Genomic DNA, 140,878 nt, shown 5'->3' on the forward strand with positions numbered 1-140,878 from the left:
TTTATTTTCTTTTTGCTTAACCATCTTTTCTACAATAGATATGTGTCTGTGTTTAAGTTTAAAAAGTGAAACAGAATCCAAAACTGGGGGCTGGTCAGTAAAGAAGTTCCAAGGTCCCAAGCCTTCCAGCTCCCCTGCGTGGTAGGAGTCTGGGGCGGGGCCTGGCTGGGAGAGCAGGAGTGTGTAACTGGCAAGGCTGTGACCAGGAGAGGTCCTGGTTGGTCCAGGTGTGGGAGGAGCCTGGGGTCACTGATGGGCCATGGTGTGGGGAAACCTCTGACTCCCTGGACTCCATCCTGGCTCCACTGCTAACTTGTCCTCCACCACTGCAGGTGGACATGGTACCCCAGCTTCGCTTGCTCCCCACCTAGGCCCCCTTAGTCCCAATCCTGGCAGGAGAAAGTGATGACTGTGGCCAGGAACACTCTGGAACACCCTAACTAGTCTCCAAGCTGGAAACTGAGTCAGGGTGACCCATATCCCTCCCCAGAGGCACTGTGGATGAGACAGACATTTTGTGGTATTAATGTCTTCTAGGACAGCGGTCTCCAGTATTTTTGGCAGCAGGGACCAATTTCATGGAAGACAATTTTCCACGGACTAGGGTGGGGGTGGTGTCAGTTTCGGGATGATTCAAGCAAATTACATTCAAGCTCACCTCCTGCTGTGCAGCCAGGTTCCTAACAGGCCCGGACCTGTATTGGTCCACGGCCCAGAGGTTGGGGACACTTGTCCTAGGAGAACAGGCAGGACAAGGATTGCTGTGCCTGTTATTCAATAGAGACATGAAACTCATAGAGGGAGCCACATCCCAACAGCCTTCCCTGCTCGGTGAGGCCTGATGAAAGGGCCTTGGAGCTCGGCAATGGGGCGGTATGGTATGGTGGTAAAGAACCTGGGTTTTGGAGTCAGGCAGACGTGCGGGCTACGTAACGGTTGGCAAGTCACATGCTGCAGATAACCTCTGCCTGTTTCCTCACCTGTAAAATGGGGGACACACCAGCTACTTCTTAGGGTTGTTGTAAGGATTATGTAGAATAATCATGGCACAGAGAAGTGAGCAGCTTCCACAGACCCAGACAGGGGAATTGTGGAAAGGGTCTCTGCCTCTGCCTACAGCCCAGCTTCTGCTCCCCATTTCTAGCCCCCAACCCACCTGTAACTCAGTCACCACAATCCCTGGAAGACCTGGCCCCTGGCCCTGGACCCATGTGTCTTGGGGATTCACAGTGTCAGAACTCTAAGAGATTTAGGGATCTTTCTAGTCCACCATCCATCTTGCAGATGGGGAGACAGAGGCCCAGATAGAAAGGGACCTTCACACGTCAGAATTGCACGCCAGAAGCAAAACCAGAGCTCCTGTCTCCGTTCTCCAGAGCCTTTCTCCTTACAGTGTATGAAAGCTCCACCCCTCTGGCTTAGAGCTACTGGCGTGGGAGTCAAGAGAACAGCGTTGGTCACTTCTTCATGACAGCTATAGGGAAGGAGCCCTGGGGCCAACCAGTGCAGTCTAGAGGTGGAGTAGGCTGCCCCATTATGAGAACCACCTTGAGCATTCACTGGCTGCCTCCTGGCTATACAACACTTCGGCTCATCTTTTTTTGAGAAGAGATCCTACCTAAGCCCCATTTTACAGATGAGAAAATACAGTTGCAGGGACAGGCAGTGCCTTCCAACTCCCGAGCAAATGGTGGAGCCAGAAGTCTGGGCTCCGTGTGCAGCCTCCGAGCCCCAAGGTGAACACCAGTCTCTAGAGGAGGGTGGGCAGTACCTGGGGTGCTAGGGTGGGGGAATGCTGAGGGTAGAGGTGTGGCCAGGTGCTAGGCGGGGCAGGTTGGGTACCGTTCTCTGCGGCCCTCTTGAGATTCTCGATCATGGTGTCGTAGTGGATTCGGCACAGCACCTTCTCCTCAACCAGGCCAAATTCCTCGCCCGTGGACAGCTGCCGCTTGCACGAGAAGCAGGCGAAGCAGGCCAGATGGTAGGCGTTGCCGCGAGCCCGCCGCACCCAGTCGCTGGCGTAGATCTGTCGGCCACACCGTGCGCACTTGGTCCCAAATCGGCTGTGGGACACCGGGGCGGGGAAGGGGATGGCTCAAGACAGGCCCCCTCCCTCCCTCCAAATCCCAGTAGCCTGCCTGTCCCCAGGCTTCTGGCCTCAGGGCTGTCACTTGCTAAGGAATTTCCCTATGCCTGGATCCAGCACCCCCCACTCCCAGAGAGAAGTCACACCTAGAACTGTGAGCTGGTGGGTGGGTTTTATTTTCTTCTTGCTGTTTTTCTGAGTTTTCCAAATTTTCTACAGTGATCATTTGCATTTGTATATAACATTAACCTGTTCACTAAAATATAAGTGTTAGGGAAATATAATAATAGTAATAATAATAGGCAAATATTGGAGAATTTACCACGTGCCCAGCAAGATTCTACGCATTTTAGATTGAGGATGTCTGGTCATCGTCCTTTTTCAGAGAAGGAAAAAGGGAGTTAAGTTCCTTGCACAAGGTCTCGCAGCTCGCAAGGAAAGGAACCCGAGATGAAAAACCCGCACCCCAGCGACAGAGAAGCTCCGAGTGTCTCGGGAGCCCAGGCGGATATGCACTCCCGGCTTGATGACTCTGGGCAAACTGTTTAGCCCCAAGTTCTCGTTCTCCTTGCCCTGAGCCGAACTGGATGGCAACAGCAATGGCACCACTGTTTGTTCGGTGCTTTGCTGTCTATTAAGTACCCAGCTAGTCCCAGACTAAAGCCCTGTGGCATTTTAACAGTAAATGTTAAGAAGACCGAAAAGCCCAGACCAAGTGTCCTCTTCCCCCTTAAGGCTTCCTTGAGGTTGCCTCTTTCCCGTCTCCCTCCCCCTTTACAGCCCGGCTTGTTTGGGTGCAGCTGCCTCCCCCACCAAACTGGGAGTCCTCAGATAGCAGCAGAGTCTGGTGCGCCCTGTGAGAAGTCACCCCAGGCCTGACCCTTGAGCACCAGGGAGAAAGGTTTGTTCTTTAAGTGGATGTGAGCCCGTCTGAACCCTCTGAGCCTGAGTCCTCTGGCGCACGCTCCATTTCAGGGACCGGTGCCACTGCTCCAGGGCTCAGGCTTAGCAACCCAAATCATACACTCCTCCCTCCCCTGACCCCACAACCAACCAATCATAAGGCACTGGCAGTTCTTTTCCTAAGTTTCTCCGGGACTCATTGCCTCCTGGGCCAGGCTCCCATCATGCACCCCTCTCTGCAAGTCTTAGCCCCGGTCTCCCCTGTTCCCAGGGCCAATCCATCCTCCACAGAGCGACCACAGCCAAGTTCCCAGCATGCATACTGAATCCTGTCCTGCCCTGCTTAAAATCTTTTGGTGGCTGCACTCTACCCTTGGGATCTGGTCCAAGACCCTCAGAGTTTACAAAGCCCAACAGACCACATCCTCTCAGGCTCATCTTCTCCTCCCTAACCCTTCCTCAAGAGCCTCCACCCCAAACCCAAGTTTGAGTCCCAGTCAGCCACAATGGAAGGTCATTGCCAGCTCTTCACGGCCCCTCTGAAGCACTTTCCCACCCCAGGCCTTCGCCTGGGCTGTTGCCTCTCGCCACGCCCTCACCCTCCAGGAAGAGGCCACAGCCCCCAGCACCACCCTCTCCGCACTGATCCCACAGAGCTGTCCACGACGTCTGGTTCCTCGGACCTCCCCTCCACCCCTGGCATTCCTGGGAGGGGACCAAGAAGCTGTGCCTCTGTGTCCCCAGGGCCAGGACACTCCCACCTGGAGGCGCATTCGGAAACTCGGTGAGGGTGCCGGGAAACCAGCCCAGAAAGTGCGTTCTGGTTACAACATCATCTACCTTGGCAAACGCAAGCAACTGTCAATTGAATGAAAGAGGGTCTTGGGTTGAACTGAGTGTGGGAGCGGAGAGGCCTCGGCCAGCCAGAGGCCCCCAATGTGACCCCAATGCTACTGACTCCCACCAGAAATTGTTAGCTCAGGCGCCGCTGCACCCCTTTGCGGGCCAAATCCTGCACACAGGCAGCTCCCTACCTCGGAAGCCCGGCTTCCCCAAGGGAGAGCCCAGCACAGCTGTGGTCTCTGTTCACAGTCCCTCAGTAGAGAGGACAAGGGCTCGTTTTGCCCATCCCGTCTACTTCTGCCGTGGGGTCGGTCTGGTGGTGACCGCATTGGGAGCCCTTCCTGGCCTCCCAGAGGAGGGGGCGGCCAGCCGGGTGCAGAGCCCTTGCTGAGGTCCGGGGTCCTGTGGTGCGAAGCCTTCACTGTAACCTCGGCTTCACCCAAGCGTGTGAAGTGGGGACTCTGGCACCCACTGTGCACACTGGAATCGGAGGTTCTGAAGGGGCCAGTGACTACTAGCTCAAGGCCATAAAGAGAGTGGAGCAGGGGTTGAAGTCGGTTTGGAGGTGCGAAAAGGATCCCAAATCTGCGGAAGCAGCTGGACTGGAGATGAGAAGATCTGGATCCCGGGTGGTGAGCGAGAAATGGGCCTGGAGTGACCCCCAGCATGTCCCCACTCCAGGCCGCGGGTCCTGGAAACTCCAGCGCATAGGGCCTGGAGGCCAGCGAGTTCAAGAAGGCGGGGAGTGCTTTCCCAGCGAGTGGGAAGAGCCAAGGAAGGGAAGGTCCTGCCTTTACAGGCCAGGCGAGAGCGACTTCGCCTTCCCTCCGTGGTCTCCGAGCACCTCTGCCGTTGCACAGAGCCAGTGTGGCATCCCGGGTCTTTGAGTTTGGCTGTGCGGGATTCCTAGTCCTCTGCCAGGGACGCATCCAAGACACCCCGCGCATCCCTGACTTTCCCGCTCCACGATGCCCGTGCGCGTTCTGCGCCTATGCTGGCTGCTCACAATGCCCCCCTCCCCTTGATCCCAGGTGGGCGCCACGAGTGACTTCTCAGCAACTTTCTCAACACTCCTCATGTCACCCCAAATTCCAGGAGCTACCCCCAGCTCTAGGACCTCCCCGCGCTCGCTCTGGCTCAGCTCAGTCAACGAAATCATCCTCGAGCTGGATCCTCGGATGGAAGTGGGGGTGGGGTCATTATGCAGTTTTGGATGCGGTGCGGGCCGTTCCTGGAGCGGGTCCTCCACTCACGGCAGGGATCAGTGGCACAAGCCAGGCAAACGAGTTGGCTTACTGACTGAGGCTCTGACAAAACGACAAACTCCTTTCCAGGCGGGCTGCAAGGCCCGAGCCGCCAGATCCGGAAGCAGCGAAATTGGCAGCGGAGAAAACGAAACTTCAGGAAAGGGGTGTTCGGGAGCCGTGGGGCTAGCGCCAAAGGGATTAGGGGGCGCGGCTACAGCCCCAGCCTCGCGCGCGCCCCTCCCTGGGTCCCGGCCCACGCCTCCAGGCAAACGCGCAAAGGAACGGCTGCGCTTTGGGGAAAGGAGAGGTGCCCGACGGACGCTGCCTACCGCAGCAACTGCTGAGAGGGGTTAGGGTCGGCATCAGGCAGCTCCTTGCCCTCTCCCCCCAGTAGGGAGCAGTGATAGCTGGGTGGTCGTGGTTGTGCGGCGGGAGCTGTGCGCCCCTGACCAAGTCAGGCTCACTCCCCGGGCCTACTTCCCCTGCATACCCAGCGGCGCTCAGTAATTATTTGGTGGGCGAATGAGTCTCAACGAAAGAGTCCCTCTGAGTTTCACCACGATCCCCTTCCCCATCATTAAGCTACCCCTTTTCTGAATAAGAAAACCGAAGCTCAGAGTGGGAAGGTCAGTGTCAATTACTAAGCTAACGAGCCAGGGTGCGGAAACTCAAACCAGGGTTCATTTATTCTCCGTTCAGGATGCTCCCTCGATGGCCTGAGATTCTATGAGGCGAACAGGGGGGCTTGTAGGTGGAGCCCTGCCTATCCCCGCTGTTCCTTCTCTTCTAGGCAATCTCTTAGGAGGAGAAGCCAATAAAAAAACAGAACCAGCAATTAAGGGGTTAAAAACGCCCTGAGCCTCAGAGATCCTGGCCCAAGGCCCCTCCCCCAAACTCCTTTCTCTGCTCCCCCAACCTCTGTCCCCCAACAGCTGTGGGCTGCTGGGCCACTCTCTGCTGTGGTGGGGGTGGCTTCCCAGCTCCGAGGCTCCCTGGGAACCCTTGCTCTGCAGGAGAGAGGGTGGGGTTCTCGCATGGCAGCTTGGGGTCTAGGCAGAAGACAGGAGAAGGCTGGGGTGCTTGCCCTAAGTCACCTGGGCCAGGGGACAGGAACTTCAGGGGGAAGCCCCAGTGGCCCAGCCCAGGGCACTCTCTTAAGTTTACCCCACCAACTCCAGGAGCCCCACTTAACCCTTTACTCCCCACTCCCATGGTCTGGAGGTAAGAGGCCCAGGGACCATGGGGACCTGATCCTGGCAAATTGATCCATTCGGGGCCCCTAAAGGAGGCTACTCGGGCCCCAGCGCTCCCAGAGCCCATCCAGGGAGTCTCACTTCAGAGTACCCAGTGGGTGCTCCCTGAGTTAAGCCAAACAAACGGGGCAAGGAATCTTAGGGCCAGCAAAGAGGGGTCTTTTGTCATTCCACCAACCCCACCTCCTGGAGAGGAGCTGCTGAGATATCCCCCCTATAGAAAGAAGTGTATTGAATGTTTAGACACAGGGATGGTGAAGCCAGGCAGCCCTGGGTCTTATCCAGGGTCTGCCACTTATCAACTGTGTGACCTCACCTCTGAGGGCCCAGTTTCCCCTCCTCTAATGTGGGGATCATGAGAGGGTCATGAGGACTCAGGGGGATAAAGCATGGAAAAAGTTAACCCAGTTCCTGACTTAGAGGTGAGCTCCGTTTTGGGGTCACCGGTGTGTGTCCTCACCCCGACCCAGCTCCTTTCCCACTCTCGCCCTCATTGTGGGACCCTGCACTCTTCACCTGCCACTCTCTCGGGACACCCGTTTCCCCAGTCGCACAAGGGCATGACGCTTCGGGAGGCCAGGGGACCCAGGAGAGCGTGGCAGGTCAGTCCACCAGTCCACCACCGTGTCGGGGCCGCAGCTGCAGGTCCGAGGACAGGAGGAAGCTGTCTTGGATTGTGGTTGCTATGAATGCCCCCGAGGGGAACACTGTTTATTTCCTCAGGACTTTACTTTTTCAAAGAAAATGGAGAGAAAAATGGTCTTTGCAAAAAGTAAAGAAATGAGAAACAATATCATATTTCCCTGGTGGCAACTTTTTTCTGCTAGGAGTGAGGGGAGTTGAGCTGTCCGGGTCTCGTTTGGAGGGACGTTTGGAGAAACCGAGGCAGAGAGGTTCAGCCACCCGCTGGCAGAGGCAGACAGCCACGTGGAACTGCAGCCCCTCCCAACAATGCGGAGGTGCCAGGAGCAGCACTGCACGTCCCTACTCTCCCCGCCCCCCCCCCCCCCACACACACTGCAGCTTCTTCTGGAGTCTTGGGAGTACCTTTCTAACTTCTGACTTCTGGCTCTGCCCAAGGAGACTGAAGGACAGCCTACAAGAAAGGGTGAGATGGGGGATGGACCCCAGAAGAAACCCTTCAGTGGCAGATAAGCCCCCAGTGCTCTCTCCCTCCATCCCGATGAAGACCTTGACTTCTCAGGGGCAGAGGGCTCCAGGCCATATCCCACCAGGCCCTTGACCCAGAGAAAAGAGAGCGAGAGAATGTCAGAACATGGTCCCTCCCTGAGCCCCAGCCCTTGCTTGAGAGGAGCACACTGCCTCCCATGCCGTCACCCAGGCTTTCTCCAGGATAGACCTCCCTTGCAACAGCCCGCAGAGCCTGGGCTGCTGCTCAGAGCCGGCAGAGTCGCTGCCTGGCACTCTGCCGGTTTTCCATTCCCTTTTTGTAGGTTTCATTATTTTTGTTACAGGTGGGGCTGCCAATGATGGGTCATGCCTGCGGGAAGACCTGGGCAGGGAGAGAGGATCAAAAGAGCCACAATTCTTCCCTCCTTCCAGGGAATGTGAGCTTTTCTTCCCTCCATTTTCTTAACCAAAATCTGTTTTAGTTTTGCTTTTGGGGCTCTTGTCACTGCAAAAGGATTAGCGCTCAGAACCTGCAGCCCAGAAATGGCACAGCCCCATCCCTCCAGGTGATCCCTGTTCCTCTGACTGCCTGAGAAAGTGACATCAAGGGATTGTAGCAGCATCCACCCTGCGACGGTGACAATGGTGATAATCAAGGCACCCATAGCACCTGCCATTTGGGGAGCTCAGAGACACAGCCCTGGAAGTAGGCCGCTGAGGGCAGAGAGAGGCAGCGATGTGCCCAAGGCCACACAGTGGTGCCGTGTTGTCCTGCTGGAACTCCGTCTCTGCCTCTCCCCAGCCAGCTGCACGTTCTATCCTCTCCACCCCACCGCAGTGGGCAGGGGCACTTCAGAGCCTGTGGGGGCTCTGAGCAGTGGGGTCAGGACCTGCGTTTTGACTCATCCCTGAAGGTCTAGTAAGCAAAGCATTTGAGGAGACTCGGTCCAGCCTGGGCATGAGCAGGGGCTGGAGAAGCAGCAAGGGAATGTGGGCAGGTGACTGGCAGGCAGGGCTGCCAGGTCTGTGGTCACCAGGAGAGCCAGGGTTGGGGTCCAGCCCAGCCTTCCTCTACAGGAGCAGGCTGAGATAGCCTGTTGCTGGGTTTCTCAAGCTGCAGCCCCATCTCTGGCTGGCTGATAAGCCAAGGAGCCCCCTAAACTGCAGCTAGCTTTCTTTTTTTTTTAACAACTGCAGTCAAGCCTTGAGCAAGGAGGTGGCCAGACAGGGACTCTAACCTCCATTTCCTGCCTTGGCCAATCGTCAGATAGAGCAGTGCAGAGAGACATCACACTCTGGCTAGGCACCACACAATGATAACCCTGCCCTGACACGCACAGCACAGCAGTCCACACCCACGAGTCCACACTCAGACCACACCCTTGAGCGCTCAGAGCCTGGGTGAAGGCCTTAAGCAGAAAGGGCCCCGCGGAGGCCGAGCGGCAGGGTGAGGAACACAGGATTTCCGAATCTCACCCTCGCACCTCCAGATCCCTGTCCAGATGCAATCTTGTCCTGACCTCCATGTGGACTGGAGTTCACACAGAGACACAGATGCTCACACGTGAACTGAAAGACAAATGCTCGTCACAAAGGAACACAGTGCTGTCCGCACTTCCCTGACCCGTCTCAGTGACGCATTCCCTCAGTGCCACTGCAGAGATCCACGCAAAACACACGCATGCTTTCCTTGCACGCGGAGTGCGAGGCCACCTTGTCAGAGACCCCTCCACACTTGCACGCCCCGGCTGTACGCACTTGCACACCGATACTCAGAAGAAGAGTTCAGTTCTTGAACCATGCTCTCCATGGTTTCCCAGAGCATCCCAGCTCAGAACGCTGCCAGCATCCCCCTAGGTTCATGGTCCTCTCTTTCCAAGTCCCGGAAGACCCAATGGGGCGGGGAGGGGCGGGGAGTTGGCGGTGCCTTCCACCACATTCCCCGACTCCCAAGAAGCCCGAAGCCACGCACGCTCTCCCTAGGCAAGGACAGAGGGGATGCCGGTGGAGGCGGTGGTGGGGTTTACAGGGGAGTAGCTTTCTCTGTTTCCTCAGAAGGTCCCGGGGACCAGGCAACCTCTTCCAGGAACCGGCCCCATTTCTCTCTTAGGACTTCACAGACCCGATGGTAGGGCATGGGGCCTGGTTCGGGCTTCCCGCGGATGTCAGGCGGACGACGGCTGCGCGCAGGACTTAGCCGTGACCTGGACCCCATGCCCGGGTCAGACCGGATCCTCTGGGTTAGGAGCTAGCTGTGCGCGGGCAGCGGAGACGCGGCGGCGCTGCGGCAGGACAAACCCCTGCCGCTGTTCAGAGGAGCCGCCGGGACACGGCCCGGCCGCACGGAGAGCGCAGCCCGGGGTACTCCTTCTTAGCGCTGGGCTACAGCGCTCGACTCCCCCCTTCCTGCGTGGCCGCCCAGAGTCAGCCTAGACCCGGGAGGGGCCGAACCAACGACGGAGCTCGGGCTGGAACAGACGCCTGGGACCCAACCAGGGCCCCAGACTCGTAGGTCGACGCGGGGTCTAAGTTGAAGCGGAGCGGGAGACCGAGGTTGGGGCTTAGGAAGAGGTGCTTGACTATGGGATCGGATTTGAGATCGACGAGAAGCTATCGCTTGGGGCCGGCCAGCCCCAAACCCAGAGCGGAGCCTGCCGGGGCCAGAGCCCGGACCGGTCTGGAGCACAGCTCAGGGGCCAGCCCGGGAGAGACGCTGGCACGGCAGGAGTTGGGAGTCGGGTTGGGACCCAGAGCTGGAGCTGGAGAGACAGCCAGATCAAGGCTGCGGTCCGAGGGGCCGGGGGCCTCAGAGCTCAACCGAGGCGCTGGAGGCCGGAACTGGAGCCTGGGACTCAGGCAGGACCCGAGACGGAGCCAGACGCACAACAAAAACCGAGCGGGTCGCAGGAACAGGAGGAGGATCTCGGGCCAGGCCCGGTGCTGGCACCGGTGCGCAGCCTGGAGCTGCTGATTCGTGACGCGGAGAACCCGCGGGGCCGGGCCCGCGCGGCGCGCGAGGAGTGCGCTCGGGGTTCTGGAGCCGGGAGACAGACACCACGCTCCGCAAAGGCGGCTTTCACGCGCGCGGGCGCCTGCCCGTGGCGACACTGCTGGCCCGGCGGCGGCAGCCTACCTGAAGTAGTCCATCTTGCAGAAGATTTCCTTGTTCTTGATGTAGCAGCTGTTCTGCTGCCTCAGCGACGTGCGACACACCGAGCACTCGAGGCACCGCACGTGCCAGATGAGGTTGTTGACCTGGGGAGGGGGCAGAGCGGGCGCGCTCAGCGAGGGCCTCTTTTCACGCCAGGCCCCGGCCTCCGGGCCCCATTTGCAGACAGAGGGGCTGGCGCTCTGATGGCGCATGTGACTTTCCCCACTTTTCTTCTGTGACACCGAGGCTCGGGGAGGCGCAGATGAACTCTTCCCATTTTGCAGATGGGACGGGGGTGGGGGGCGGTGGGGGGGGGCGCAGAGACATGCTACAATTAGCCCAAAGCCTGGCATCCAGGAATCGGAATTAAGCGGACTTCGTGCCAGCGTTTCTTCCCTCCAGCCTTCCGGGCTGCAACCCACACCCCGACAGCACACAAGCAACGCCCGGCCCCCCGTTTCACCTTGAGCAGATACCGGTCCAGGATCTCGAGGCCGCAGCTGGAGCAGATGTTCTTGCCGGCGGACGGCACGGAAGAAGCAGCAGAGGGTGGTGAGCAGACAGAGGGCGTGCTGGGCGTACAGGGGGAGGCCCGACCCTCGTCCTTGTCCAGAGCGCCTGCCAGGGCCTCGGCGTCCGCCTGAGCCTGCGGGGCGGCAGAGAGGGAGAGCCGAGCGCTGAGTCGGGCGAGGAGGCCAGGGCCCAGTGTTGTAGCGGCCTCGGAGACCAATCTGGAGCCCCAGCCTACCAGCTGACAACGAAATCCCCCCGAGACGCCGCGCCATGTGCTGAAGGGCAGGAATGCAAGGGCCTATCGGAGAGGAAAGGACGGCCCCAACTGTTAAGACGCGCGTCCCGGGTGTTGGGAGCGGTCAAAGCCCACATTCTCCGCCGGAAAACCCAGGCTCAGAGAGGGGCGGCGCCCTCCGGGAGTCCCCCAGCGCATGGGCAGCGGTTCGGGGCCGGAAAGCCGGGCCAGGTCCCTAGGGCCCGACCGCGGACCTGAGGCAGGGCCGAACGAACTCACCATGGCCGGCGGAGCGGTCCCTTCAAGGCAGCGGGTGGTCGCTTTGCAGCCGGACCCTGGCTGGGCCATCACCTGGGGGAGGGGGGTAGGGAACGCAGGCGCTGGCGGCTGCAGAGCTGGCTCCGCTCAGCCTGAGCCCAGCGCCTCCCCGCGCCTGTTATATAAACCGGCGCGGAACAATGAGTCCTAACTTTGTAGTGGGCATTTAAAGCCCTTCCCCACAAAAGCGGTGTCTCTCTAATGAAGCAATTTGAATTTGGATTGGATTTTTTCCCTCTCTCTCCCCCTCTCCCTGCACTTAACCCGTGGCTCTTGAAGTAATCGCTTAGTTCCCTTGCAATACAAGCCTCTGAGGGGGAAAAAAAACACGCGCACACACACAAACTACCTGCAATTAGAAATTGTCGTGAATGCCCAAGATAAGAGGTAGCCAGAGTGTCAATTCCAACTGTCAATCAGTGAGATCCATCAGGCCGCCCAAAGAATTGCAAATTTGATTTTTTAATGGTAGTAATTAAAAATCGAATTTTTTCTCCCTCCACCTACCCCCCTTCCTCGCTCCCTTCTCCTCCTCTCGACACAAAATGCAAAAAGGAGAAAAGAGAGAAAGAAAAGAAAAAGGAGATGGGGGCGGGTGTTGGAGGAAAATAAAAAGCGGAGCGCGGGAGCATCAGCCCACCCGCCCCGCGCGCGCGACTAAATTGACTCGGCGATATTGACACGGATTCAGGCGCCTTTGGAGGGCCACTCGGAGGGAGACCCGGAGCAAAATGGGGTCGAGACCGGGGGTGAAACGGGACCAAAAAGATTATACGGAGGTGTACAAGAGGAGGAAAAGACACCCTCCAGCCCCTCGGCGCGCCCGGGACGGCCCCGCGTCGGGATCCTCAGCGCTGCGCCCGCACAGCCCCCGGCGTATCCGTGCTATCAGCGCCTATTCAGACGGACAATGCCCGCCTCGCCTCCTCTTGATTCTCCTGTGTCTTTGCTAAATCGCTTTTTGAGAAATTCCTCCAACATTTGCATAATGTGTTCCCGCTTTCCGCGGCCCCCTCCCCCTCGCGCTCGCGCGCGCTCGCACACTCACGCTCGCTCGCACGCTCACAGGCGCACCCCCGCAGCCCCTCCGACAGCGGCCGCCCCGGCCGGGGCCGCTCCGCCGCGCGCCCGCTAGCTCACCTGGTCGGCGGCGGGGCCGCCCTCCGGCAACGCCGGGGCGGCGTTCTCGTGCTTCCAGTACATGGGCCGGGGAGCGGCGGGCCCGGCGGGCACGCAGCGCAGAGAGCCGCGCCGAGGGGGCCCACGGCCGGCGCAGTGGGCGCAGAGGCTGAAGCAGGAGCAGGAGGAGAGCGGAGGCGCCCGCTCCGCCGCTCCGGGCCGGGCCCCAGCCCCCGCCCCCGGCCCGCGCACAGCCCCGGCCTCCTTGGCTGCAGCCGCCGCTGCCTCGGAAGAAGGTCCCGACAAACTTGGAGAGGCCCCCGCCCCCTCCTCTCCCTCCCCCTCCCCGTAGTCCTCCTCCTCCTCCTCTCCCTCCTCCCCCTCCTCCCCCTCCAGCTGCAGCGTCGGCCGCCCTGCCGCTGGAGCCCGGCTCGGTTCAAGATGAGTCATGCGTGACCAATCCTCTCCCCGCCAAGGGAGAGCGAGACACACACAGCGAAGCAGCGACCCAGAGACACACACACACAGTCATGCAGACACACAGAAACTCAGAGCTGCTGACGGAGACTGAACGCGCGGACGTACAAAGGCACCGACAGGCAGGCACTCGGCCACAACGCTCTCACGCCGCCCCTCCGCCGAGGGCGCGCACAGCCCTCCGGCACGGCTCCGCTCTCAAGTCCAAGGGGGCCCGTGGTCACACACCATCAGCCGAGGTGGACTCCACACAAAGTCGCACATGATGCTCTGCGGATGCAGCCCCACGCCTGGCACGTCTGTGCACATGCTCAGGCAAATGACTGCCCTTCACACGGTTTTCGGGAGCGCAGGCATCCGCGGACCCTCGCACACCTGCGCAGACACCTCTGCTCCGTACCCGGCAGGGAGCGCCTCGGCTCCTAACCACTGAATGGGACTGGGCTGGGCGGAGGAAGACGGTGCTCGGGGGTGGGGGAGGTGTTCCCCTGAATTCTCTTGGGAGGGATTGTCTGGGACATCTCCCTTCCCTTCAGGATGTGCTGAGCCATCCGGTCGAATGCCCCTCTCACCTTCGCTGTGGTTCTGCCGATAGAGAGAAGGGGAGGCAGGGAGGCCCCGGCACTTGGACAGGACGCAGCCCCCAAACACAAAGACACTAAACTCTCAAAGACAGAACCTTACACAACCAACACCCGACGACATTCACACACAAGTGAACACTCACAGCCTCAGCCTCCTGCTGCACACACAGACTGATCCTGGAGAGTCACGTGTAAACATACAGCCTCTTCTAAAAAGCAAATACGCACACTCAGACCCAGCCCTACAGACACGGAGACACCGCACCTCTGCACCTCTGCCCTGGCCCGTGCCCCGACCGCCCGAATCGCCCTCATTCACAAACGTAAACAGCCACTCAAGTGTCCTTACCCTGGTGCGCACGGCCACACTCAGGTGAGCACAGACCCCCACAGTGCTTCAAAGTCCCGTAAAACCTCCTGTCCTCTACTCAGAGACCCACAGACACACACACGTCCCTACAAATGGAAAAGTGACCTTTTATAGGCAGAAACAGCCCCGCGCCTCTGCAGACACAGGACCCCCAGTAGGCACAGCCTCAGTCGCGCGCGCGCACAGAGTGTGTCCGCACAGCATCGCCCCTGAAGGATACACCCAGGTACACAGCGACAGCCCCAACCCCAGCCAGTGGCGTCTGCCACCACCTGCACCCCCGCATTCCAGTCACTTATTGCTCTCAGACACAGGAGTTCAAAGTGAAAAGTTTCTCAAAAAAACTTTTTATACTAAGAGCACAATTGCAATGTGAAAGCTGGTGAAGTATGTGCATTTACAAGTGTGTGTACACACACACTCGCATCCTCAAACATTCCGGTGACCACAAATAACCTGTTCCCCCTCAAATATCTCTTTTGCACACAATAAACCCAGTCACTGCTCCTGGGGACTTTCATCCATGACAGGCTTGGCATTTTACAATTGTGGCTTCACTTTCTTTTAAAAATAATCTTATGAGGTAATGTCTCTTATTGTACCCATTTTACTGATGAATAAACTAAGGTTCGGAGAGATCATGTGATATGTCCAAACTGGTGCCACATAGCTAATGGCCAGAGGCCAGAACTCAAAGCCAGGTTCATCTGACATCAGAGCTTATGCTAAAATTCTAGGCTGTATGCATGACCATGCCCGCTCTCTGCACACACACATGCACAGATGCAGGCACATTTTTTAAAAAATTATTTGTCTGAAGGCCTGGATATGACTATTGTCCTCACTACTCACAGCCTAAACTTCTTTTCTCAGCTGCAAACCAAGAATAACGATAGTATGACCTTTACCTCCTTCTCCTCCTCCCCTTCTGGGTGGCTGGGGGAAGCAGGGGGTCATTGGACATTAAACAATGCTGCACATCTGCCAGATGTGTGAGTGCAGAACAGCTCCAGAAAAGGAGAAGCCCAGGAGGATGGTACTGGCTTTGCAAAACTTCCCAAGAAACAGGTGTGGAGGAGGCTTGAGCTGAAACTAGAGGGCAGAGGAAGTGTGGGTGGATTCAGGGGAGACAAGCAAGGATTCCAAGCAGAGACATGGCTACAAAGATGCAGAGGCTGGAGAACCAAGCTGTGGCGCTCCTATGAAAAGGAATGTGAAGTGTGCAACCTTGTTTGGTTAAGAGCAATAACTACCATTAACTGAGCATTCATGTGCCAAGCACTGTTTGACCTGCATTTCCTCTTTAACCCTCACAGCAAGAATGTTACATGAATATACTTATTTTATAGTTGAGGAAACAAGCTTATAGGAGCCACCTTTCAAGCTCTAGCCCTCAGACTTCAGAGCCAAGCTCTTACCTCCTATTTCCTTCTGCTCCTGAATTCTGATGAGGTGCTCAGAGAATGAAAACTGGAGTAAGAGACATTCAACCAGGCAGCAAAGCGCAAAGACTGCCGTGGTGCCCACCTCGGCACTGCCCCTTACGCCCAGTGTGGCCCTGGACACGTGATTCGGCCACTCTTCAGTTTTAGTTTCCTCATCTGTAAAGTGGGGGTGATAACGAAGTTCACTTCTTATGCTTATAAAATTTAAGCAAAGGATGAACATATGAAAGGGTTCAGAATTATCCCCGGCATGCAGAAAGCAGCCAATAAATATTAGCCATCATTACCATCGGGACTAGCTGCGCTGTCCACTTGTTATTCTACTAGATGCCACTTCAAATATTTTATGGAGGAAGGCAGAGCATAAATCAACCAAAAATCAAATATTTTCCTGAGTAACTTGCCTGAGGAAGCTGCAGAACCATTATTGCCACCCAGGGTTGCCTGACTTCAAAGAGGACAAAAATGAAATGACTTTGGAAAACTCTTCCAACAGTTCCTGCCTCCAGCGGGAAAGAGAGTCCGGAGAGGAGTGACCTTGGCAGAACCAGGACCAGCAAAGGTGATGCATCCCACCAGGACACTGGATTTCTTCCCACAGGGGACAGGGCGAGTCGCTGCGCTTGTTTCCTTGCTTGCAAAATGGGGATAACACTGACCTCTCAGGATTGTGGAGAAATGAACTGTCTATTAAAAACCAGTATTTTTAAAGTGTCGCCTCTCTTCCTGGCCCCTGTAGAAGCCCCTTACATGTAAACCATGGTGAGTAGTCGACACATCGACATCCTACACGGACAATGTCATCATTCTCATCGCAGTCCTTCTCCCGGTCCTTGAACAGGATGCAGTCATCTCATCCTCGAAGGTGAATTTTGCCGCCCTGCTCCACCTGAGTCTAGGCCCTTGGGCTGGGTTTGGAAAGAGGCTTCATTAGTAACTGGATAATTCTGCGGGATCGCCCCCAGCAGCGGTTCCACCCTGCCGGGAGGTAATTCTAGGAAGGTAATGTGAGCTGGGGGAGGCTGGAGACCCAGCGTCACATTTATTTACTCTGACAGCTAAATTGGTGAGCAAGGGGGGAAATCAGATGAAAGCCATTTCAGAGTAAATACTAAATACAAAATTTAAACATTCATGTTGTGACAAATGGGAAGGGGGCAGTGAGAAGAGGTACGGACGGCATGCCCCTCCCCACTCAGGGCCCTATCCTCACCTTGTCACCTTCCTGGGCATTTCCTGTTTGACTAGAGGAGAGAGCACGGAATGGGCTTATAACTGCATGATCCTAGGCAAGAAATTTGCCCCTGCTGGTCTGGGCGTCCTCCTCGGTAAAATGCGTGCGTGTTGTTCGAATCACAGGACTGGGGGAGTGATGGGGAGAGCTCTAGCCTTGGAGTCCCAGAGACCTGAGGTCAAATTCTAGCCCAGCCACTTCCTGGCTGGGTGAACTTGGAAAAGTCACTTAACTGAACGTGCGTTTCCTAAACTTTGGGGATAGTATCAACCTCAGATGAGTAGATGAGATGATCCATGTAAAGGAGCTGTTTTTTTTTGCAAATGTGAGCAGCTGTATTCCCCCTCAAAGTACCCTTCCCATGAGGACATTCACTGTGTAAGTTCACGTCAGCAGGCATTTACGAAGCACTCGCTCCAAGCCCGGATCCAGGCTAGGCAGAGGGAACACAGAGGAAAACAGTGTCCGGGGACACTGGGGAGAGGCAGCATTTGTAGTGCAGTGTCACAGGTGCTGCCCAGTGGGGACACAGGTGCTGGAGAAGCAGGGGGTGGGCACTGAAGCTGGCTTACAGGTAAGTATTAGGAAAGGTGTTCTAGGGGAGGTGACCTTTCAGTGACGTCCTAAGGGATGAGTAAGTGTGAGGCAGGCCAGGCCTGAAGAGAGTTGGATCAGAGTGGAGGAGTGGGTGCCCAGTGAGTGGTTTTCTGGGGGCGATGTCAGGAGATGAGGCAGGGGAGGGAGGGAGGAGCCACACTGTGGGGGGCTGAGCACTGAGCTGAGCAGGCTGGAGTCATCTGGAAAGCTCTGGGTCGAGGAGGCCAAGTTTGCAGGAAGCAGCATCCTGTCTGCAGATGCAGCGTGGTGCGGCAGTGGCTAGGGATCCTGGGTTTGGCGGCAGGTAGCCTGAGTTGATACCTGACTCCATTACACACTGCCTGGGGGACCCAAGGTGGGGGACATAAGCCGTGCAGCAAACTCTATGAGCTTCGTTTCCTCAACCACGAAGTAGACATTAACAGAGAGCCCAGTCACAAGTGCTGGGACAATTGCAAGAGACCAGGATGCTTCTCCAAATGAAGAGCTTGGCACTGGCCTAGCATCCAGGGAGCACTCAGTCACCCGGTGCCATTGTCATCTGTAAGGAGAGGGTGTAAAAAAGGCACAGGATGCACTAGCTAAGGGGGGAGTCCTCGTGGGGCTAGATGTTCCTTCCTCAGAGGACCCTGCCCAGACCACACTATTTGAAGTATTAATCTTTTCCCAGCAGAGTGTAGATAAGGCTTAAAAATAGGCTAACCTGGGATAACCTCGTAGAGCATGCTAAGGAATTTCAACCTCCAAATGTAAGCGGTGAAGGGCCATCAAAGGCTCTTATGCATGAAGATGACATGTCAAATCAGGGGTTTGGGAAGGTGACTGAAGCAGTGGCTTGGGGATAAAACTGAGTCTTGAAGATATTGCAATAACCTAAGGGACAGGGGAAGAGGCAGCTGCAGCGACAAGAAGAAGGCAAAGAAAATATAGTGAAGTTCTGGCAGGTGTGGCTCAGTGCACTGAGCGCTGGCCTGCAAACCAAAAGGTCGCCGGTTTGATTCCCAGTCAGGACACATGCCTGGGTTGCCGGCCAAGTCTCTCGGGAGCCACGTGAGAGACAACTGATCGATGTATCTCTCGCATCGATGTTTCTCTCCCTCTCTTTTTCCCTCCCTTCCCTTCTCTCTAAAAATAGATAAATAAAATCTCTTAAAAAAGAAAATATAATGAAAACAATTATTATGTGTTACTTTATTGTTATATATGGTCATGTATTATATACATTTATCCATAACATTTGTAGATAAATAACATTTATTAACTACTATACATTTATCTATATACACATATCTACATATAATCTAATATATCCAGTTGCCTAAATAACTTCCACATATTAAATAAAGCTTGATATAATATCAAATTATATAATATTAATACATATATTATAGATGCAATGTGATTCTGTGTAATAGCTATAATGTTAATATACAAAGCTGATCATTTAGGAGACTGGGCATGGGAATGGGAGAGCAGAGAATGTCAAAGATAATGCCGGGTTTCTGTCTTATTTATTTATTTATTTATGTATCTTCATCATGTTGTTGCCAAAGACACGGAATGCAGGTGCCATTGGGGAAGGACGTGGGGGAATAATGAGCTCAGCCCGTGTTCAGTGTACCCGGGGGAGGTTCCAGTGGGGGTGCCCTGGGTGAGCTGGCCGTGTGGGTCTGCAGCTCAGAGGAGAGGCTGGAGCTGAGACGGGAACCAGAGGCATCCTGGTGGGCTGGCTGGGGAGGCCGTCGGGGCTGAGATTTGACAGCCTGCAGGACCAACTGCACAGATGGAAGGGGGTTGACTCGTTTGCTTTCTGACTTCAGGAGGAAGCAACTTGTCCCCGAGGCTCATCTTAGTTTCAGTAAAAATCTTTTTTTTTTCTTAATTACAAAACTCATACATATAGTGATAAGCATGAAAACAGAATCAGGTATTTAAGAAGCAGAAAGGTGATAAACAGCCATGGGGGTGCTAAGGGTGGGGGACGATGTCTGTCAGACACACGGAGGCGTGCAGAAGGGACTTTCCAGGTAGAAGGAACACCTGGTACAAGGCCATGGGGAGCTGGGAGAGGGCGCCGTGTCTGGGTGGGCAAGCGTTTCCCTGTGGTTCGGGGAGAGAGTACGTATTCCGGCAGATTCTAGAAGCCCTCGCCTCCCTGGCTTCTCCTGTGGGTCTGGGTATTCGGAAGTGCCTTAACTCCTCTTCTGATGAGCTCTCTCACTTCACTGGGCTTTGTTTCTCCTCCAACATTTTTCTTAAACTTTTGCCTGGCTTACGTTTAAACATCCTTTGCCGCTCAGCTCAGGTGTTGCTTCCTCCGGGAAATCACCTATGTATGCCCTCACCTCTGCTTCCAGCTTGGTGAGGTGTCCATCGTCTGAGCTCCCTAGTCTTCCCGTTACCCTGGCACGTGACGGTGCACAGGGAACCAGGCCTTAGGGTCCTCCGCCCTCCACCCTGGTGCGCACAGGGTATCTGCTGAGTATGTCTGAGAAATCAATCCTTTCCCTTGAGTGGTCCCCCCAGAAAGCTCCCCCATGGGGAGAGGCCTGTTTTCAGAAGAGGAAAACTCAACTTGTTTTATTTTTAAGGCTAAATTTGAAATCCTATTTCTAGCTCGGAAAGGTCACAGGACACATCAGAAATAAAATGGCATTCTATACAATCAGCCCTCCCAGCCAAGTGAGGCCGAACGCACAGGAAGGAAGGTGCGGCCTCGTGTTCTGGGAGACATTCTGACAGGTCTGTTTGTTTTTTTTTCTCTTTTGAAACCTGGGATTCAAGTCTCTCTCCTGAGACCACGAAGGAGAGCCTGTCTGAGAGTGAAATCGACCCGGAGGAAAACACAATCAGGAGATAGACAGATTCCTGACCGTGTGGCTCGAACACCTGGGCTTTCCAGTCACACGAGCCAGCACGTGTCTTACCATAAGGCAGTCAGTCGGAGCCGGGCTTCTGTCACTCGAACTGAGTCCCATCCCGACTGATCTGCTCACCTGGGGGGGTGGTGAGAAGTCGGACTCAGACGTCCCCAATGCCAAAGCTCTTTGGGCCTTAGCTCCTCACACGTACCAGGGGGTTCAGTCCGCAGTCGTATAGTGTTTTTCAGAGCAGTGATGCCGCTAGGCTTGGAGAGCCGGAGATCTCAAAACACATACAAAGGATCAGAGAGGGGGTAAGGGGCCGGCAATCCTCACTGCACACCGTTCTTTTTCAGCTCTGGGCTGATTTCATCCCGTGCCCTTCACACCGGGACCTGTGATACACCACAAAGGTTTAGAAAGACACTTCCACTAATGGAATACGGTTCAGAGCAGGGGTCGGCAAACTTTCTCCGCAGAGGGCCAGATGGTACATATTTTAGGCTTTGTGAGTCATGGTCTTCGTCGCCCTGCTCAACTCTGACTGCAGTGGAAAAACCACCACAGGTAATAAGTAAACGAAGAGATACGGCTCCGCTCCAAAACAACTTACTTGTGGACCCTGAAATCTGAAATGCATGTAATGCTCATGTGTCATAAAATAGTGTGCTTGACTCTTTCCTCAGTTGTTGAAACATGTACGAGTCATTCTTAGCGTTGTGGGTCATAGAAAGGGTGCAGGCATTGGCTGACACAATGAACCCCAGACGCGGTGTTCGCAGGCCTGTGTTCTACCCAACGCTTGCACATTAACGATGTGATCCTGGCTAAGACTCTTCATCTCTCTGGGTTTTTTCCCTCTGGACAATGAGGGGGTTCTATGGGAGGGCCTTGAGAGGCCCTTCAGCTCTCAAGTGCCGCGATTCTGACTCGTCACCAGCAAACATTTGAGCAGCTATCATAATACCGGGTGTTGCTTTAAATGTTGGGGATGCAGCAGTGAGCACAAGTTCCTGCTAATATGAAACCGACATTCTAAGGGAAAAAAATTTAGGGTGGGAGTGGGTGACAAAGGTGACAGGAGTGAGAAGTACAGTTGGCACTTACAGAACAGTCACGCGGGTGTGAAGCACAGCCTAGGGAACAGCCGGTGACACTGTAACAGTTACGTGTGGTGCCAGGTGGGTACTCACCTGGTTGGGGATCACTCCTTAGGCTATGTAAATAGTTCAACCTCTGCATTATAGTGGGGAGAATAAGTCTCAGCACTGCACTATATACCTGGAGCTAATAAAAAATAGTATCAAATGTCAACAGTAATGGGAAAAAAGAATATGGGGTGCTAGTACGTGCTAATGAGACAATGATGAAGGGAAGGATTAGTGAATGACAAGGCTGTGATTTAAGAAGAGAGGTCAGGTGGCTTCTTGGTCACTATTTGCAGGGACCAGAACAAACGAGGGGGCTGAGGAACAGCCCACAGAAGGCCCTGTGACGGGAGCTCCCGGCATGCATTGGAGGAATGGGGAGGCGGGTTTGGCAGGAGCTCCCCGCATGCATCGCATGCATCGGAGGAACGGGGAGGTGGGCATGAAGGGAACACAGCCCGCAAAGGGAGACCGGAGGCTCTACGGAGGAGGCTCTGCGTCACGCACGCGTCAGGGGCGGGTCCTGCCGGGCCTTGCAGGGCTCTGGATCTTCTTCTAGGTGTGATGCAAAGCCACTGGGAAAGGAATGCCACGCTCAGATTTTAAAGGTTTGCTTTGGCGAGTGGGCAGAACATGGACTCTAAGGAAGCACCAGGGGAGGCGGGGGAGAGGTAGGGAGGCACTGCGGTCATCCAGGCAAGAGATGGCAAGGCTTGAACCAGAAGGGTAGTGCTGGCGATGGTGACGAGGGGGTGCATTCCAGGTGTGTTGTGAAGGTGAATCCTTCACGGTAAATCCTGTGTTGACAGGATTTACTGCAGGACTGGAAAGAAGCAGGAGAGAAAAAGGAAAAACAAGGATAAAAATGATGGGAACAAGTCCTATTGTAGGGACATAACGATTACATACCAGAAATAGTTAACATTTCATTTATGAGGCAAGAATTAATCCCGTCCTTTTGAACAGTAATATTAAAAATCAGTTATACTTGCTGGCTCAAAAACTGTCCTTACCTTAATAAGCAACAGGGTTGTAGAATATTTGGTTTAATAAAAGCTTTTGCTATTGATTTTGACAGGCTTTGAAATCTTTTCTAATGGGATCCTCTTTCCCCAAACTGAGATGCCAATCACAGAAAATCAACTGATTGGGGTTACATTTTGTTTGCATTTGATAAAATAGAAGCTGAGATTGAGAGAGAGTTCATACCTCTATCCTGAATTCTCCTTTTGTACAAATCAAAATAAGTGACCTAAGTTTAGCAAAACAGCGACAAATGTTAAAGGACAACTTCCTGATAAGTTAACATTTGCATTTTATAAAACTTTCACTAGACTGCTTTCAGCACATTTATGACATACCCGTTTACCCTTCTGAAACCCTTACTTTGAAAATGGGACTAAACACAGGAGGATGTGTTCAGGGATTTCCAACAGCAATTTTTTTTCTTTTTTAAAGATTTTACCTATTTTTAGAGAGTGGGGAAGGAAGAGAGGGAGAGAAACATCAGTGATCCAGACACGCACCAGCGGGCGGCCTTCCACAGGCCGCCGGCCGGGGACCTGGCCTCCAACCCAGCCCCGGGCCCTGCCTGGGCATCGAGCTGGTGGGATGACACCCAACCCACTGAGCCACACCAGCCAGGGCAACCATTTCTTTTTAAATGCACGTGCATTGAGAACAGCTCATCCCTTTTCTCATGTTTAACAGAAGTAGGCAGACATAAAGGCGGAGAGAACTGTCTCTGAGGTCACCTGCAGCCAAGCCTTCTGCAGACAAGCCTCTCAGATGCAGCACCCCCCACGCACCCCCGCCCCGCACACCCAAGCCCCGAGGGGAAGCAAGCCCGTGGGAGACCTGTGGTGTGTTCCCGAAAACAGACGAGAGAAGACACAGCCGCACAGTCTTACATTTATTCACACAGAGGCATAAGGGTTGGTACAAATAATAAACATTGCTTTAAATACAAATAAATAGTTCTGATTTCTAAAGGAAACAACTCGAGATAATTCAAAGTCAAGTATTTTCTAAGTTCCTATTAAAAATAGAAGACTATTTTGCATTAAGTCCCATTCCACACAACTCTTTGAGGACTTGAGGATAAAATGGCGAACTCTAGACTCTAAGAAGTCACCAGAAGGATGAGGGATGGTGCCCCCGCCCCCCTGAACCGTCCCCTAAATGGAAGGAGAGATACTTGCATCACAGATAGAGCTAATAAACGCAGAAAGTACTGAATACCTAAAGATACCTAAAAAGATTTACCTTGGGAAATGTGGCAAGAAATTCTCTGAACTCGATCTGTGAATTCTGAAACCTCCCTATGCTGATGTTTTGGATCAAGTGTCTTGAATTCATTTAGGCTCACAGGAAGACTTAAGTTCCTATAGTGAAAGCTTCCTCTTGCTAAGAAGGATAATGGTAAAAAAAAAAAAAAAAAAAGTCTGTAATCACTAAGAATGGCACCTAAGGTTTAAAAAAAAAAAAAAAAAGATTTACCCGGTAAAGAGGCAACAGTGCAACCCAGTGAAAGCAGCTGTCGACCCGGCACCGAAATGGCACAAACTAAGAGAACACACTCCTAATTCACACTTCCAAATAAACATGATGTATTTTTCTCTCCTTGTTGCCGTAAGTCATGCAGTCTGTCGAGTCTTTAAAAATGACGTAGAACACGAGGGCAGCGCCATCCGGGTGCGGGAGTGGTGCCTGCTCCCTGGACGGCGGCCCTGCACGTCCCACCTCACCCCGCACCACACAGTCCCGTTTCTCCTACACAGACCCTAAACAATGATCAATAATGTTTGATAGAGATCAATACAGAAACGTCTAAAATATATCTGAAAATATCTTTTCAGAGATATTTTCCTTTCCTATTTAGATTGACCATGACACAATTCCAAACAGAACATCTCATGCTGTAAAAACAACCTCATGCAGTAACTAAGCACATTTTAAAAGTCCCATGTTACTAACGATATTTGGTATAGAAGGCAGGATTAGATTTTTTTTAAAAATGATCACTATAGAATAAAAGTTGGATTTCCAAATAGAACTTCCATCGTGGTACAAAATTCTAAATTTGATTCTACAGTTTTGTTGGCACAAACAATTTTAAGATATACGCCATATTTTTCCTAATTGGGATTTTAAAACAATAAGCGTAATTCTTAAACAGATTACCACAACACTTACTCAAAGAACCAGCTCCCTTTTGCCAAGAACTTTTTCCTTTTCAGTCCAGTTGGAGGGATTCCCACAGTGAATTCTGGAACCACAGCTCTGAACATGACTCAACACCTCTCGCTTCCCTCCCTGTCTCTTTCATGTTGTAAAGACACTTGAGCCCAGAAAAATGTTCTATTTTCTTTTAAGACAGACAATAATAAATTTAGTTTCCTGATTTAAATAACAACATTTTTTAGTTTGCCTTTCTCTCTGGCACACGATAGTGTTTCTGGAGTTACAAATCCAAACAAACCAGACAACCCGAGCATCCCAGTGTTCAAATCACAATTTTGGATACAATCCTGTTTATTCTGGATGATGCTCAATTCCACACATACTTCAGGGTAGAAACATCCATATGAACATCCAGAAATGTTATTTTACCAAACTCTAACATGTGATTGTGCTCCATTATAGTACCAGTCACATCCACAAAGTACAAAGGCAGAGAGGATTTCAGGTGTGGAGACCAATATGCTTTTGCTGCTGTAGTAATTCGTAACCATCATCTTCGAGATTTCCAAGCTGTTCTGGAATAAGGAGTAGTCCTTTTTTTGTCTGGTGGCTTAAAGTAGGAATAAACAGGTGCTGCTGGGTACTCGGCATCGGGATTTTCTGCCATCATCTTCAGCTTTGCTTCGATGGCTTTTATCTTTGCAGTGACGCTGGAAAAAGGACAAGCAGAGGGTCAGAGTGGCCTGTGTACATTCAGAAAGTCGTGTGTATTTCATTGTCCTTGTACCTCTCATTCATACCAGAAAAGCAACAAGATACTCAAATAGGAACAGTCGAAGGCTTCACAGACAAAAGGCACACAACGAATGACTGATGCTCTTGCCTGCAGAAGGAGGTAAGCCTGAACCACCTGTTAGGTTTTTCTATGAGCCCAGACACTGTTAGGAGTACCTTGCGTATTGTCACATTTGATCTGAAGACACATAGTGTGTCTTGGCAGATAGTAGGTCCTCAGAAATAATTCGTGTTGGAATTGAAAGCAGGGTCTGGAACAGATACTTGTGCACCCTTGTTTAAAAACAGCATTATTCAAAATAGTTAAGATGTGGAAGTAAACCAAGCGTCCACTGATAGATGGATGCATAAGCAAACTATGATACATAATACATTTAAAACATTATTCAGCCTTAAAAAAGAAAGAAAATTCTGACATGTTACAACATGGATGAATCTTGAGGACATTATACTAAATGAAAAAAGCTAGTCACAAAAAGACAAACACTGTATGATTCCAGTTAATATGAGATACTCAGCCAAAATCACAGAGACAGAAAGCAGGGTGGTGGCTACTGGGGGTGGGGTGGGGGGAGGTGGGAATAAGAGGTCATTGTTTAGTGGGTGTGGAGTCTCAATTTTATAAGAAGACAAGAATTACGGAGGTGGATGGCAGGGGTGGTTGCACAATATCATGAATGTATTTAACACCACTGAACCGTACACTTAAAAACTGGGAAAAATAGTTCATGTAGCATTGAAAGCAACATGGTGAGGCAGGTTATATTCTTATGGAGGCACCGACAGGTCAGCTTAGACTGTGTTAGACACAGCCAGTGAGTGTAGGTACTGGTTGGATTTCGACTCCAAAGCCTATTCCAATAACTATTACATTGTATCACCTTTTGAATCAATGAGTAATAGCAAAAAAATAAATAAATAAATAAATAAAATCCTATAAAGTTTCTTTTAACAAGGTAGCTGTACATCTAATATGTGTTTATAAAGGCTATCATTTACAGAGTACTTATAATGAGGCAGGCACTGTGCCCACATGTTACAGGTAAAGAATCAAATGCAGAAAGGTAGCGATTGGCCCAGTTTCACACAGCCCACACACTGCAGAGCCAGAATTCAAGCCTTGCTTTTCCCTCTCCATCAGGCTGGGAGCTGAGCAGCCCTGAGTTAGGGAGAGGGAATGAGGGGACACTGCAGAAGTTGTAAGGAATTCCATCCTGATCAAGGTCATTGCTGCCTTGGACCGGAATGCTGTCCCCGGCTCCCTTTCTTTTCCATTCTTGCTGCTGTCCATGGTCTCCAGTCAGGGAGAGAAACTTGGAAGATAATGTACACATGGTCTTTTAGATCTCCTCAAAGGGCATGCATCTTCTGCACATGCTCAAATTTTATGTGAGCAGCGTAAATGAAAAAGCTACGTGACAATAAAAAAGAACACCGAGATATTACCAAGACGCACTCTGGCACTGCCTTCATTAGTGGGACAGCCAGACATTCACCCCGTGCGAGTCTCGGGGAAACGGCCTCCAGTTAGGCCTAGATGCTAACAGAAAGATATAAGCTGAGGTTCTCTGGATGAAAAAATAAACGGAAAACACTAGGTTATCTAGTAAAAAAGAAAACAAGGAAAGTAAGACACTAAAGACATGGTCCCTGTAACACGAAGATCACCCAGCAAGAATGTGGTAACCCTTTCCGAGGAGTCGTCAGATTCATGAAAACCTGTGTGGGCACCAAACTGGAACCGAGGAGTGAGCTCAGTCTTAGGGGAACGTAGCATCGTGGATACATGTTCCCAGTGAATCTACAGGAGTCATTATAAAATTTTTTAAATCTCTGGAAGTGCAAAAACAATAAACAGCACAAAATTCAGAAGTATCAATGACATTAAATTTTAATTAGTAACAAGAATAATTAATTGTAATTTACCAACTTTATCCCTCCTGCAAACATTCCAGGATCTCCTTCCCCCGTGCTTTAATGAGGCAGCTGGGCAGCTGCTGTTTGGTGCACAGGGGACTCAAGAACGGCTTTTCTGTTTGTTTTCTGTCTGGCCTTCCATCCAAACAGGCACGGCTTTCCTGATTTTATGACCGAGCACTGATTCCTAATCCTTATAAAAACTGACACTCCTTTACATGTCTTCTTTCCCTCCCCTGGAACAGGCGTTCTGAACGGTATTCCTGCATTTACAGCCTGGAGTTTCTCTGAAGTAGTAACTAAAACACTGAATTTTGAAGTCCAGTAAAACTGGTTTGCAATGCAGACTTTGCTATTTGCTAACTGTGTGATCTTGGCCAAGATATTTTACCCTTCTAAGATTCAGTTTCCTCTTACGTAAAATGAGTATAACAGGACTTTTACCAGAATTTTATAATTAAATGACATGTGGTATGTCAAGTGTTTAGCACCATGCCTGCTTCACAGTAAGCTCAATAAATCATGACTATTGTTATTGTTAAAATGTCTCCCAAGGCTACAGTGCAAAATAACCCCCCTAAAACCCAAAACTCTACTTGTGCCCAACCATGCATTTAACTTCCCCTTTCTCTACCCAACCTTTAGTTCCTTCTGTTTTGAATTAACTCCAAAGAGGTAACCGACAATTTGTTCATACTAGTACCAAACTGTTACAGTTGCTGAAATGGTACATAGAATTAAAGTGCTGCAACCAAAAATTCTGTATAAAGGAACTCACAGTTGGGGAGGCATTAGTGTGCAATTACAAATGCCAAAGAGACACGGCAGCCATTAAAATGCTTATTTTTAGGGTAGAGGCCGTGTCTGGTACACCTTTGCATTCCCAGTGCCAAGCACAATGGCTGCTATGTGGTAGGTACAGCCAGTCTTTTTTGAATGAATTCTATAAATGGGGGGTGGGGGGGGATGGGAATAGAGGAAATGTACACATTCTGGAGATTAACTGAACACATCTTTGAACTTGTTAAAAGTTAGCAGATTCTATTCTAAATTTAGAGTCTGAGGAGTTACTAAAGTAGGAGTGAAGGTTTGGGAGAGGAAACAGCGCCAGCTCTCGAAAAGGTGTCTGTGTTTCCTGCAGCACACCGTCTTACCTTAGGTTGGACTGAGTGGGCTCAGTGCTGGAGGACGGCTCAAGGCTGATCGGGAGGATCTTATCATTCTTGTTATGATCGTATCTCTGAAAGTAGGAGAAGGGAATTATTCACCTGGGCAAAAATCAGCCCTCTACTGCAGAGCATGGCATGGGCTTGGATATTTCAATCCCATCAGTATATCCTCGGCACATTTCTAGATGATTGTAGGACTGCTTTTACATTTAGAATGAATGCAAAACTCCACACAGTTTTGGCTTAAAGCTATGCCATACGTGTAGAAAAAGAAGTTTAGAAGAAGCCTCCCATCTAGCCATTAGTCTTCCTTATCCAGTAGGGAAAAAAGTTCAAGTTTCAATTTCACAGATGGTACAGATACACAGCAGGATTGCCCTCTGACATTCTTATTTCAACGGTCACGTATCACCTCTTACCATATTTATTTTGCTTCATTCAAAACACTTAAAAAATTCTGCTAGATTTTTGCAAAGTACCCAGCGTAACATTCAACTCCTAACAGGCCTGAGTGGAGAAGAAAAATAGTAACAGCTTTCAGCCACTGATACAGAAAACATTCTCCAGTAAAAGAGCAGCTTAATTTGATGTGAGATAATTACACACTTCTTGTAAAAAGTAAAAATAATATGACAGAGCAATCAGGAGCCTCTGGTCAAAAACAATCACAAGAGACGTATGGGGTGCACAGTCTCAAACGAGAGAAGGGATGAAGAATGATTTCTCCTGTGTGCCTTTTCAACGAGATGCAGAATGAGAAAATAACAGCCAGTTTGGCAAATGAGACTTGATTTTTAAATATTTTTTTTAAAAGATTTTATTAGCCCTGGCTGGCGTAGCTCAGTGGATTGAGCGCAGGCTGCAAACAAAAGCATCACAGGTTGGATTCCCAGTCAGGGCACATGCCTGGGTTGCAGGCCACGTCCCTAGTGGGGGCCAATGTGAGAGGCAACCACACATTGATGTTTCTCTCTCTCTCTCTTTCTCCCTCCCTTCCCCTCTCTTGAAAAATAAATAAATAAAATCCTTAAAATAAATAAATAAATAAATTGCTGTAATCATTAAAAAATTTATTTATTTTTAAAAAAGATTTTATTTATTTATTTTTTGAGAGGGGGAAGAGAGGGAGAAAGAGAGGGAGAGAAACATCCACATGCAAGAGATACACAGATCGATTGCCTCTTGCACGCTCCTAACTGGGAACCTGGCTGCAACCGAGGCATGGGCTCTGACTGGGAATTGAACTGGTGACACCTTGGTTTGCAGGCTGGCATCCAATCCACTGAGCCACACCAGCCAGGGCAGACTTGATTTTCTTTTAAGTAAAAAAGCTTTTGGTAATTCTCCTTGTTGTTCCTATTTTCAAGGTAATTTGCCCTAGAAATTGAGATGCTGGGACCAACTACCTGAAATACTCGTAAGAATCCAAAGCGTCTGAGCATTTTCAGCTTGGACACTGAGCTCAAATGTTTCATTTCTGACTCGACTGGGAAGCCTGCTGGGTAGAGAGTCTCGGATCAAAAACCCAGGCTATATATAGCCAAAAACTGAAGCTCCATTTTTAACTGTCACAAATCTTTTCGCAGGCAGGTCTGCCAAGGCCTCACTGCAGAAGGAAGGGAATCAACACTTGGGGTTGCTCCAGTCCCTGTACTTCACCACCTCTGTGCTGGCGAGGGCAGAAAACTATTCATTTTTTTAAATGGTCATAGCTTTTCCAGTGCATTTTCCCAAGAGACTTCCTGCGAGACGAATAAGGCAGTGTGCCACTTCTCAGGCCTTGAAGACAATACAGACACTGCAAAGTCCCAAAATAACTGAAAATAACTGGCATAATGAGATGCCAGTGTTTTGAGCACTCATACAAACAGCCTACTTCTCGAGCATTTAGAATAAACATTCAAACTCTTCACAGAATTGAGAGGCTGAGCAGAGTCTAATAATGCCTAAAGCAGCTAATTTTAAAAATAAATACATTTTCCCCCCTCCAAAGAACCACTGTAAAAAAAGATAGAGGTCTGAGTATACACATCAGCCACATGGAAAAATCAATCAAAACCAGAATCTGTGGGTATGTGGAGGAGGGAAACAATGAAGGAAACTAATCCCTCCTGAGATGTTTCTCAAAAGAAAAATCTGCCAACACACATGGTAAATACAAGCAGGAGACCAAAGGACGGCGGCTCCAGAGGTGCCGAGACTGGCGTGCCAATGGGTGAGCGGACCACTGGCTGTCGGAAGACTCGGTCAGGGTGAGCTGAGGCTGTCTTTCTGGCGCACCACACTTACCTTGACCTGAGCATGGGCCCATCGCACCACCAGCTTCTTGGACAGAGCCAGCTTGCCATTGAGACACTGGATGGCTTGCTCTGCTTCCTGTCCGGGAAAGGGGCGACAGTCAGTCAACAACTCAAATGCCCGACTAGCTGTTCACCAGGGCTTCACTAGCTCCCACGGCTGAACTAACCAAACTGCTTTTGGTAAACAACTAGCAAGGCGTTTATAATATTTAAAAAAGCAGAATAATCAAGAGGGCATGAGTCGGTTTTTTTTTGGCCAGTCAAACCCAAATCCAAATTCCGGCTCTGTCGATTACTGGCAGTGTAGTGTTTGGCAAGTCAGTCAACCTCTGAATGTTAGCTTTTTCACCTGTAACATCTGGGTAACATTTTTTTTGGTTCCTCGATGGTATGTAAGGAGTAAAAGAGCACATGTAAAGCATGGAGCATATGGGAAGTGCTCAGCCAATGTCAGCTAATGACACTCATCTTATTAGGTGACACCTTTCTACATCCTTCTGTTATTTAGGGTAGCGCCTACTAGGTCAAGAAATGGTACTGCCCCTGGACCTGAATCCTGGACTAGGGGTTGTACTCCCTGGGCCCAAAGTGAGAAAGAGTAATGGCCTCAAAGGACATATACGGGAGTAAAGAAAACCAGGCCGGAAAAAGCAGGAGTGAGTCAGAGCCTGTGGGCAAGGTGTCTGTGTGAGCCAATATGTGCACCTGGCTTTCAGAGCCAGAAGTCCCTGGCCCCTTCCCTATCAGATACAGGAGGAACAAGGTTGAAAGGAATTCCTGAAGCTGGATAATAGGCAATCTAGGACCTTCCCAGGAAGCCTGGCCGTACTTTTCCATCCTGCCAAACCTTCGCTGCTCCATGTGTATCCATGAGGCATTTGGCCAAGAGTAATCCATGTTTACTGGGGGTGAAGGCGCTGTTAAGGAACAAGAAGAGAAATGGAGACAGCGTATCTATCTGAGACCTCAGTGTGAGACCAGCAGGCACTCCCGTCTGGTTTCACCGGTGACTGTCTTACTCCTCTGGAGCCCATCGGCATGACAGTGAACAATACTTATTGAGTGCCTGCTGTGTGTCAGATGTTAAATAGTCACTGGCACCCTTGCTTCACTGTAGCACACAAAGTTAAAGGGACAGCTAAGAGAGACACTTTATTTTTAAGTTTCATGTAGTGAGTTAGAATTTACATGGCTCTCCCTATTAATTCTGTAGCATCAGCAGTAATAAAATGCCAACAGGGGACAAATGGTTTAAGAAGTAAGTTCCTATCTCTGAACCTTGTTTCAAGTTCTTGTAGTAAACACTGTTATTAAATGCCAACTGTGTTTTCATACACACCCTCATCCAGCCTCTTAACTTTCTATAAGGGAAGAAAAAGGTAGGTTTTAAATCCTCATTTTTAGATGAAAACTGAGGCCAAAGAGGTTAAGAGAATTGCCAAAAGTGAACAAATGAAGCCAGAAATGGCGGCTAGGCTCTGTGACCTCTAGGCCTGTGTTTTCAAACCAACATCTGTCCCTGGCATGACCACCGACATTGCCGTCTGTAAGAAACCTCAGCACTCATTGCTGAGGAAGAACCAAGTATTTAAAAATGCTAACCATAGCAGGCCTTCTTTCAGCTTCCCCCTGAAGCCTGAACAATTAGAACAGCAATGTATCACTTATTGCCTAGCATGGCTGCAAAAATTAAATCCCCAGCACTGGTCAGGGCAAATGACATCTCAGAACATAATGACACATACTTCTTAACAACAATGTGGCAGTTATATTGAGAAAAAACACGCATGACCTTTGTTGACACCACTCCATCTTCCTGAATGTGGTGAATATGCATGCAGAGTTATGAACACATCGCTACTGTGCCGTTTACACTTGTGAATTGCTGGGGAGAGCCTGAATAGCTAATAATTAGTCAAACACCTTAACACATGGTCGTATGATGAAATATGCAATCACCAAAAATCTTGTTGATTAGCTTTTAAATTAAGGTCTAAGTTATATCTAAAAAAATGTATAAACATTAAAGACAGATCGATGAATTTTTACATATTCATATCTACACCAGAGAAACCACAATATCATGATATAGAATGTTGATATGTATCAGGTGACAGAAAAACATTTAGTACACTTTGTGTGATAAATTGGATCATACGATCCCATTCATGTGTTATAAAGTCATACATGTTTATGTGTGCGTATGTATGAAGTCTTCCAGAGTTGTTGTTTTGTTTGTGAGAGTGTGAAGAAAGAAGAGACCAGAAACATAACTAAATATTAACAGTGATTATTTCTGGGTATTGGGCTGATAAGTCACTTATCTATAATAAACATGCTTTATTTTTATAATTAAAAATCCAGATATAATAATTCTTTTCTAAATTTAAGATTATTTATTTATTTTTAGAGAGAGGGGAAGGAAGGGAAAAAGAGAGGGACAGAAACATCACCGTGCAAGACAAACATCCATTAGTCGCCTCTTGCACGTCCCCATTTGGGGACCTGGTCCGCAACTCAGGCATGTGCCCTGACCAGGAATCGAACGGGCAATGTTTCAGTCTGCGGGACTATGCCCAACCCACTGAGCTACACCAGCCAGGACCAAATACAATTATTATTAACATAATAATAACTAGGCAATGTTCTCACATAAACCTAATAAAGTTAAAGAGAGAACTGAGATACTTGTATATATCATGATTGAGGCTGGATATCTTTTTCCTCTGTACATATTCAAATTTGCATGCACTTACTCTGAGACATTGAGAAGAAGGGTAAATTCTTAAGAAATTAAAATAAAAGAGAGTCTGTGGGTGGCTCACCACAGACAGGGAGGGCTTCGGCACCACAGCGCAGAACTACGGAAAGAAAAGGAGGCTTTGTTGGTCAGCCACCAAAGGAAAAAACAAAACAGAACAGAGAGGAGGGCGTCCGTGTGTTTAATGTGGGCGTCCCAAAGCATCTGATCAGAAAAGTGGGTCAGCCGCCTGTGTCCGCAAGCCAAGGGAGGGTAGATTTTGGAAATCATTCACTAGTTCATTTGTTTACCAAGGATCCCCTTTAGGACTCAGGGCAAGGCACACAAGGATGAATCAGACATGGCTCCTGCCCGCAAGGAACTGCTATTCTAGCAGTCAAGAGACACGCACAAATACTTGCGAGAGCGTCTAAGTACTGTGAGCGGGGGAAGGTTCAATTACCTGCTTAGTTTCAAAGTTAACGAAACAGTACCCTCTAGGCTGTCCCTCCAAAGCACCTGACTTGTGGAAGAGGAAGTCGAACTGCTTTACTGTGCCAAACTTCTGGAGGAGCTTCAGGAGATGGTATCTGTGGAGAAAGGACAGCCCATGAGTGCGCTCTGGGAGTCTGTTGGCCAATGAGCCTGAAGTGTGAGATAAAAGCAGGAGACATTTACCCCAGGGAGAAAATCTCCCGCCCCCGCTGCCTTCCTCCAAACTGCTGCGTTAGTTTATTTGGCAAACAGAGCTGTTTGCCTCTATTTGGAAAGGGAACTGGAATTGTCACCGCTGTGCGTCTGTCCAGCACAAAACACCAAACAGAAACCACGCCTAACTAACAGCTGTCTGGCCCACAAGCACCATTTGTTTTTCTTTTGGAGAAAAGCTCAAAAATAGTGTTGATTTATTTATTTTTAATTTCTTGGCAATGAAATAGTATTTGTGAATAACTACAACTCCACCAGAAACAAACACCCACACTTCAAAAGCGAAAGCCTACCGTATCTCAAAACTAAAGTAAAAAATACACATTCACACAAACAAAATAGCCCTGAAAGACTTCCCTATTAGATTTTACAGTCATTAGACCCAAATTGCACTTGTGAGAAACTCTGCCCCAAACCAAGTCACAGCTAGTGGCACTTCCATTAAGTGCTTGAGAGTTCCAATTCCTCGTGTGACTGAGCATCAGGACAGAGTGGAGCCACAGTGGGACTGGCCTGGTCTCACGCAGGGGAGGGGACCCTGGCCAGTTCCAGAAACCATCCGGCTGCGGGTGACTAACCCGCCTCAGCTGCTGGCACCGTTTATAGTCTGGACTGTGGTCCAATAAAGAACATTAAGTGGCCAAGGAAGAAATTTATTCCGAGCTCTTGTTTGTCACTCTGCCCCTCATCCCCTTCTTGGATTCCTTGCTCTGAAATGTACTTGGTTTCCACAGAGCTTTTAAGTTATTCACACAGACACAGACTAACAGGTTGCTGTGGTCAATCTCAATTCCGACTTCCTGTCATCTGATGTGAGGGTGAGACAAACCAACAGCTCTCCCATTTCCTTTTCCTTTGGCCTTCCTCCTGGCTTCCTCCGCACTATTCAAACGGAGTCAAGGCTTTCTCTAAACAATGCTGTCCCTGTGATACTAAAAAGGTATCAGGCCACATGCTAAATCTGTTATTACTGGGAATTCTAACCCACAGGGAGTCAGTAAAGCTGTCCTTACAGCCACATTTATATTCACGTTTTCTAGGAGAAACACATCGAGATTTTATTCTTGACTAAGAATCTCCTTTGGGAGGCAGACAGGTATGAAATGGATCGTACACTATACTAAATTTGACACTAACGTACACTGGCAAGCAAGCCCATTATCCCGGATCAGATGCCTGACACAGTGGAGCAAGGAGACACTATACAGGTCTTTTACTGGGACAGGATGCAGGGATCCCCAGGCATGTTGTGGATATTCATTTGGTCTTTAGACCTATTTTGAAAGAAAAAACAACCCTCTGGTTTTCAAATTCTCAACTCCCATCAGGAGACCTCAACTGCAAGTGAGAATGTAGGCGGTGATTCATCAGGGGAAAGGGAGACACCTCAAGTGCAAATTTCTGGTTTTACCTGATTTTGTGAACAGCAAGGGTAAGTCTCTGAAATACAGACAGATGGGCTGGAAGAGTCTCCCCCACCGCCTTTAATTCACAGCTGCATTTTACTCACTACCCCCATTCAAACCTTACCACTGCGCCAGTTGCCATGAATGGTGGGTCAACCCCGTTTAAAAAAAAACAAAACCCAACAATCTAAAGGGCTACTGTGGGCTGGTCATCTTTTCATTAGCTCTATTCTGCTTAATAGCAGGAAGGTAAGGCGATCGGCATTTCCTAGGAAATGAATTTTAATTTACTCAGGAAAAAAATGCCGACAGATTATTCTTTGAAAAGCTAACATTCATGTTTTGCCCGAGAACTGCGACCTTAAGATTCCAGGAACATCTGCTTAGGTCTGTGTCTTTCAACTTCTCCAGGATTTCTTTTCTTGTTTGATAATTCCTTGAAATTATCGGAACACCGAAACAAAAGGAATGAAATGTTTACTATTTTGCTTCCTGGAGATGGGGACTGCAAGCGCTGATAGTGGGGAAAAAAAAAAAAGCCTGGAGACTCTTGCTTTCACATCTGCAAGCACTTTCATCTGCTGCTGGAGTGCGGGAGGGCTCCCCGCTCCTGGGGCCTGCTGTGCTCCAGGAAGTGCGGGCCCTGCGGCGGCCAGGAGCTGGAGGAGGACTGTACCAGCAACTGAAACCAGTGCTTTCTGTAATGGGTCTTTAAAATGGCCTTCTTTCTTAAAGAAATTAATTAATTTATTTTTCTTTATTTTTCTTGTCGACACTATTACAGATGCCCCTATTTCCTGCCTCCACCCAGCCCCCGCCTCCCCTTCCTTCTGGCTATCACCACACTGTTGTGTGTCTATGGGCTATGCATCTATGTTCTCTGGCCAATCCGTTCACCTTCTTTCATCCTGTCCCCCCTTCGTCCTCCTCCTCAGATAAGCAATTAGCCTATACAAGTGTTGAATCAACTGTGTCAAAAATTATATTAGGCATGTAGACTATCCAGATGAACACAACCAGGTCCCTGCCTTCAAGGGCCCCGCATTCTGGCTGGAAGAGCTACGTAATCAAACAATGACAAAACAGTGGCAAGCTTGCACACAGAGGGATACAGGTAAGCATGAAGAGGAAGAGGACCAATTGTGGTTTGTGAATGTCAAGTGCACAGACATAAGGTGAAAAAGAATTGGATCAACTGAAGAGAGTGGCAGCAAGAGATGAGACTGCAAGGCAGACTGGGGACAGGCTGTGACAAGTGGTGTGCCCAGTGCGGGAATTTGACTTTGATGACGTAGGCAATGACAAGGAAGCCAAGGAAATGACATTTAAGATGATTTTTAGTGCACACTTTGTTTCAAAGAAATCTTTCTAAACTTACACAAATTGTTACGTGGTGGGACTTTATGTTCTATGCTCTGTATGTAATAGATGGGTCTTACTGTGTTTCAGATTTAAGCAAGCAAACAGTAAAGATTGTGTCATGCAAACCAAGTCATGAAAAGCAGTATGGGAAACAGGAAGGGAAGGGCCGACAGGGAAAGAGGGGTTTCTTCAGGAGTACACACATTGCCCCGTCACGTTAATGCATTTACTCTTCCTCGCATTCCACTTTATCCATGAAAGTCTGTATCAGGACATTTCCACCCCGGTGACTCTCGACTGCTTTCGAGTTTCCTTACTGTAGCCCAAATTGTCTCCCCACCTCCGGCTATCCCAGTGATCAGTGTGGGCAAGATCCTTTTACATTTCTGAGGCAAGAGACATCTGAACTCTCCACTCCTCTTCAATTACTTTTTCTTCATCTCTGACTCACCACTGGTCTCCAAGTTCACTGTCACTATCTAGGTCATATAATGGCAGATCTGTAGCGAGTCTTCATCTTCAGTCTTTGCCCCTCCAATTAATCCTTACTGATGTTGATACCATTCTAAAAACATCACTTTATGTCAGTCTCCTACTAAATACCCACAGTGAGTCTCTTCTACATGGAATTCACACTTGTTTGAATGAATCTTTTTTATTTGTTTCCAAAGATTTTATTTATTTATTTTTAGAGAATGGGGAAGGGAGGGAGAAAGGGAAAAACACCAATGTGTGGTTGCCTCTTGCATGCTCCCTACTGGGGACCTAGTCCACAACCCAGGCATGTTCCCTGACTGGGAATCAAACCAGGACTTTTTGGTTCACAGGCCCGCGCACAATCCACTGAGCTACACCAGTCAGGGCTTGGATGAATTTTAAAGGCTGTCTTAATCTGATAGTATCCAACTATTTTCATCATCATTTAGTATTCAACCTCTCCTATAGTAAAAAAAGGTCTTCCTGATATTCTGCTCACACAACAATCTTTTGCATTACTACCTTTATTTACGATTTGCCATCCATTTAGAATGCCCCTTTTTTTAGAATTTCTCTTAGCTTTATTCTGGCTCATGCTTCTCCTTGTGCCTAATGCTATGAGTATTAGTTTGGCTTTCCACATAGCACATTTAGTATTAGAAAAAGAAAGCAGTATTCACTCTTTTAGAGGAAACTGCAGTGTGGAAAACAGACAATATCTAAGGACATGAACTTCTCAGCTTTTCTAATGAAGGCATTAGTAATGATATTTAGAGGTGTTGCTTTAACTTTACAGTTAGATTAGGTCTTGTCATTTAAAAGAAGTCCTTACATTTAAACATTTAGAATAGGATGCTTTAGGTTATAACTATTTCATTATGTGGACTACCATAATTATTATCTATTTGTGCAAGGAGCACTATATTAGGCAGTGGAAAACCAAGTCAACCGACAACTGTTCCTGTAGAAGAAGGAAAATATCTGTTCCACTTGCTTCACAAGGTTGTTTGAGCTTAAATAAGAGGAACTAATAGAATATTAGAGCTAGAAGAAACATTCAGATCATTTAGTTGAATATTCTCTTTATGAATAAGAAATATGAAGTATAATGTAGTTGACAAGAATCAGCATTCAGTAGAAAGAACATGGGTTTGGAAAGTGCTACCTCCATAAATAAGAACAGGTCATCATTCCCTGAAATCCAAATGCCTGAGATCTAGTCAGTCACTTCGACATTCCTAGCCTCTAGCATGGCCCTCAGACGGGCAGCACTGCAACCGCAGAGTGAACACAAACGAGAAGCAGGATATCGGAGTGACGGAGAGTCACTCTAATGCACACACCGTGGAGGAGACGGATGGATATCCTCCTGTAACTTGAGCATGACTCAGATTAATGATTAATAAGCACACACACATAGGATTACTACAAAAAACTGAGTGGAACAGTTTTTAACTGTTGCTGTTTTACATACTCCTGTAACCATTCATGACAGTAAAAACACACTATAACTTGTCTTCTAACAAGAGGTAAGTAGGAAAGCATTTCTGTAAGAGGGGTATTCAAATCAGTTTATAAAAGAGATCAGGGAGAAGGACGGCAAAGCATATGAACAGGCAGAGGAAGGAGAGATCAGAAAGGTTTTGCTGAATGGGAAGCAGCAGGAACTAGTACCAGTTTGTCGGTGGGGTGTCCGTTTAGGAAAACCAGAGGGTGCTCTGCAAACTTCTGTCGAGAGTCATAAGAAGTCCAGAGATCTGGATTCAAATTATACTCTCTGAGACTGGAGCATAAGACAGGTACCACAAGATCACATAAGGTACGTCATTTAATCCCTTCAATGTTTGTGAATGACTGCATTTTAATAATTAGTCTGGGCTATTACCTACCTTGAGAGGAACAGGATCCAGAAGTTTATGTGGTTCAAAAACTTGGAAGGAAACCACATATTTCTGTAAGACCTACCATACTAAAAGGTTACCTTTCATTGCTATAATTAAGTAAACTAAATGAAGTAATACTAATCATTTCATGCTAATCATAAGCTATGATTGGTAGTTATGTCTTTAAAAGAGATTTATTACTATTTAATAAATCTGTTTAATAGAAGAAAATGTTTTCAAATAAGGAATCCACAGAGGAAAAGGAGTAAAAGTGATCTCTAGTCACATGGGTGGGTAGCCCCAGTGAGGCCCCAACCTGCAGGCTGGTGCTTGTCATCCACCTTTAGCCTGATGTAAAAAGAGCAGAACAACCAGTGGAAAAGTTTTGATTTGATGTTCCTATTAATGCTGTAACTGAGGAAAACATTCATATACCCAGCTTATGACAATAAACTGAGCTGGCGGATGCCCGTGGGAACCTCCCTGTCAAGCAGCAGGACAGAACTAGGGTCTCATTACAGGGAGGTGCGGCCAAAACAATGAGCACCGTTTCCAGGCCCCAGATTTCCATCCAGACGAGCAGAGGTGGGAATGGAAACCATGCTCGGGAGCACCCCTCTCAGCAAGGGTTTTAGATGGAAAAAGTTTCTCTGATCAACACACATTAACAGAGAGGTTGGGCAGATTCACACACTCATCCTCAAAGCCAGGAGCCGTAAAGAGAAGCAATATCGACGCACAGTCTGTATTTTAGGGCCTTCATACCAAGGTCACATAATATGGGGTAACACATTAACTACCATCATGATTTCCAGAGGGACCCAGCAATATCTACCTTTAGGTGATTTGAGCTTGAGCAGGTTCAAGGAACTAACCTTTTCTGCCATGATACATTGGTTTACATTGCTTTTCCTGTCTCTTAATTCCACCCCTTTATGTATCTCCTCTTGTCCCAGACTCTGTAGGTCCCTTAGTCTCTTCTTCCTCCCTTTTAACACTATTACAAAGGAGTAACTTCTAGGACTGATGATATCCTCCACGCTTACTTTAAGCATTGGCCCCATCCAGCTCAATCCATTCATTCTTACTACCCTGGCACTAACCACCACTCTGTCCCTACTGAACAACCGAGGGAGGGGAAAAACCTCTCCATTCTCTTTGCTAAGAAATGCCGTTCCACTATAACATCTGCAATGGAAAGTGAGCAGTCGAAACAATTCAATTAGCTTTGTGCCCATGGTGGGCAAAGCACTTCTACCTCCTGAGCCTCGGTCTCCTTCACGGTGGGTTAAGAGGGCTGGACATACCAGAGGTCTCCATGCGGCTGCAAGGAGTCCTTCCAGGGACTGTTACAGAGAGGGCAGCAGTTACCAAACGGCTCTGGGAGCGCCTCTTCTCCCCTCCAGTCAGAGCAGCTCTGAGCTTTTACTTCATACACAGGTTCTGATTGCTTTGAGACAAGGTTGCTCAGATTTTAAAAGTTTGAAAACTGCTTAGCATGGGGCAGTTGGTTTCATGCATCCATTGAATGAATGAAAAGGGACTGCCGTGATCTCTAAGGTCCCTGACCTCCCGTGGCTATCTAACATGAGTTCGAGTCGAGCGCTGCCTGTTTGGGAAGGTACTGAGAGTTCTTCCGCTTGCGTCTCCTTTCTGAAAGAGTCATGCCCCAGGCTCATTCTAGAAAATAATTTCCTGGTCACCAGGTACAAGGGTTCAAATAGCTCAAAACAGGAGAACATCTTTGGCAAGTAGAAAAAAGTACACAGTTTAAAGGCTATTCGAGTCTATGTCTTTGCAGTAAAAGAGCCCAAATGTAACAAAATATCAAGATAACACGATGATAAGCTAAGAACAACATCCCATTCCCTTTAAAAACAATGAAAACATGAGCAAAAGGGTTAACCCATATCCTAAAACACTTGAAAATTCTTCTGAACATCATCACTGCCAATATAACAATTTTTAGGTAATAATCAAGATGACTCTGACTCACTCTGTGATTTTGGGGTCCAGGTTGCCGATCCATAACCGGTGCCCCTCCTGCAGGGAACCCTCTGACAGGATGGATGCGTTCTCCAGGGGAAGGGTTTTGGTTTCTGCTTCCATCAATCTCTATAAAATACTACAGGAAATGTGAACATTCAGGCAGGAGAAAAGAAACACTGTGAATATGAGACATCAAATTCAGTTCCACAAACATTTATTCAAGGAGGGCATGTCCTGGGCAGTCCTTCAAAGGCCTCAGTTCTTCCACAGCCAGGGCCCCAGCACCAAGTCCCTTGGGACAGCTCCTCCTGCAGCTAGAAAGCAACAGCTTCCTTTTAAGGTGAAAGAGGCGTGGTCCTGCATGTAGAAACTAAAGCTTCACTCTTCTGAAGCCAGAGGCCCACCGGGCAGGAGGCCAAAGTCTCTGCAGTCTCTATGACTGCTTGATGCTCCAGTGTAACAACTATCATCCAAAATGAGCTTTGGAAACTACCAGAAAGAGAATCTTAATGACACTGAAGGAGATGGCTAGGTAACGGCAGTAGCGCTTCTTGTTCCCATGGAAGAGGCAATGTAGGAAATTTAAGGCCACAGATTTTAGAGTTAGAACTGAGTTTGAAAGCAAGTTGTGTTTAGAGGCCTAAACATTCTAGGCCTCTGTTTCCTCATTTATATAGATGGAGATAACCGTTCTTATTTTATAGAGCCACTGTGAGGATGAATAAAAGTGTGTGAAAAAAAATTACTAAACACTGCATCAGACAACAGTAAATAATCAATAAACATTAGCTATTTTCATATTTACTAAATTTTGAGATGCCAGCTCAAAATTTACTATTTTGAGACACGGGGAAGAAGACTTCCTCCGTAGTTATTCCATTTCTACCATTTACCATCTAGCTCTGTAACCTTGGGCAAATTACTTCAGTACTCCGTGTCTCAGTTTTCCATCTGTAAAATGGGAATAACAACTCGTAAGAGTTGTGCAGATTCACTGAGTTAATACACCTAGTGCACCTAAGAAGCATTCAATTAGTTCTAGCTTAAATTATTCCTAGTCTTAGTTCTTGAAATGTCTCATCTCACAGACAAAAAAGGAAGATGAAGATTATGATGGAGACAGTAGAGGACAGAGCAAACAGCTGGTGTCTGAAGACCAGGTTTCAAATTTTGGCATTTCCACTGCTTCTCTCTAAGCTTCATTTTCCACGTCTCTATATAATAAATCTTGCCCTGCTTATACCTTACAGTTGCTGAAAGGACCACAAATGAGATGCCAGCTATAAAATAAAGCATCAATAAGTGTATAATGTGGCGGAAAAAGAAAAGAGGCCTGGGAAGATGGCGGGCTGTGCCAGACTTCAGAACTCCCTGCAAGAAAAACACGTGTCCTGTGTAATCAGAAGGGCCTCGGAAGTCAGTGCGCAGGAACTGTCTCCATAACAACAACTGACAGACGCGCACACTGCCATGGCCTCCCATCATCCGGGCACAGCCTGTGAAGCCCCACACGGCAAGCAGCCCGGAGGCAGCTGTTTCTTGACGGTGTTCATCCATCCCCACACAAGGCTACTTCCTTCCCCACTCCCGTGTGCAATCTGTCCAGCAATGTGTGATAAGCAGCCACCGACCGCTGAACCCTGGGCTTTGTGCTGACAATAGAGAAGTGAGTAAGCCGTAGCTCTTGCTCTTACTTCCTGAGAGAAACGTGAATGACACATAAATGAAATCCCAGGAGTGGAAAACAGGGGAGGAGAACCCTTTTGTCTTCTCTCTGCTTTCCATTCCTCCTCCTTTCTTACATATCCTTCATCCAAAAAAAAAAAAAATGCATTGAGGTTCTCCTTTCTAGGTATTGCCTAGGTACTGAGGACAGAGCAGTGGACAGGCAAGGCCTCTGCCAGCAGGGTGGTTGGTTATATTTGCAGGAGGGGCAAGACAAAACACAAGCAAAACAAACAAGATGTAATTTGTGAGAAGAGCCGCAAACACAATGAAGCAAGGTGATTCCACGCAGAGACTGGGGCTGGACTACTTTAGAGCCAGCGGAGCAGAAAGGCCTCTACAGGGCACATTTGGGACAAGACCTGAATGATAGGACCTTCTAATTTCCTCAGGTCTAAAAACAGCAATGACACCAACAGCTACTTAGTATCACAGGAGGGTACCATTTTTAGTGGGACAGGCAATAGACCCAAAAGGTTTGCATTCAAATTCTGGTTTTTGCACTCAGTTACTGTGTAACTTTGGTTAGTCACGATCTCCTCCCCGAGGCATCCTCTCCTCGGAAAAGTTTTCCGTAATAGAGTGAGCTCCTTGTCGGTCTCCAACACAGCCACCTTTTTCTTTCCATACGATACCAGTTCATTTACTGTTACTTACTCTTTTAGCTTGTTTCCCTCACTAGAGTGTACGCTGCTAGAGGACAGGGCCTTGCCTATTTTAATCATGGTTCTCGTGCTAGCAAGGCTCACGGTGGGTACACAATATTTACTAAACCATTGACGAAGCGAGCCACTTCTCTACCAGGAGCCTCAGTTTCTTCTTCCTAGAACGGCACAAGTATTCCTATTTCATGGGTCGTTAGGAGGCTTAGATAAGACACTATCTGTGGCCACTCACCACAGAGCTTTTTGAGGAATGGTATAATGTAAGGAGAAATCAAGACAGCATGAGACTCTCAAAATCCTTTGAGTCTGCATGGGCGACAACCCCCTAAGACTTTCAATAGAATTGGTGAAAACACGTTTTCATCTCTCCTCCCAGCTAAGCTGCAACAATCCTGGGAGCCAGGAGTAGTCATATGGCGAAAATGAAGTGCAGAGAAACAACGGCACTTGTTCCTAAAAGCTAACTGGAACGGCGGGGTCAAGCCTGGAACCCCGGCTTCCCGATCCAGGCCGCGAATTTCTAGATGCGATGGGTCACTACGCGGATGGTTATTTCCGGGCCAGCGGCGGGACAATCCGGGGCGGGGCCTGAGAAGCGTCTTCTAGGGCAGTCTACTCCAGGAGGCCCTCCCGGGACGACGCTGTGGTGCAGGGGCACGGACTCACCTTTTAGCCTCGGCGTCTTCCCCTCGGCTCATGCCCCCCCAAACAAGCTCCGACCCCACGGTCGACCAAGCTCAAGACGCGTCCGCCTCAACCGTCCGCGTAGCCAGGCCGCGGGTGACGCACTACGCCTGCGCCGCCGCCCCGCCCCGTGACGTCAGGACGTCAGCGCCGCCGCAGCCGTCGCCGTGCTCACGAGAGTGTTTTCCCAGTATCGCGGGTGGTAGCTGGTGAGTGGCCTCGGCAGAACATCGACGCACACGTGGGGTCCCGGTGCCAGAGACTTCTAATCAAGGACTTCTCAGGGATCTTAGGGGGCCTGATCATGGTTCCCCGACACATTCCATTCGAGTCCCGCTTGACCTTTAAGGCTGGGGACGGGACCTGTCGCACCAGAGCAAGTCTCTCCGGTTGGGGGCGGAACATGTCTCATCAGCTAGGAGCTTCGAGGATTTTGGGTCTATGTGTGTGTGTGGTGAGGGGGGGGTTCGCTTACTAAATTGTAGCCACTACTTAGTAGCCCACCGCCATGGGTGTAGATATTACTACCGTGATACAGAAACGGAAGCTGAGAGACAATTTTATCAGGATCACGTGGCTAGTAATTAATGCAGCTTAAATTCCAAAGCCTCAACTTTTAACCATTACTCTGTGCCGTCCAGTGGCGAAACAGTTGTCATCTCAGTAGCCCTTCTCTGGTTACAAAGTGCTTCTGCAGCCATTATCTCATTTGATTGACCTGCACCCGGGACAAATGGTATTGCCATTCCCCTTGAACAGATCAGATAGAGATCCAGAGAGCTCGACCTGGCTCAGGTCATATACCTAGTAAGTGCTGGAACCAAGACCCTTTTCCAGATCTTCTCCGAGTTTGGTGCCCTTTCTTTTTGCCACATTCTGTTGCATTTCTCAGGATCTTGGAAAGTTTTATAATTGGAAAGAATGAAAACCTGGCCCGACCCTTTATTTTACAGTCGAGGAAACAAAACATAGGTAGGAGAAGCGACTTGATACAATTCACATATCGGTAGTAGAGCCGCCACAAATGCATTTTGGATACAAGGTGGTTATGAATCTAAAGAGAATGGTTGGCAAGGAATGACGAGATAGGAATATTGGAATCCAGACTTCCTATCTCGTCCACCTTTACAAGGTCTAATCCCTCCTTTGGCTGTGCCAGGGACGTTATGCAGTCAGATCCTGTAACTTCCAGTGGCCCTGAATTTAGAGAAAAACATGTCCTGCCATCTCTAAGTGAAAACTGGGCAAACCAAAAGATAATTGAAGCAGTGGTAGGAAATAAAGCTCAGGACCTAACTGTCTGAGGCTTAGGTTTCAATTCTGGTGCCAGCATTGTGACCTTGGTCAAGAACTTAATTTCTCTAGACTTTCATTCATGTATCCATCTCATTTACTCAGTGTCTTCTGTGCTCAGGAACTGTGCTAGGCACTGGGGCTACAGCAGTGAGCAAGGCAGCCACAGGTCAGTCCTTGTAGTGCTTACAGTCTCATGGAGGGAATCAGACAGGGATCAAATAACTACACAAATATTGAGTGACATTGTTAAAATCAGTGCTTTAACAATAAAAAATATATAGGGGCTATGAACATGGGCTGCAGGACATTAGACCTAGTTGGGCAGGTGGAGGTGGCCGAGGAAGACAGTCCGCTGAGGAAATGATGCTTAAGCTGAGATCTGAAAGAAAAATGGGAGGTAGTTCATTGAAGAGGTGGGGGAAGATTATTTCAAACAGATTCAGTGGTGCATTTGAAGACCCTGAAGCAGGAGGATTATTCAAGGAAATGAAAGATCACTTTGCTTATTTGCAAGATGTCGATGACGGTCACATCTCTGGATATTGTAGGAATTTGATAATTTGATAATTCCTACAATATTAGATGTAAGAAACATCCAAACCTGTAGAGAATTTAAGAGTCTATTTGAGCCAAAACTGACAAGTTACCAGGAAGCAAGATTACAAATGCTCCAGTGAATGACAGTTTACAGTTTCTTTACACTTTTGGAATTAAGGAGGGAACAAACATAAGGTTACATTAGAGTGGGAGAAAGCAAGGCAAGGATTGGATTACAGTTATATATAAAAGATTATGTGCTCTTGAGAGTGGATACTTGAAAGAAGCAGCATTTCAGAGGTGTGTTAATCTAGGTGCACAGAAGCAGTGGACAGGGTTTGTTAGGGAAAAGATAAACCTTTTGCTAAAAAAGTTACATTATATTCCTGGGACATCACTACACACTAAGGCCTGCTCAGTTAAGAATTTATGGTTAGATCACCCTGTGAGCTTACTCTGTGTAGAACCCCCCTTTTTGTCCACAGTGTGAAAGTATTTTATATACAGCAAGGGCCTGTGTGTGTGCATACCCATATTTATAAAAATACGTACATTCTAAGCTAACATACAGCTGGACTGGGAAGGGTTGCTAGGGCAGTGGGTAAACCAAGACTGTGTTCCTCATCTCGTTCTTTCCAAAGTTAAAATGCACCTTCTATGAAAAATAGGAAAATTCAAGTTCTAAGAACCTCAACTTTAGAAAAAGAATATGTGTTTGAAGTGGCTTTTAAAATAACAGTTTGAATAATAATGTCAATAATTGTACTGCTTTGTGCACACAGTATAGTGTAGTGGTTAAGAGCACAAACTCTGGAGCTAGACTGTCTGAAATAAAATCTTGGGCAAATTATCTGTGCCTGTCTCTTCATCCGTAAAATGGGTATAATTATAGTACTTGCCTCAGAAGGTTATCATAAGGTTTAGATGACTTAAAGTATGCAGTATAGCACTTAGAATTTTTTTCTGGCACATAGTTTTCACTATATAAGTTAGCTATTATTTCATTATTATTGTTACAATTATCTTTTTAAAGGCTTATCAGTATCACCATGACAGATGCAGTGGAAACTCACTCAATAAGGTTAGATGATCTACCCAAGGTCACACAGCTAGTAAGTGGGAGGACTGAGATTCGAGTTCAAGGCTACAGTCCAAAGCCCAGATGCTTCCTGCTGTGGCTTTTTTTGCGAAGAGGTTAATTTTCTTGGATGATACTTGGGCTCCCGTAACAGCTCCTTTCCTTGACTTCATCTGTGCTGAACTGAGTGTTAATATGCATGTCCTTAAGGTAAAAAGGGTCCAAGGGACTCCCTTTATTGAACTTCCACGTTGAAATTTCCTGACTTCTGTGCAATTAAAATCTACGCCTTAAGCATTTCAGCAATGTGGTTTATTTATAGAGTTGGCTTTCTGGTTCACGTGTACTGGGTCTGCTTTTGGGTGCTGCGTTTTCTGTCAAAGGTTGTTTATTTCTAACCCATTTCGATTTCCTGTTGCTTTCTGGATCGGTATTATGACCTGCAACAGGAACACCAGGAAACCTGTCTTAAATGGAGCAGCCAGCTTGAGACCCTGCAGATGAAAAAAACAAAAAACACACATTACTCAGCCATATTTGGATGCAAGTGTGGGTTCGGCATTGGCTATATTAGGCAAAAACCTAGGTATGGAAACCTCCCTTGGAGCCAAACTTTTGTGAACAGTTTTACTGGAATAGGGCCGATCTGTTAGCTCTATGTCCTTGGACAGTGGCGGTCTCTTTGAGCCTCAGTTTCTACATCTGTAAAATGGAGATTATTATACTTTCTTTGTAGCACTTTTAAGAGGATTAAATGAAATAATATGGATAAAGCAAGCAGCCCAGTCCCAACCTTAATTAATAGTAGCTGCTGATAATTAAAGAAGAGGAAAAACTATTCCTTTATTTTTTTTAATCCAGATCTGTTTTTACTGACTTCCTGCACAGATGGCTGACATCAATTATTCCTTGTTATTAAAAATTCTGTCAGGAGTCCTGGCTTGTGTGGCTCAGTGGACTGAGTGTAGGCCTGCGAACCAAGGGGATGCTGGTTCAATTCCCAGTCAGGGCACATGCCTGGGTTGCAGGCCGGGTCCCCGGTGGGGGTGTGGGGTGTGGAAGGCAACCACACATTGATGTTTCTCTCCCTTTCTTTCTCCCTCCCTTCCTCTCTCTCTAAAAGTAAATAAATAAAAATATAAAAATAAAAATTCCATCAGGAGAAATTATTTTTCTTTGTGTTACTCATTTGCTTTTTTTTTTTTTAATAATGATAGGGACAGCTTTTATTAAGCAAGTGTTATGTTCCTGGCACTGTGCTAGATGTTTTACAATATACCCATCATCTCATTTTAAGATCAGGATATTTTTCTCATTTTGCACATGAGGAAAGCGATATCCAGAAAAATGGAGTCAATTGCCCAGAGTTAAAACTTACATGCAGATCTGACTGATTCTGGGCTACCTGGACATCAGTAATGACTTGCAAGCTGTCTTTATTGTGTCCCACCCTGTTGTGGAAGTCTTTGAAAGGGAAAGTGTCAAAGCTATTAATAGAAAATCCCTTCGGGGGACTCTGGCTATCTGCTAGCCACTGGGCCAAGGGTTTTATCTGCATAAACTCATTTATTCTTCCTAACCCTAAGAAATATCTATAATTATCTCCATTTGACAGTTGATCAGGGACATTTCATCAACGATAGAGGTGGCACTGTATTCCCAGTCTTCCTGGCTGCAAGGTCCCTGGTACTGCATCAAAATGTGGGATGGGGTTTTCTTTTGTTGTTTTAATGAAGTATGAGACTGCTTTACAAGATAGTAAAGTCCAGGTATTTGAGGCTAACTGGTCGTAACTTTTAGCTGAGTCGTAGCCAGATTCCTGGCCGAAGCACTTGTCAGTTCGCTAGGACTGTGTTCTATCCCAGAGGGGGCCGTAGGCTCTAGCGTCTTTCCAGAGTCCGAGGCCTCGGAAATATAATGTGCAACTTGTGTTCATGCAGAGAAGGGTGGCATTTTCCAGAGCTTTGGTTCTGTAATATGGAAGACCTCAAACCTCAATCATGCTTCAGACTCACATTAAAGTAAAGTGCATTCTAATTGGTAATCAGTGCATAAGGAACCAAAGAAAATTTTAATTAAATGCTGTCGTGTGAATTTTCCAGTCATTTTATGCCTGTTGAAATGGTTTTCTTACTTCAAGTCCTCTTCCAGTGCCCTGCCCTCTCTTTGCATAGTATAACTTTATCAACATTTTGTGCCTTTTTTCCTACAAGGATTTAATTAGCATCATTAAAGATTCAGGCTGCTGTGCATTTGCTTAACTCCGTGTTCCTTGTGCACTATGGCAGTTGGTGCGGTGGAAAGAGCATGGTGATGTGGAGCCCCGCAGACTTGGGCCACTTACTGAACTCTCTGCGAGCCTCAGTTTCTTTGTCCTGTAAAATGGGGCTAATCATACTGGGTTGGCCAAAAGGTTTGTTTGGTACTTTCCTAAGGTGCCTCTGGTAGCACTTAGTGTCTTTAACTTTATTCAGAAGAATTTTGTTAGATTGGATTGTGACAGGTGTCATGTCAGTGTGCATTTTTTGAAAACTTATCAAAATTGGCAAATTTTGATGTAGCCATTTTAATATTGAAAGTGGAAGAAAATAAGCAACATTTTCAGCATACTATGGTTTATTATTTCAAGAAAGGTAAAAATGCAACTGAAATGCAAAAAGGATTTGTGCAGTGTATGGAGAAGGTGCTGGGACACTTCATGTGTCAGAAGTGGTTTGTGAAGTTTCATGCGGGAGATTTCTCACTGGACGATGCTCCATCGTTGAGTAGACCAGTTGAAGTCAATAGCGATCAGATTGAGATATTAATTAAGAACAATCAGTGTTATACCACATGAGAGATAGCCGACATACCGAAAATACCCATAGCAGTCAAGTTATTGGTGAAAATAAAAAAATGTGTCTTTCACAGAAAAAACTAAACAGACTTTTTGTGGCCAACCCAGTATATTTTGTAGGCTGTTGGGAGGGAGGAGGATCAGAGGCAATGTATTTAAATTGTCTAGCACATAGCTTAGTTTATAGGAGTTGTTCGATAATTGGTATAAATTATTTTCTGAAATTGTAATAGAGTCTATTTTACTTAGAGCTTTTTGTCTTACTCTTTTCAGATGTTCACACGGAGCCTTCAGCCATGGCCTTGGGATTAAAGTGCTTCCGCCTGGCCCGCCCTGCCCTCTGCAGCTCCCTTGCGTCCTTGGCCAGACCTGCTTCGGAAGCTTTGCTGAAGACGGTGAGCGGGAAACCAAGTGGCTACAGGCAAGACACGGCCCGTCCAGCTGTACCGTCCCGTCATTTTGCTACCAAGAAAGCCAAAGGTAGAGACTTGTGACCTCCTCACCCCTGTCTTACGTTTAACCCTTCAATTATCGTAGCTGGAAGGATATCAGAGGTGCACTGAATTTCCCTCCTTGCCACGTGAGGAAGTGGCGTCTCATATGATACGATTGATTAGCTTAAAAGGTCACAGCAGTGGAGAACCTGGGGCCTGTTTTCTCATTACCATGTTGCCCCGTGTGTTAACATGACTAGAAATGCCTAATTTCTTTCTTTTAAATTTAGATTTAAAGGTATAAGTGCCAAGCACACCAGAATGCTTGAGGCAGGGAATCAACATACTTTCTTCTTATAGGAAGATCTATGTTGGAAGTAAAATTAAAACCAGAAGGTTGTTGGGTAAGGGGCATTAGAGCCATGGATTTAGATGGATGATCTTAATGGTTTGTGTCATCCAAGAATGAGACTTTGATATACCCCAGATCTCAGCTTAAATGTCGCTTCCTCAGGGAAGCCTTCCCTGACCTCTTAGACTGGGTCAAGTCCCTTGTTACGTGCACTTGTGCGCACTGTTATTTTACCTTTGATGTACTTAGCACAGCACTCATTAATTAGTTAATTCATTGTGGGTTTGATTATTGTTTGTTATATGTCTTCCATGCTGGACCCAATAGAGCAGGGTCTGTGTTTTTCTTGGTTGGCATCTAACAGGGCCTAGCACATAGTACGTATTGAAAAATTCTGTCGGATAAACGAGTGACAGAATACTGTCAGGTAGGCAGACCTGCTACTGGTGGAGGTGGGTCATGCAGTCCGCGCCTACAGACGGTGCTAGAAGTATGCTGCCGACCGACTTTCCCATTGACTTTCCTTCTGATGGCTTCAGGCAGACCTTCCCTTTCCTGTTAGTGGGAAAATTAACAAGTTGCTGAGAGATTATTAATGCATAGAAGACTTAAGAAATTCTGTTCATAGTGACAGTAGTGATAACTTTTGATTCGTGCGTTGTTACTAGATGGTTTAAGAATTCAGGCACATTTAATAATTCAATCCTTACAATTATCCATTGAAGGGATTATAATGATCCAGTGAAGAGGTTCTTGTATCTGGTGGGGCGCAGATCTCACCATTTTGCACGTGAGGAAACGTGAGCTACGTGTGCGAGACGTTTGCCCACAGTCAGAGCCAGTGAGTGGCAGCTCTGGAACCGGGGGCTGCTGACGCCCTAGCACTGCAGTCTCTCTGTAGCTGCGCGTTACCTGCAGCACGGGAGCAGCACCTCTGCACCGTCCATTGGCTACTTCGTTTTTGTCTCCGACTGCCTCTTTAAAAAGTAGGTTTGACTTTTTCGTTTAGCTTCATCTAGTTCTTTTTACGTCAGGAGTGCTACCCCTTTGTCGATCTTGTGTGTCGCGGGTATTCACTTAGCTTTTCACTTTAGAGTGTCCTTCATATCAGGTTCCTTACCGGTAAATGTTTAACATGAAAACTTGGTTGTAAAAAAATCTAAAGTTGAAAAAAATTATTTTTATTGTTTCTAGCGTCTGTTGCTGCTCTCGGAAAGTGTGCTGTCACACTAAACCTTGATCCTTTATGGAGAATTTGTTTTTCCTTGCTGGTGGTTTCTGAGATCTCTGTGTGCTTGGGTTTCTGCATTCACAAGGATCCGAGTATGAATTTACTTTCGTCATCCTCTTCGGACCTTGTGTTTCTGACTGTGAAGATTTACATCTTTCATTGGCTCTGAAAACTCTCAGTTGTTAGCCCGTTGGGAGCGGCGAGGCTTTAGGCATGACGGCGACACAAGCAAACACGAGTTTGAAGAGGCCACTTGCTGCTTACTGGCTGGCCACTTCGGGCAAAACATTTAAATGGCTGTGCCTCAGATTGCCCATCTGTGCAGTGGGGACAGTAACAACCCCTGTTCCTCCTGCCTCAGAGCTGCTTTGGGTCTCTAACAGAAGAATGTACTTGAACTTGCATTGCAAATCATAATGTGCTATACAAATAGCACAGGATCTAGCTAACTGTAGATGTTCAATAATCTTTGTTGTAAATGAATTTCAATAAATTTTTGCTGAATATTTCATAAATAAAGCACTGTAGGATAATGTTATTTAAATGTTCTTATTTTTTTCTCCTTCCCCCACCCTCCATAAAGACATACAAGAATATTTGTGTTATTCACCGAAGTGATCTGTGTGTATACACATCACAGAATGCATATGAAAAACCGCCCTGCTGGCTTAGACATAAAGCAGAATTTTATTTGGCTTCCAATGCTGTCGATTTTCCAAAATGCAGTGTAGGCTGACGCCACTGCCACTGGTGGCGTGTGACGTTTCCGAACCACCACTGTTCTGCTTGTCTACATCAACCCTCAGATTCTTTCCACATCCTTGTCTTGGCACTCATTTAAAAGTTGATTAATATATTTCCTGTATCTCCAATTAGATTTTATGGAGGCAGCCTAATGAAAAGTTCATGGGTTCAGGATTAGGAAGATCTGGGACCCCACTTTGGTTTTACTCCTTCATGACCTTGTGACATTAGGCAAGTCACTGTACCTTTCTCATCTTGTTTATTTTTCTGAAAAAAAAAAAAAAAATAAGGAATTCACTTAATGGAGTGCCTGCCATGTGAACAGTGCTCTTTTAGGTATTTGAATCACTTAATTTGTATCCATGTAGCAACCTAGTGATATAGATATTATCCTTGTTTTATAGGTAAGGAACCTGACACTCGGAAGGAAAAGTCATGTGGTGCCCAAGGTCGTAAGGCTCGTTTGCGTCGAAGCCAGGATTTTCCCCTGGGGTTCCCCTCCGGGAAGTCCGCGCCTTCACTAGCATCTGAGACAGTGCTGAGCGCAGTGCTGGGGCTCTAGTGCACACTCCATAGAGGCAGGCTGTTTTATAGGGCAGTGATAGCGTTCTGTAGTTTTCTAGCACTTGGGATGTTGCTCTGCATGTAGTAGGTACTTCTTCACTGATTGTTTATTGTCTCTGTTCGTTGTCTGCTGTTCTTCTGTTCCTTGAATGTTGACTTTGTAGCCAAAGGGAAAGGACAGTCTCAAACCAGAGTGAATCTTAACACTGCCTTGGTGGAGGACATAATCAGCTTGGAAGAGGTGGAGGAAGAAATGAAGTCGGTGTTGGAAGCACTCAAGGATAATTTCAATAAGACAGTCAACATAAGGACTGCACCAGGTGAGTGACCGAACCAGTGTTTGGGAGAAGGGTGCAGTGGAATGATGGGGGCTGTGGCAGAGCTGCGGCTTAGTCCCAGCCTTGACGCTAACTGGCAACCTTGGGCAGTTACTGTACCTTTCTGGCCCTCAGTTTCCTCGTCTAATTCCTCCTCTATAGCTTGGGGGTAGGTGTTAAAATAAGCGAGGTGACATATGTAACGGTTCTGGCACCGTGACAGGCACGTAGTTATCCTTTGTTTAGCGGTTCAGCAGACAGCTGTCCACTGTGCTGGTGCACAGCGGTGGCCGAAACAGGGACGGGGCTTCCTCTCGTGGAGTTACACGCTCAAAACTTGGAGTTTTATTGTGATCGTCGTAAACACCATATATGCTTCCAGGTACTTGGTCTCACCGCCACTGACGTCTTTGGTCTGGTTTTTCCAGTTTGCCCTATTTGGCCATTCTTACCCCATCCTGGGAACCAACTGGCTGCAGACCTGCCCACCTGAGGCATTTCTGTACCCCTGAGCTTGACCAGGAAGATTACGTTTGGGTTAATAACTTCCTGAAAGTGGCTTTTCTAAGTGGGAAATGTCAGAACTGTCTAGGAGAACTGTTTGCAGATGTGATGGGAGAAGTGGGTTGTCAGCTAATGGTGCAGGCAGGCAGGAAAAATCCAATTGCTGTTAAATTGGCCTTTTGGAAATTGTCATCATACTAGAGTCGAGCCCGGGACCCCCTCTGAAGGTATCTGTGGAAGCAGCGTGGGTTGTTCCCACTCACAGCTCCGTTTGGGTAGCTCATAAGGAAGCTAGGGAATACTTCAAGAAAACCAAGTGAAAAATATACAGCTCCATTTATAAACACCAGCAGAAACTTACTGAGTTCAGAGACAAGATCCAATGTGAAACCAGAAGACCACTCCGTCATTTGTCAACCTTTAGGCTGAGGCATTTCAGCTTTTGCTGACAGTAGAGCATGCCATTCAATCTCTCCCAACTGTTTATTTTAAACTTGCTTATTATTTTAGGTATGAAACTGATAAAGTGCTTTGTCTCCCCTGTGCTTTCTGGCCTGTTAACATTCTATAGCCGAAACCAGAGAGTAGTTTGAGAGGAGCTCAGGGAGAAATGTGATACTTAAAATTAGCCAGCAAGCTCCATTCTTGTTGAACTTAAAAAGATGATGGGCCTGGAAAGAGGTTGGGAGTGTAATTTGTTACAAGTTAACCTCTGAGGAAATGAGGGGCAGGAGTGAGGCCGAGGGAGATCCTCACTGGGGACAGATTGAGGGAAAGGGTTCGGTGCCTGGTGTCGGTAGGGGCTGAGCGAATGGGAACGCCACACTGCGTCCTGGGAAGCCCTTGTTGGGACTTCTGGGGCAGAGGAGCTCGGGCAAACCAGGAAGGCTGAGTTACGGTCCGTTTTCAAATGGCCTCCCGTTGGCATTGCCTCTTTGCTTCTTTCTCTTTAGGGCGTTGTTTGTATAATGTTTTATGTAGGGCTTGGGGCCGTGAAGAGACTGGGTGAACCGGGCTGTATGTAGCCAGTCTTTTTTTTTTTTTCCTTTGGCTAGATTCTTCCATATCACCTTTCATTTCTATGTGAACCAGCAGGCACTTTTCTTCTTACACCTCCATCTGCCTACGCACAGTTTCTATCTCCAACGTAGTTGATTGTTTTTAATAGTTGTCTAAGATACGGGTTTATTCATTTGTCTCTTCTTGCCCTCTCTCACTCACCCATCCATCCATACATTCATTTATTTGTCAAAGCATTATCGAGCACTTACTGTATGCTGACTAATAGGTGCTGTAGACAGAGAAAAGACATTCTCCCCACCTTCGCCAAGCCTAGAGCCTCATGTGAAGGGATAGACATGGACCAAACTGTGTAAAATCACAGTAAGTCAGAGCAGGGAGCCCTTAGCTCTGGAGCTGGTCAGACCTGGGTTTGGATTCCAGCTCAGTCATTAAGGGCTCTTGTGACCTTGAGCGAGTTACTCCCTGCGCCTCCGTTTCCTCGCCTGTGGGATGATGGAACTGTCTCGGGGTCACTGTGGTAGTGAGAGCGGATGAACTGTAGATGCGTTTAGCGCGGTGCCTTGCTCATGGCAGGTGCTCAGCAGACACCAGTTCCCGTCATCACAGAAGTCTGCAGAGGGTGCTTGGAAGCTCACAAGGGGATTTGTAATGCAGCCTAGGAGGCCAGGTGAGACTGACAAGATTAGAAGCTATTACAACTGAGTGTTAAAAATTAGCAGGAGTTATCTGAACAGACAAGGGCATTCTCAGTAGGAGGAAAAAATATATGCTAAAGGTCTTGAGGCCAAGAAGAACAGACTATGTTAGAGACATTGTAAATAGGTTAGTTGGGTTAAAACATAGGGGAAAGTCAAGAAGTGATCATCGTCATCCTCATTTATTGGGCATTTACATATGCCAGGACATGGTGTAAGTGCTTCCCATAAGCTCTTGCATTTAACCCTCATAACTGCCCTGTGAGATAAGTACGGTTTTTATGCCCCACGTAGAGATCAGGGAACAGACACCCAGAAGGGTGAAGGGGTCTGCCCAGGGTTACACAGTCAGGAAGGGGCCAAGTTGGTATTTGGACCCAGAACATTTGTCTTAGAATCAAGAAAACTTTTACTCCTGTACCTCTGGGGCTTTTCTGGGTGGAAGCCAGTGGTGCCAACCACCACCTTTTTGTGACAATGTGGAATCTGGGCGAGCACCTTTACTCAGGTCGCTGGGCCATAGCATCATGCTGCTGTCCAGTCCGCTGGGACAGCTCCCCATTGGTGTGAGAGGCCCCTTTCCCCCGACGCCTCCTTCCTCTTTGTGTCTTAGAATGAGGCATCCATGTGTGGTTCTTACTGTTAATAGGAAGATTTTCCCTCTAGTTCTCACTCGAATGGGAAATCAGAGATTTTAAATAATGCCCCTTTTCTACCTGCAACTGTGGCTTTATTCGCTTGCTTTATTGGGTTTCTGAAAAGTTTGCCCAGGGTTTTCTAGAACTCTGACAGAGGTGAAGATCAGATCCAGGATAACAGTTAAGTGTTGATAGTTGGTGTTTGTTTTTTTCTAAAGGGAATCTTAAGTACCCAAATCAAGGTGGGTGGTATAATGAAATGGCTTCAAACCTGGCTGCATGTCAGAATCATGCGGTGATCTTTAAACAAAAAATTATAGGCTCCCAAGCCCCTATAGAATTGGGCTCTCTGGAGATAGGGCCCAGAAGTCTAAATTAAAAAGCTCCCTGCTGATTCTGATGAACAGCCAAATTTGGGTTCCACTGGTATGAGGGGAAGAACCTCAACTGAAATTAGCGTTAAGCATACCTGATCTTCAAGGGTTACTAAGAGGTTCCTTTTTATGCTTATTTTTTGGTGCTTATGTACTTGCTTGTTTATATTATAGCTATAACCCTCATTTTAATCCTGTAAGGTAGTTATTTTTTGACTGAGCTGGAAACCGAGGGATAGAGAAGATAAGTAAATCAGCCCGAGGTCTCACGGTTAATGAATGGCAAAGTTGCTGGTGGGACAACCAGCTCTTTCCAGTCTTAGCTCTCAAAGTTTTGTGTCTCTGGACCCCCTCCGGCCCAGGCAAAGCAGGATGGTCGGCCACCCCGGTTGCTGGTAAGGAATTCCAGCCTAGTTCTGTCAACATGTCAAAGCCCTTTTCTATCACATGACACTGCTGTGCCTATGGAAGCCCCTTAAGCCCCGGCTGGTGTGGCTCAGTGCACTGAGTGCTGGCCTGTGAACCAAAGGGTCACCGGTTCGATTCCAGTCAGAACACATGCCTGGGTTGCAGGTCAGGTCCCCAGTGGGGGGCGTGCGAGAGGCACCCACACATTGATGTTTTTCTCCCCCTCTCCCTCCCTTCCCCTCTCTCTAAAAATAAACTTTTAAAAATCCTTTTTTTTTTTAAAGAAAGACCCTTGAATAGTCTTGCCACATTAGTAGGGGGCCCCTAAACATAAGCTGGATCTGAATTAGATAGGGACTTAGGTGTGGGGCTGCAAAGGATTCTTCTGGATTTGAGTCCTTCTGGATTCTAAGACCCTGTAATTCCTTTTTAGGGTCCCTTGATCACATCACTGTGGTGACTGCTGACGGGAACTTCGCTTTAAACCAGGTTGGCCAGATCTCCATGAAGTCACCGCAGATGATTTTGGTGAACATGGCCAACTTCCCAGAGGTAGGTGGCCTTGCTAAAAGGGTCCTTATTCATGGTCTGTTTTGGAGGGGAGGAGGCTGGGTCAGGTCACGAGAAAGTACTCCCTCTGGCGTGGGGGGAAGCGAGAGACAAGGCATCATGGAGGGAACTTAAGGATAAGAAAAAGCTCATGCCTGTGTCTAAATTCCTTTTCTGCTAAACTCAGACACTATAGGAGCCAGGCAAGTAATTCGAATACCGAAACAGGCCCCATCTCAGAAAACAGTAGTGGCGATGCAGCGAGTGGCAGTCGGCCAGCCTGGAGGGCCCCGGGTAAACTGGGCAGCCTGAGCCCCGTCTGAAGGGAGCAGTCCCTGTCCAGCAGCCCAGGAGGTGAGCATCGCCAGTGTCACCAGATATTAAGATTTATATATGCAGAAGAATCCCATAATCCAAAATTTTAGGTAAGATCCTTGTAAAATATTGATAACTAATTCACTTTTTAAAAAAAGACTATAAAAAAAAACACATAATGAGCCACCAGTTTGTGGCCTCTGCGTTAGTATTTGGAGCGGGTCCTCGGGGAGGTCACGTTCTTCTCAGACTGGACTGGCCACTGCAGAGCATCGCACAGAGCATGGTGCGTCCAAGGCCGGCGGCTGGGTTGCATTAGATTACTGCAGCCTTGGGGCCGTGCTTCCACGTCTAGGTGAGGAGGACAGTGGGGCTCCTCCTTATTGGTCCAGTGGGAACTGACCTGCACTGGGTGTCTAGAGGACCTGGAACCTGGTCCCATCGCTACTGCGAGTTGGCTGTTTGACCCTGCAGCACTCTCTGGGCCTCCATTTCCTCATTCATTAATAGGAGATGAGGAATCTGAGGCCCCTGCCTTTCCTGTTGTCTGTCTCAGTGTGGCCGAGACAGAGACCGCAGGTGAGCCTGCCCAACTTGACAAATGGACCGGAGATACGAGTGAGGAAAAGCCCTGGCTGTGGACACTTGCAAGTCCGAGGGCTCTTGTAGCTGCTGTGCCAGGCACAGTCCCCCGCTCCATTCTCCATCCTGCAGCCAGAGCGAAGTTTTAAAAATATACAATGGATTATGTCATTCTCATGCTTTACATTTACCAGTGCCTTCAAGTAATCTTACCCTTACCCGAGGACATGCTTATTGATTTTAGACACAGGGGATGGGAGGGAGACAGAGAGAGAGAGAAACAACAATTTGAGAGAGAAATACCAACTGGTAGCCTCTCACATGCGCCCCAACCAGGGACCGAGCCCGCCACTGGGAATCGTGCCCCAACTAGGAATCGAACCTGCAGCCTTTCATTTTACTGGATGACACTCCAACCAACTGAGCCACACCAGCCAGGGCCAAGTAAGAAAAAGATTACTGTGGCTTGGAAGGCTTTGTGAGATGTGGCCCCTGCCAGTGTGTCCCAATGCCTCTGGTCCTGTGCCACCGTCCGCCTTGCACAGCGCTCTGGCCACGCCGGTCTCTCAGCCCCTCAGACACTCCACGCGCTTCGCATCCCGAGGGCTTTGCGTGCATCCTTCCCTTTGCGGGGAACACTCTCGCCTGGCTCATCGCTACCTGTCTGTCTGTCTGTTTGCCACTTATTTCTTTATTTTTTGTTTCTATTTATTCATATTTCTATTGAATTGATTGGGGTGACATCAGTTGGAACACAGCTTACGTGTCGCTTTCCCAGGGAAGGCTCCCTCACCCACCCAGTCTAAACCATCCCCCCGCACTGACTTCTGTCAGGAGCACGGCTCCTTTCCGCATCGCACTTGTCACTGTCCATGGGGATATGTTCACTCACATCTCTGTTTGCCATCTCACTGCCCCTGGACCGTGAGCTCGGAATGCCGGCATCCTCTCTAGCTTGTCCATTGTGTCGAGCACCCAACACAGTGCCTGGCGTGTGGAAACGGTAAATTTTCCTCAGACGGGTGAATGCTTGTTACTAGGTTGATGGGAGGGAGGCTGTCACCCCTGGTGTTACTGAGGAGCTGAGGAGCGGACAGAAAGGGAACTGTCACCTCCTCCTCTTTCTGGGCCCCTCTGCACCGCGGAGGCCTCTCCGCCGGGTTCATCTAATCCCATAGGCACTGCAGGCCAATTTAGGGAATAGCCTCCTAATGACACAGCTTGAAGACCTCATCAGGCAGATTGCTTTTCAGAGCCAGCCACTTCTGTTATTAAATAGCAAATGGCATTCACAGAAGAAGCACCTGATTGGCCACCAGCGCATCTTAGGAGGCAGGAGGAGGTATTAACAGCTTAATTTTTTCTTAGGAAGTTGGAGTATATCTTCATTTCTCCACCAAGGCATCTTTGCCATTTCTCCAAGTTGAAATTCTGTGGGCTTTGAAGGAAAAAAACAAACAAACCTTTACAAGCATCTCAGTAGAGAGGCTCTTTACAAGGACAGAATGAGGAAGTGTGAATTACATTGTCTTTTGAATTCCTTTATCTCATCTGGTGTATGTATTAAACAAATAGCTTTAACTAAACATTTCCTTCCTCCACTTCAGAAGCGGTCCACAGAGTACCCAGGTTCACAGCTTCGGAATGCTGAGCTAACACGCTCCGTGTTTATGTAATTCCTTGCTGTTCCACATGCGGCTGGCTTTCTTTCCAGCCCTGCGCGTTTCTGTGTCACGCTGCAGTGACACGATGCAGGTTTACATGCATAATCTCTTCACCTGCATTGAAGACAGAAAGCTGTGTTGCATTTGTTTAACATGTGTCCTGCTTGATAAATGATACACATAGTTGCTGCTTTTCATAAACTTGCCTGCAGATAGAGTTAATGATGGGAACGAAAAGAAGGGAGTAGAAAACCACAGCATGATTTGAACAAGGCAAATGAGAAAAAAAGTTGCAGGCTCCGTCATTGCTCTCGTGGAAGGAAGGAAGCTGATGCGTACCGAGTGTCTGCTAGGTTGCCGGGCACCGCTCTCTCGTGTTTTGTTTCACGTGATCAACACAGGTACTCTAAAATTCAGCGTTAGTAAGTCCCATTTTATGGATGACACAGCCGAGGCTCAGAGAAGTAAAACACCTCCTGAAGGTTCACGCCGCTGTGATAGAACCAAGATTTGAACAGAGATCTGTTTGACACTAACAACTGTGCTCCTTTCACCATTCACTCATTCATTCATCAGACAATTTTCTGAGTTCCTGCAAGTTTTCCAGCTTTAATTTGAGGTGCCGGAAATCAGTGATGATGAAGACAAACAGGGCTCCTGCTTCCGTAGACCTTACATTCTAGGGACTCGGGGATATAAAGAAAATTGAAGGCCAGTGATTGATTGAAACAGCACTAACCAAGTTGCCTTGAACCCAGAGGGTCAAGGACTTGTTCACCTGTGTGCAAAAGTTTTATCATCTTTGCCCTTTAGCATAGATTAACTTAAGAATGGCAAGAGCAGACGTTGCTAATTGATGACAGCACTCTTTCCTGCCTGACCCCAGATGGGGTCTCCAATTTTTCTTTTTTTTTTTTAAGATTTTATTTACTCATTTTTAGAGAGGGGGGAAGGGAGGGAGAAAGAGAGGGAGAGAAACATCAATATGTGGCCGCCTCCCACAACCCAGGCATGTGCCCTGACCAGGAATTGAACAAGTGAGCCTTTGCTTCGCAGTCCAGCACTCAATCCACTGAGCCACACCAGCCAGGGCTCCCATCTTTCTCACATGATGCTCCCAGCAGCTGCAACCAGCTGGTCAGCGTTGCTGTTTGGGAGCAGCCTGTTTGCCCTCGGGCACTGGTGGGCATGCATCTCTTCAGTGGGGGGACAAAGGGTAGGCACCCAGGCCAGCGGCTCAGTTGGTTGGAGCATCACCCATGCACCAAAACAAAAAAAGAAAAGGTTGCAGGTTCAATCCAAGGTCAGGGTAGATGCCTAGGCTGCAGGTTTGATCCCAGGTCAGGGTGCACACTGGAGGCACCTGATCGATGTTTCTCTCTGTCTCTCTCCCTTCCACTCTCTCTAAAAATCAATACACATATCCTTGGGTGAGGATTTAAAAAAAAAGATGGAAATGAGATAGGAATACAAGCCTTTTTGTCTGAACCATGAGTAGTTCGGAAGTCGTGTTGGGAAAATGACTGTAATTCTCTGAGTCTCTGTATTCTACCACGTCAAACTGAAATACACATATTTAGAATATTTTAGAGCTACCTCTTCTAGTAGGTTTCTCTACAAAATGAAACCTCTCCTGATTTCCTTTTTTTTTTTTTTCCTGCATATGAAAGGACACAAAACAAGTAAACTATAAAATAAGGTTTTGGGGGATTATGTATATGAAGTAAAAGTAAGGAGATGAGATTTTCTAATAGATCCGAGTCTGTTTATCAGTGTGCTCATTCCACAGGCCTTTACAGAGCACTGTACCGTGTGCCTGGCTGCGAGCCTTGTGCTGGGAGGGTGTGAGCATTGAGACGCAGTGACCGGCCAGCTTGGTGTCAGCGGTTGGTGCCCCTGTGCCTGCAGGGGAAGGCTGTGTGGAGACGTTCGGCTCCGGTCGTGAAGGGCGGGATGGTGGTGGGACGGTGCCACCACGGGTTACCACTCGTTCAGTGAGAGGCGGCAGAAGAGGAGGACTGGGAGACTGGAGATCAGGCCACCTCTTCCCAGTGTGGATTCTCCCTTCGTTGTCAACTTCAGAAAGCCCGAGTTTCCTTTTATGAAGGAAGGTAGCTGTTCTCCTGCAGAGGGATGCTTCTTCATCTAGCTCTTTTGTTTACCTTGGCCAAACCCTTCATACAGCAGACCTAATTCCGAATTGGTTTGGGCTATTAGAAGAAAAATCAAATCCCCTGGGCTACAAGTACGAAGTGCCTGGAGCGAGGGCATCTGGAAGACAACGGAGGCAGAGCGACACCCCTGGGCTGCAAGCTGCGGAGCCAGAGCCCGGGGTCCCCTCCCAATGCTGCCAGCGAGCGGAAGTGTGGTGGGCGAGGTCCTCGCCCTGCGGCTCCAGGCCCTCCGGGAAGACCGAGTGTGCTTAGGGATGTGACCTTACCCCACGGGTCCCTGTAAACACAAGGAAGGGACTGTGCGTGGCTACACCATAGATCCCGTCCAGCTCCCAGAGTGTGTGGTCAGAGTACCGTTTTAAGAATGTATTGTTTTCAGCGGCGGCCACACTGGTAGATTCTGTGTACAGCCTCCCAAGGAAATGATTCATCCGCCTGTGAAAGTTCTGCTTTATCTTCGGACCTTATGGTTTCCCCTTGTGTCCTTGTAGAAGTAAGGCCATGTAGAAAACGAAATAGCTGAGTTTCTTAGGCACTTCCTCCAAACCGAGGCCAGCCCTGGAGGAGTGAAATAGGCAGGCCACACACCCTACTCTTTCGAACCAGAAGTCAGGGGAGGGACTCGAGGCTGAGAATTGGCCCCGTGAGTCCAAGTGATGTGGACTGGCTCTGGTCAAACCTGAAATTTTTTGGAAAATGCCAGAGGCCTCATTTTTGTGAACTCCACACTGCCATGCCAGCAGTGGAAGTATCTCTCTTCCACACCGCTATCTCATGCTTTAGGGCCGCGCACCAGGCGGGTTATAATGTTGCTTGCGGCCAGGTGAGGCCCTGCGGGAAACCCACGTACCAGTGCACAGCCTGGCACAGCAGAGAGCAGGACCGTGTCAGAGAGACCCTGGAGGGTGGCAGGCAGGACAGCAGTGCATCGGCAGTGCTGACATCCACTCAGCCTTGGTTGGGGTTCTGTGATTCCTACCTTCGTACACTAAGTGTATGTAATAACTAAGTGTATGTAATGTTCCTGTGTGGGCCAGACGCAGAGCGAGACGCCCTGTTCGTGCCTCCTCCTTCAGTCCCCTCTGAGGTGGAGGCGCCACGTGGTCTCAGCTTTTGAAGTGCAGGCTCAGAGAGGTCGGGCCTGTTGCCCAGGTAACAGGTAAGCAGGGCTGGGATTTGAACCGAGATCTTTGTGACTCCCAAGCCCATGCCTTTAAGCCCGTGTACCGTTCTGCGTTTTCTGGAGCACATACCAGCGAGACTCATTGCTCATTCCAGAACATGAGTGAGGTTGGTGTGAGTGTAGATACGAATGAGTTAAATTTATTTACTCATTCCAAATTGGCACTGGTATATTTTGAGTGTAAAATGTCAACTGGAATTTTTAATGTATAAAATCTTTCATCTGTCTTTACACCAATCTTTGCACAGACCAGCCCCCCTCCCTTGAGGATTTATTGTGGTTTTGATCTGTCTTGCCTCAAACCATTGAAATCTTTTCAAAGAAGCAGAGCTGTTTTCTTTTTATTTTTTCCTTCTCTTTGCTTTTTTCCCTCCCGCAGTACACTGGTACCAGGAGTGGACATAGTTTGCTATTCTGCTTGATCAAAGCACTCTGCACCAATGTAACTTCCTGATCTTACTGGTAACAGAACTAAATGTTTCCATGTTCTGCCAAGATGGGTTGCCAGTTATCGACAGAGGGCTCGCATCTGGTAATAATTATTTACTAATTCTGTTTACCTTTTGATCTGGTTTTCAGTGTACAGCTGCAGCTATCAAGGCTATAAGAGAAAGTGGAATGAATCTGAACCCAGAAATGGAAGGGACGCTCATTCGGGTGCCCATTCCCAAGTAAGTGGGCTGACGTGTGTGTGTTTTGATGCAGTGGGGAAGTTGTTCTTGGGAGGAAACCAGCCCCGCGAGACTGTTCGGCCAATGGCACACTTCACCTGTACTTCTCATCCTGGCACATTCCAGCACCTTTTGAGGTCCCGTTTACTGATTCGGAAATATTTACTGAGCACCTACTATGTCCGAGGGGCTGGAGATGCAGCAGTCAGCCTGACAGAGCCCTTGTCCTCCTTAGTTTGCACGCTGGTGGGGAAGAGGGGACCCATAAGTAGGTGAAGCCATTCCAGATAATGAAATGCTACGTGGAAAGAAAAGGCAGCGAGACCCAGTAGACAGGGACTGGCTGGGGGCCATGGTGGCAGGGACACTTTTAGCCTGGGAGGACTCTTTAAGGGCGTACCCCTTGCTGAGAGCTGAATGATGAGGAAGAGTCATTCTTGGCTCTTCAGGCAGAAGGAAATGCCCGGACTAAGGCCCCGAGGCAGAAAAGATCTCCATACTTACAATCTTGAATCCGTGTTTCTTAAAGAGTTGTCTTTACCTCAGTCCTTGCTTGTTGAAGAATTTTAGGCATAAGAACAGACTATTGTTAATTATATAAATATATAGAACTTAGACTTTTAAATGAATAAAAATGTACAGTTGTCCCCCCATATCCATGGTTTCGCTTTCAGCATTTTTTAGCTGTGGGCCAGAAATATTAAATGGGAAGTTTCAGGAATAAACAATTCGTAAGTTTTAAATCATGCGCCATTCTGACTTGTGTGATGGAGTCTCAGGCCGTCCGCTCCATCCCACCTGGGATGCACATCATCCCTTTGCCCAGCGCATCCATGCTGGGAATGCTACCCGCCTCTTGGTCACTCAGCAGCTGTCAGGTTATTGGGTCGGCATCACCGTGCTCGCGTTCAGTCACCTTCCTTTGACCTGACAGTGGCCCGGGGGCACGAGAGTGGTCAGTCCAGCTGAGAGGCCGTGCAGCGCTGTAGCTGGGGCCAGACCCAGGTTTCGTTCATTCCAGAGGCTCAAGGTACACCCATGTCAGCAACAAGTATTAATCCCAAAACCGAGTCCAGGAACTTCCCCCACTGAACTTTCTTCCTGCTTTATGACTAGAAAATGACCATCCTACTCCCTCGTGTTCTCAGTGCTGCATAAGTCAGAATTAATCCTCTGCCTTGAAACCATATGACTTGGCAGCAATACAGCCTCGTGTTTCAGTATCAGGTAGACCTGGGTTCAAGTCCAGTGCCTGGTTGCTGGTTAGTTCACTGGCTTGCTCAGGTGTTCTGCAAAAGTGTCACGAGCCAGGCTCGGTGCCGGGTGCTGGAGACTTCAGACCTGGTGTTTGCCTCCAGGGAGCTCACTGGCCATGCCTTTGTTGCATCACCTGCAGCTTGCTCGTGGAACTCACTGTACCCACAGTTTATAGATGAAGAAATTTAAATTCAGAGAAACTAAGGGACTAGCCCAAGCTCACATGGTCAGTAAGTGGCAGTCGGGATTTGAGTCCTGAGTTTTCTGTCACCAGGGTGCAGGCTCTTCTCCTGTACTCCCTGAGGAGGTGTGGAATCCTGGGAAGCAGTACGGGCACTCATGGACCTCAGAAGGAAGATCTGCAAGTGGAATGGGTAGTAGTCAGCTGGTTGGTTTTTTATTTCTCACTTTTCTGTCTGAAACCTTGGAAGAGCCGCTTAACCTCCGTGAGCCTCGGTTTGCTCCTATACTAGATGGAGGGGCTGCTCTCCGTGGCCCGCCAGGGCCCGTGTGGAGCCCACAGTCCTGTGAGCTCTGGATTTACGCTGCTACACGCTCACTGCTGGCTCCAGTTCCTCCCACAGTGCCCTGACTGTGGATCCCGTCTTTCTTTTGAAGATCTAGTTCACACAGTGAGCATGCACCTCTGCAGCCCCACTGGCCTCAACAGTCGCCGTCGGTGCAGCGCATTGTATGTGAGTCTGAAGGCGCATGCTTCAGGGAGTTGAACTTGAATTTCCAAAGACCTGGGGATCTGTTACAATATATTTTACATTATTTTATGTTAGCTAATGGGCGTAATCCAAGAGAAAGTTGACGGACCAAAACCGCCTGCTCCTGCAAACCTCATTTTTTATATACTTTCTTCCCCTTGACAAGGTGGTAAGGTCATGAGGCCCCTCACTGGATTGTACGTTTGGTAGTTTTCCAGATAAAAAATGAATGATCTGTTCTTTATTACGGAGGCTGTGTCATGTGAGAGGATAAAGGTTGATTTAGACGAAAAAAGGACTAAGGTTTATATTTGGTTTTGGCAGTGACTTCCATTTGATTCTGGGCATGTCACCCTAGCAGCTTGCTGCCTTCTAGTTCCTTATTTGTAAAATAAGTAAAGTAATCATGATAGGTAGAGATTTGGTAGGATTTGTAGAGAAAATGGATTAAGGAGTATGATCTCCTTAGAGGAAAGAAGCTATATAAATATAAGATACTCACATTATTCTAGTATACTTTGAATTGTATATACAAAACACACATAGGGTGGTACAAAAACAGGTTTACAGTTGTATGTGAAATAGTTTATCCTCGTATTATTATTTATGTATTATTGTACTATTTTCCATGCAAACAATGGTAAATCTACTTTTGCTTCACCCTGTATATACACACACACAATTTAGGAGAAAAGGAAGGAGAGAGGAAGAGAATTAATATGTTGAGTACCCACTATGTGCCAGGAACTGTGCTTGACATACAGGGAAGGTAAGAAACGACAGTTAAACGTGTGCCTCCGTATTCCAGAAGCTTGCAGTTGAGTCCTAGCTCACCTGCTTTTTAGCTGCGTGGCAATGGCACTGTCCCCACCCCTCTGAGTCTCGGAGAGCTCATCTGTACAACGTTTACAGGACTTGCCTCATACGGTTGCTGGGCGGTTTCAGTGAGATAATGTTTAGCAAGCACCCAGTTGGTGCTAGCAAATGTTCTTTTGTTCCCTTCCCTGTGGAAGTGGGATCATGGTTCCCTTGTAAGGATGAGGAGGCTGGGGTGCAGGGAGGTGAGGCTCTGGCTCCGGGTCGCACAGCTGGAAGCCGGCAGAGCCCTGAGGAGGAAGCTCACACACCAGCGCTGACGTCAGGAGTCTGGGAGGCAGGAGGGAGCCGGTAGCATAACTTCCTAGGATCCGTTTCTGATTATAACATGTTGAGTTTAGTTCTAGGAAAATTTGCCTTTCCTGATTGATCGTGATTCTTCCTCTGCCTGATGATGCTCTGCAAGTTTGCCTTTCTGCCTTAATTCCGGACGCCCAGAGCTCCGTTTTGTTTTTCAGTTGCAGCAGATCTCAAAGAGTGCCTCACCCTCATTACATGCCTCCGATTCTTATTTTCTCATTTAGAATCAGTCTACTGAGTATGTGACTCGTAACCATAATCAGCCTCTGGTCCTCTCGGGGCGTAGGTGGAGGGTAAATCCTAAATCAGTAAGGGGTCAGACTTGGGGCCTGAAGTGGACTTATCACTGAGTCCTCTTTTCACAGCCCAGGGAAGCCAGCCCTGTGCGGCTGCCCACAGGTTTCCCTCCTCCATAAAAGAGCCCCTGGCCCCAGGAGCTCCGGGTTATGTCTCTACCCACCGGCACTGTGCGTAGCTCTGGTTTCCTTCCCTGGGCAGTGACCTTTCATTGAGAGAAGTCAGTCAACTGGGTGGATTCTTTGAACATTGCCTTCCATCGAAACTCACCGAAATCTATGGGATCAGATTTGGGGTGGCGTTCGTTACCCGCCTGCACCAAAGTTGCAGTGCCTGGTGGTGCTGTCCTGACAGCTGCAGTTTCCCTCCAAATTCTCCCAGCACTGCTAGGAGGTCAGGAGACTCTTCTCCTCCTTCTTTTTCAATATCTTGTTTAATTTTAGAGAGAGGATAGGGGGAGGAGAAAGAAAGGGAGAGAAACATCGATCGGTTGCTTCTTGCATGCTTCCAACTGGGGACCTGGCCCCAGCCCAGGCATGTGCCCTGACCAGGAATCGAACTGGTGACCTTTTAGTTCACAGGAACATGCTCAACCCACTGAGCCACACCATTCAGGGCAGGAGACTCTTCTTACGCCCATTTGATGATGAGAGACCTGATGTTCGTGGAAGTTAATGCCCAATGTTGTATAGTTACTATGCAGCACAGCTGGATTAGAACTCAGGTCTCTTTTACTGCCTTTTTTCCGTTCTCGTCTCCTAGTGGAGGGTCTCTGGCATGTCAGTCTTTTTACTTCTTAATCAGAGACCCTGAAAAGTTTTGAATGTAGTTTATTTTGGCCAGACAGATTTTTGCCTCCACCGTATTTTACGTCTTCATTGTACCCCCAAACAAGCAAACACCCCCCCTCTTACTCATTGTCTTACCAGATGCCAGTGAGAAAACCACACCAAACAGTGTGAGGCTGCTTTGGTGTGAGAGCACTGAGTTCGCGCCTGAGTGTAAATAACCCTGCAAGGAGTCACACCTTCACTGGGAAAATAAAAGTGCGTGCGATTGACTCATTCTCTGCCAAGGTGGCATCCGTCCTTGATTGTCCCTCTCTCTCGTTATCTTTTTAATCAATGTCTGCATTGCTTTTATTTTAAGTAGATTTAAATTAAAAAAATGAAAATAACCCCATTCTGTTCTCCATAGGCAACCACTTTTAGCACCTAGAATGTTTAGATTTTTTTTCTATGCAAATTCAAACATATGTCTGTATCTCCTCCATTTTTTCGTGGAAAAATACGGGATTATATTATACACACTGCTCAGCACTTTTTTAAAAAACCTAACAGTATGTCATTGCTTTCTCTGATGAGAGTTCTTCCCACTCTTTTTAAAGGATGCATAGTGTTTGCATTTCATATATAGCATTAACCACTTCCCAATTGCTGAATATCTCGGTTCTTCAAAATTTTTACTCTTTCACTCACCGTGTGATGATTGTCCAAGGCGGTTCCCTTCTGCCCGGAGTGAGAAGTGGTAGCGAGGGGACTGTAACGGGGGAAGAAGTGGACGGAGCGTGGGGGCCTTGCGGTGGCTGTGGCTGCTTGGTTGCCTCGGTGCTTGTCCGTGACAGCGAGCTGCATGCCGCCATGCTTCCCAGAGACGGGGACGTTTCAGGGCCAGGCCGCCATCTGCAACACACACAAGGGACACCTGCAGTGGTCCTCGGGCCCGAACTTGACATCTCTGTCTTAGGAAAATCCATTGATATTTACATGGCTCTCCCAGCTGTACATGGCAGTAATAATATTAAGCAAACTGTTTACTGAGTGAACTATATTTGAGGGCCTGTGCTGTATTATTCACCTCCCTTCATTCTGTTATTCCTTATTATTATTACTTTCAGTCCTCACCCAAGGATATGTTTATTGATTTTAGAGAGAGAGAAAGGGAAAGAGAAAGGTAGAAACATCAACATGAGGGAGAAGCATCAATTGCCCCCCCCAACTCCCCCCGCCAGCCCTGACCAGGGATCGAACCCACAACCATTTGGTGTACAGGACGATGCTCCAACCAGCGGAGCCACCTAGCCCAAGGCTAGTCCTTACTTTTTATTCATGAGCTAAGCAAGCCCAAGGCAGGTTAAAGAACTTTCTCAAGTTCATTTAGCTAGTAAAGTTGAGCAAAAGTTAAATATGGGTTCTTTTGACTTCAAAGTCTGTTCTTAAACCTATGGACTTTTAAGAGCACTTTTTGTTTTGTGTTTGTTTGTTTTTGTAGCAGGGGGCGGCAATTAGTATTTTAAAATTTAATTACATACCAATTGAAACCATGTGGAACAGAATTTCCAAAGCTCAAATCAGGATGCATAGTTTAAAAGTGAGTTTGTGTACCATTTTCTAGTGTGAGAAGCAGTCTGGAATACAGGGTGTTTGTTTTTAATCAGCTTTACTGATGATGTGTAACTTACAAAAAATGAGCCCGTCTCGGGCGGACGTGACGGTGATTTCCGGAGAACCCGTGTCCCCGTGACCGCACCTCAGCCGCCCCACAGTCCCCCGCGCTCCTTCGCAGGCCAGTCCTCGGTCCTCCTCTGGCCCCCAGCGACCACTGGACTGCTTCTACGACGACATAAACATTTTGTGCTGACATGTATAGGTTTGTGCAGCAGATTTGTTGAGGACCGACTGTGTGTGGGGCATATTCTGGACGGAAGGCGGAGCAGTGAACGCGCCACACGAAGCCCCTGCCCTGGCGGAACGTCTGCTGGGGAGAGGGACAGCGACCGGCACTGAACACCGCAGGTGTCAGACCATCCCCTTTTCCTCTCCGTGGACAAAGACAAGTCTGTGAGGAGAAGAAGTAGAGGATGTCTGGCATGGAGGTAGTGGGGGTGGCACAATTTTAAGCGGTGTGCCCATGGAACAGGGGGAAGGCGGTCCTTGGGCAGAGAGCTGAGGATGAGAGAGAGCGAGAGCTCTGCCTCCGTCCAGCGCTGCGGCGGAGGAAGTAGCAAAGGCCCTGAGGTGGGCGTGAGCCTGGGATGTGCAGGAGCAGCAAGAGTGCTCACGCGGCGGTAGCAGGAGGCCGGGGGAATAGGAGGTGAAGCCAGAGTGGAATAGGGAGGCCAAGGTCACGGAAGGTCTTTGTATTGGGCAGGGTTCTGCAGAGAAACAAAACCAGCAGGATGCAAAATAAAGAGACTTCTTATAAGGAATTGGCTTGTGCGATTATGGAGGCCGCCAAGTCCCAAGGTGTGCAGTCAGCAAACCCAGCAGACCTGGCTACTCCTTCAAGGTTTACAGGTGAGGACAATGAGCATGAACCAGCAGAGGAGGCTGAGAACTAGGGAACTAGGGAAGTGGCCAGGGAACTCGGAGGATGCAGGGTCCTAGCATCCTAGTGAGGCAGATCAAAGAGGAGGGGTCACACCAACACCGAATATGCCGACGGGTCAGGAAGAGCAGGTCTGAGACGTGGTCGCTGGATTCAGCAACCGGAAGTTTATATCAGTTAATGTCTGGGTGTGAAGGAAAGCACAGGGGCTCCGGGGCGAGGCAGGCCTAGGTTCAAATCCCTTTTCTGTCACACTCTGGGTGTGGTGGCTTGGGCCCTCCAAGAGGCAGGCGCCAGGGCAGGATGAGATGCATGGGTGAGTTATTGGAGGAGAGGCCTGTGAGAGAGACGGGGTGCAGGTCTGCCCCAGTGAAGGAAGGAGAGGGGAGGGCTGGGCACAGGGGGACTCACGCCGCATGCACCACCCCCTCCCCCCAAGAGTCAGCCAGGCTGCCGAGCGCTCCTGCTGATGAGTGGCCCCTGTCGGGAGGCGTCCCTCTGCGCTCGTGGTCGCTGGCTGGCGGCAGCCCAGGGGACGGGTGTGCCCATTGCAGTGAGGTGAGGCAGGTCGCTTAATTTTTTCGAAGCTTTAGCCTCCTTATCTGTAAATGGGGAATAATTTTTATGGTCTTGAGAAGTAATGGGATATTACATGTGAGGCTCCTGGTAGGAGGCCTGGTGTGACGTAGATACTGAAGAAATACTGATTCCTTTACCTTATAGTATTTGGCATTATTTAATTCTTCTGGTTAAGGAGTTTCTTTTTGTTTTGTTTTTAAAATTTTGTTTATTTTCAGAGAGAAGGGAAGGGAGGGAGAAAGACAGGGAGAGAAACATGATGTGTGAGAAACATCTGGCTGTTGCCTCCCGCACACCCCCAGCTGGGACCACAGCCCAGGCCTGCGCCCTGACTGGGAATGGAACTGGCGACCTTTCAGCCCACAGGCTGGCGCTCAGTCCACTGAGCCACACCAGCCAGGGCTGGTTAAGGAGTTCCTGAAAACATTTATTTTTCCTGATTATTTGGGAGTAAAAACAATGATATTTTATTTCTGTATACTGATTCATCTTTTAGTCCTTAACACTCTTTCTCCCTCTCTTCCTCCCTAAGTCCCTCCCCCAACCCATGTTCACTTTTAACCCCTATCCTTCCCTTCATTTTTAGGGGTGAGAGGAGTTGAGTCATTATGTCGTAATTATCTTGGAATCTGAGTTGCTCGGGAACACTGTGGATTGATTGTTAATGAGGACTTGGTTTGTTCTCTGAATATGAATTATGGTGAACCAGACCTCCTGGAAGATGTCTCCCAAATAAGAAAATCCTGCCTGTGGTGTAAGATCCGCTGTGGTCTGGTAGGGACCTCGGTTCTTCTAGACCCCCTCGGCCCGCTGACCTGCTCCCCGGGACCTCACAACAGTGGGGCAGTTGCCATCATCATCTCCCACTTTCCCTCCTGGCATTGTCTTGGGTGACAGACCTGTGCCTGCACTAGGCACCTTCCCTCGGACCCTGTCCCCAGGTGACCAGCGTGAAGGGGAATGCTACCTAGGATCACAGCACAGAGTCTCACAGAAGATGGTAAAAAGCCCTGAGTTACAGTTCTCCTAGCCTGCGTTTTCTCTCTCAGGCGTTTTCCCTGCTGTATACTGACGTACAGTTTCTCGTGGGCGATGACCAGGTTTTTCCAGGGCGAGCACGTGGGGCGTGGCAGGGCAGGAGGCCCCAGGCCAAGTTAAGTAGAGGGGCAGCTGCTGTGCAGCCTGGGAGAGCCAGGGTCGATGCCTGGAGGAGCTGAGGTTACAGGCAGAAAACCAGTAAAAAGAGTTATGTAACCTTAGGCCAGTTCTTTCAACACTCGGAGCCTCAGTTTCCTCTTCTGTAAAATGGGCCTATCACAGTATCTACTTTTGTGCAGAGTTACTCGGTGGAACGCCTGTGAAGGACAAAAGGGACAGGGAGCGAGAGTAGACAGGGAGAGCCCTCAGATTGGTGTGGGGCTGACACCTGTGAATGAGGGACATACACTCAATAAACAAGAGAGAATGTTGTTCTTAAATCGCCGTTATCAGGTGGGCTGTGTGATTGACGGCTCCGGCGGCCTTTTCTGCACAGGTGGGGATTGCCCAGAGTCCTGGAGAGTAGTCCCCCCCCCACCCCCCGCCCCCTGCTGCCACACAGCTGAGGGGACCAAGGCGTGCTGCCTGTTGTTGGTTCTCCATCTGGAGAGAAGTCCTGGTCAGCGATGAGAGCCAGATAGGCACAGAGATTTTTAACGGCTTGTATTAAAAGACACTTCACCCACTTACAGTATAGAATTTTAGGGCTTTGTTTCCTTCTCCCACAAAGACACCTGCCAGCAGTCACTTCCCACTTTACTGCCCTCCTCCCACCCCGCCCCCTGGCTGTAGGCAACCACTGGTCTGCTTTCTGTCTAGCGATTCCACTCCTCCGAACAGTCCATGTAAGTGGAACCCGCAGGGTGTGGTGTTTGGGACCGGCCTCCTCACACACCATGACGTCTTTAAGGTTCACCCATGTTGCAGCATGTACCAGCACTTGACACTTTTTTATTGCTGGGTAGTATTGTGTGGCTCTACCACACTTGCTTTGTTCATTCATAAGCTGAAGAACATTTGGGTTGTTTCTACTTTTTGGCTATTGTGAATAATGCTGCTAAGGAACGTTATTGCACAAGTTTTTCTATAAACGTGTTTTCAGTTCTCTTGGGTATGTGCATGTGAGTGGAATTGCTGGTCGTATGATGACTCTGTTAACTTTTTGAGCATCTGCCAAACTTTTCCGCAGGGACTGCACATTTTACACTTCCTCCGGGAGGGCTCCAACTGCTCCATCCTCTGCCAACACTGATTATTATTTATTATTATTATTATTATTACCATCCTCGTGGGCATGAAATGGTATCTCCTTGTAGTTTTGATTTGCATTTCCCTAAAGACTACTGATGTTGAGCATCTTTTCACACATTGTTTGTCAAATGGTATCTCTTTAGAAAAATATCTATTCTAGTCCTTCACCCGATTTTTAATTGGGTTGTTTGTCCTTTTATTGAGTTGAAAGAGTTCTTTGTATATTCTGGATACTAGAATCTTATCAGATATGTGATTTTCCTCTCTTTTTTTAATTGTAAAAAGAATACACATTTATTACAAGAATTCAAATCCTACAAAAAAATTATAACTGTTTACTCTTCTGCCACTATTCTTCCCAGAAGTAACTGTTGATAAGTTTAGCATATATCCTTGCAAATTTTAAAAAAGAATGTGTACAAACATGTAACTCACATAAATGGGATTAAATACCTATAGTACTACAACCTGCTTTTTCGCATAACAACATCTCATACAGCTTTCATGAGGAGCTCATTGCTTTTGTGGCTGCAGAGAACTTCCCTTTGAGACGGGTATCCCACAGATGAGGAAACTGGGGATCCGTGCAAGTCATTTGCTCAAGGTCACGGATTAGCCATTAGAGGAGCCATTGTTCCAATGAGATCTGTGTGTTTCCGAAGCCCCCGTTCTTGCCACATGATCGCACTGCTCCCTGGGACGCTGCCTGGACCTCCTCCTCCAGCTCCGCAGCCTCCTCGTCTCACCGCTGCATCACACGGTGGAGCTCATGTCAGGGGTCTTGTGTCTAATGTGCACATTCCAGGAAACACTCCCCTGTTTTTGCAGCACCCACACACATACAGACCTTTGGCCATCCTGAAAGGAAAAGAGAAATCAGAGAAGAATGCCTAACGATTTAATTCGGGCCGGGCAGCCACAAACTGCACTTGAGCAACTGCAGCTGCTTTTCCAGCCTGTCCGTTCCCACCGCCTGCTTGTTCCCACTGCCTGCTTGCCGAAGCTGCTGTCTTGGGGCTATTCATTCTGCTCGTTGAGTTCCAGCGCCTTCCAGGCTGGGCGCACCTCCGTGCAGTTGAGGATGCTTGCTTTCTCCTCCTCAGTGTTGCTTCCCTCCTGGCCTGTGGCTTTTGAGAAGCCACTCTTACTATTTCAGCTCCCAAGAGTGTGGAATGGGGATTGGGGGCTGAGGAGAAAGGTGCCACTGATGCCTATGCAGAGGCTGCACCCAAAGGACAGGCCGCTCCTCTCCCTGCCCCTTCTCTGTTCTCCGCCCTCTGTGTTCCGCGCCTGTTTCCAGAACCCGGCCATCGACAGCTGTGAGTCAGGCCCCCAGTCTGTGGCCGTTACCTGCGGATTTCCTCTCTCCTCCTCCGGACTGCGCTTGGACTGGCAGGGGAGCCGGAGGGGTGGTAATGAGCAGAACTTGGTGGTGTGAGTGCACTTCTGTTCCCGTTGCTACCGCTCGTGAGAACAGCGCTTCAGTTTGCTGGCACCGACCGGGGAAGTCTGGAATTCCAGAGTCAGACTGCCCTGGGCTCAAACCCCAGGTCTGCCGGGAGCTGGTGCGGCCTTGGGCAGGCCCCTCGGTCCGTCTGAGCTTCCCTTTTCTAACCCGTGAGGTCCAGGTAACAATGCCCCCGACGTCCTGGGAGTGCTGTGGAGACGTGCCGGGCTAACACGCTCAGGGTGTGCCGGCTCAGGGCCTGGCACCTGGAGAGAGCTCTGCAAGTGCCAGCTATCGGAGGGGAGCCGGTGACATGGGGACCAGTCGTCCTGGCAGATAGAAATGGGCCCTGACTGTGATGATACGGTTTCTCCTTGTTTCCCTGTCTTGCTTTCTTCATAGCACTTAGTGTCATTTTGTATATTTATCTGTCTTCTCTCTGTCTCCTTCACTAGAATGTGAATAGGAGGAGCCGTGTCACTTTGTTCACACGTATGAGCTGTTGTTCATACGTACAAGCTGTAGCGCTGGCCCCTGGGACAGGTCCCAGCGTGTGGGAAGGCTGCAGCGATGCAACCCGTGTCGACCCGGGCAGTGAGCGCGCACCCTCGCTACATGCCCGCTGCTGTTCCGGGCGCTGTTCGCATGTTAACTAATATCTTCACAGGTTTTTGAGGTGGGTGCGTTGCCCTATTACAATAGAGAAACTGAGTCACAGGCGAATGGAGTTCTTCGTGCCCAGTACCACACCGTAAGCAGAAGAACAGGCAATCTTCTCCAAGCCGGGGCGTGCAGCTGCCACCCTGTCCCCTCCCTCGGCAGGGCGCGTCACTGGTGTTTTTGTTACTGGTGGTATGATATGATTCGCAGCTTTAAAATAGTCAGTACCTACAAACTCGAAGTTCTTTAGTCATCATCTCTCTTATTTGCTCCCAACACTCACTGTGGAAGAAAGGTAACATTCACTATCCCCCTCCGCCCCCATCAAACACTTGAAGGAAATGAAAACAAATAATGTTTACTGAGCACATCATCACGTGCTAGCACACTTAGTAACTTAGTTTTTACAACAATCCCACTGAGTTAATGGTGCACATTTGACAGATGGGGAACTAAGGCAAAGAGATGACAGTACTTGCCCAGGGCCACCCAGCTAAGACACGATAGTTCTGGGCCTCCCACCCCCGCAGCCTGGCTTCAGAGACAGTTCCCCAGACGTCCTTCTTTGAGACTCAGAGAGGGGAAGGTCACTTCTGCAGTCGCCCACGTCCTCTGCGAGCGGCAGGCAGAGCTGGGATTGCAGATCCGTGGTCCCCACGCCTGTGCGCTTTTCCTGAACTGTCGCTCTGAGGCGAGAATCGCCTTCACTTGTCCCCGGACTCGGGTGTCCATTCCTTCTGGGGAGACGAGGAAGGAGAAGATGAGCGACTTAATCGCGGTCACTCAGCTGAGCGTCTAGAGTTCAACCTGCGTTCTCCTTCCTCCACACCGGACCACGTTTCAGTGTGGGGTGTCTGACTTAGCCAGGCCTCGGGCACAGGCCAGTCCTTCGTGGGCAGGTGGCCAGTTGTGTCCCCAGAGGGAACTGACATTCTGCTGGTGGCAGAAGTCCTTTCGGAGGCACGCTGCGGGGGTAGAGCAGGAGGAGTGGGCAGGTGGGGGATCATGCACCTAGAAGCACAGGAAGTCTGGCTCAGCTACACAAACAAAAACATTTCCTTCAGGCTCGCGGCCCCAAGACGCTGGGCAGCGCCCACCAGCAAACAATAAGGCAAGGCCTGCGCCTGCTGTCGACTGCAGGCTGGTGCTTCTGCCAGGGGGGATGTCTCCCCGAAGCCCGGTGAGGCGGTGGCAAGCCTGCTGTCCCTGGAGCTGTCAGACATGTCGGGTGGGCAGTCCCAGAAATGCAGCTGCCTCCTCCCTCGGCCTGTCCCCCGCGGCTGCTGTCGCAGGACTCGGGCCTCCACTGCCCCCGCCGCCTGCTGCTCCCTCCGACCCCGTTCTTTCCCTGTGCTCACCGCCCACTCAGCAGCCCAAGCTCCGAGTGACCGAATCCTGTGGCTCGCCCTCTCCCTCACCACTCACATCCTACTATCCCCAAGTCCTGGGCATTCTGCTAAAAATAAGAGTGCAGCCATGCTGAACTGAGCTTCTGCAGAGCACACACACACCGGCTGGGTCTCAAGCCCTTGTCACCGTCATTTCACGTAATCCCTGCCCCCGCGCCCTCAGTAACTTTCTCAGTCCCGATTTGTACATGAGGACACTGAGCCTGGAGAAATGGAGAGCGCGCTAAACAGTACCGAAGCTAACAAGTGGCAGAGCTGGGACTTCTGGCTTTAAAGCACGTCCTCTCCACCCTTTAAAGTCTTGTCTGAGTGACCAGAGATCCTTGTGAAGGTGAGTGCTGACGTATTATAACAGGTTTTTACAGTAACTGCCCAAGCTGCGCGTAGCTTCCTGTCGCAGACACCTGGCGGATGGCCTCGTACATGCGCCCCCCCGCCGAACAATAGGAAATACCCTTCCAGTCGGTGGGGTCCTCTGCCGTGCGAGTTGCCAGCGGGGCATGCCCTTGGCTTATTGCTCACGGGAACGTGCTCAAGGAATTCTGCAGGAAGGCCCCATGCAGGATGTTACGGGAAGACCCGCCTGGTGGAGTTCGCACAAACAAAGCGTGACCCCGCCGGCTCAGCCAGACCCCCGCCTGACGCGTGGAGGTTCTCTGACCCCAGCCGGGACGCTGCTGCGGGCGGGCCCTGAGCTCCCCTGCGCCTGGAGCCTGGAGGCCACCGGGCGGGCGTGTGCCCCGCGCTCAGGTCTGTCGCCGTGCTGCTGTCCTCACGAAACACAGGTCTGATCCCGCTTCCTCCGCCGCACTCAGACAGCCGTGGCACCCTCCGTGTTCTTAGGGACAGTCCCCCGGGACACTTCCCCCCCAACCCTGTTTTAGCTGTGGTAAGACAGACGTAAAAAAATGTTGCCGTTTCAGTCATTTTTACGAATCTCGTTCAGTGGAATTAAGTACATTTTCATCGTCGTACATCCAGTCTCCAGGACTCTTCTCATGTTGGGAAACTGAAACTCTGGGCCCATTAATCAAGAACTCCCCGCGCCCTGAGCCCCGGTCTCGACGATTGCTCTTTCACCTCCTGTGCGCGTGAATCTGACTCCTCCAGGAACCTCCTACGGGTGGAGCCATGTAATAGCTGCCCTTCTGCCTCGGGCCTCTTTCACTCGGCATGATGTCTCCAGACTCGGCCGTGCTGTAGCGTGGGTCAGAACTTCCTCTTTAAGGCTGAACGCTACTCCCCTGTGTGTATGCACCACATCGTGAACCCATTCATCCGCTGACGGATCTGCTAAGACTCGGCATGACCTTGAAGGGCCTGTGGGTGTAGTCGTGCCCTTGCCAGCTGCCCTAGCCTCCTCGTTTGGGACAGTCTCCTTTCTGCGCTCTGCACTGCAGCCACGCTGCCTTTTCCAGTCTCTGAGGAGCAGGACCCTCCTCCTTACCTGGAAAAGTGTCTCACGGAGGCCGTTCTGTGTGGTGGGGGGGATCCTCCCCTAGCCCTGCCAGTCTTCCTCGTCCTAACTCAGATGTCACTCTCATCTCCTCACTTTGTTCCTGGAGTCCCTCAAGGAGAGCTTGTGGACTGCCTTTCCCTGCTAATTATTTTCATGGGACCCTGTGTGTCTCTATGTGCTCCTTATGCCCAACGTGCTGATGAACTGTGCATGCGTTTGCTTCACGATTGCCTTCCTTGCCATGCTGTAAACTCAAGCGTGTCTGAAGCCATGTCCCTAGTATCTGGCACAGTGGACGGCACATAGCAGGTACCCAATAAAGACCTGTAGAATGAAACTGTACACTGGATGAACAAGTGAACACTGAAGAGAGGAAATTTCAAGGCTATATGCTGGGAGCATTCGTGTTTTAAAATGTACATGAGATTAAATTAGGTCTGAGAAAGTCGTCCTGCTGAAGCGTAGATTGTTTGCCCCACCATTTCTCTGTTGGAAAGAACGTCCATGAGTAAACTCTTCGTCACTGGAAGACGCCTCCGTGGTTGCCGCGGCGTGAAGGGCAGTCGCAGCACAGGCAGCTCACACGCCCTGATCGTTTCCCCTCCGCCGAGCGTTGCGCTGTGTGCTTCCAGGGACCATCTCAGCTGGTCCTCATGGGAACTCTGAGAGGTGGATGCTGTTTCGTTGTTTGTTTTCAATTTCTGTTTCCACACGACACGATCAAAACTCAGAAAGCTTTTTTAAAGGTTTTATTTACTTATTTCTAGAGAGGGAAGGGGAGGGAGAGAGAGGGAGAAAAACACCGATGTGAGAGAGAAACATTGGTCAGGTGCCTCTTGTATGTGCCCTGACAGGGGACCGAACCCGCAACCCAGGCACATGCCCCAACCGGGAATTGAACTGGTAACCTTTTGGTTTGCGGGAGGACACCCAACCAACTGAGCCACAGCAGTCAGGGCAAAACTCAGAGAGTTTAAATAGTTTGCTGAAGGTCCCTCAGCCAGTAAGTGGTGGCTCAGGGTAGTGGGGGTGGAGCTAAGCTTCCTAGGCCGCCCCCGGCCCTAGTGCCCTTTTCCTTGGTCACGGTCACGGAACAGCTCTCATTGTATCCGCTTTGGTTTTCTCCGAAACCAGGGCTTTGTGGCTACAGGAGAGTTTGAAAGCTCCACCTCCAGAACAGATTTGGCCCTGATGCACCGTTTGAAGTCTCACGCCCTCCTGCGGTTATATTTCTCACAGTGCTGCTCTTTCCTTTCTTCTGCGGCTGGCAAGTTTCTCTGCATCTCCCAGGCGCTTTCCAAATCCCAAGGCAGTATGAGCTGAACCTGCAGCGTGCCCCCTCCACAGAGCGGCTGTCCCTCTGTCCTAGCAGCTGTCAGCCGCGTTCCAGGCAGTGGTTGACAGTCCGTTTCCACCGCTGGACTGCGTCCCTGCAGAAGGTGGCTCAGGCCTGCCTCCTCTCTGGAGCCCCTCAGCCCGGCCCAGGGTCCGGCACGGAAAGCAGGGGCCGCAGCCCACGCTCGCTGACCCAGCGCAGGCCAGGCGCAGAGCGGGCGCTCAGAACCATCTGGCCGGGTCCAGGAGCCTGGGATGCAAACGAGCGCGCACTCACAGGACCCAACGAATGCAAGACGGAGACGATCGGACGTATTAATCACTGGTTTGGAAAGGCATTAAAATAGTTCCATAATATAGTATGTTTCTTTTCTAAAACAGATGTGTGCCTTGCTTCATGAGAAAGCAATTAAGTGTGTTTGATTAAAACATTCATAAATGCTATCATTTACTCAAGGCTACTATACGCTGCTGTCTTTATGGGTACTCCATACATGCCGTTCCTGCTTCTCCCAAGACCGTAGGATACGAAGGCGTTTTTAATAGCTTCACCTTGGAGATGAGGAAAGGGAGGCTCAGGGAGGACTGAGCAGCCGGCCCCAGCATAGGCAGCGTCTGCGTGGTGGACGCAGGAAGGAAACGGGACCGTCGGGCTTCAGAACCGCTGCCTTTCCACCCCCTTTGCTGCTCCTGGCCTCGCAGTGTAGGCACCTTTCAGCCTGGGGGAAGGGGGGGGCCTCCTTCCAGTGCCAGGCCCCCCGCCCGCCCCCCTCCCCCGGCTCCCCTCCGCACTGTACGCCCCACCCTATTTCCTACATGGCGCCTCTGTACCTGCACCCTGAAACTGGGGTGTTTCTGCCGGCGTCACTAAGTGGGCACTGTTGTGTGTGCAGACGGGCTGGTGTTAGCGGCGTGGTGATGCCACATTTATGTTGATAAATACAAAATGCACCTCATTAAGGCCACGTGACGTGTATTGTGACTTTGTTTTCTTTATACTGCCTTTTACTCTCTGAAGACTTTTTTTGAGCCCCAATTTACGTATGTTAAATGTATGGGGGTTTTTTCTTCATGTAAAATATAAATAAAACAGTGTAGTAAAGAGGACGCTGATTAGATTAAAACTTTTTCTTATTAAAGATTGTCTAAACAGTAGGATACCTATGCATTTCAAATTATATATGAAATACAAGATTGGAATACTCCTTGTTAGGGAGTTTCAGAGGTTTCCTACAGACCTACATTCATTTATTTTCTGCCCCTCCTAGTATTTCAGCAGGATTAGGTTTTTTGAATCAGTGGATCAAGTTTTAATTTTCCTGTTCCTTCCTCATACTGACATATGCTTTGGCAGAACAAAAAAGAGACCTAAACATGTCAGCATGATTTTTGTTCAATGAATTAAAAACCATAAAAGTAACAAGATCTGATCCAAATCCCTAAACTCCTGACATGGTGGTTTTGTCCTTTTCAGCCCTAAGCTTCATGTTACTGACTTTGAAAAACCTTCCGCCTGGAAGCAGGAGGAATGGCAGCAGTGCGTGATTTATGGGAAATGGATGACAGGGCGCGGGCAGCACGGAGCCGTGGGAAGAATCCAGGCCAGAAGGGTCTGGATTTGAATCCCGTTCTGCCGCTCGAGCCCACGGGCATGTTATTGAACCTCCGCGTGCCTCAGTTTCCTCCCGGCAGAATGGGGGTGTGGGAATCCCGTTTGAAGAGCCATGGTGAGGATCGGTAAGGTGATGCACGTAAAGCACGTAAAGCACCTGGCACAGCGTGGCTTACTCGTGGTAGCGACCAGGATCATTTTTATTTTGAGAATACCTTCAGTTAGCTGAATCCAGAAGGATTTCCTTATAACACAGCTGTCTACTTGGTCTTCAAAGCATATTCTTTTTCAGATTTTTCAAGTTTTCTTCTCATCCTATCAGGGAACAAATGCCAGGTGGATGCCACTGAGTCTCTAACGCCTGCCTGCCACCAATTCACGTGGAACGTGGACCCAGGACTGGGGATTGTCCGTACTGAGAATGACCAATTTGAGGGTCAGGAGCTAGGTGCTCAGGACGTCGTCGTCTCAAGACCCAGGGACAGAGGACTTCTGTCACACTGGGACCATTAGCTTTTGAGACAGGGCAGCCCGGGTTTGACTTTGTGTAAGACACCAGGCTTCTTGGGGTCTCACTTTTTCACCTGTGAAATAGAGTTCATAATCTTACGGGAGCCTCCACGACACGATCTCCAGCCTCTTGTGCTGTCACTCCCTCCTGTGTCGTCTGCGTGTTTTCCCACGGAGTCTCCCTCTGCCGGGCCAGTGCTGGCAGCTCGTACTCACTCTGCAGGCCCCGGTGCCGTCTGTCAGTCAGGATCGGATGGGCTCTGCTGGCGTAACAAGCAGCCCCCCCGACCTCTGTGGCTCACACAACCTAAACTTAGCTCTTGCTCGTTCTGCATGGTGGACACTGTTCATGATCGTCTGCGACCCCAGGTGATGGACGGTCCATATCCCCTCGCTGTTGCCAGCGGAGCCTGGTGCGGTGGAGCTCACACTGGCTCTTCAAGCTCCTGCCCTGAGGTGACACCGGACTTGAGACCAGATGGGAAATGCATTCCTCCTGGAAGGAATGAGGACCAGAACACCAGGGAGCAGACCCAACAACGTCCACATTTAGATACTAGTTCTCTAGGAAGGCCTTCCCTCACTGCCCCTCCCCCAACGCGGACAGAAACCGGTGAGGCAGCCGGGCTGCTCCCGTGCCTGGTGCTTCCCCACCTCCCCGCCCACGGCTCTTCTCACTCTCCATTGGCACCTTCTCCTTACTGACCGCTCTTCCCAGCTGAGCTCCCGCAGAGCAGGACAAAGGTCTGTCACGTTTGTCCTCGTGCCCGCTGTGCCCAGCACTGGTTGTGACAGGTGGCAGACCGCAGTGTGTACATGACGAAGAAATGGATGACACACCTGTTGGCCTGCTGTGCTGGGCTGCTGTGCTGATTAATAGGAACAGTAAAAACCGCCCCACACAGTTGTTGCAAGGGTCAGCATGTGACGTGCCCGCCCTAGTGACTGCCGGAGCAGGCCCTCTGTGTGCACTGTTGTTACGGTGAGGATGCCGACCGTAAACGTAACAGACATTCGTGAGGCTCTCCCGATGTGCCAGACGCTCTCAGGGGCCCTGTGTGGAGGTCACCGGTGCGTGTGCTCTCACATGTCACGTTGGGACTCGTGTCGTATCTTGGTCAGTTTTGGGGTGATTCTCAAGTCATTTGGTATAATGATAGTTAAGATTCTGAAGGTGCTACTTACTGGTTTGGGGGCCTTAGAGATGTGGAGATGATGTGCCCGGGGTCAGTGCCAAACACCACGTGCGTCATCTCCGTCATCTTCACACCACCGCCTGAGACAGGCGCCGACAGTGCCCATCATAACGACGGGACTCTGAGGAGAGGAAGCCGGACACATCTCTTCTCGCGAGTGGCACGGCTGGGACTGGGCCCTCGGTCTGCCTCGCCCCCCTGGCTCATGGTTTTACCAGTGCTCTTCCTGGCCCCTCCCAGCTCGCTCACCAGGGGCTGCCCTCCACCCTGAGCACCCCGTGGGCCTGTGTCGGGAACTCGAGGCTCACCTGCCGTCAGAGAGTGAGGTTGCAGACCGCTGAGCTAATGGACAGCGTGCTGTTACATTGTTGGCTAGCAGTTAATGTAGTGGACGATTTTATTGACCGCTCCTTTGTCTTTTCTCAGGGTCACCAGGGAGCACAGGGAGATGCTGGTGAAACTGGCCAAACAGAACACCAACAAGGCCAAAGAGTCTTTACGGAAGGTCCGCAGCAACGCGATGAATAAGCTGAAGAAGTCGAAGGACAAGGCCTCGGAGGACACCATTCGACTCATAGAAAAACAGGTACTGTTCCCAGCAGACGCAACGCCTGTGTCTCTGATCCAGGGAATCTCCCGTTCACGTCTGAAGTGAGGAAAATGAAGACGCAGGCCCCCGGGTCTTTCACTGATGTGGTTCTCGTTGGCTGGGTCTCTGGCCTGGGCCTCGCCCTCTGTGGGGCCCCGGGCGTGGGGAGCGGGAGGAGGTCTGTGGGTCTCTCACCGTGTGCCAGGCTGCGCCGGACACCTCGAATCACTTCATTTACTCTCGTTGCCACAAACAGCTGTGAGGTGGAGGCAGCGAGGAGACAGGTTCAGAGAAGCTGGACAGCTTGTCCAAGGCCACACTGCTGGCAAACGGCACAAACGGGACCCAGGCGCAGGCAGGCGGATTTCAGAGCCTGTGCACCACCGCGCTCAGGAGCCTGCGGCTGGCTGGCTGGCTGGGTGCCGAGAAGCGAGAACTCCGGAGTGCGGAGTGGTGGCGCTCATACGTGCCTTAAAGGAGCTGCTGGGGTGAAGCGGGGAGGGACGGGGAAGGCAGGCCACACGCACGGAGGTGTGGCGGTGTCGGAGAACGCTGTCCGGTGAGAGAGTCGGGGACCCCGGCTGAGCCTGGGGAACGGAGAGACGAGGCCGGCCACTGTCTCGTGTAGAAGGCCTCGTGTCCAGGTCTTGGAGTTTGCCCTTCACCACGGCCAGACGTCCCCACGTTGGCTGCGCCTCTCTGTCCGTCATCCACGGCCGCGGGAATGCTGCACGACACCCCATCGCGAAACTCAGCGATCTGCAGCGCCAAGCGTTCGTTCTTGTGCTCACCTCTGGGGGTCAGCCAGGTGTAGCTGTTGTGTGTTGGGTTCAGTGGGCTTGGCTCCGTGTCTTTTTTGGGGCTTTGGTCAGCTTTACGCATCTGTCTGTCTTCTGGAGTCAGCAGGCTTCCCAGGGCATCTTTGCGTGGCGGCTGTAGGCACCAAGGGCATAACCCCCACCACTCAAGTGCCTCTTTAAGCACCTGTTCCTGTCTCATCCCACTGGCCAAGGAAATCACACAGGCCCAAGCCCGTTGGCACTGGGCAGGGAAGTATTTCTCTGCATGGAGGCCCGGAGGAGGGAGTGAATATTTTTTGAACAATAATCTAATCTACCACAGCATCATACTCACTTGAGGATCTTATAAAAATACAGGTCTCTGGGACCCTGCTCTCAGAGATCGAGTCAGTGAGTCTGAAGTAGGGCCTAGGGGTCTGCATTTTTGGAGTAACTCCCTTGAAGTACGTTTCCCAGACAGTGGGCAGATCACATCTGTGTTTGTGAAAAATGACTCTGGTTGCTGATGGGAAATCAGGCTGCGGGGCAAGACTGGAGGCAGGGAGGCTGCTGCAGGAACCCTCCCGGGAAGCCACGGTGGCTGAACCTCAGTAGTACGAGGGGAAGTAAGGCCGGGAGATGAACTGACCAGCGTTCAGAAGACAGAACTGAAGATGTTGAGTGTGCTAAGGAGTGCTCACCCAAAGCCAGCCCAGCAACAGCGAAAGCATCATTTCAGTGAGATTGAACAGGCGAGTGAGCAGCACGGGGGGGCGGAGGGGGGAGGAGAGGAAGGCGAGGACGGCGAGGACGTCTGGAGCGGGCCATAAAGTGACCAGCTGCTGCCCCGCCCCTGGACCAGCAGGCGGAATGCTGGTCATAGGCTAGGACAAACAGTCACCCAGGAGAGATTTTAGACGGATTCCTGGGCCCTGCTCCTGTATTTTTGATTCCACGTGTTCGCCTAGGAATGTGTATTCTTAAAAAGTTGCCTAGCTAATTCTGCAAAAGCAGACATGGAAGGTGTGGAAGGGCACCAGAGTTAGAGAGAGGTTGCTCTGTCGCCGATGTCCTGAGGCCTGGGGGAAGTTACTGGACTCCTCAGAGTCCTTCCCCTGTAAAAAGGGACTTGTGATGCCAACCCTGAAGGGTTGCCCCACCCCGAACTGCTCTGAAGTGGAGCTTGGTGCTGGGGCTGCAGGGAGGGAAGGCTCCCAGCAGATGGGCAGGCGGCTGGACACGGCGCAGCAGCACCCAGTGGCGCCATGGGTGTTCTGAGCCAGGCCTCCGGAAGGACGACTTGTTCCCCAGGGGCTGCTAGACCCACAAAGCTCCCTTCTTGCCATCTTTGTGATCTCCTCTCACCCCGCCTTAGCTGAAAGAGGTTCAGAGCCCAGATCAGGCCTCAGGAGAGTCGGGGCCCTGGCCCAGCACGGGGGCCCCTTGTCCATCTCCCCGGGGGTTCTCGGTTGCTTGGCCGTGGTGGTGAGTCTGTGGCCTCGGGGCCTTCCGCCACTCCTCACTCAGCAAGTCTGCGCATCTGCCTCAGGGCCCAGGGCCCACGCCCGGGGAAAGGAAGGATGATGGGTAGCCGGCCCTCGGATGCAGCCTGCTGGATCAAGACCGGGCTGGACGCCGTCACTTGTTAGCACCTGGCTTGTCAGCTTCCTCTCAGATTAGACTTTTCATTCAGTGCTTGTTACTGTTCATTAATACTTGTCAAAGCGAAAGTCACTGTATTCATTTTTTTGTGATACGAAACCAATCCATGTTTAGTGTAAATTTTTTAAAAAACAAAGAAAGTAAAAGAAATTTCATCACCCAGAGACGACCATTATTAACATTCAGGTTATCTGTGAGCATATATGCAGTATTACAGGAAAAAGATCACACTGTGTGCATTTGACAATATTATGTAAGACATTATCATTTGTTAGTTCTTACTGTTATTGATAATAACTATTTATTCTCATGTGGTTGAAGTTCGAGTAAGGAAATATCCGGGAGACAGTCTTGAACACACTTCATTTTGTCCTTTTTTCCTGGTAGACAGCACAGACCTGGTGGTTTTGAAGTGTGTTTTTATTTAAATAAACATGCAGGGTCTGATTGTTGCTTTATCACGCAGTTTTAAAAATTTGTTTACTTTGTTCCTGATTAGCAAAGTATTATATGCTCATTGTAAAAAATATAGAGTTCAGAAGACTGTTTTAAAAAAAAAAGGGGGGAAAAATTCACCCCATAATCCCATATTGCATGCTAGAGCAAAGCTCTTAACATTTTGGAATTTTCCTTTATTCCCCTCCTTTTTTAAACTACATGGTTTTAAACATGATTGAGAACACGTACTGTACATACAATTTGTATTCGGCTTTTTATTTGCTGTTCAGCATGAAAGCCATTAGCATCTTCTCATGTCTCGAAAAACTCTTTGTAAACAGCCATTTCTGATGGCTGCAGAACACCCCCGTCTGTGGTCATAGCACCGTTCCCTTTCACAAGCCCTCTTTCCAGACATTTCGTTTGTTTAAACGTTTTGTTACTGTGCACAGGGTTTCAATGAATATTTTTACCCACGCGTCTTTGTTGAGGTGATTTCCCTAGCACACGGTCCCAAGGGTGAAGTTGCAGCGCAAAGGGGATGCATGCTTTTAAGGTTTTTGGTACGTGCTGCCTAAATCATTCATGGGTTTTTAGAATGTGTGTATTTTTAAAACGTTTTGGCTTTTCTTATCCCTAGCATTTGAACCTAAACTTTTTCATGTGAGCTTAAATTGTTGCTTGTGTTAGAAGTATTGCTTTTACTTCCATACTCTACAGGAAAGATGAAGTTATTCTTTGTATAAATCCATACAATTTTTCTTGAGGATAATAGGGCAATATATACCAAAATCCATACATTTCTGATTCAGTGACTTAGGAATTTACCCCCCGAGATTGTCCAAACTCTTATCTATAGAAGTGTCTGTTGATTCTGTATAAAGGTATAAAATTGGAAACTGTCTAAATTTTTAACAGTGGGAAAATAAGTTGCTTTCATTTGTTTACAGGAATCTATAAACAATTATAAAAATATTTTACAGATATGGTACTTGCTTGGAATTTATTTTTTAAAGGTAGATTGCATAACAGTATTTATAATATGATTTCACTTTTACAATGAAGAGTTTCATGTACACAAAGAAGGTTGGCAGCTTATTCACTTAAATGTTCATGGTGCTTATTTCAAGTAATGGGATTATGAACAATTTAAATTTTAATCTTTGTGAGATTTACTTAATTTTTAAAAAAAAATTTCCAAATGTCTTAAGGTCAGATTTTTCAAAATTGTATGATAAAAAACGTTGCATCTTTGGGGTAAGAGAAGGAAATGACGCTGTGGTAGGTTCTGTCTCTGCAGTCCTGTCTGACTCCCAGGCCCCTCCCCACCAGCCTCCCCACCCCCAGTCAGGCCGCTCTGCTGCAGGGGGACCAGGGTCTCCCCACTCGGGGCCCTGACATCTGTCAGCCTGCTGTTTCACCTTCGCTTCAGTTCGCTATAAATGGGCCTGCAGAACATTAAAGCACTTGGCAGAAACCACCAGTAAATCTGGCCAAGATCCTTTCACTGCTGCCTTTCCCTGAGAAGCCGAACTGCTCTGAAGTGGAGCTGGGTGCTAGGGGCTGCAGGAAGGGAAGGCTCCCAGCAGACGGGCAGGCGGCTGGACACGGCGAGGCCGGCGCAGCAGCACCCAGTGGCGCCATGGGTGTTCTGAGCCAGGCCTCCGGAAGGACGACTGGCTACCCAGGCCTGTCCCGGGGGTGTACTACGGGCTCCTGCCTCCCCTTTTCCTCCCTCTACTTTCATTTTCCTGAGCTTGTAAGGAGCAAATGTGGTGGTGGTGGTGATGATGATGATGATGATGATGATGATTGGTGGTGGCGGCGGTGGCACAGTCTCCATGGGGCAGCATACTGTCATGCAAAGGGCTCTTGCTTCGGAGTCAGAGTGGCTCTCCCGCTTGTCAGCTCTTAAGGTCAGCAGATGGCTTCACCTGTCTGAGCCTCTGGTTCCTTACGGTAACGTGGGAGAAGTGACGCCCATCTCACTGGATTGGTGAGAGGACCAGATCGCACAGCCTGCGGAAACGTGGCCGGTGTGGTCGCTGGTCCTCAGCAGTCCTTTGCCTGTTGGCCCAGCCCGCTCCCTTCTCCTCACCTGTGAGTCTGAATGCGGGACTGGGGCCGGCTGTGTTAGCCAGCCTGAGCCTGAGTCTGAGCCTGAGTCTGAGCCTGACCCTGACCCAGCCGGCCTGAGAGGAGGCAGGATGGCTGAGGCCCAGGCACAGGGGGCTCCTGGGGGGGCGGGGGCAGCACCACACTGGCAGAGGTCCTGGCTCAGCCACACCACTGACTTTTTCGGTGACTTTGAGCAGGTTAGGTAACATTTTATGCTTTGGTTTAGTCCTCTGTCGGATGGGGATAATGCCTGCTCGCTGCCTCACAGGGGTTATGTGAGGTTGTTGGATTCGCACGAAGCAGCAGAGGACACAACCCTCTGGCGTCGTGTGAGCTCCCATGCACCCGTCAGGCAAAGCGATTAAGATCCGTGATACATTAGAGGGAGATGGTGGTGGTGTTTCACATGTTCTGAGGATTATGTGAAATAATGCGTGTGAAGTTTCAGCCTGTGTGTGGCGTGTAGTGGTGGGCGATGCTGTGGGTGTCCCTGTCACTGGTGCTGATCATTGTTGTACAAAATCTGATAAAGATGGAAAGACGACATTGCTGGCAGACTGTCCCCAAGGGCACTTTGTGCCTGTAATGTGGTAGAAAATATTATGGGAAAAATATTGTGGTAGAAAAATATGGTAATAGTAAATATTTTCATTAATTAATTAATTTGAAAAGATGTCAGGAAGCGATAGTAAAAATCAGAGTAATGCATGCACATTTGCATAGCAAATAACCAATTTGAAACACGCTTGCATATTCATGACTTTGTTAACCGCCAGCTAATCTCCGAGCCGGGGACCAGCCTCCCCATTTGGTGGATGAGGAGACTGAGACTCCAAGTGGGGAAAGGGTCTGTACACGGCCACCTCACTGAGAATTTAACCCTTGGTACTCGTCCTCCCTCCAGCCCCTGTCTCTGTCCCCAGACGCTGCCTTCCAGAGGAGGCTTGCAGCCTGTGCTCCTGGCTGTCCCAGCCTGGAGGGCTGCTGGGCACCACGCCAAGCCCCATGCAAGGCAGGCTGCCCAGGTGGGGGCGAAAGAAGCATCGCTAGGGTCTGCGGTGGCGGCTGAGTGAGGAGGGGCGAGCCGCCACGCTGAGCCCCGTGGCTCTTCCCGAGGGCCCAGCATCCCGGGGAGCTGTGCTCTTGCAGCTAAAACATGTGCAGCTGCTGCTCCAGCGGGAGCCTGGCTGTCTCCGTGCCTGGGGCCAACTGCTCCACATCCTTTTTAGTTCCTACTCTTTCCCGTGCATCTATTTCTCAGTGCCTGGCCAAGGCCTGTGGTCCGCAAGTGAAGATGTAACTAAGATGTCAGACAGCCGCCGCGCTGCTGAACACAGATCCCGGGCACCGGCTGCCCCTTCCGGGCTTCCTGCCTCAGCCCCGGGAGACGTGGGAGGGAGACTGACAACTGGACCGCGTCTTTCACCCTCGGGGGGTGCGGGTGTATTGCAGGAAATACAGAAAAGCACAGAAAACTTTCATAATCATCCCTTTACTAAATATTTCCTGAGCAGTTGCCACGTGCTGGGTCTTCTGCTGGGTGTGACAGATGCTCCATGAATAATAGATTAGCCGTCTTCCCGCCACTGAACGCTAATCGCTATTAATATTTTGACAGGTTTCTTCCTAGCCTTCAAAATGTGCATAACTTTTTACATGTTTGAGATTGTTTCTGCTATGTATACATATACACAATTTTATATGCTGCTTTTCCTTTAATTCAGGGGTGACATAAGCATGTTTCCATGATATTATAAATAATGCCTTGAAGCGTTCTTTTTTTCATGACCACAAAAGCAGCCCCTGCTTGTTATAAAACAGTCAAACCTTCGAACGTTTCAGAAACGCATACTGGAATGTTATTCAGATTTATACCCTCTCCATGAGAAATGGATAATCTTCACCCTTTTTAATGTCTACATGTATCCAGCTACTTACCCATTCTTTCATTTTAGATTTTCTGATTTTTCATTATTAAAAGTAAAGCTTAGATAAATATCTTTGTATATAGAGGTTAGATTTTTTTTTCAGACCCCACTCGTGTGGTAAGTTCCCTGTTGAGAGAATTCGGGGTTAAAAATGGCACAAACGTTTGCCTCAGCCTGAATCCCTATGACGATCTGTGAACTCACCCATTTCACCGTGGCTTCCTGGCACCAAATATTGTAATTAAAAACCACAACATCAAATTTTGTTAACTCTGATGACTGAATTATGTCTTGTTTGAATTTCCATTTCTTCAGTGTTTATTGAATTTTCCATGTTTGTTAACCAGATGTACTTCATCTTTTTTCAAGACTTTTTTCCTGCTTAACTATTGGGATCTTAATATTCTCTTCAACAAACAGCAGAGTGTCTGAGGTGCAGGAAATTCTAGAAGTTCATGAAGGTCCCATAAGGCTGGCTTCTCTGTACTCTATCTAGACTGAAAGTTAAGAACTTGGGGCTGGGAAGTCAGACTACCCAGGATTAACTTTGGTTCTTGCTACTTTCTCATCGTGTATCTGGAACAGGTGGTCCGACCGCCTCAGTGCCCTCGCCTGTGAAATGGGGATAGTAACAGCGTGTCTCGGGGTGGCTGCCAGGAGTCAGCAGGATGGGGCCTGGCCGGGACTCGATGGGTGTGAGCTTCTGCCGCCGTCATCCTTCCCCATATAACCTTTTCCTAGTTCCGGAATATCCCCACCCCCACCCCCCCGCCCCCTTTCCAGCCTGGTTTATCAGGCCGTCTCCCTTTGTGTTTCCGCAGATCAGCCAAATGGCCGATGACACGGTCACAGAGCTGGACAGGCACCTGGCGGTGAAGACCAAGGAACTCCTCGGATGACAGTCCACGGGGCGTCTCTGGTGGCTCCCCTGGGTGACAGATGGCCATCTCTCTGCCCGTCCACAGGGATGGCCGTCACCATGTCCTTGTCAGTCCTCCCGGGGCCATGCCTTCCAGGGGGACACCCACCCGGACTCGTTTATCCCCTTCCTGCTGCCCCCCCTCCAGCCGCTCTCCTCTGGGCCCTCCGGCATGGGTGGGCCTCTGGAGAGGGCCTGTGGCTGACAGACAGACGGCCTTCACCCAGGGCAGGGCGTCTGCCTTGACCGTGACACCTCCAGATGCTTGGGGCCTCTGGCAGGCACGGTGCTGACTGCTGTCCCAGGAGCCTCCTTTTCAAACAATCAGTTGGGCCCTGTCCCCAGCGTTACGCTCTGCTTGGGCTGGTGTGGGCCTTCACCTGTCACTGGGTGGCTTTGTTAGAGGCCGATCTTCACCAAACAATAAAGGGAAAATGAGTTGGAAAGAATAACAACCACAAAGGAAATGATTGAGTCAGTCTGGGTTAACGATTCCCGAGGACCTGCGCGTAAAGCAGCCAGAATGACGCTCTGCCCTCTGAGCTGCCTTTGCACACGCCCCTTCCGCTGCCTGGACCCTGCCTCCAGGCCTCACCTGGCCGGCCGTGCTCCGCCTTCACGGCGCAGCTGGGCCAGTGCTTCCTCCGAGTCTCCCTTTTCCGCCGGCTGTGGACCCCTGCTCTTATTGCCTGTCACACGCTGTCTGCTGTTCTCATCTGCACCTTAATTGTTCTTTTTGACAATTAGTCTGTATATTTTCCGCATCCTCAGAACTTGACATAATGCCTGAAACGCGATAGGCACTCAGTTACAAATGAATGGTGCATAGCATTTGCGCAACAAATGCTGACTTCTCCTTTCTTTCCAGTCTTCACACTACTCCACTATTTTCCGCTCTTGCTCTGTCCTCGATATGTGCTTGGCAATGAGACACCTTTCCCCCAGGGTCTGCCTGTTGGTGGCAGGCAAGTAGTGTGTTGTGGCTTATCTTTGGGTACTGGGTGAAGTTAGTTTTTTCCCCCTGATAATTTTTCTTTTAACCATTTATTTGTTCATTCATTCATTCATTCATAATATAGCCATGATGAGCTAGAAATAATCCTTGGCAATATTTTTTATCTTCCCAGTACACTTGCAAGGTGTGTATTAAGTCCATTTTACAAATAGGAAAACTGAGACCTAACAGTATTAGGTCATTTGCCCAAAGCAGCAAAGTCAGTAAGAGGGCATCACTCTTGATGGGCAGCCTCCTTGCACAGAGCGGGAAGCACTCAGTGAGGTGCGGCCTCCTGCCCAGGGTTCCGCAGCCAGCACGCGGCAGAGCCAGATTCAGGCTGAGGCCTGACCCACGCGGTGGCGTGTGCTCCACCCGCCACGTCCCGCCGCCTCCACAGACATTCAGGGGGCCCCAGCTCTGTGCCAGGTACGGGGTGCTGCATGCTGGGAAGACAGAAACGGGCAAGACGTGACCCCTGTCTTTGAGGGTGCATGGAGCATCAGACCAACTTGCTCTTCGTAATGTCCTGGGTGGAAGGTAAGAAGTTCATCCCCGTCTGCCAAGCATCTGCCTTTAGAACGGTACCCACTCCGGCAGCAGGCCATGATCCTTTGAAGCAGCACCAGCTTCTCCGATGTCTGACGTCTGTCTCCTCTGGGGCTCCGTTCCCGGAGGGAGTAGGGGTGCACTTCGCCCTCTGCTTGCACTGGTGGAGCAGCCTGCACGGCCCTGCGTGGCGGCCAGTGGGGACTCAAGGGCAAGGTTAGGGCGAAGGTGGAAGAAGCTGACCCCGTGTCCTGCCCTGCTCACCTGTACCCTGTTCCCCAGCCCTGAGTAGCCATCACACGACTAGAAGTCAGCTGAAGGAAGAACAGGGTCGGAAAGAGCAATCGAGGCGCCTTTTGGGGGGCAAACCACATGGCGAGGGCTCTGCAAGTCTTCCGTGAGTGGCTGAAATCCCCCACTCACTGCAAATGTGCTTCTCTAAGATGCAGGATTTTTTAATAAACAGAGGAAATGATAAATTATGTTGTAACTCCACTCCAAAGGCATTTGGTTCTTAACAGCCAAATCCTCTGTAGTCTTTAAATAAACAAAAACTTATTTGGTGAGCAGACGGGGGGGAAATTGAAAGATTTTCTGTACTTGGGCTCCACATGTCAACAATTTCTCTCCCGTGTGTATGTTGGCCAAAGCCGTGCATCATGATAAATGAAGAAAGGAAAACCTCAGGCCCAGGGCCGTCAGACGGCTCAGCAAATGGCTTTCAGCTGATGGCTCTGTTTCAGTTGACATTTATCAAAGAGTTTCCCTGCGACTCCGTGTGGCAGGGACGGGAGCGAGACTGCCTCTTCGGATGTGCTGAGCAGTGAGTGACCTGGAGCCGCTCGTGTTGCCTCTCGCCCTCCTTCCGTCTCCATCTCGTCCAAAGGCGAAAGCTGGGCATGGAACTGCTCGTGCTTGCCAGAGGAATTCGCCGCCTCCTCTGTTTGGTTCCTCAGCTTTCACAGTCTCACGCCAGAGAGAATTCAGGAATTTTTCCCCCCAGTTTGTTATCTTCTTCCTTTGCTGTAGGCATGCACGTGTGTGTGTGTTGGAATTTATAAGAAACTGGGATGTTAAAAATTAGAAGAAGTCCCCAATCTTACTCCCCTTTAAAAATTGGAAGTGTAGCCTTCCAGACCTTTCTCTGCATGTATAATTTTTTTTAAGTGGGGAGGAAAGCTGTTCCTATTCTGAAGCTTGCTTGGCTTTACGCGACAACATAGCCATCTGTCTGCCCGTGTGTGAACATGTGGACACAAGTTACTCTTTTTCGTTGCAGTGTAGTGTTCCACGATTTGGATGCACCATAACTTACTTCACTATTGCCTCTGTATGATATTTTAAAAAAATCATTTTAAATGCATAGAGGATGTTTCTATTTAAAGTGTGTATGTGTGTGTGTGTTTTAAATAAGAAAGAACCCCTGACTTCTGACCAAGATGGAGGCTTAGGTAGACACACTGTGCCTCCTTGCACAACCAAAAGAAGGACAACAACAATTTAAAAACAGGCAACAACCAGAACTGACAGAAAATTGGACTGTCTGGAAGTCTGACAACCAAGGAGTTAAAGAAGAAACATCCATCCAGGCGGGCAGCCGGGTGGAGAGGACTCACCACAAAGCAGCGGCTGGCGGACCCAGCAAGGCAGCGGCTGGTGGAGCCGGCGGTCCCACGTTCTCGTGCGGATAAACGGGAAGGAACACCTGGAGAGTGAAATAGACTTTGCAGCCTGGGGCCCCCGTGCAGGGAAAATACAGCCTCAAACCACTGATTGAAAACACCTGTGGGGGTTGAGGTGCCAGCAGGAGAAACTCCCAGCCTCACAGGAGAGTTCATTGGAGAGACCCACAGGGTCCTACAACATACACAAGCCCACCCACCCAGGAATCAGCACCAGAAGGACCCACTTTGATTGTGGGGAGCAGGGGAAGTAACTGAAATCCAGCAGAGAGCCCAGTAAGCGCCATTGTTCACTCTCCAACCCCTCCCCTACCAACAGCATCACAACCCAGCGACTGGGTTGCTCCGCCCTGGTGAACACCTAAGGCTCCGCCCCTCACTACACAACAGGCATGTGAGACCCAAAAAAAGGGGGGGGGCAAATAAAAACAGTTCAAAGCGCCAGAAAAAATACAACTAAGCAATGAAGAGATAGCCAACCTATCAGATGCGCAGTTCATAACACTGGTAATCAGGATGGTCACAGGATTGGTTGAATTTGGTTGCAAATTAGATGAAAAAAATGAAGGCGATGCTAAGTGAAATAAAGGAAAATGTTACAGGGAACCAATAGTGATGGGAAGGAAACTGGGACTCAAATCAACAATGTGGACCAGAAGGAAGAAAGAAACATCCAACCAGAAAAGAATGAAGAAATAATTGAAAAAAATGAGGAGAGGCTTAGGAACCTCCAGGACATCTTTAAACGTTCCAACATCCGAATCACAGGGGTGCCAGAAGGAGAAGAGGAAGAGCAACAAATTGAATGCTTATTTGAACAAATAATGGAGAACTTCCCTAATCTGGTGAAGGAAATAGACTTCCAGGAAGTCCAGGAAGCTCAGAGTCCCAAAGAAGTTAGACCCAAGGAGGAACACACCAAGGCACATCATAATTACATTATCCAAGATTAAAAATAAGGGGAGAATATTAGAAACAGCAAGAAAAAAGGAGACAGTTACCTACAAAGGAGTTCCCATCAGACTGTCAGCTGATTTCTCAAAAGAGACCTTACAGGCAAGAAGGGGCTGGAAAGAAGTATTCCGAGTCATGAAAGGCAAGGACCTACATCCCAGATTGCTCTATCCAGCAAAGCTTTCATTTAGAATGGAAGGGAAGATAAAGTGCTTCCCAGATGAGGTCAAGTTAAAGGAGTTTATCATCACCAAGCCCTTGTTGTATGAAGTGTTAAAGGGACTTATCTAAGAAAAAAGATAAAATGAACAGTAAAATGACAGCAAATTCACAGTTATTAACAACCACGCCTAAAACAAAAACAAAAGTAACTAAGCGAACAGCTAGAACAGGAACAGAACCACAGAAATGGAGATCACATGGAGGGTTAGCAACAGGGGAGTGGGAGGGGGAGAGAGGGGGGAAAGTTACAGAGAATAAGCATATATGGTAGGTAGAAAATAGGTAAGTTAAGAGTAGTATAGGAAATGTAGAAGCCAAAGAACTTATATGTATGACCCATGGACATAAACTAAAGGGGCGGGGGATGTGGGTAGGAGGGGGTGTGCAGGGTGGAGGGGAATAAAGGGGGAGAAATGAGACAACTGTGATAGCATAATCAATAAAATATACTTTAAAAAAGAACCCCTATTCCAAGTTTATCTGTTTGGTAACCTTCTCCTCAGCCTCAGACTAACATTTACTGAGCGCCTACCATGGGCAAGGTAGCTGGACACTGTGTTACTACACTGAAACCTCTGAATGGGTCTAGTCGGAGTAGGTATTACTCCTATCTCTGTTTACCTTTGGAAAAACTGAGGTTCAGAAAAGGCATTAAACTTGCCCAAGGTCACACAGGAAGTACCAGAGTGAAGTTTGAAATTCTCATCTGACTTTGAAGTGGGTCCCTAATCATCGTACTTTGGGTCCTAAGTCTCCATCGAGTGCCTGCTCGAAATGCACCTGGCAGCGTCCTGGGCCCCGGAAGCAGAAAGCTTGCTTCGATTAAACAATTAGCTATTTCCAATAAAGGACCGCAGGTAAAGCAGCAGAGTAGCTGGCACAGTGCAAACACCAAAGAAATGGTAGCTCTTAGGGAGACAGTAACAGTTTCACATGCATGCCTCCGCTGGCTGGCAGGGCCCTCTAGAACGTGTCCGAGAACCGGGGAGCGAGCAGAAAGACCACCCAGCAGTGAATGATGATAATGACAATAATAGTGCCGGCAGCCCTGGTGGCTGATTCCGGCTTGGTGCTTTTCAGTTCTCCAAGTGCTGCTACAGCCTTTATCCCGCGGAAACCGCTGAGCGAAGCTTTGCAGTGTCTTTTGCCCTAACAGTGGTCAGCGTCACGCTGTGCCTGAAAGGGACGTTCTCTGGGTGGGGCATCCATTTGTGTTACGTATATATACACACACGACGTGCACCTCATGATGTTATGTTGTCTGTAGAGCTTGTTGTTCGAGCCTTTGATGCATCTTGGACTGGAAGTGGCGTGTCTTAGTCTCCTCTTAGGCACCTTTCCATTTCCTCTCGTAGTTCCCGTCCTCGCCGCCCCGCGACACTGGGTACAGGTAGCCCGCGCACAGGTAGCCTGACGCTTGTCGTCTTCGTCCTCCGTCAGTGCTCGGGCCTGAACTCTGTCTCCTCGCGCATCAGGGCCGCAGCTCCCACTTCCTCTTCGTCTCCCTTGACTTGGGGTGTCTTTCCCGTTCCTGAACGTTTAGCCTCTTCAAATCACGGCGTTTCAGGTGTTTCTTTTTTGGAGTTGGGTTTTGTTTTATGAACCATTCTGAAACTCCTTTTTAAAATGATCATTTTTAAACATATACTTTTAAAAGGTGGTATTTATTTATTTTCAGAGAGAGGGGAAAGAAGGGAGAGAGAGAGGGAGAGAAACATTGATGTGTGAGAAAAACATTGTCGGTTGCCTGTCACACGCTCCCGGACCGGGACCTGACTTGGAATTGAACCCGTGACCTTTCGTTTTGCAGGACAACGCCCCACCCGCTGAGCCACTCTGGTCAGGACTTAAAATTACCTTTATTTTAACCGTGGTAAGATACATGTCACATAAGACTCGCCACCCTAACCATTTTAAGCGTGCAGTTCAGAAGTGTTACGTGCACCGGCTTTGCCGTGCGGCCGTCCCCGGAACTGCCTCCACCTGGCGGAACGGCAGCCACACCCATGAAACTGCTCCCAGTGCCCCTCGCCCCTCACCCCCACCCCCCGAGCCTGGCCACCACCATTCCACTTTCTTTTTCTGTGAATCAAACTACTCCGTGTGTCTGGCTTACATCACTCAGCATCACGCATCACGTCCTCAAGGCTCATCCATGTTGTAGCGCGTGTCAGAGTTTCCATCCTTTCTTTAATACCGAATGGTGCTCTACTGTCTGTACATACGAAACTCCTCCTAACAGGTGACTTAAACTCACTTATGTCTGTCGATCATACGGGCACATCTCAGAGATACTGCGGGTTCAGCTCCAGACCGCCGTGGTCTAGTGAGTGTAGCGATAACTAGAGCCCCAGTCCCTTTGCTGGTGGAGGGCCTCGCCTCCCGCTGGTCGTGGACTCGGTGCCCGTGTGGCCCCGGGGGCGGAACAGGGTAAAACGAGGTCTGCTTGTACAGGTGTGTCTAGTGGAAGCCTTTACTCGCTCTCCAAGTGCAGCAGCCACACCAGGTGTCTGAGCCCCTAGCAGAGAAGTTACTGTTAATCAGATAGAGGACGGGGTTGCTTCTGCAGAGAGCAGGGCTGCTGTTTGTTGAATGAACAAGTGATCTCTCTCTCTCTCTCTCTCTCTCTCTCTCTCTCTCTCTTATTTCTCCATTATCACTGATCTCTGTCTCTTGTCCTTTTTTCAGGTCTCTGTTTTAATCCATCTGTTCTGCTAGGTTAGATTAACCCTAAACAAGAGCCTTTATCGTGTTACTCTTCTGCCCAACAACCTTCCCTGGCTCCCCGGCGCCTGCTGAACTGTGTGCAGACGCTTCCGCCCGCATCCGGTGGCTCCAGTGACCTGGCCTGCGTGCCTCTCCGGCTGCGGTGCGTCCCTCGCAGCCGCCCCGAGGCAACCAGTGCGTGAGCGACACGGAGCCAGCGGCGTTTCTGCAGCTCCAGGCTGCTTTCTCCCACCTCCATGTCGTGTCTTAGGCTGTTTTCTTCTGGTGTGTTCACCCTTCAAACCCTGCCCCACCCGACAGGCAAGATTTCTTTCTTGCCTCCAAAGCCCTTCTCGGTCCCACATCTCTCCTTGCACTGAGGCATTCGTTCCTTTATCTAGACATTTCTCCTAACTCCCAGACCTGCATTGTCCTGTACGGCACCTGCACTTGGATGTGCTTTGAACACCCCAAACCGCCAGCCCCACCTGTTCCCACGTGTTCCCACCCAGGTGCCAAGCCAGGACCCTTAGGACCCTTTGCTGTCTCCCTCTCACCCCCCCCCCCACAGTAAGTCACCGAGTCCCGTCAGCACTGCCGGCAAAGTGCGCCCCTTTCCTTTCTGGGCATGCCCTCGAGTGGTGCGTCCCAGGGGACAGCTGTGGCCTCGAGGGGCCTCTGGGCACCCCTCGGAGGCAGCACGCCACCAGCACTGGGTAGGCCTGGTGCAAGTTCCTTGCCAGACAGTTCCCTGCCCTTCGAATCCTCGCCTTCCTGACGAGCACAGTGCTTGGCACAGAGCAGGCACTAAGGAAATGTTTGTCCGGTTCTGCTGGGCCTGCCTGCCGGGCCTGCCATACCAGTGAAGGCTGTTCGCATCAGTGACCCGGAGGGGCCCTCACTTGCACCTGTGTGCTCAGGCCTCCAGCCTCCTCTGCCCAAGCGGCTTCAGGAGTGGTGAGCATCCGCAGGCTGCTGCCCAGGGTGTCCACAGCCACCATGGCCACCACGCCGCCCTCCAGCCAGGGCTCCCCAATTCTGGCCCAGAATGTCGTGAGGGGTGGTGGCTTTGCCTGTGCGCTCGCCGGTGGTGTCAGGACAAGAGTGCTGGTTCCTGGGCTTGGGAGGCCTGAGCGTGCTGGCTGGGGGCCCTGAAGACACAGGGAGAAGGGTCCACGCCACCCTGGGCCCCCTGAGTCCCAGGCAGCCTCGCATGGGCCCGGCCCCTGGTTTCCCAGCACAGCAGCTCCTCACAGGCTGGCGACTGCCCCGGACAAGGGGCTCGGCTGGCCGGGGGCAGGGCAGCATCCCTGGTCTCCCTCCCGGGCTCCAGCCTCCCGCCGCCACTGCCCCCCCGCCCGGCCCCCGCCGGCACCCCCGTGGCTGATACTAACAGGGACTACCCGGTCCTGGGCCCATGCGATGAACAGACAGCCCTAGAAGCTAGTGGTCATTTTGCCCATTTTACAAATGAGGGAACTGAAGCCCCGCAAGGTTAAATTACTTGTTCAAAGACAAGATCAGAGGAAGCTTGGGATGCAGGGAGTCTGAGCCCCAGCTAGGCCGTCCCAGTGAGTGATTTTAACCGCGAGACCAGAGGGGCTGCAAAGGGCCTTGTGAGGTGCCGCTGTGGCCAGCGAGAGCTCATGGGTCTTGTCTCAGTTTTGCCCCTTCCACCCTCAAGGCCAGTCCATTCCCCCATGGGTGCCCAGGAGGGGCTTGGCCACCCTCCGTGGTTTTCAACTGGGCTGGAGAACCCAGGCTGGTCCCTGACAACAAGTTCACCCATTTGGGGCAAAATAAGTAAAACAAAGGCAATGCAGCCAGTGTTTTCATACAATTTATTTAACTTAAAGGACTATTTTATATTCTTAGATCTTGCTCTTTCTACTTGTGCTTTTGGTATCAAAATATTCTTTCTCTTGTGATAAGAAGTTGGTGATTCTAAATAAAAATCCTCATTTAGAAAACTGAAGAGTCGATCACCTTCTGTTGGTCCCCGGCATTGATGCCTGGATCCCGGTGCCTGGCAGCTCGGCGGCCTCACGCCCACGCCTGGAGCTGACGTCCCCGAGGCTGTCATCCCGGGGAAGCTGCACTGTAAACCAGCGAGAGAACCAACATAGGGAGGCGACTTGACCCGTGTGGGTGTCGGGGACCCAGTGGGTGAGCGCTCGGAGGCCGAAAGGCAGGGTTTGGAAACGGGACAATAGTCAATCAGGAGGTTCAGAGACCCATGGGGAGGAGGAGGCGGTGGGGAGAGGTGAGTCAGAGGGCAGAGAGGGGGAGGCAGGGACAGACAGGCAGGTCCATCCAGAGCCAGAGGGAGGGGGAGAGGCGGCGGGCGCAGTGGGACGCAGAAGCACACCCACGCAGGCACACGTCGAGGCAGAGATCGGCGGCAGGTGGTAGACACAGAAAGAAATGGAGACAGTCACAGAGGCGGGAAGAAGTGGATGGTGACAGTGAGGCGGTTGACAGATACCCCGAAAGAAACACCTAGAAACAGAGACAGAGACTCGGAGGGAGGTAGAGGAACAGACACAGAGAGAGGAAGCCACAGAAACCCAGGGTGAGAGACCCAGAGTCTTTTAGAAAGAAGGAAGCAAGAGGAGGAATGAACATGGAAGGACGCACATTTAGACGGAGAGGAGTGAGGGCGGACAGACCCGGGGGTGGGGGCGGGGGGGGGCGGGGGAGGCCGCGGCTGTGCAGGGGCGCTCGCAGGGTGTGGGTGGAGGAAGAGCCAGCTCTGGGGGCCAGGGCTGCAGGGACCAGATAAGGACGCCTGCCAAAGGGAAGCAGGGGGAGGAAAGACGTTTACTGAGCCCCGGGGGAGAAAGCCAGGGAGGCTGCCCCAGGCCGGAGAGAACAATGGGTACTTGACTTCAGTGGGTCATTAATGAGACAATTAATGGAAAGAGTAACAGAGTCCTCCCCAGGGAGGCCTTGGAGAGTGGATGAGTGGAATTTTCATGGAGGGTGTGCAGGCGGTTCTGGCCGGCGAGGAGCACTGTCCCCACAATCCCAGAGGTCCAGCACGGCAGCGGCAGACCCCCGGCCGGGGGCATGGGGCCTCCCTAGCTCCCCGACAGGTGCCCTGTGCTCCCTCCACCCCGGACCCACGCCAGCCCCTCTAACCGGAGTGCCATCCCTGGTCACGTCCGTCCCTGGAAACCCTGCCCGCTCCGGAGTTAAATAAGTGCACATCCATCCCATGCAGTGGCAGCCAGGGCCGTGTCTTTCAGCGAGAACGGAGCCCCCAGAACAGCAAGCAGGTGGAGCCGTATACACAGAGTAACACCACTTCATAAATGAAAAAAATGAGTCTTAAAAAAATGATTCCTGACTCTATTTTGCATTATAAAATTATTCTTTGAAGGGGGTGGTTGTGAAGAGACACCAAATTCATAATAGTGATTGTCCCTGGGGAGGGGAGGGGGGGCTCCAAGTGCACCCTAAAGTCATTTCACACACGACGTGGGTCCAGCACAGATAACGCCCCTTTTATTACAAACCTTTCATTACAAAATCATAGGCATGTAATTCTGTAACATAACAATACCATGCTCAAGCACACCACGTGACGCTGTAGGTGAAATGCTCTAATTGCTGTTCATATCCCACCAACCACCCTCAAGCAAGCCTTACTTCTGCCGGACCGTGTATATAAACACTTAAAATATTTATTTTGGATGGCGAAAATAGTAATGATAGGAATGGTTGTGACCTCCTATTTTATTTATTTGTCTGTCTGTCTGTTTCTGTGCTTTAAGTTTTTTCCAGAGAGAGAGAGAGAGATCCCACAGACCCATCTCAAACGCCACCTCCTGCAGGAAGCCTTCTAAGAATCTACCCACCAGCCAGACACGGTCCTCCTTTCTCCTGCTGTCAAATTCTCAGGGCTCCGTGTGCTTCCCCCCTTGTATTTCCCTTCACGATGTTCATGGGCTGTCTTCCCCACCGGACAGAAGCCCCTGAAGGACAGGGACCTCCGGCACGAGGCCGGTCCAGAGGTGGCGTACAGGGGTGCCGGGGAGACAGAACTCACCTCTCCCACCCGCCACTGTGGGAGGCAACTACAAAGTTTCTGGTCCCAGCTCAGATCCGACGCCCACAACCACTCTGCAGGGGAGGGGAGTGGGCTCCTGAAATTCACAGCATGGCTTCCGGAATGGGGATCTGGGGAGGGGCACCACTGCTAATCACCAGCGTTCCGGGCGGGGGGGGGGGGGGGGACGAAGAAGTCTTCTTTGCTGTGACCGGCAAATGGACCCCATTGCTACTCAGCTGGTTGTTAGTGGCAGCACTGCTAAAAAGCGTCAAACTGGAATCCCAGCAGAGCTCCCCCCACCCACCCCAGGGGGGCATTGAGCTCCTTCCACCCAAACCTGTACACTGGACCCCGGAGTCCCCCTGGCCCACAGTGAATCCCAGTCGCTGGTAAAACCGCGCCGTTGCAGAGGTGGAAGGAAGGGGAACATGGCCCAGCCCAGCCCCTCACAACAGCCACCACTGAGTGAGTGAGCGCTGGCCGTGCTCTGCCCTGAGCCACACGGCATCTGGTTTCCTTCTCACAATAGCCCGCTGGGTGTGGATTTGTCACCCCTGTTCTGCAGAGGAGGGCACAGAAAGGCCAAGTGACTGCCTCAGGGTCACAGGATGGCGGTAAATACTGGGGCTGGGACTCGGTCTGCCCTACTAGGTGGAGGGCGTGGCAGTGGGAATGCATGGCTCTCCCTCCTTTTAGGGAACACCCCCACTGTGCCAAAGGGGACACTGAGGCACAGAGAGGGAAGAACCTGTCTGTTCACAGCAGGAGAAGGGCGTGGCAGAGCCGAGACCCAAACCCAGGTTCTGAGACTGCTGCTGGCTTCCCTGGGTCCCCACGGAGGCTACCCTACAGCAGGGCAGACTTGCCTTGGGAGTTTTTAACCCACTGGGCTCTGCAGCATCTTACGCCTTCACGGGACATAAAACTGTGGGGTTCGGGGAGCAGGGAGGGAAGGTAGAGATCAGCTCGTTTGGCACCTCTCTGTAGAGATGAGGAATTTTTTTAACTGGGGCAATAACACTGGTTTATAACGTTACAAAAGTTTCAGGTGTACAACATTATAATTCACCAGCTGCATATACCACAGTGTGCTCGCCACCAACAGTCTGGTTCCCCCCTCCCCGTCACCGCACAGCTGACCCCTGCGACCCGTTTCACCCTCACCCTTCCCCTTCCCCTCTGGGAGCCACCCGTCTGCTGTCTGCCTCCCTGTGTTTTTGTTTTCTTTTGTTTGTCCATTTATGTTGTGTTTTTGGAGTCCACATGTAAGTGAAATCATATGGTACTTGTCTTTCACTCTCTGACTTATTTCACTTAGCATAACACCCTCAAGGTCCGACCATGTTGTTGCAGGTGGTAACGTTTCATTATTTTTTTTATCACTGAACAATATTTCATTATATATATAAGATATATATTCTGTCCAGAAGGTATGCAGCCATGTAATATGAAAAATAGAGACATTTATTGAAGAAGATACAAGATACAAGAAACATTGTACACAGGACAATATGCCTTAGTCCCTTTCAAAGTAGGCACCTTGGGACCTCACACAGTTCTCCCAGTGGCCATCAGCTGCCCCGTCGTATTTTCCTGAACCTCATTGATGGTCTGAAATCTCTTCCCTTTCAAAGGTGATTTTAGTTTTGGGAAAAGCCAGAAGTCGCAGGGCACCAAATCTGGGCTGTAGCGGGGCTGAGTCACCTGGGTGATTTGATGTTTCGCCAAGAAACTGCACGAGACGTGATGCATGAGCGGGCACGTTGTCGTGATGAAGCTGCCAACCACCAGCTGCCCATAGCTTCGGCCTTCTGAGTCATCCGAATAGTCTCCATGGAGGAATGTTCAAGCTTAACACAAAATTTGGTGCAGATTCATGGCTATACTCACTCAGTCATTTTGAATGCAGCAGCCACACAGTATACATATGCTCACTCAATGGCATCTGTCACCCCCACTGACTAGTACAGTGAAGTCGTCATTGTTCGCACATGCGCATTCCAGTCCACTCTCCTTGACTGTCAGGTTACATGGATGTCGTGCAAATAGTTCTTGTTATATTAACCATGGTTGGACTTTTTCTTGACAGACCGTATCTATCTATACCTATCTATCTATGTATCTATGTATCTATGTATCTACCTACCTATCTATAAAGGTCTATTTATGTATCACATCTCCTGTATCCATTCATTGTCAGTGGGCACTTACGATGTGTCCATATCTTGGCTGATCAGGATTTTAAGACCTAAAGAAGGCAAATGACTCACAAAGCCCTCTGATTGAATAAGGACGACCACGCCAAAAAAGCACCCTCGTGACCCGCAGTCCCTTCAATCCTCAGAACCTACTGGCTCTAGCATTAGACCCCATTTGAGTAACAGGTCACTTTGTAGCCAAACCCAGAGCAGACTGGAAACTAAGAATGTGGAAAGGGGGCAGCTTCCACGAACACAGATCTGTTGAATGCTGACTACATGAATGAATGAATGAATGAATGAATGAATGAGTGAGTGAACAAATGAATGGCCGCCAGGCTGATTTCTGCCTCTTCACCTGATTTCCCTTCTGCCCCATCTCTTGCTGCCAGATGAATCATCCCCATGGCGCTCCCCATTGCCCGGGTCACTGAATACCGCCTACCTCACCAGCTTCTCCGTACGGGCCCTTCTGACCTGGCACCTCTTCAGAGTGCAAACCATGCCACTCCCCTTCGGAAGCTCCCCATCTCCCCCAGGAAAAAGACCCAAACTCTGCCTCTCCCTCTGCCTGGCTAACTCTTGTGCCCTTTAGGTCTCAACCCAAAATCACTGCTTCCGAGCAGCCTTCCCTGACCTCCCCAGGCTGGGTTCCTACCCTCTGCCCACTGTCCCCAGGGCCACGGACTGCCCCCGGCACCCCACCGTCCCAGCTGATTACATGTAACATCTTCCGTGTCTGTGTCCGGCCCCGATTCTGAGCTCCAGGAGGGCAGGGACTGTCTTATTCACCATCACGAGCCAGGTGCCCAGAATTGAGCCTGGCACCCAAGTGCACTCTGCAAGTATTGGCTGAATGACTGAAGACCCACGTTTGGCTGTCCATGGAAATGGATTCATTCATTCAACAATTATTTGTTATCTGTAATGCTGTCTAGTCTGGTTCTCCCCAGTCCACAGTAGAAAACAAACCACATCAGAGTCCCTGCCCTCACGAGCCCACAGCCCACGTGGGAGTGGCAGACGTTAAACAGATAAAGAAATAACACGCTGCCAGGCACAGCTAAGGGCTATGAAGAAAAACAAAGCGGGGTAAGAGGAAACCAGTGTGTGTATGTGTGTGTGTGGCCAATTTAGACTGGGTAATCATGGAAGGCCTCCTAGAGGAGGTGACATTTCAGTGCAGAGGCAACCTTCCTGAGAGAGACAGGACCCTCTTCCCTCTTGGGCTGGCTGGCCCCAGGCGTGTCTAAGTAAGACGGTCCCAGATCCCCAAACCCTTCCTCCCTCTCTCCTCCCTCCCTCCCTTCCTCCCTCCCAGGGTAGGAGCAAGGAACCCAGAAGAGGCTTTTGTGGAGGGAGACTTTGGGGGCTGGTGAGAAAGCCCAAAGCTGCTCTTCAGGACAGCTGTGATTGGGCTCTTTCTGCGTGGAGAGCGGCGGATGCTTTTGTGCAGCGCGGACTGATTGTAGCCCCGCGATTGGCACCCACAGACCGCGGCCGCCAGGGTTTACCGCGCACCCCCAGCGCCGCGGCGGGCCGTGCGCAGCGCGCCAGCCCAATCTCGCCTCCTATATTCAGAGTTGATTAGACGCTATTTCTGCCTGGATTTTCAGAAGGCTCAAGAGCTTTTTTAATCACTACAGTGGCTCATTACGGTTTTGCAGTGACACTCATGTCCTTCAGTTCTCTTCTCAGATTAGATTCTATAGTCAGATGAATATTGGATGATTTCATTACATACAAATGCAATCAACAGTTTTGCATAAATTTCTTCTCTTTTCTTGAGTTTCAATTGACCCCAGCACCCATGGTGGCAGGCGCGATCCACATGCAAATGAGCTGCGTTTGCAGCCGCGGAGAGGGACCGGGAGGAGGCGGGCACTGGTACCAGCCTGGGAGGGAGCGAGCCTTGATTGCTCAGGCTTTGGGAGAGGCCCTTGGGGGGGGGCGCAGCTTCCGCGGCGGGGGCTGCGGGGGGTGGGGGTGGGATGCAGTCGCTATGGCCGAGGGCACCCCGGTGCGGGGATGATGTTCCTTCCTGCTGGTGACCTGCAGCTCAGAGTGGGACGCCGTCTCTCTCTGGGCTGGGAAAGGAATGCTGAGTTTCATTCAGCCCGGGCAGCCGGGCCCCATAGCGGCGTGCTGGGCGCTACGTGGCAACTGGTATGGACACCTTTCAACGCTGCGACAACTGTTAGGGCCTCAACAGTGCCTTCCTGCTGGCCGTTAGCTCTGAGCCAGTGAGTGCTCTTGTTGCTATGGAAATCACCACCACCAGGGTCCTCATCCTTGTTTCCCCAGGAGAGATCAGGGCTCAGGCCATGGCCATGAGGACAACCCGCCAACGTCAAAGCCAGCTCAAGGCAGATAGATGCCTTTCCATCCCTTTCTTGATTTCTCTCTTTTTTTGGATAGAGAGGCAGGCAGGGTGGTCTCAGAAAGCCTCTTTTATCCGGGAACTTAAAGTCCTGTGGACAGGTATGGCAGCCTGTGCTTGCTCTCCCCCGTGGCCGAGGAGCTCTCTCCCTGCAGCAGCCTCTTCTGCTCACTCTTTGCCAAGAAGGCACTTCCGTGAGCCCTCGAGGCCCCGACCCTCTGCTCTGTCTGCGCCCACAGCCCGGCTCTCCTCCCCCAGCCCCAGACACGCCCTGAGGTCGGTGGTGGGGGCTGTGCTCTAAGGCGTCACCTTTTGCAGAGCTGGTCCTCTGGGGCCGCAGCCGCCCACCCGGTCTGTGCTGCAGGCGCTCCTGGCGGTTGCCAGGACTGTTCCACTCTGGCCCAGGACTGTTCCACTCTGGCCCGGGAGAGCCAGGTGGGAGGTGGGGGTGGGCAGGGCTGAGGAAGGCTTTGCTGACTCCTCAAGCAGACTGGGGTTGTCCTATCCAGGCCTGTCTTTGAGCTGGGTGCAGACCCGCTGCTCTCCGTGGCAGCCCCCCCCCCCGCCCCCTGCCCCGCACACCCTGTGGAAGCTCCCAGCTGCTCCCAGAAGGATGGACCTGTCCCCCACCCCAGTGGAAATCTGGTGTGCACCCACCTCCCTACCTCCTCCCCTTTCCGTCCCCACCTCTCCCTCACCCAGACACTGAAAACTGCTTTTCCTTGGATTCCCTTGCTTTCCAGCATGGGCCTTGGTGCACGCAGGGCAGACAGGGAAGAGCTGGGCTCTAGGAGTCGGCAGGTCGGTGCCAAATCCCAGCCCTGCCGCTTTGCCAGCTGGGTCTTCTCAGGCAAGAGACTCAACCTCTCTGAGCCCAGTTTCCTCCTGTGTAAGGACAGAAACCACTCCCTTCCTTGCAAGGCTGGCGTGAGGACCGAGCGAGATAACTCGTGTAAAAGTGCCTGGTACGGAGCCGGGCACGAAATAGACCAGTGTTAAAGCATTGCTATGGATAAATGAATGAGCAAGGGATGAGTGAATGGTAGAATTTAGGCATGCCCATGTGGGACATGGGGAAGGAATGCCAGCCGTCAGGAATGGCGTAACCAAGGGCATGGAGGTGAGAAGTCAGAGAGGGAACAGTGGGCCGTGCGTGCTCGGCATGACTGCAGACCCCAGAGTCCCTGGGGTAGAGCCCAGATGCTCAGGTGGTGGGGAAGGCGCTGGTCAGAGTTAAGGACATTACTGAGCGTCAGCGATGCACCAGGCAGCTTAGAGGAATCACAGCAGCAGCTGCCGGGGGCGAAGGCCCCATGCGAGTGCATCTGTGAGCGCTGTCTCATTTAACCTTCCCAACAACCCCTGAGGGAGGTGGTATTGTTATTCCCACTTCACAGATGAGGAAACTGAGGCTTAGAGAAGTAAAATGGTTTTTCCAGGTCGCACAGCTAATGATGGTCCCAGCCAGGATTCGAACACTGGGCTCCAAAGCTGGTCCTCGGCCCCCTTCCAAAGGGAGGGCTCCCCCGCACCCTGCCCCACACGCACACACAATTTCTGGGCAGGTGAGGCCATGAGACTAAAATGGCTTAAAAACACTTTTGGTTAGAGAAGGAGAGTAAAGGAGGGTGCAAATGGAAGGCCCAAACATCAAGAAGACAGCGCCTTGGCACACGGATCAGGGAAGGCTCCCCGGAGGGAGCTGGGCCCAGAGGCAGAGGCGTGGCCCAGAGGTGAGGCTCAGGCAGCCCTAGTGAGGGTGGAAGTGGGGTGCGGGCTGTCCCCTGAGGTGACTCTGGAGCACAGTGGCTCTGCTGCCTGACAGCCTGGGCTGGGGCTCCCCACCTCCATCTGCTTTTTTACTGGGGTCCATTGCTCTGCCCCCCCCACCCCGGCCAGCTTGTGCCTCTGTCTTGCCCAGAACAGTGGGGAGGGCAGGTTTCTGGCGGCTCCAAACCTGGGCCCCAGCCCCAGCCCCACTACCGGGTGGGGTTCAGAGCCAGTTCTGAGTGCTGTTGACTCCTCCCTTCCCCGGGGCGCCTTGCTCTGAGGCAGGCCCGGACCCCACCTGACAGCACCAAACCCCAAAGACGGGATGAGTGTGCCGCGGCCGGACTCGGAGGCCAGCCTGCCCTACTCTCTCTGGCTGTGTGACCTTGAATGTGACCCAGCCTAGCCCTGCCCAGTTTCCTCACCTGTAAAATGAAGATGGCGGTGCAAGCCGAGTCCCTTATTTGAAGCCTATGGGGTCAGGAGAGTTCAGAGCTTCTCTGATCCCAGGGTCGAACACCCACGCCCCTCACACTATACAGCCTTCCCGTGTGGCCCGGGACATTTCTCATGATCAAACTTATTTTTTTTCCCAATAAAACATACACATGTTCCTACCAGGGAGTGAAACGAGGACCAAACGTAGCATCTCCTCGGTTCGGGTCATTTTTCGGGCCACATGATCTGACACCAAACCTAGGCGAAACTGTGGTCTGGAAGCGTTTATGACTCTAGCACCGTGGAGCAGCTGTGGTGGGTCCGGAGTGCTTGTCTGACGGGGCCGACCTGCGGCCGATTGGGAGCGGAGCCTGGCGCAGAGTGAGCGTGCAAGACGCAGGCGCTCCTCAGTGAGCCCTACCCTAACGCGAAGAGCGCCCCCCCCCCCGCCCCCCGCCCCCGGCCCCCCCCAACCGTGGCCCCCGCGCCCTCGGGGTGAAGTGCAGCGCTCTGCCTGCAGCCTCAGGTCTTCCCTCCGCCCTGCACTCCGTGGACGCAGCTGTGTGCCCGTTTTCTCAGCTCCTCAGACGCACCGGGCTCTCTTGCTCTGCAGGCTAAAGCACTTGCTATGTCTTCTGCCTGAAATGCCTCACTTCACAAACTCCTTTTCTTTAAAAAAACCTGTGTATGTATATGTATGTATGTGTATATATATATTTATCTATTTATTTTACTTATTTATTTACTTATTTATTTATTTTTAGAGAGAGAGGAAAGGAGGGAGAAGGTGAGGGAGAGAAATGTGTGGTTGCCTCTCATGTGCCCCCTACTGGCAATCTGGCCTTAAACCCAGGCATGTGCCCTGACTGGGAATCGAACCAGTGACCCTTTGGTTTGCAGGCCTGCCCTCAATTCACTGAGTCACACCAGCCGGGGCCCAAACTCCCTTTCATAATGGTTTCATCCTGCTGGTCTCCCAGCCCTTACCTAAGCACAGATCACGTGCTAGGAAAGTTGGTCTTCTCTGCCAGACTGTGAACCCTGGGAAAGCAGTGGCCATGAGCACATACGGTCAGCGTTGAATAGATGATCACCCCCCCATCAATGACATTGTCATTAGCTCAAGGACTGAATATGTGTTTGTTGAATGAATAAATGAGACACAGCTCTGGAAGGAAGATCTCACTGCCACATGCACCCCAGGAGAAGATTCTTGGGATATTCTCTCCCTCCCTCACTCCCTCTCCAAATTCCTTAAGTGATTTTCAAAAGGGGACCCAATCCATGCAGGGGGCCAGTGGGCCTCCAGGATCGCAGGGCCTAGGGGAGATAGATTCAGTACATTAGGCAGAAACCACTTGTTCAGGGTTAGAAGAGTCCTCTGGGGCCTGGGGAGTAGGCGGTGGGGTGGGGGGCCTCCAGCATTCTGGACAATTGCTATAAAATAAACTGCATAATCAGGTAAATGCGTTGCGCGGGGGTGGTTCCCGTGCAGCTGTGGGCATCCTCCCGGCCGGAGGGGACCTGTCTAATCTCAGGGTAATGAAAACACGGGTCCAATTACGACGGAGGGCTGAGGCCCGGGCTGGGCCGGAGTGGGGGGGGCCGGGCCCCTGGCAGCGGAATTAGAACGTTTAAGCTGTCAGGCCGAATCCGGGAGAGGCCTGATTACCTGGCCCACGAAGGGGCCACTTCGGTTTGGTGTCGACTGTAATTTCCTGGCCGCCAGCCGTGAAGTCAGGGGCCACCTTCTCTCCCCTGCAACGGGGGTCTAGGCCCTGGCTCCCTGACCTCCACCCCCCGGACCCACCCAGAGGGGCTGGACCAGGCCTCCCAAGCTGTTCGTGTGGGGCAGGAAGCGGAACAGGTATGTGAATGACTGTGCTGGGCGTGTGCGATGCGTGGTCACAGGTTAAGGCCATGTGTGAATGACACGTGCACAGGAGGTAGGCACGGCACACGTGGTGCGGATACCCTGGGGAGGTGTCAGTGACACAGCATGGGTTCACGTGGATTACGTGGAGCTGACCCAACAATGGGGCGTGCGGGGGCCTCATGCCCACGGCTATATGTACAGGATACCTGAGTGTGGACAAGTGCATGTAGTAGGGCCGCGTGTGCACAGGTTATAGGTGGTGTGTGCTCACAGTTGCGTGTGCTGGTCCGTAAGAGCCGTGAAAGCAGGGATGAAGTCTGCCTTGGTGACTGCGGTACCCCCAGCACCTAGCTGCAGGCCCGGCTGGGCGGACAGGTGCCGATTTCGTAAGCGCTGGAAGAATTCACATCTGTGTGATAGGTGCGTGGGAGCGACGTGACGCATGAATTAGAGGCAGGAGCACGTGGCGTCTGCACGGAATGGGCTGGTGTGTGTGTGTTTCCCGTCCTCACTGTGTGACATGGGGGCCTGAGCCGTGGATGGCTTCAAGGACCTGGCCTGCTGGCCACACCCACCCGGGCCGCTCACAGACCGTGTGATCACAGACAAATCGCCTAACCTCTCTGAGCATGACTTTCCCGTCTGTACAATGGGCACTACTGCTACTCCTTACAGCTAGCGTTTACTGAGCACTTGCTACATGCCCACACTGTACTACACGCTTATCATGCGGTAGTATGTTACTGACTTTTCATAGTAACCCTAGTAAGTGTTAACTGCCCCACTTTACAGGTGGGGAGACCGGAGTCCTCAGACATTAGAGAATGGTGAAGTGGGGATTCGAACACCGGCCATCGGACAGCAAGGTGAGCTTCGAACTCCCAGGCTCGACTGCTAGTGCCTGTTGCTGAGGGCTGTCCTAAGGCCTGAGCGAGGCAACCCTTGCAGAGCACGGAGCACTGTGTCTGCCCCAGGGGGAGAGCTCCATAAATGCCGCCACTCTTACCCCACATGGTGCATGCATGTGGGGTGTACAGAACAGGCACAAGGAGTGCGTGGGGCATGTGCGTGTCGTGTGTGTGTGAGAGACACACACATGTAGGTGTACTCGTGAGCATGTTTAACACAGGCCATGTGTTTACACAAGATTTGTGATGCACGGACTTGTGTATATCTGTGTCTGGGACATACAGGGTCTCACTGGCAGAACTAACGCCTGCTTGAGTGTGATGGGGAGGGTAATAGTATGGGTGTAATAACTTAGTTTTAATTTGAACATTTCACCTAAAACGTTATAGAGTGTGCTTCAGTGTGATATTGTTATGTTACAGAATTACATGCTTATGATTTCTCAATGAAACAGGGGCGTTATTTGTGCGGACCCGGTATTTTACACGATGAACACAGACGTAAACAAACGTATTATGACCCTGACAAGTAGCTTATGAAATCACAAAAAGTGAGCGCTTGAGTACGTGATGGGTGTGAGCCCACGGGGCCCTGTGCTTGTGCACTAATGAACATATGCAAACGGGGTGACAGCAGACATCCGAGGGGCCGGCGTGGTCACAGATGCGCACACGTGTGTGCACAGAGCAGACACACACATGTCGACATGCATGGAGCACACACAGATAGGTGCACTGTCCGTGCACCATGTGTGGTCTGCAGTGCAGCGTGCGCACAGGCGTGCAAAGTGCTTCTGTGTGCAGCGATACAGGCATCCTGAGGGACTGTGTGTGTGTGTGTGTGTGTGTGTGTGCAGCGCCCATACTTGGGGTTACAGTGTGCATCCTTTTGAGATGCATGTGTTTGCGATTCATACTGTGTCTGTGCTGAAACGTCACCTTCTCGGTTAAAACATCCACGACCACCACCCTGTTGGAAACAGGCCCAGTGTCCCATGCCAGTCCTTTCTTTATTTTCTCCCCCCAAACCACCTCTTTCCATTACATTGGTGCCATGTAATTCAGGTATTTAGGATGTTCATTGCTTTCTCCCTCCAGGGGTGTCAAACTCACTCTCACGGGGCACATCAGCATTGAGGTCGTCTTCAAAGGGCCGAATGTAATTTGAGGACTGTATAAATGTAACGACTCCTTAACAGTTAAGCAAGAGCAGGGCACTGCTGCCAGGTAGAGACAAGGCATTGGGCCTGATAAGACAAGGTGGAGGGCCGGATTGGCCCGCGGGCCTTGTGTGTGCCCCCTGTGGTCTGGAATGTAAACCTCAGAGGGCCAAGGGCTTGTCACAGTTTTGTTCACCACTGAATCCCCAGTGCCCAGCACCGGGCCTGGCACCTTGGAGATGCCCACGAAGTACTGGTGGAGCCCACGAGTGGGTGTCTGCGCACCTGCCACGCAGCTGGCTGCGTGGGGCTCAGTGCAGGAGGGAGCTGGGACCTAGGGGCAGGGCGAGCCAGGCGGCTGAGCTCGAGGGCAGTGCGACCCCCCAAGGTGGTGGACTGGACGCACGTACACGCGCTCGAACGGTGAGCTCTGGGCACGTGTAAGTGACAGACGCACACCAGCTGTGGCCGGCCGGCGCTGGGTCGCCCCGCCCCTGCCCGTGGCCCTGGGTCGGCACCGAGGCCCCTCCCGGCCCCTGCCGTCTCCGGGGGCGCGACCCGGTGTACCCGCGGGGCCGGGCTCCGGCCCATTTCCCGGCGGCCCAGGGCGGGGAGCGGAGCGGGGCCGCGGCCGCGGGGCAGCAGGAAGCGGCGCATTGTTCGCGGCCGCGGCCCCCGGCAGGGAGTTCCCGGCCCCGCACGGACATAAAAGGAGAAAGCAGCGCCCGCGGCACGGCCGCTCGGCCTGCGCTCCGCTGACCCCGGCATCCGCTCCGGGCCCGCCGGCCCCGCCGGGAAAGTGGGACGCGCCCCGCCCCTGCAGCCCGCTAGGCCCGGGTCCGAGTCCCCAGCTCGTCGCCTCCCGAGCCTGCGTTTCCTCACGTGTCAAATTAAAACAAGCCACTGGAAGCCCCCGTGCAACAACCCCCTGCTCCCCTCGCCCAACTCCCCACTCCAGTTTGCTGCCCTAACTCTGCCTCAGTGCTCGAGGGGAAAACGTGAACTGCGAAATCCAGGCCACAGGGGGCCGCTTTCACCAACTAAAGGAAACCCGCCCGTGTTTCCTTCCCGCAAACGGGCCGCCCAGGACGGGAGAAATGCCCGCTTTGGGGCGGAACTTGGCCTGCGGGCACCTTTATGGATGGGGAAACTGAGGCGGGAGAGGGAAGACTTGCTCAAGGTCATCAGTTCCGGAACTGTGTAACGCAGACACTTTACAAGCCCAGTAAAATAGATCAGAGGAACGGGGTCACTGATGTATTTCAAGCGGGCTTCAGGCGGTGACTCACCGGACCCCCACACCCCCTCCTGAGATGGACCCGGGTAAACTGAGGCCGGGAGAGGTAAAGTGTCTCGCCCAAGCAGGTTGGGGGAGGCAGGGAGGTCTTCTCCCTAGTCTGTTTTAGGAGCTGTTAACTCCGACTGTTCTGCTATCCTGAGGCTTTGGGTGGGGATGCATTTATACCAGGGTTAAAATCTAATCAAGGCAGGAGAAAGTAAGGGATTAGCTACTCCACCCCAGGCCAGCCCAGGCCAGCCCAGGCCAGCCCAGGCCGCAGTGCCGGAGAGCACCGAACTTGGTTCTCCAGGTTCATGGAGAAGGAAAAGGCAGAATTTTCACCAGTTCCACAGAGGCCCAGAGAGGTTAAGTGCTTTGTACCAGGTCACACAGCAAAAGGCCATGAAGCACAGACCTTCCTCCCACAGCCAGACCTCTCTTGGGGAGAGCCCCTTTCCCGAGTCCTGAAATTTTGGGGGACCTGTCTGGGGATACCTTCACCCAGTGGGCCAGGATATTCTGATTATAGAGACATGGCCTTCCCTCCACCCCTGCCCCCGCCCAGCCTGGGAACCCTACACCAGGGTAATTGAGATCAGATGCGGCTGTGACCCACGGAATGCTCCCCAGGAACCTGGAAGCATTTATTGTCTGGAAGGGAATCCAGGGCCCACTCTCGGCCGCCTGCCCTCCCTTGCTGTCTTCTCCCCAGGCGGCTGAAGGTAAATGGGGGCTCTGAGGAGCCTCTGGTGCTGCCTGAGGTTAGGGCAACGGCCTTGATGAATACGACTGCTGAAAGCGCCTTCCTGGCTTCCTTCTTCCTGGGGATACGGTTACAGGGGGCCAGACTTCCTGCCCAGCCCGCCCAACTTTGCAGTGTGATCTGCAGGCTCTCCAGGCAGGCAACTCCACAGCCCCCCTGTCAGCTGGGGCAACGGTGGGCCCCATCTCATTCAGAGCACAGCTCAAATGTCACCTCCTCAGGGAGGCCCTCCCTGACCACCCTATATGAACTAGCCCACCTACTGGCAGCCTCTCCCTCTTGCTCTGTTTAATTTTCTTCATAGGACTTATCTCCAGCTGGTTCAGCTGGTGCGTTCCTTCTTTTTTCTTCTTATAATGTTTCTCGCTTGACATTTCCCCACCCCTACTGAGAATATGAGCCTGTGAAGGCAGAGGTTTGGTCAAGTTCACTGCTCTATTCCTAGAGCCTGGAACTGTGCCTGAACCCTAGTAGGTGCTCAGTAAACACTGACTGAATGAACAAAAGCATGAAGGAGCCCCCACCTTTGGCCTCTGAACTTGAACCGTGACTTGGCATCTCTGCTCTGTGCTGTGGGTTACCACCCCCGATCTCCTCCCTCTCTGCCTCCATTTCACATTTCTGGAATAAAACTCCAGGTTCTGATGCGTTCTCTTCTGCCTGCATGTCAGTGCCTCGGGTTCTCCTCTAGGGGCTCCAGGCTGCCTCCGGCCTCGCAGCCTCGATCCCTCGCCCGGGCCGTGTGACTGTGGGCAAGTCTCCTGCCTTTCCCGACCCAGCAGAGCTCTCCTGCAGACAAAGGCTTATGTGGGAAGCCCAGTAGGTGAGACAGATAAAAGTGAAAAGTGGGAAGGGGGCCTGGTCCCCTCGTGTTGTCCCCAGCAGACCTTGGCAGACCCCTACAGCTTTGAAGAACACGGCTCGAAAACCCTGGGTTTGAGGACGTCTCTGTCTCTTTTAGCTCTGTACTCGCCCAGTGCCATTTCTGAGACGTCTGGTCTTAAGTGTTCATTGAGTCACTCATTTACTCACTGATCAGACATGAATGGGCCACAGCTGTGCGCTAGGCTTTGCTCTACTGATGCTGGGGTGCCCAGCCTTTTGGCGTCTCTGGGCTACACTGGAAGAAGAAGAGTTATCTTGGGCCACCTGTGAAATACACAAGCCCTAATGAAAACTGATGAGCCAAAAAAAGGTTTAAAGTAAATTTGCAATTTTACGTGGGGCCACATGCATAGCCATCCTGGGCCTGTGGTGGGCTGCGGGTTGGACACACTTGTGTCCTCCTCTCCAATGTTTTGTGTCCACTTCCTCCTTCAACAAGCAGTCTGCCAGCACAGTTCCTGTGTGGGGTCCTAAGAAATCTCAGACCACGGGCAGGGCGGCTCTGGCCAATCCCATGCCTTCGTGTGACTTAGGAAAAGGCGCTCCCTACTGGGCAAATGCAGCCTTGCGGGACCCCAGTTGGACCCGCAGAAGGTGCCCTTGAGTGGAGAGAAAGGGACTACCTTCTTGGCGGACCGAGCCCAGCTGGGGTGCAGGCTGGCCGGATCTCAGGCCCTACTTCGTGCACACGCTTCACGGAGGGCTCCGTGGGTGTGTGGCTTATACCTGGGACAATGCTCTGCTGCCATTGTTTCAAATTTAAAAACATTTTTGAACAGGGGGTTGCACGTTTTCATTTTTCACTGGGCCCCACAAACTATGTAGCCAGTCCTGACCCTCCACACAGTGGAGGCGAGATGCCAGCAGCTCCCGTTGTACAGAGCGAGAAGCCGGGCCCAGCAGAGGTGAACTGGCTGCAGCACAGCTGGGGGAGGCCTGGACACACTCAGCTGTGGGGGAATCGGGCCTGGCCCCTGCCCGGAGACGCCCAGGAGCAGGAGGGAGACATGGGTGAGGGCCTATTGAGAACTCGAGGTCTGCAGAGCCAGGGGAGGTGCTGCTGGCTTGTGCTGGGAGGCCCGGCCACAGTGGGGACTGGGAGACTGAGGTGTGGAGCAGGGTGGGGGAGAGAGTGACTCTTTCCACCCAGGGCCTTGGAGAAGGCTTCTTGGAGAAGGTGACAAAGGACCTGACCTTCAGTGATGAGGAGGGGGGAGGGAAGGGCCTCCCCAAGGGAAAGTCCAGCCCAGGCAGAGAAAGACAGGGGAAGAGTGCAGTGTGGATGGGAGAGTGGTGGGGGTGGGGGTGGGGGTGGGGGTGGGGGGGCAATGGGAGACGCACTGGAGAGGCAGGGACTGAAGGTCCTAGAAAGCCAGGTGAGGGGTCTGGACTTTGTCCTTTGTCCTGTGGGACGGCCCCCAGCCACCTGACTCTGCCTACAGCAGATCCATGTACATCTTGTCTGTTTTATACACGGGGTAGGGGTCGGAGGGACACAGGATTTTGTCTGTAAAACAAGATGGTGCCTCCACAGATGTGTTTGAAAGCCACAGCCAGTAGGAGTGAAAAGCCAGAGGAAGTCCCTGCAAGGCCCACACTCTTTACAGGGGAGAAACCCAAGCCTCAGAGAGGGGCGGGAGCTGGCTCTGGGTCCCGGGCAATATGTGGACCCTAGGATGTGTGTCTCCCAGATTGAGGCCCTTCAGATGCTGTAGCTGCAGGAGTTCACAGCCCCCTGGGTGAGACTTCCCTAGTGGGTCTGCAATCCCCAGCTGAGAGGTTCCCGGCTTCCTCCTCCAGCCAGCCTTCCCAGAAAAAGGTGGCCTATGCTGCCACCTGGTGGCCACTCTGAGGTAGGTGAGGTTGCCGCCTTTGCTCTGGAGCTAGCTGAAGTTCTGCTCCAGATAAAGGACCCTGAGCCCAAGCATGGGAGTCGTCCTGCCCTGGGGCATTAACCCCTTCGGAACTCTGGCACCATCAATGATGGTATAGCCCACCCTGAATCTGTTCTTCCGTCTTTCCTACCACAAGGACTTAGTATTCTGATTGCCTTATCTGGAAGCTTGGGTGTTACCCCGGGCTCCTCCTACTCCCTTACGCCCTAAACCCAGTCTGTCCCTGCTTCCTGCCGAGTCTACTCTTTGGCAGGCCTGGAACAGATTCGTTGCTCTCCATCCCCAAGACCATGGCTCAGGCCCAGCTGCCATGGTCCTTACCTGGTTGGCTGCAGGAGCCTCACATGTGGTCGTCTCCCCACTCGGGCCTGTCTGCAGCCCAGTCTGCCTGCTGAGTCCAGAAGGGCTGAGCTGCAGCCCACAGCCGTGCACGCCACCCCCTGCTGAAACCACCGATGGATCCTCGCTAACCCCCGGCCGAAGCTCAGCCTCCTCACAGGGGAGGCCCTCCGGAAAGTGTTCCCCGAAAGCCCCCCAGCTCCACCTCTCACGGTTGCCGCTCTGCCCGCCCTCGGTGGGCAGTGTGCACAGTGGTTACAGGCGTGGACCCTAGGGCCTGGATGCCTGCTTTCAGAGTGCACCTCCGTCATTTGCCAACTGTGTGAGGGTTAAATGAATGAGTGATCGAGGAAGAAGTTGCATTAAGTTGGGGCCAACTACAAGGTCAAGAGTCTGCCCATGAGGTTGCCCTCGCTTCTGATACCAACTGCTAGTTCAGGGGGCTCCTGCAACCACCCTCAGGTTTGGTAATTCCCTGGAAAGACTCACAGAACCCAGTGGAAACTCTTATACTGACCAGTTACAGTTTATTGCAGGGGAAGGATAAAGATTCAGATCAGCCAGAGCTCTACAGTGCAGGGTCTCTCGGCCCAGCAATTAGAAGGGCAGAGGCCGGACGTGGGCTCTCACTCGTCACCCCTTGAAGCAGTCATGAATGTGATCGCCGCTGGGCCACCTGGGAGGGCCCCCCCTGGGTGGAGAAAAGCACCTGTGCCATGAGGCCTGGGAGGCAGCAACTGGGAAGTGGACTTCCATTGCATGTGTCAGGACCCCGGTGGTGGGTGTGAATGAGTCCAGCCTGCAGGGTCCAGCACAGGGACAGGGATCTGGCCTGTGTTGAGGTCCAGGCAGGGGCCGAGCGTGGTGAAAGCCAGGCCTCAGCCCCCTCCTCTCTGTCTTCCCTGAGCTGAGCTGGACCCAGGGTGGGGGTGGGGAGAGGGGTGCTGGGAAAGGAGAAGGAAGAGCAGAGGTCAGCGGGGAGCAGCTGGAAGAGGGAGGAGGGCCCTGCCTGCCCAAGGCCTCTCCAGGGAGCTGAGGTTCAGACTCTTCATTCTGAGAGCCAGGGCACTCCCAGGGCTGTGGGGTGGGAATCTGGCCTCTTGGGCATTTGGGGCGGGCTCAGAAAGAACTCCACTTTGAGAGCCTACTGGGGACAGACAGACCCCCTCAAGGGCCAGGACCTCTGATTTCAGCCAATGCTCTGCTGATATCTTTGGGCAAACTCCTTCCCCTCTGGGCTGTCGTCTGGTCAATGGCCCAATCCGCTGAATGGAGGCTTGCGCCCAGTGACCTGAGGCCCCTTCTATGAAGAGGCAGGAAGAGGAAGCAGAGGGCTGAGAGAACTGGTGCGAGGGTACCAGAGGTTAGGTCAGGATTGGTCCCCGTGGCAGCGGTATCAGCATCTGTCCACTGGTCTAGAACCTAGTTCCTCCCTCACCCCACCCCCTCCCAGCTTCTTCTCTGCAACCCCCCGCCCCGCCCCCCCCCCACCCACTGACCCCAGCCTTTTCTTCTCCTTTTCTATTTTCAGACATCTTAGAGTTCTGAGAAAGCCCCAGGCTGGCGCCTGCCTAGGAACCTGAGGTGCTGAGAAAGGCATCTTCAGAGCAGTTAGACCCAGCAGATAGTTGTGGGCTTGGGAGAAGAGAGCTGGTCCTTACTTCTCGTGGGAGTAGGGCCTTTTCCCTGGCCTTGCTCTGGCCCAGCGCCCTGGGGGCACTGGTTCCTGCCGCAGCCCGACTGACCTGGGGCCAGGGGCGGGGGGTGGGGGGGGGCTGGGGAGGAGGAATGCAGTCTCAGCCCTCAGCCACCCAGGAGCAGCCAGACCGAGACCCAGAAACCCTTGGGGGCTGAGCCTGGATGGGTGAGGAGCCTGAGGCTGGGTTCTGGATTCCGTCTGTCTGGCTGAAACGCCAGCCCTGCCCCCGACCCCAACCCCTCCCAGGCAGCAGGCTCTGTTCAGGGTTCCAAACCCGGGCTTCTCGGCCGCCACCGCCCAACTATAAGCGCTTCCCCCGGGGTGCTCGAAATCCTGCTCTCCCCACACACGGGGCGACCCCAAGAGGTGGGAAGGATCAGGGTGAGTGGGGAGTGACGCTCACCAAAGGGACACCCAGAATGCTTCTTGTTTCCTTTCCTCCTGCCCGACCCCCCAGAGCGTACATTTTACCATGGGGAGTGGGGGCAGGCAGGTCCTTTCTTGGTTGTGGAGGTGGCCATTGGGGGTGGACATCCTGGTTCTTCCACACCCCTTCCAGCCGGTCTGGCGCCCAAACCTTCCTTCTCTGGGTCAGAGTCTGGGCCCTCCACCTCAGGAGGGCCTCTCTCTCACTCCACTAACTCTGAGTGACCTGGGGCAAGTCCCCTGCAGTCTCTGGGGCTCAGTTTCCCTGAAGTCCCTCCCGGCTCTACTATGGGTGATGCTGATTTCCTGATGGGGCTTCAGGCCTGATTCAGCAGCCTCGGCCTGGTGCTGGGACAGCTCGGGTGACTGTTGTCCCTTTGGTAGGCGGGGTGGAAGGGGATGAAGGGATGGAGACGTCCCTGTTCCAGAGCAGTACTCCCAGCCAGAGCTTGGAACATGAAGCAGACCGCCAGGACTAGAGGCCGAGACGGAACGGAACACAGTCAGCAAGAGGGAGACAGCGACACGGAGGCAGTGAAAGAGGAAGAGAATGTTCCAGACAGAGATGAAGAGACCGGGCCACTCACAGACTGAGGCAGAGATAACAACAGAAACAGAAAGAAACACAGATTGGAGACAAAGACAGAGATAGGAAAGTGGGCAAAGCCATGAAGGAGCAAAAAAATAAATAGGCGGGAATAGAGTTCTACCCCCGCCCCCTGCCCGCCCGGGCCCCCATGGGAAGGGGCGGAGTCAAGCTGGATCTTGCTTTTGTCTTTAAGCTGCCCCCATATGGCGATCCTTCTTCGGCCCATTGACCGTCCTCTAGGACTGGCAGCCTTCATGCCCCTGATCTCAGCGTTCCCCAGACCCCACTTCCCTGGGGCGGTGTGTACAGATGTGAGAGCCCACTCAGGCTTGGCATCCCTGTGGCTGCTTCATGGCCTTGGGGTTCTGTTAGAGGGCAGGGGTAAATGGCGGGCGTCAGAGAGGAATGAAGGTTATCACCTGTAGGGGGATGTGGTTCAGAAGAGCAAGGAGATGGGGAACCCAAAGGAAAATGTCCTCATCTTCCTTTAGATCAGGCATAACTCTGTGTCTCGCCATGCGGAGAATGACAGGGAATCTGGCGGTGGGGGAGGTCCGGGAGGCAGGCATTTAGTGTTGGAAGGAAGGGGGTCTGAATGGAGAACAGCGGAGCTGGGCAGGCATGGGTTTGGTTGAGTTAGGCTGGGTGTTGTTGGCTTGGTTTGGGTGGCGTGGAGGAGAATTATGTCATGTCACATTGGGGCGGGTCGAGCAGAATGAAATTTGGTTTGTTTGGTTAGAATGGCCTTGGATTTGGGTGCATCTGAGTTGAGCTGGTCTGCCTTGAATGTAGTAGAGTTACATTCTACTTGAATGTAGTAGAGTTTAGCCAAGCCGGGTTGTGCTGGGAAGGGTCAGGTTGGGTTGAGTGGAACGGAGTTTGATTGAACCGGGTTAGGTTGGATTTGGGTGGGCTGAGTGGGAATACGTTGAGCTGAGTTGACTTGCGTTGAATTGGAGAGAACTGAGGCGGGCCGAGTTGAGTTGAATTAGATTGGGTTGGTCGGATTCTAAGTAGACACGACTGAGGAGGAGCACAGATCCACCATAACTGGGATCGCGCTGCCAGAAAGAAAAGGTGGAGTGAGAGTCCAGGAGGGAGAGCCACCCAGGGCTGATGATCAGGCAGACCTGTGCGTCTGAATGCTTTGGCCTATGAGTGACCTGGCTCAGAGTTTCTCCATGTTGTCACTGCTCTCCACGTCCACTGGCGTGGGCGCTCACTGCAGCAGTGGTTTGCATCTGGGCACGGGAGGAAGGAAGTACCAGACTCTCATTACATGAATGTATACGCTCACATGTGAGCGTATTCCCAGTGCTCCTTCCTTCCCCTTTCTGTTCCTCTGTCTCTGCTCCCCGTCTCTGTTCCTCTGAGGCTCAGCCCCTCGCCTGAGAGCTCCGTGAGAGCAGAAGTCTCCAGCATCCCATCTGGAGGCTGGCCAAGATGCCACCTCACACGTCCTTGTAGGATGGGTGGGGTGCAATGGAAAGGCATCACAGAGCCGTGAGGTCACTCCTGTGCGCTGGGTGCTAGGTGCCACAAGGAGACCCCCAGTTTCTGTCCTGAGGGTAGCTTTGGGGAGGGGCCCAGGTCTGGGGGCTCTGGGGTACCCACAGAGACAATGCTCTTCTGAGAGAGTGGGAGGCTGTGGGCAGACAGCTGGCTAGTCCTCACTCACCGCTCAGTTCTTTCCTGTGGTCCTGTGGTCCTGTGGTCCTGGCCACATGGCTAGGCTTCTGCCTTTTCAATCTGCTGGTGAATCACACACACACACACACACAGTGCTGGGCAGCCCCATGAGAGCCCCGGGTTGGATGGAGGGGAGACAGGACGCCACACGCCCTGCACCCCCCACCTGTCCAGGTGCTCTGAGAGGTCGGCATCCCTGCAGCTCCTTCACTCACTGGTTCATTCTCAGCCTAAGAATCTGTATTTGTAGGGGATGCAAACTGCAGAGAAGCCGGCATCTGGCATTCTGGAGCTGCAGCTGAACAACCGGAAGAACTTAGCCCAGTGACCTCACCTCTTGAGTGCGTGTTTTCACTCAAGTGTAAAGTGTGTGTAACACTCTCTTACAGGGTGAGGGGGCTGGTCAAGTAAGATGACAAATATGAAGGTCTTTGTAAACAGAAAACTGACGGCGTGTGTGCGAATAAATGAGTCATTCATTCACTGGCTCGTTTGCGTAACAAACACTGATACAGTGCCCTCGAAACATCAGGCAGTGTCTTAAGCATTTTACAAGAATTAACTCCTCGGATCCTCATAACAGCCCTAGGAAGGTGTCGCTGATGCTGTCCCCATTTTACAGACCAGGACACCAAGGCACCGAAGGAGTAAGCACCTTGTTCAATGCCGTGTAGCTAGTGAGTGGTAGCACTGGGGTTCGCACTCAGTCCCGTTGACTGAAACGTCTCTTTTCCTCCCTCCCTTGGTCAAACATTCGTTAAGTGCTTCTCTGCGTCAGGCCCTGAGTCCACTGAAAGGAACCAGACGTGGTCAGCGTGGTGCGGCATTTCCGATCCAGAGGCCGAGGGAGCCCCGCGGAGGGGGCGGGGTTTGGAAACGCAGGGGCAGTTTTGGCCGTTGCCCTGACGGAGTGTACTCCTAGCCAGCTGAACTAACTTCCTGCCCTGCGTGGGGCAATCCTACGTGAAATGTCCACGGTGCCCACCGAGAAATCGTTCCAGAAAACAGCACGAGGGACATGAACAATGGTGGGGGGGGCTGTTTGAGGGAGGGGGGTGCTGGGTGGAGGGGGGGAGGGGGGAAAATGGGGACAACTGTAATAGCATAATTAGTGAAATGTAATAATAATAATAATAATAATAATAATAATAGTAATAATAGTGGAGCTGCTTTGCTTGAAAAGGGGCAGGACCTCTATTTAAAGGAGAAAAGACAGAGAGCATCACCGGCGGTGGAGTCCCTCCAGCCCCGGACCAGCGCCAGCCCGTGCCACGCCCAGACTGAGCGACTCGGGCGAGTTGCCTCACCTCTCTGAGCCCGAAACACGGTCGCGGAGATGGTGCCCGTGAAGTGCCCCGCAGTGTCCGGCCTGCTCTGGTGGTTCAACGAGAACGAACAGCTTTCCCTGCTCAGGGAAGCGCTGGGAGTGAGAGGAGAGGCAGCCCCGAGTCCAGCCTCCCTCCAAACCCTTGTCCCTCCCTCCCTCCAGGGGAGGCTCTGATGCCTGCTGGGCTCCAGACTGTCCTCCCCGCCCAGGCTCATGGCCAAAGGCAGGGGAACCTCCCTTCCTACCAGCCCAGAGGCTTCAGGTGAAAGTCACCTCATTTTGTTGAGCCTTGGCTTCCTTGTCCGTCACGCGGAGAAACGGGGCACTGGTGGGTATCAGTGGCTCTGGCTGCCCCGCATCCCTTCCCTCTTCTGCTGATGACGGCGTCAGTTCGCTGTAGTGGACCATCCCTCTCCCATTCTCAGTCCACGTGGGCACATAGTCTAGGGCTGGCCCATCGGAATCAGGACCTCCCTTCTCCCCGGTCACCGTAGTTGACTCGGGGCTGGGTACACGAGCTAAGCCAGAGCAATCGCCAGTGGCCAGGAGAGAGGTGTTCTCCTGTCACATGGCGTTGGGGCACTAGGGGCAGAGTCCCTGGGGAGCACCTTTTGAGACTGAAGCCACCAAGGGGGGGGGGAACGATGAAAGAGAGAGACAGAGGGAGGGAGAGGGAGGGAGAAAGAGAGAGAGGATCTTACACCTGGATGCAGCCATACCTGTCCCCACTTGTCAGCTTGGGAGCCAACAGTTCCCCTTCCTTTGCCAAAATCGGCTGGAACTGGGGGCGGGGTCTGTCACTTGTAATGGAAATAATCCTGACTTATTCAGGGGCTAAGCACACCCATGTCAAAAGATTGCTGCGAGGATCAAAAGAGACGATAATGCAAGTGAAAATGTTTTTGTGAACTGTACGGAGGCACGGAAGGAATGATGGTAGGTTATTAATGAGGCGTTAAAGCAGGAACGCACATTCCAGGCGAACGAAGGATGAGTCAGCCCAGGTCTGCATGAAAGGCTGAGGAGAATGGACTTTTAAGGCCCTTGCCTGAGAACCAGAGAGTTGTTTGGAAGTGCGAATCCCTGCCCAGTAAACGTTCGGTTCATCCATTGTGAGTCTGCGAAGGGTGAGCTGCTCTAGCATTGGTGTTTCTAACGCAACTTCTTCCAGGGCCAGTCATTTTACAAGAAGAGGCCACAGGACACAGAGGAAAGGTACTCGGCCTGTTTGGGCAAGTCTCTGCCCTGCTCTGAGTCTCTGAGTCTGTCGCCTGAGGGGTTGGGTTGGACCTTCTCAGGGAGCTCCTGGCTCTGACCGGCTGTGGTCCCGGAGTTCTCAGACACCACCCTGGGACAGAGAAGGCCTGCTCACCGCCGCAGTCCGCAGCTCCTCCTACTTGCTCCTGGATTCTTCACAGAGCTGAGGAGCATCACAAACAGCCCACACAGCAGGGGCTCCAGGTTACCCTGGCTCCGTCTCCATTTCCACCTCCCTGTGCCTTCCCGCCTCATCCCAAAACTGAACCTTGCAAACAGTCCCAGGGAAGCAGTTGTCAGTGGGACTCTGCTGGGGCCGCCCCCGAGGGGGAGGAGCAGAGAGATGGAAAGGGCCTGGCCTCCCCAGGGCTCGATGGAGCCCCCGCCAGGGCCTGGGCTGCTCACCTCCGGCCTTGTCGCTGAAGAAGAAAACACCCTCCTCTCACTCTTGTTGAAGTTCCCACGTTTGGGCGCTCGTTACACACACAGGCCAACGCATTCCTGGTGCTGTCGGCTGGAACTTGCCTGTCGTTCTGTCTTAGATTCTTTTTACGTATCTGGTCCAGTTTTATCTTTTTCTACGTCTAGGTTCCACATTGACGGAATTGGGTTAATTATATAATTAGTAATAATAATAAGTACACGGATAACGATCGTTTACCGAGTGCCTCCTGCGTGCCAGGAATTGAGCTGAGTGACTTTATCCTCACAGCAGTCCCAGGAAACAGATATGACGATGATTGTCCTTATTTTCAGACGGAAGCTGAGGCTCAGAGCCGACACCCGGCCGGCCCCCAGCCACCCAGCAGCCAGAGCACGTCGCCGGGCTCCAAGGCCAGGTCTGCCCGACTCCGGAACCCCTGCTCCCCGTCTCTTGCACGTCGAATGAAACAGGCTTCTTTCACAAGGAGGGGAAGGGAGGTTCAAGAGCACGACTTGTCCAAGGTCGCAGAGCGAGCTCAGGGGGTCACGTTACTAGAAACCAGAGCTCCTGGGTCTCCATATCAGGGCTCTTTCTATGGCATGCCGCTGCTCAGCGAGTGCTGAGACTTGAAAGTCAGGCTGGGGTCTGGGGCGGTGGGAGCTACAGAAGTTTCTGAGCAGAGTTGGGAGGGAAACAGCTCCTTTCTTCAAATATGGTGGAGGAGGAGGGAGACTCGGGGACTGACGTGTTACAGTCCTGGCACCCTCCAGAGCAACTACCGTCCCTTAGCAAGACCCACTGGCTCTTGCCCGGGCTCCTCTGGCTCCTGTGTCACAGGAGGCAGCTGGGGCCCCAGATCCCCGGAGCTGATGGCTGACGCTCTGCAGCTTGCACTTCTGGTGCGGGCGGGCTGGGACGGTGCCAGTGGCATGACCACATGCCACCCTGCGTTGATCAGATGATCCCAGCTGCCTAGTGGTGAGGTCTGTAGGACAAGGGACCCTGCAGTGGAAACTCCCCAGATGAGCTTGGGGACTCTCCACTCGCCAATCTACTGCTTGCTTATCTGCCTTCTTGGCCAGCCTCCACCAGGATCTGGGTGTTTGTTTTAAACATTCAGGGCTTGGGAGCCAAGGGAGCCAAGGATGAAGGCAACAGAGGGTTAAACTTGCAGACGCTGACATCAAACCCACCGTGGCTCAGACCCTTCCTCTCATCTACCAGCCCCTTGACCTTCAGCAAGCAGGCTTTCCTGTTTACAGTGGTGGGGACAGGAAGGCCTGTTTCTCGGAGCTGTGATGATGCAGACACGATGCACCCAAACCCCTTAGCATTGATGCCTGCCGCACAGCCCGTGTTCCAGCAGCGGGCCTGCCCCTGACCCTGCCACCCGCCCCTGCCACCCGCCCCTCACCACACTATCTAGGGAAATCTCTGAGCCTCAGTTTCCTCGTGTGCATGCTGGAGACAGTAATACCTTCTTCCTGGGGTGCTGTGAGGGTTGCAATGAGAAAGGGATGTAAAAATATTTTGTGACTCTCAGCCCTTAGCTTCTCAGCTGAACTATATGATGCTGATATTGGACTCCCATTCCCCATACCCAGCTGAGCGCCACCCTGACGGTGCGTTTCTGTCTCCTCTGAACACTAGCTGGCTGTGCGGGGGGTTAGGTATGTGGTACCTAGCATCCCGGAACAAAAGGGTCAGTTGTGCCACCTCGGGCCAGACACCGCAGCTCTCTGGACCTCGGTTTCTGTCTCTGAAAGATGGAGGTGAGCATAGGCCTGTGGAGTAACTGCACGGGCACCGCATGTAAAACGCATACTGTTCTGCCTGGCACATAGTCGGCGCTCAAGGAAGACTGGCAATTACTATTCCTACCACCCGTGCCCGGACCTAGACTGGCACTGAGTCGGCGAAGAGAAGGAGGAAGGGGACTTTGCACGGGGCCCTCCTGCTCAGGAAGGGAACCCTGAGCTCCCCTCTGGAGGCCAGGTGTGCTCACACAGACCACCTGCTTCATCCTCACAATAAGTCTTGTAAGAATGGCACTAACTCCAATGTAAAGGTGGGGAAACTGAGGCCCAAGAGGGGCAGCTGGCTGCCTAAGGTGATGCCGAGGGCTAGTCAGGACTGGGCGTCGGGGTCTGAAGGGACGCTGGGTTGGTTCCAGTCCGTCCTTGCCTGGCTGAGAGGCTGCTTCCCGAGGTGGGGCTGGGTGAGGTTGGGTCCCTGGGTGAGTCAGGTAAGAGTCAGCTCCGGATTTCCAAATAGTGGGTGGGACCCAGGAGGGACGGACCTCTCCTGGGCCATTTCCCAGGCCCTCCCTAGAGCCTCCGGTAGCGTCGCCAGGAGGGCATGTGCTGTGGTGGAGCCGGGGCTGGGGACCGGCCGAGAGAGGAGCTTCACCCCATGTCACCAACGGGGTGGAGGGGAGAGGGAAGGGGGGGGCCCGGCTGTCCTCGCTGGGGGCGGTCTCAGGGTCTAGGGTGGGACTGCGCGTGTTGGGGTGCTAGCCAATGGACCCAGCTGGGAAAAGTAGGGAAACTGAGGCAGGGCACTGCCACTTTTGGTGGTGGTCACAGCAGATGGGTGGGCTGGCAGTTACCTCGATGCGACTGGCCCTGGACCCTCCCTCACTCAGGGAAGGTCTACATTTTTTCATGTATTCAGTCACTCATGCAGACACCCACTCGTTTCTTCACTCCGTCAACCAGCGCTGGCTGGATGTCTTCTGTGCGCCAGAGCTTGCACTTGGCTCTGGGGCGGGAGCAACCCAGATGCTCGCAGCTTCATAAGGGAACAGAGGGACAGTGTAATCCAGCGTGCCAGCTGCTGTGACCAGGGAGAGCACAGGAGTTCCCTGAAGGCAGAAAAAGGAGGAGTCGTGACAGAGGAGGTTCCCCAGGGGACACCGGAGCTGAGTGGAAGTTCACCATCCTGAAGGCTAGGAAAGCTCCCTGGGTGCTGAGGCTATAGGCTTTGGAGCTGAGGAGCAAGGAAAGGCGACCCTGTGCTGTGCCCTTCCCCAGGGCTGGGGCCAAGGCCAGCCACACCTGTCCCCGGACCCAGCTGCGTGCTGGACCCTACCGCTGAGTTGCACCAAACCCAAGTCCAGGTGTGAACTGCACAGCCCCCGCCCTGGTTCCTTCCCTGGGGGCTACCCCCAGCACTGGGCCAGAAACCCGGGTGCCCTCCTCACCCCCTCCCTCTCCCTGAAGGCCCCTGGCCAATCGAGGCCCACACAGCCCAGGCACTTCTCTGCCCCCTTTCCCTCGTCCTCCTCTCCCCTCCTCCGCCACCCTGACTTTGTCCTGTTCCTGGAGGACGGCACTGGCGTCCAGCCTGCCACCTCCGTCTGGCCTCTCCTTGTCTGCCTTCACCTCGAGATTTCCTGCGCTGATCACCGAGCCTGGCCACAGCGAGGGCTTGATCCCTCCGGGCCAAACCTGTGCTCAGACCCCATCTGGTGTAACTTGTTGTTCAGACGGCGGCCAGAGGCCTGGAGAACCGCGGAGACTTGTCCAGGGTCAAACCATGGAGGAACTGAGACTTGAACTGGCTTCTCCTGACTCCCAGCCTGTGGCTCTTTCTCCCAGTGCTGGGGCCACACAAGCGTTTGCGGGGGACCCGGGCTTAAGGAACAGGCAGGAGGTGTAGGCATGGTAATTTGTTGGGCCCCGGGCCTGAAGGGTGGGAGGACCCGGGAGTGAACCATGGAGCCTCATTCAAGCATCCTCTCTCCTCTCTTCACCACCAGAAAGTCCCCTTCTCTTTGGGTAGCTGGGCCCCGGAATCTTCACCCCGACCCCCTTGGACTGATAAGCCACACCTGGCCCTGTGTGGGTGGTTATCAGGGACTCTGCACCAGGTGCCGGAGGGAAAGTCCCCGCCTGTCCGGGTACCACCCCAGGGCCCTCCACCTGCCCCGCCCCCTCCCCAGTCTGCCCTGGCTTGCTCTGGTTCCCCGCAGCGCCGGCTCTTCCCCAGCAGAGCATGGAAACAGCTCCGGTGGAGACACGGACGGGGCTTCCCAACAGGTCTCCCTCCTCCGCCCGGTTTGCTTCTCACCCCACACACCCACGGCGGCCGGCGAGCGGGCACCGGACCCCTGCGCCCTCCTGCCAGGCCTTTCCCACCGTGGGGCCTACAGCACGGCTGGGCGAGCTGGGGAAACCGAGGGGAAAAAACCGACAGGAGGCTCGGAGTGACTCAGGATGATAGCGTCTGCCTGCTATGACTGGTTTCCTCAACTATTAAAAAAAAAAAAAAAGGAGCTGGCGCTGGGATTCCCTAAAGTCGGCAGGTGGATGTGAGACCGGCTTGGGCACCGGCCCCGGGCGGGCGGCCCTAGAATCTAGGCTAGAGCTTTGAAAACCACGCCTCCTGATAACTGAGCACCTACTATGAGCCTGGTACTGCACCAGGAGCTTTGTGCGCACTGTCTCATCGAATCTTACAAGAACCCTCTGGGGTGGTTCCTCTTATCCCCACTTTTTGTACAGAGGAGCACGCTGGGGACCAGAGAGCGGGTAAGCGCCGGGCGCAGGGTGACACAGCCCGTCCGCCGGAGGGTCTGGGTTCCAGCGCGGGTCTCCCGGGCTTGGCGCCTGTGCCCTTGGATTCCGGCCGCAGAGGCCTCAGAGGGCGGAGCCCCGCCTCAGGAGGTGTCCGTCATTCTCCTGGGGTCTGAGGACGGCGGGCTTTCCTGCAGGAAGCCGTGTGCAGGCCGGCCGCACTGCTCCTTGCCCGCCCTCCCACCTTCTTCTCTGCGCAGCAGCTGTGTAGTTCAGACCGGCGGCTGGTAGCCTCGGCTGCTCCATCAGTTCTGCCCGAAGCCCCGGGTGACCTCCGCACTGCCCCTCATCTCTGGGCCCAAGTTTCCTATCTGCCCAAGCATCGTCTCTCCCCGGGCTTCGAAAGCTCCAGCGCCTCAAGGATTTAGGGTGAAAACCCGCCTTAGTGGCAGTCATAGAATAACGAATAAAATGTCCCGACTGGGACCCGGAGTAGAGGAAGTGAGTGGGTGGTGGCCGAGGTGACCGCTAGCTGGAGAGGTGGGGCCAGGCAGAGGGTGGGGAGGGGGTGGGCCGAGCAGGCGGGGCCGGCCGAGCTGCGGCGCAGAGCTGGAGACGCACGCGAGGCTCTGGCAGTTCGCACCGCGCACCCGTCGGCCGCCCCGCAGCACCATGAGCCGTGAGTCCGTCCCGGTGCCCCAGGAGCCCTGTTTGCCTCCTCTCGGAGCCCTGAATGACAGGCTCAGCCCTTGCCCTCTCTCCCCTCGCAGGGCAGAGTCTCTGGCTCCGGTTCCCGCTGCTCCTGCTGCTGCTGCTGCCGCTGCCCCCGGTCCTGCTCGCGAACCCCGGGGAGCCCGTGCCAGGTAGGCAGCCCCCTCCCTGCCCTCGGGGAGACCTCGGTCCTGCGCCCCCAGCGCTGGCTCTTCCTCCTCCTCTCCCCTGCGGCCGGCCCAGCTTCACCTTTCTGCTTGCGGTCGGTCGGTCGGGGAGCAGGTGGGGGCCCTCTGAAGACCGCGGGGCGGGGAGGAGTGTGGCCCGTGCTGGGTGGGGGTCGGGGAGGGGGAGGCTACACGGTTCTTTGGGGGGAAAGGCAGACTGGAGTCTCGTGCCAGCTTTGGGAGAAGGGACGGCTCCTCTCCGGCCCCCTCACCTGTTCTGGGCCCCCAGCTCCCCAACGCCACCGCTGTTTCCTGTGGGGCCCTCTTTCGGAGGAAGCATCCGAAACTATCGAGGGGAAGGCGGGCTGGCTAGTTCCCGTTCTCCGGCCTCTAACTTTCTGGGGACCCATCCGGGTTCCCAGACCCGGTGAAGTTGTTCTCCCCTGGCGAGGACCCCGGCACACCACGCAGACCTGGTTTCTTCTCTGGAGGTTTACATCCTCTCGCAGAGGTCCCCGCTGGGCAGATGAGGAAACTGAGGCTCAGACAGGCGCCCTAACTCCCTCGAGCTCCCGCAGCACAAGGTGGGCTCAGGGCTGGAACCCTTGGATCCGTGGATCTCTCCGACTTTAGGCCCTTTGCAAGCTCTTCCCAGAGAGTCCCCCTCACCCCTTCTCCCTCCCCGAACTGGTTTCATCAACCCAAAGATCACGGGAAGTCAGATCCTGTAAAATCCCAGCACCCCTGGCCACCACCATGCGCGTACAATGTACCAAGTGCAGGAATCCAGCTCCTCCCTCAGCCAGCCTCCCTCGTCCAGTTGGCTGCTTCTGCGTGTGCACGTGCCTGTGCATGTGCACGGTCTGGACGTACTGGCCCCCAAGGCCTCCCTGAGAGATCCCTCCCTCCCTGGGTCTCCCCTTCCCACCTGTAAGAAAGAGTGGGAGTGGGGAGTGGAGTCCGAGCTTTGTGCTGGGATGTTCCCAGGACTCAGTCAGGGCTTGGACGGCGGCGGAACAATGTCTGTGTGGACTGAGAGTCAGGCTAGGTTTCCTGGAGGGGAGGGTTTGAGTGGGTGGCATTTGGGGAAGCTGGAAAGGGCATGGAGGGGGCTCCTGGCATGGGTTTGGGAATGAGCAAAGGCCTAGTTTGTGGGAAGAGGAGGAGGAAGGCTCATGGGGCCAGCTCTTGCCAGTTCACAAGGCCCAGCGGTGGGGGTTCACTTTGGTGCTTTCAGTAGCCCTGGAGGTGAGGGAGTCCCAGTCTGCAGAGGGGGCTCTGAGGCCCAGCCAGGTGAGCCCAGCTGTCTGAGACCCTGAGCACAGAGCCCGGGCTGCCCCGGCTGCCCCAGAGAGTAGTCTTGTCACCTCCTGGATCAGCCCAGCATTTCCTCTGAGGCCCCATCCGGGGCCCCCGGGGTCAGCAGGGCTGGCCTGCCCGTCTTCCTGCCTTTGCTCACCAGGCCCAGGGAGCCATGGTCTCTGCCATTTTTTTTGCCTTTTCTACTTACCTTTATATCATTGTGTGTTTTAATAGAATGGGTTCTTTTCCCCCATGCGTAAATATTCCCGAAGGTTGGCTCTCCGCTGGCCTTTGGCTGGAGCTGAGACCCAGAGCTGGGTGGAGCTCACGGCCTGATGCGGGAGACGGAGATGCCAACAGGCTGCCATCCAAGGGGAGCGGGGCCATGACCGCAGGGCTCAGGGGCGGGAGCAGTTGCTTCTCCAGTGGGAGGGACTGAGGGAGGCTTCTTGGTGACGTGGACTCCGGGGCGGTGGCGGGGGGTGGGGGGGATGCCGTGAGGCTTCACTGTGCAACTCTGTGAGGGTCTCTCTGCCGGCAGCGCAGGGCCTGGAGCCGGCAGAGCTGAGCCGTGGGAAGCAGACGGGAGCGTGGGGAGCAGTGGAAGGTGCTGGCTGCCAGGGCCTTTGACTGCAGGGCCTTGGGCCCGAGGGTCCCCGGGGGAGTGGGTTGGATGGGTGGCTTGGGGGTGAGCCTGGAGGTGGACACCATCCAGGAGGCTGCAGCAAGGGTCAAGGAAAGAACGGGGGGACAAGTTGGCAGAAGGTTTGGGCTGTGCTTCCAAGTCTAGGAGTGAATTGAGGTCCTGGGTGCCTGGGCATCAGGCGTGGAAAGTCTGTATTTGCCCCCAGAGTGGCAGCGAAGACTGACCCCCCATGAGATGAGGGCTGCAGACACACCTAGGGGCAGGTGTCAGGGGAGAATGTTGCTTCTGCCTCTTGCGTGGTGGCAGAGGTAGAGTCCAGGCTGGAGGGCAAGCTTGTTCCAGGAGATCCTTAATGCTCAAGTTCATTCCCTCCAGCTCCTGGACTTGGCAGTGCTTTCTCCTTGCCTAGGGATAGGGCACAACCTCGATGTCAGGTGGAGGTCCCTCAGGCCAGCTGGCCCTGGCACATGGGGTGGGAACCCAGCCTATGCCGAGGCCTCCCTGCTACTCACTGCTGGCCGCCTCCTATCTGCAGCTCCAGCTGGGTCTGTGGCTGCAGACCCAGATGGGGTTTCCTCTCCAGCTGCGCTCCACCAGCTGTGGCCCAGCTCCATGGTGTGGTGGTGCCTGGCCTCTGGCCGCTGACCTGGCTGGGTGCAGGGGCTGGAGCCCTGGTCTGGCTCGTAGGTCTTTTTTCTTTTTCTCTGTGGCTGCCAAGACCCTGGAGTTTCTCTAAATATTCTCAGAGGATTTCATTCCAGTCTCTTGCTGCCTGACGCCTCTGCATCCTGGAGAATTTGGAGTTCCTTGACTGTGTCCAGAGCCCTGACTCCTGGGCTGGGGGACATTTCCTTGTCTGAATCCACAGAAGGTTCCAGAGCCAGGCTCTCCTGGACAGGCCTTGTCTGTGGGCATGTGTGCCGCAGGGGCCCGCTGATCGAGCTCACCTCTGGGGCGGCCTGAAGAAGCCTCAGGGAGGGCAGGCTGCAAGGCGGTCTGCAGATGCTGATGGGATGGGAGTCACATCGGTGTGGGTCACGGAGAGGGAGAGATCACCTCTGCCCAGGCCGGAGGAGCACGCGGAGTGCACAGGGAAGTCTCCCCAGGGCCCGTCTGCTCTGTCCTCTTCCAGGGAGGCACAGAAAAAGGAGGTCTGGAGGACGGAAGGGGCCTGCCCAAGGACACGGCGCCAGCAGGCAACAGCTGCTCTCCGGCATGTCTTTTCCCAGCATCCACTTGGTGCCTGGCCTGTGCGGGTGTGGGAACGCGAGACGCACTGGACTCGGTGCCTGCGTCTCCCCGGTTCTCTTTCCCGGTGGTCTGTTACGCATGGTGTCCTCCACTGAGCCCGGAACCGGGCCGGCCTGAAAGCACGCGGGACTCAAGTTAGACCGAAGGGAGGCCTTCTTTAGCTCTGGTGGTAGCAGGGGATGGTGGTCCCTCAGGGCTTCTGGCTTCAATCATTTAGGAGTTTTCAGGTCCCCCTCAAAGGAAGGGTGACAAAACTACCCACCTGGGACCATCCCCAGCTTATGGATCAAAGTGACTCTTCCTCCCCATCCCTCCCCCGAATCCAGGCCTCTAGGAGGAGGCAGGGAGGGGAAGAGAAAGGAGCTCAAGCCTTGGCCCTGGGACGTGGAGGCAGCGGGCCTGGGGTTGTGCATTCTTCCCGTGGCCACAGGGAGTTCTCCGTGCCCCCTTCCAGGGAGTGCTAAGCTGGGAAACTTGAGTGGGGAACGGGCAAGACAGCCCAGCCTGGTCAGGCTCACCCCTGGGAAAGTGGCTCCCAGTTTCCTGTCTGCCCACCCTGACACCCTTGGTCCCCAAAGGCAGCCGATGTCCTAGCTGGGGAGAACTTCTCCTCCTGTGCTGGGGCGGCTGGTGTTTATGGAAAGATCCGGAGAGGAGGGATGGAAAGTTGGACAGCCAGCCCGCGGGGAGGAGCCTCGGCTCTCAAAGGGCCTCTCCTGGCAGGACAGGCGTTTTCTGCTCCCGCTGGGCAGGCGCTAGGGCCGTGCAGGAGGGAGTTTGCAAGCTGGAGTCTGAGCCAGTGGCCCTGGGCTGGGAAGATGAAAGCCCTCTTTGGCCAAGCCTGAGGTAGCCTGTTTCCCAGCTTCATTTCATCAGTTCTACAAACATCTGCTGCGCTCCGGCCAACCCATCTGGATCCTCTGGGTGGCTGGATCTCTCCAGGACCCTGGCTGTGCTGCAGCTGTGTGCCTGTAGGAGAAAGTCGGGGGGACAGCGTGGCCCCTTCTCTTGGGGACTCGTGGTGGAGAAGAGCAGGCTGCGTTGGGACACGGAGCCAGGGTGGGAGCGAGCGGGCGGAGTTCAGTGTGGATGTTCAAGGGAGGCTGTCCTCTGGAGGCAAGGCGTGGGCTCAGCCAGCGGGTCAGGTGGACTTGGGGGGAGTTTGTTTGGGAGGAACAGCAGTTTGGGTAAGGGGAGATGCGCTTTTGACTTTGGGACTGAAGGGCAGGGCTGCCACAGAACCAGCTGGAACAACCCCTTGAGACCCTTTTGAGGCTGGGCACTGGGCATGGGGCTCCAGAGACAGCAAATTAGGCAGGGAGCCCGAGTCCTCAGCAGGAGGGACCAATGAGGAGAGTCCCATGTCCCTGGGCCGCCTGCTTGGCATTTCTGGGCCTGCAGGCCTGGGAGGGGGAGGCTGGGTCCTGCCAGGTTCCTGCCCTGGGTCTTGCCTGTGAGTCTGCCTGTGTCAGCCTGATAAGGCCTTTGTCAAGCCTTCTTTCCTTTCCACTGGCCCCTCCTTCCTATACCCCTGCAGGGGGCACAGAGATGCCATTGTGGGGATGGGAGGAGTTGCCAGGTTTAAAGCACAATCATTTGCATGATTCGTATGATTTGTTTCTTGCTTGTGTGTGTGGGGCATGTGTTGAGGGGAGGTGGTGGGTGGTGGTGCTGGAGGCCCTCCCCGAGCTGGGGGCCAGGAGGACCCTGCTGCCCGGGCCTCATGCTGTGAAGGGAGGAGGGGCCAGGTCGTGCCCAGGGTCATGCCCTCTAATCACAGCATTCGGAGATGACGTCTCAGGCTTCTTTTGCTATCCTCTTGACCCCCTATAATCAGTTGCACACAGAATGCAAGTTCCTTGTAATGCTGGCTTTGGGTTCAGATAAGGAAGTGTGTTTGCAGAGGGGGGCCTGGCGTCTCCCGAGGGAGGCCGGGGAAGGAGTCCTTCCAGGAGCCAGGAGTCCTGGGTCTGCAGGAAGGCCCTGCTCCCTCCTGGGTCCTCGGCCAAAGCTCTGCCTCTCTCGGAGCCTTGGTTTCCCTTGCCAAGCAGTGAACGAACAACGTGCGAGCTCTAAGGAGTCTCTGACTTTGCTCTTGAAGGATTGCTTGAGCAAGGGGGGACCTGGCTTAGACACAGGAGGGACTTCCTGGTGGGGATCTCTCCAGGAGGCAGGGGCTGATGCCAGAGCTCTCTGCCCACCGTCTCAGGAGGTTTTTCCAGCCACGTGTCTCCTTTCCCTTGGTCCCTGACCTACCTCGAGATCCTAGAGTCTAGACCCTCCTCCCGTCTCCGCCAATCCAACCCCCGCCAAGTGGGCCAAAGCAGGGCCTGTCGGGAATGAGAGCGGGGACAGCCAAGACTCCCCTCAAACCCACATTCTGCCCGCAGGGTCCTGGGGTACATGTAGCCTTGGACTTGGTGGCTGAGTCTGTGAGGTGGGCTGGAAGTGAAGGGATAGGCAGTTGGTCTGATATGATTTGCAGGGTGACCCTCCTGGGTGTCCTCTTATCTGGCCTCAGTTCCCCCATCTGCAAGGGAACATTATGGTAGCTGCTTGTCCTTCTGTTTTACAAAAACAGACGGATAGTGGGCAGTCTCTTCCTCCTAGTGTCCACATGCCCAGAGGTTGGGGGCTGGTCTGGGAGAGCCACCCCCTTACTTGCCCCTTTCTGAATCCACGAAACCCTGCCCTGGGTGCTGGGCTTGGCAGGAAGTGAACTCTCGAGAAGCCTGTGGCTGCAGGGTCTTATCAGCTGTTTCCTAGCCTTCGGTGCTACAGCCTGGGGCCTGCCCTCCTCCCCCCACCCTGCTGGTGGCAGCAGGGAGGGAGGGGGACTTCCTCCGGGGGCCCTGATATGGGTCACACGCAGACCAGGGCAGGGCCTAGGAGCAGCAGGGCTGGGGGCTTTCTGCTCAGAGCCTTAGGAACAGAGAGGGCCCTTAGGGGACCACTGAAGTCCCGTGAGTTAGGACAGAGCTGCCACTTGAGTCCATGCCTCTGGCCCCCCACAAGAGGCCATCCCGGCCCTGGCTGGTGTAGCTCAGTGGATTGAGCGCGGGCTGGGAACCAAAGTGTCCCAGGTTCGATTCCCAGCCAGGGTACATTCCTGGGTTGCAGGCCATAACCCCCAGCAACCACACATTGATGTTTCTCTCTCTCTCTCTCTCTATCTCCCTCCTTTCCCTCTCTAAAAAAAAAAAAGAGGCCATCCCGGGGTGGTCTCTGATCTCTGTTTTTCATCCACAGTGAACCCCTGTTGTTACTTCCCATGCCAGCACCAGGGCATCTGCGTCCGTTTTGGCCTTGACCGCTACCAGTGTGACTGCACCCGCACCGGCTATTCCGGCCCCAACTGCACCATCCGTGAGCTGGGCCTCCAGCCCCGACTCCTTCTATCTTGGGCCCTTCCTGCTTCCTGGGGCTCATCCTCTGAGACCCCCACTTCCTGCCCTCATTACTGGCCATAGCCCTGTTCTCTTTCCTTGCCTGGCTTTGATCTCTGACACCCCTCTGACCTCTGTGGTGAGTCTTCACTGCCCAGCCCCGACCTCCTCCCCTGGCCCGGGCCCCTGTCCTCACACCTGGTTCTGGCTCTGTCACGTGTCATCGCTCCCAGGGCTCCATCCTTACCCCCGCCCCATGTGTTCCACCCTGTTCCATCCTGGCCCTGGTTCCCAGTTCCCATCCCCTGCTCTGGCTATGCCCAGGCCTGCCAGGAGGGCTCGACTGAGTGGCTCCCACTGCCCCTGCAGCTGATCTGTGGACCTGGCTCCGGAACTCACTGCGGCCCAGCCCCTCTTTCATCCACTTCCTGCTGACCCACGGGCGCTGGTTCTGGGAGTTTGTCAATGCCACTTTCATCCGAGACGCGCTCATGCGCCTGGTACTCACAGGTGGGTGGGAGACAAGCCCCTCCCTAATCTGGGGGAGCAAGAAACCCTGCTGGTTCCTGGAATTCTTGGCATCTGATAAAGGCAGCGGGTGGGGAGACTCTGTGATGCCAGATGAAACAAGTCCAACCCAAGAGAAGGCGGCGGAGGCGGGTAGGACGGGGGTGGGAACTCCCTGGTCACCGTTCTCTTTGCCTTTACAGTGCGTTCCAACCTTATCCCCAGCCCCCCCACCTACAACTTAGCGCACGACTACATCAGCTGGGAGTCCTTCTCCAACGTGAGCTATTACACTCGAATTCTGCCCTCCGTGCCCCAAGACTGCCCTACCCCCATGGGGACCAAAGGTAATGGAGGCGGGGCGAGGGGGCTGGGGATCACAGGAGATGCTCAGCTGTCCTCTTGGAGAAAAAGCAGGGAGAAGAGGGACTGTTGACCCATTTCACAGCTAGGTGGACCGAGGCAAGACATGTGACATAGTCAGAACCAGGGACGAGGACAGGGCTGGAAAATGAGGACAGAGAGGGTGGTGGGGGTCTCGCCTGAGGTCACTTCGGAAGTCAGTGGCAGTCAGACGAGGGTTCCCACGTTTCCAGGTGCCTCTGCCTGCACCTTGTCCCCCAAATGTGTGTGTGTGGGGGGTCTTGCTGGGATGGAAGTGACTAAAAAGTTTAACTGTAGGCGGGAAGTAATAGTGTGCTTTTTATCTGGTTCTTCACTAATGTAAATAAATACCTTTACATGCTTCATCGGTACTGTTTACATATAAAGTCAGATTTTTTTTTAGTTGCCCAAATCCCACTCGGTCTCACTGCCAGGGGTCTTTCTCCTAACTAAGGAGAAACTTCTTCCCATTCCACCCCTGACTGTCCAAAACCTGAGAGTTTACCCCGGTCAGAGCTCTCATTTCCGCTTCAAGAATAAGAGAGGGCGAGAGAGGCATCCGTCCGCCACTGCCATCACTTCAGTTCCCACCACATGGTGTCGCTGTTGAGCCCTGGTCCCCGCGCAGCCCCAGAGTTGTGTGCTTTCCCAGGCTGAAAACGAGCAAACGTATAGATATCCTTACCTGGGCCCCAGGGGCACTATGCTGATGGTTTGCACTTCCCTGTAACTACTGCTCCCAAGGCACGACCATTCTGCCAGCATAGCTGGGTCTCGCTGACTTTCTGGGCTCTGCCACCTCTTTGCTGGCCCCTGTCCACCTTCCCTCTTGGGAGTGCTTGCTGTCCTTTCCTGCTAGAGGAAACCAGTCGGCCATTCCCATCCAAAGAGTCAGTCCGCTGGTCTCGAACCTTCAACACTGGGCCTCGCACGGGGGTTATGAAAGGATGCCTTTACCAGAACACAGAAATTCAATCATTCCTTTCTGCGAGGGCATGGGGCACCAACCCATCTGATTTTGAGGTAATTAAGGAATTTATTTACATTTATCCTCATGATGACAGACATGTACTTCAAGGTGACTTGTCTTTACCCCAGAGAGAGAAAGACTGGCATTTAAAATATGTTGGCAAACTCCAGCCTGCAGGCCAAATCCAG

At 51.7% G+C, this 140,878-nt stretch overlaps 4 protein-coding genes across 9 annotated transcripts in view; 2 read left to right on the forward strand and 2 right to left on the reverse strand.

Moving 5' to 3' along the window:
• Positions 1–13,664, reverse strand: part of LHX6 (LIM homeobox 6) — a 25,104-nt gene extending 11,440 nt beyond the window's left edge. For 2 of the 4 annotated variants that reach the window (XM_045841040.1, XM_045841038.1), the window contains exons 1-5: positions 12,821–13,073; positions 11,642–11,713; positions 11,078–11,260; positions 10,597–10,718; positions 1,843–2,063 (exon numbers count right to left, since the gene is read on the reverse strand). In XM_045841040.1, coding sequence (XP_045696996.1) covers positions 1,843–2,063; positions 10,597–10,718; positions 11,078–11,260; positions 11,642–11,713; positions 12,821–12,883 — 661 coding nt within the window. In that variant the 5' untranslated portion in view covers positions 12,884–13,073. Of the gene's footprint in view, positions 1–1,842; positions 2,064–10,596; positions 10,719–11,077; positions 11,261–11,641; positions 11,714–12,820; positions 13,074–13,384; positions 13,463–13,504 lie in introns of those variants that run through there. The other 2 variants (XM_045841037.1, XM_045841039.1) reach the window with 2 other exon arrangements.
• Positions 13,665–23,414: 9,750 nt separating this feature from the next.
• Positions 23,415–44,639, reverse strand: RBM18 (RNA binding motif protein 18). The gene is made up of 6 exons (XM_045840376.1): positions 44,501–44,639; positions 41,452–41,580; positions 34,083–34,209; positions 30,869–30,955; positions 28,565–28,650; positions 23,415–25,408 (listed from the first exon to the last, which is right to left on the reverse strand). Exons 2-6 carry the CDS (start codon positions 41,562–41,564, stop codon positions 25,249–25,251), a joined length of 573 nt encoding a protein of 190 aa, XP_045696332.1. The 5' UTR covers positions 41,565–41,580; positions 44,501–44,639; the 3' UTR covers positions 23,415–25,248.
• MRRF (mitochondrial ribosome recycling factor) lies at positions 44,583–95,366 on the forward strand. 2 transcript variants are annotated; one of them, XM_045840374.1, is made up of 7 exons: positions 44,583–44,727; positions 50,539–50,745; positions 53,755–53,910; positions 57,983–58,101; positions 64,596–64,687; positions 84,380–84,539; positions 92,289–95,366. In XM_045840374.1, exons 2-7 carry the CDS (start codon positions 50,562–50,564, stop codon positions 92,364–92,366), a joined length of 789 nt encoding a protein of 262 aa, XP_045696330.1. In that variant the 5' UTR covers positions 44,583–44,727; positions 50,539–50,561; the 3' UTR covers positions 92,367–95,366. The 2 variants fall into 2 exon arrangements, with proteins under 2 accessions (XP_045696330.1, XP_045696331.1); XM_045840375.1 differs by lacking the exon at positions 44,583–44,727 and adding an exon at positions 47,889–48,015.
• A 36,571-nt stretch (positions 95,367–131,937) lies between these two features.
• Positions 131,938–140,878, forward strand: part of PTGS1 (prostaglandin-endoperoxide synthase 1) — a 20,429-nt gene continuing 11,488 nt past the window's right edge. Inside the window, exons 1-5 of one of the 2 annotated variants that reach the window (XM_045840904.1) lie at positions 131,938–132,045; positions 132,137–132,229; positions 138,693–138,809; positions 139,199–139,339; positions 139,540–139,683. In XM_045840904.1, the coding sequence (XP_045696860.1) occupies positions 132,039–132,045; positions 132,137–132,229; positions 138,693–138,809; positions 139,199–139,339; positions 139,540–139,683 (502 nt within the window). In that variant the 5' untranslated portion in view covers positions 131,938–132,038. Of the gene's footprint in view, positions 132,046–132,136; positions 132,230–136,242; positions 136,290–138,692; positions 138,810–139,198; positions 139,340–139,539; positions 139,684–140,878 lie in introns of those variants that run through there. The other variant, XM_045840905.1, reaches the window with a different exon arrangement.

Source organism: Phyllostomus hastatus, unplaced genomic scaffold, assembly GCF_019186645.2.
Source record: "Phyllostomus hastatus isolate PE091 unplaced genomic scaffold, TTU_PhHast_1.1 phas_contig_34, whole genome shotgun sequence".
Taxonomy (NCBI): Eukaryota; Metazoa; Chordata; class Mammalia; order Chiroptera; family Phyllostomidae; genus Phyllostomus; species Phyllostomus hastatus.

Coding starts and splice junctions, on each gene's coding strand:
- RBM18 (XM_045840376.1), bottom strand. CDS start 41,564: ATGGAAGCAGAAACCAAAACCCTTCCCCTGGAGAACGCATCCATCCTG. Junction 30,956..34,082: donor TTAACTTTGAAACTAAGCAG/GTAATTGAACCT, acceptor TTTCCCGGACAG/GAAGCAGAGCAAGCCATCCA. Junction 25,409..28,564: donor CCCACTCAGTCCAACCTAAG/GTAAGACGGTGT, acceptor TCCTTTTTCCAG/CGTCACTGCAAAGATAAAAG.
- MRRF (XM_045840374.1), top strand. CDS start 50,562: ATGGCCTTGGGATTAAAGTGCTTCCGCCTGGCCCGCCCTGCCCTCTGC. Junction 50,746..53,754: donor TGCTACCAAGAAAGCCAAAG/GTAGAGACTTGT, acceptor TTGACTTTGTAG/CCAAAGGGAAAGGACAGTCT. Junction 64,688..84,379: donor ATTCGGGTGCCCATTCCCAA/GTAAGTGGGCTG, acceptor GTCTTTTCTCAG/GGTCACCAGGGAGCACAGGG.